This window comes from Protopterus annectens, chromosome 7.part0, assembly GCF_019279795.1.
Source record: "Protopterus annectens isolate FY-2018-M chromosome 7.part0, PAN1.0, whole genome shotgun sequence".
Taxonomy (NCBI): domain Eukaryota; kingdom Metazoa; phylum Chordata; order Ceratodontiformes; family Protopteridae; genus Protopterus; species Protopterus annectens.
The window spans coordinates 1,828,579,092-1,828,723,270 of record NC_056739.1 but is presented as its reverse complement, the minus strand read 5'-3'; positions in this window follow the sequence as shown (position 1 = coordinate 1,828,723,270).

Sequence of the window (144,179 nt, the reverse complement as noted above, 5' to 3'; positions counted from 1 at the left end):
GTTCAGGAAGGGGGGGTGGTGTGCTGTGGAGGGGATTATGGGTATTAAATTATGTATCCAGGTGTGTTGGGATTGGATGGCTCAGTTCAGGCCAGACCATTATGAGGGTATGTGCTGGTAATGTTTCTGTACATGTGTATCGCACATTTTATTGTTCATATGTTTGTGGGATTGTGTTCTACAGTATGGCCTGTCAGGTTGTATTCTGGATGTGAATGTTTGTTCTTTGGTTTTCTTTCTGATTCACCCACTGCTCCCTCGTACACCTCCAGTTCACCTATTGTGCATCCAAACTAGTCTCCCCTTGGCGAATTATTACATTACCCATCACCCCCCACCCCCATATTCCACACACACCATCCATCCCTTCTCTAGTTGATGGCCCATGGTGCAGCCGATAGGACACATTGCGTACACTACATATCTCTGGTACCAATATGGTTGTGAGGACTACCCTAGCATTTTTGATCTTCCACATGCTATACTTCATGCACATAGGTAGACGCAAATACTTATCTTTCATGACATGGTAGGTAGACATGGGTAATACCCATTCATCTTTGGGCTGTCCTGACAAGGACAACTTGTACTACGAATGGGCAGATATTGAACGAATGCTCTGACCATTGGTAGGGTTGCCACCTTTTCATATGATCAAAATGGGACATTTTCGGGACACACATCAGATTTTACAGGCCAACACATACCCATGGTCAGTGCAAAGGATAGTACTTTAGTTTTATGCCTAAATGTAAGCTTATTGTTGTAGCAGATTAGTTGCTTATTCTGTTTCGTTTAGTTGCTTATTCTGTTTCTTCTAACATTTAGGTATTTTACATACGGAAATAAGTATTGTATGGGACTATTACATACAATATGGGACATAATTATGTCCTACAATCGCAGGACATTTAACATTTATAATGGTTTTGGTATGGACACAACTGCCCAGAGGGGGACTGTCCCTCACAATGTGGGACAGGTGGTAACCCTAACCATTGGGCTAGGCTTAGCAATTGGTGGCACGCTAACACGCTGCTTTTCGCTTCCACTTGGTATAACTATCAACACTACAATGGAATATGGGTACTGGGTTTTAAATGTCATTTTTCGAGGGATTCAATATTCAGCTATGTGCCTTTGTGTTTACTTTTTATTTTGGTGTTCGCAAAACTGTCTTGTATGCTTTGCATACATTTCAGTATCCACGAACACTGACAGGAGTGATTACTATTAGAGGCTGGCTGTACTAGTCAGCATTTTAGGTTGCGCATATGCAGCCGACATGTTCATGCCTCAGTGCCGAGCTTAGACATGCCCCCTGCACTTGCGCACATTTCCTATGCATGTGGCTGTTGCAGCAACATGCCTTCATTAATATGCATGTGGTGCTGCTGCGCCATCTCTGCGCTACACGGTCGGCTCAAGGCTAATGCCGTCCTTGCGCCGAGCTTCATGAATCCAGGGGACTGTTTGGAATGAGACAGAAGTGGTCATTTTTAGATCATTAATCATATGGCAAAGGGGAATCCGTGTGAGTATTTTAGGGGTGGGTGTTAATCTATGAGATTCCCTGACAGAAGCAGAGTTACTTAGCAGAAGAGTTAGATTTTTGGTGGATATGACTGCCAAATGGAATAAGCCACTCACACAAGTAAGTCATGTCTTTCTGTTGTGTACATAGATAGATCAAATAATGAACTATACCAAGAATACTTCACTATCAAAAAGCAGTACAGAATTTCTAGGTAACCATTTGAAATGTCAGGACCTGGTTCAGTAACTCCCAAAAAACTGAGACTCAATGGCGAAAAAAAATGTACTTGCATATATCCATTCTGAGATGGCCATTTCTTGGAATATTCCCTTTTATCTGAGGTATGGCAATCTCAGATTTGGTATATATAAGACTGAGGGTGTGGAGTGGTTACCCCCGCCATATTGGGAATGCAGGGGGTGGGCTTTCTCCTTTCAAAAAAGTAAGTTGAGAGAAGGGCACAACATTCAATTTTCACTCTTCTCCATTTTTGGTCTTTTTTATATGTCGACACTTGATGTTATAAGCAATGACATTTTAACAAGGAGCTGGGTTTCTATAAATGTTGCCAATGCTGCTTGTCTGCAACAAAACCAGCTGTTGAAATTATCTTGTACAAGGGAATTTTGTACTACAATAAGAATTATGCAACCTACATTACCAGGAAAGTTCACTCTAACTTTGAATCAGGACCACTAAAAGTAATGGATAATTATTTAACTAATGGGTGATTCCTGGTTTCAGCAAATGAATTAATATCACAAGCAAGAACAGGAACTTTAATCTGAGGTGTCCCACAAAGCCTAATGCTAGGACTGTTGCTGTATCATTTATAAATTGAGAAAATACAATGTGACCAAGTATAGAACCTTGTGGGACTCCAGGTGAGAGCTGAACTGCATTGTCAACAAATTCTAGATTGTTATGTTTTTGCATTAGTATTTAGTGATCTGTACTTTTATAGACCTAGTAGGTCAGTGAAGATAACACCACTCATCCATCACTTCTCCATAGATGTGAATAGATCTCTTACTATGAATGTGCCAATTAATGTGTTGTGTCAACTAACAAAATGATGTTGTGAATCAATAAGGGGGCAGGATTTACTAACATGTTCAAAGATATCCTCATAAATGAGTTTTTCAAATATTTTTGTGAATGGGCAAAGAACGAAAATAGGTTGGTATTGTTAAGAGGAGTGGGGGGTTGCATGGGTTTTGGGAACTGGAATCCCAGTTCATGTTAGGCAGAGCCCCTCACTGACTCTCTTCAAGAGAAATCTTGACGAGTGGATGGGAGATCGTAAGTTTACCCCGGGGGTCATCCCTGTGTCACTACTAGACAGAGGCACAGTAAACTAATTTTAATAAGTAAGGGGGTCTTCAATGTGTCACTACTAGACAAAGGCACAGTATTCTAAATTTATTCTGTACACTTTAGTACCACTACATGGGGTGGCGAAAGCCACATCACTAGGTCTAGGCTTACAAATGCCCCAGGGCAGATAGCTTAGTACTAAACTATGAAACTATGAAACTATGTTTGAAATAGAAGTTATGTTGCATGTGGTGCTAAAAACATTAAGGATGTGTGCTAGAGGTTTTTAAATTTGTTGAACACATATTTTTAGGAAGCAAAGATAAAGCTATGATAAAGATAAAGGATGCCTTCCTTTGTGGAAGGAGAGCAACACAGAAGGTAGCATGAAAGTCGAGACAGACAATAATCCATGTTAAGGAGAGAATAAAAAAGATATGGCTGTAGTTAATTTTTTATTTTACATGTATTTGCCAAGGTTGAGACTGATTGGCACTGGCCAATTTCAGACTAAGTCTGGGTTGTGTTTCTAAAATAAGAAACACTACAACAGAGATGCAAGCATTTCAGACGGAGTGGCGATAACAAGTTATTTTATATCAGTGACGCACTCAGAATAACTTGTTCTTATTAAGATATACAAATAAAGGATAGTGAGTAAATACATTTGAGATAGAAAGCTGAGGTGTTAACATTAGAAAATATAGAAGGAAGCTTTATACATATTTTACAAAATGATTAGTTACAGGTTATACAGAGGTACTAGAAGTGGGTAACTAAATGTGGGAATCTTCGGGTAAGATTATATTATATGATGGTGCCAGTGCTAAGGCATTTGTATTTACTTTGGTTCTGAAAGAATTGTTTAAGCTGGGGCTGGAAGTAGAAGCAACTGGAGAGTCAAAATGAAGGTAACTTTGAAAAGAGTTCTCATGATACACCTCTTGAGACAAATTACAGGACATCTAAGGAAAAGGAAGAGAGTTTTATGCATCACTTTTATAAAGAAAGGGAGCAAAAAAAAAAATAAATGAAGGAGAGCAACTGTCAGTAAAGAATGCTTTATATGAGTTGTCATTTTTAGAAGATGAACTACACATGGAGACATAAGTGCTTGTGTTGGTAGGAGAGGAGGCAATGCCTCATGACAGGTTTGCATTGAAGAACCCCCAGAAAAAGTGAATATTCAAGTATGCCAGTTAAATTTTAAGGAGAAGATTATACTTTGAGAATAACAATTGAAAATATTGCTGAGGTAGGGAAAAAGCTAAACAGAATGTTCCTAGTTTTTGCCCATTCTTTAAGTTGGAAAGAGACTTAGTGCACAGAGTAAATAAGCCTCCAAGAAGAGATCACAGCAGAGGCACATATGTTTTCATCAAAGCTTAGATTAAGGAAATAACTTAGGAAGATCGTATAATATAGTATCCCTCAAAGTTGCTGTTGTTATTTGTCTTTCGGCTTTTCCAGGTTAGGGGTCACCACAGCGGAACTCCGGTCAGCTAATGATTGGCAGTTGGTTTTATGTTGTCGAGCTGCCAGCCCGACACCCAACCTTCAACGAAGGCACACCCATTCAACGCATGTCTTTTGAATGCCCACTCGACCGCTGGGAGGACATGCAGACTCTACCCCTCAAAGTATCAAGTTAAAATCAGACTGATGGGAGGAGGATCAGAAGAATGAGGAATCCAAACATCTTTTGGGGACAAAATTGCTTGCTAAAAGTTCCATGAGTATGGAGTTAGCATGTCAACTACCAAGGTGGGTATTTAAAGCATGATTGTCTCCTTCTGTTAGTTTCTTTGAGAGATTAGAGGCCATCTATGCTTGTCCTGCAACCAGGTAGCACTGCTCACATGCCAGCAGCAAGAAGATAGTGGGCAGGTGATTAGCAGTTAGTATTCCTGGCATGAAATAAGATATAATATAATTAGTGTCAGTTTATTTCAATCAAGTTTATTCTTTCAATTTCGCCTCATGGGGTGTCAGAACATAGACGTGAATGTTGTTTGTGTTAACAACAGTTATACTCAGAGAAGAGAATTGTAGATTTCAAATCCGTGCTGGATGGTAGTGCCATTTGTAGGTTAGTGCTGTTATTTTGATTATGTACATTGGGAAGTTTGATTCCTGGCCGGGGAAGTTTGTTTTTTTTGTCATATATTATTGATATAGTTCCTAATAAAGCCCTGATATCTTTTTTAGGTTCACAGGTAGTTATTTCTCAAGCCTTGCAAAAAGACTATAAAGATGCCTAGCCCAAATGAGAGTGGGTACCAGTTTCTTGGTAACGATACTGGTCAGCTAGGCTGAATCATAAACTGGTTGCCCAATTCCCAATGATCTAACAGATGCAGAATTTAGATTCTTATCATCAGCAAAGTATTTATATTAGGGCTACACTGTAAAAAAATAAAAAATAAAATACAAAACCTAGCTTATTTCATGTTTTATATTTGAGTCTCATTTTATAATTAATGTAAAAGCATGGTTGTGTATTTACAGTTCGAAAAGAAGATTCTCCTTGCCTTCTTGTAGCTATAAAAAAAAATGCTCCATCCTTAGCTTCATTTTCTATTTATATTGTATATGCACAAATATTTTAGTTCCATTTCTTGTCAAACAATGAACAAGAATTGGCATTTGATTTAACTGTACTTTGATTGAAATTTGCCTCATATTGGTGCATTCTGAATATAGGTATTTCTTTTATATATTTAAGATTTTAGTATTGTTTTACAGATATATGAATGCTGTATTGTAATTAGTCACTGAGAAAAGAGTTTTTCCCATATCCAGTGTTGAAGCACATTTTGTCAGACAGGTTTTTAGAGACACGAGATTTCCTTTAGCTGCCAAGTTAGCTAATATTATGACCAAGAAATGACGGCCGAAATTGTTCCCCTCTAAACACATTGGTGCAGAGGAGCTATATGGGAAGGTATGTATGTATATATATATATATATATATATATATATATATATATATATATACATACACAGTTCCACTTTATAATCATGAAATATTGAAATCTCGAATTTCAATATTTCGCGACCATAAAGACGAATTTTTAAAATGTCGAAAGTGCATGATCACAAATTCAAATATTTCAAATTCGTGGTTATGGCTTTACATTACGTGACGTGCACTGTTTGGTTTGGCTGTTGTTTGGCGTAGTGTATGGATTTACGTGGAATCTCAGGTAAGTGAGTGTTTTGTAAGGGTTTTGGGTGGGAGTTTGAGTGTATGTAAGATTGTTTGTTAGTTGTATGTGTGGGTTAGGGTAGGAAGGTGAATGTATGAGTGTGTAATTGTTGGATAGCCCATAGTTTGCAGACGACTGCAAACTAGTGGCTATAATTGACTCTCTGGCTGACACAGACATCCTCCAAAAAGGTCTCACTAAGACAGATACCTGGTGTCAAAACCATGGCCTCAAACTAAATGCCAAAAAGTGCATAGTCATCCCCTTTGGAAAAAACAAAGTACCCAAAAACTATCACATAGGTGGTAGCCCCCTAAATACTGAAAATGTGATAAGGGATCTGGGGACCCAAGTAGATAGTAACCTCTCCTTTGATAATCACATTGCCAAAGTGGTTAGAAAATCCTTCTATGTGGCCCACCTAATCACAAAAGGGTTTGCATTCAGATCGAAAGATGTCATTGGGCCCCTCTACACATCACTCATCAGACCCATCATAGAGTACAATGCCCCATTTCGGATGAAAATTACAGGACACCTGCAACAACTGGAAAGACCACAGAAATACCTCACCAAGAAGATCACTGGCCTCAATCAGATGCCCTATGCATCTCGACTGAAGAAACTCCAGCTGTACTCGGTTGCATATCGCCTACTCAGAGGTGATCTCTTCCTGACATATAAGGCCATGTCCAACCCAAAATTGATTGACATTCTCCAGCTAAAGAAAACCATATCCCATCAAGTCACATGCTCCAGTAATCTAAACCTCACCACAACAATAAATACGACATGCTGGAGGGATAGATTCATGTCCCAGAGACTTCCCATGCTCTGGAACAAGATTCCAATCTACATTAGGCAGAGCTCCTCGCTAACCTTCTTCAACAGAAACCTTGACGAGTAGATGGGAAACAGAAAGTTTACCCAAGGGATCACTTCAATGGCTCTGCTGGACAGAGGCACAGGGAACTAATCTAAGGGGGTGGCAAAAGCCAACACACTCCAGCTAGGCTTATAAATGCCTTCGGGCAGATAGCCTAGTACCTACCTATGAACCTATGTGTTGGTGTTTGTCTATGTGTGATGTGAGTGTGTGTGTGCATGTGTGTGCGTGTGTGTGTGTGTGTGTGTGTGTGTGTTTGTGTGTGTGTGTGTGTGTGTGTGTGTGTGTGTGTGTGTGTGTGTGTGTGTGTGTGAGAAAATGTGGAATGTTTGGGTGTGAGTGTACTGTCTTTTACTGTTTGTGTGATCTCGGACTTAGTATATATAAGTAGGGAGGGTGTGGGGGTGCAGGGGGGGGCTTGCCTCCCTGCTTATGTGTAGTGTAGATATGTGGATGTGTGGTGTTTTGTTTTTGTGTGTTTATTTGTTTTTAAGTGTGGGTGTTGTCGTTTATGTGTGGTGTGGTGTATGCTGTTTTTTTGGGATTTGTAGTTTCGGGATTGTGAAGGTTTGGCATTTGAAGGTTTCGCCTTTATGGTCATGAAATACTGAAATTTGAGATTTCAGTATTTCTCGATTATGAAGGGGAACTATATATATATATATATATATATATATATATATATATCTATATATTTATATAAGGTGTGGGCGGTGCAGGGATTCCTTGGACCTCGCAAATGAAAGTTATTTCAGCTGTTTTTTTTTTTTTTTTTCAGTAGATCAGCACGTTATGAAAGAATTGTTGATCAATAGACATGAATCTGGGTCATGGGGCAGCACCTTTATGCAAGTTCATGCTGTGATGTTATTAGTCTGTTACATTTCTGAGTGTGACTAGAGTGGTTTGGGACAGTGGATAGAGTTCTGGTCTAATATTAGGTAGGTGTGCATATGTATAGAAATAATGTCAATAGTATGAAGTGAAGCTGACAAGTCATTATATGGAATACGTAGAAAGGACGAGTTTTTAATACAATTGTAGAGCAAAAAAAAAAAAACATATATATATATATATATATATATATATATATATATATATAAATAACATTACGTAATAATGAATGTAGATTATTTTAAGTGTAGATGCAGCTGCTGAATTTGGGGGTGCATACAGTGATGTGGAATTGCATCTCTCTTTGCATGCTTCCGTTTATTTAAACAGGATCAAGTTGCTGATGGAGTGGATTGCGCTTGTTCATAGGTTCATAGGTTCATAGGTTGGTACTAGGCTATCAGCCCTAGGGCCTATACAAGCCTAGCCATAACAATTCCCTGGCTATTTCTTCCCACATTATTTACTTTCCTGGACCCCTGTCTAGTAGGGCGACTGACGTGATCCCTGGGGTAAATTTCCTTTCTCCCATCCAATAGTCAAGGTTCCTCTTGAAGAGGTCCAAAGAGGCACTCTGCTTGACATGTATGGGCAATCTATTCCAGAGTCTGGGGAGTCTCTGGGTTAGGAACCTATCCCTCCAACATGTTTTGTTTATTGTGATGACAAGGTTTAGATCCCTGGAGCGTGTAGCTCTGAGGGATTGGGATTTCTTTAAGTGTAGCATGTCCAACAGCTCTGGGTTTGACATGGCCTTGTATGTTAAGCAAAGATCACCTCTGAGTAGACGATATGCGACGGAGTATAGCTGGAGTTTTTTAAGGCAGTCAGCGTAGGGCATCTGCTTTAGGCCTGTGATTCTTTTAGTGAGGTATTTCTGAGGCCTTTCCAGTTGTTGCAGATGTCTTGAGAGGTACATACCAAATGGGGCGTTGTATTCTATAATGGGTCTAATGAGGGATGAGTACAGTGGGACAATGACCTCCTTTTTTCTGGATGAAAAGCCCTTCGTGATGAGGTGTGCCACATAGAAGGATTTCCTGACTGTTGTGGTGATGTGGTTATCGAAGGTGAGACCACTGTCCACCTGTGTCCCTAAGTCTCTTATCACACTTTCTGTGTTTAGTGTACTGCCACCTATATGGTAATTCATGGATACATGTTTTTTCCCAAAGGGATAACAATACATTTCTTGGCATTGAGCTTGAGCCCATGGCTCTGGCACCAAGCATCTGTTTCTGTAAGGCCCTTTTGTAGAGTATCCACATCATTTGGGGATTCAATAATGGCTCCCAGTTTGCAGTCATCTGCAAACTTTGTTAGCCAGAGTCCCTTAGTGTTGACCTGTACTTCAGAGAAGTAGATGCCAAACAAGAGCTGCCCCAGGACTGAACCCTGAGGTACTCCACTTGTCACTTGTCTGGAGCTGGATTTGGAGTCGGCTACTTTTACAGTGTGGGTTCTATCAGTAAGCCATTTAGCAACCCATTGGGTGACATAGGGATTTATGCCCAACTTAGTAAGTTTATCTATGATTCCAGAGTGGGGGATGGTGTCAAAGGCCTTGGCAAGGTCTAGATAGGCTGTGTGGACCACCTTACCCTTGTCCATGGCTCTGGAGACTGATTCAAAGAAGTCAATCAGGTTCAGGAGACAAGATCGGCCCTTCACGAACCCAAACTGGGTGGGGTCCAGTGTTTGAAGGTTGCCAATGTCTTTGTTTATAAGTTCCATGATAATATGCTCCATGGCCTTGCAGATAAGGCTTGTCAGACTGATGTGACGGTAGTTTCCGGGATCCACGGTGGATCCCCCCTTGTGGATTGGGATAACTGTAGCTCTGCGCCACTCAGTGGGCATGAAACCTGAGGTGAGGCTATGATTAAACATGACACTTAGGTGAGGTGCCAGTTCATATTGTAGTTCATGTAGTACACAGCCCGGGATGTCATCCGGTCCCATGGATGCTGTATTCTTGGGTTTAGAGAGTGCGTTTTGTACCTGTGTGGCTGTTATTAATGGAATTTGGCAATCTTCTGGTATTGAGATGGGCCATTTAGGGGGTGAGAGTGGGGTGAAGTTGGCACTGAATCGATCTGCCAGGATATTGGCAATATCCTTCGGATCAGTATATTTAATGCCATTCTGTTTTAGCTCAGAGCAGATCTGAGCATTGCCATTTAGATTCTTGACATAATTATAGAATGCTTTGTGGTTGTCTTTGGAATCTTTGGCAATTTTATTTTCGTAACTAGCTTTGGAAGATTTTATGAGGCATCTCAGTTTCTTACTGAGGCTAGTAAGGGAGTTTTTTGCATCCTGGGATTTTCCTCTTTTCTGCAAAAGTTTCTTCCTTTTGTTGTAAAGTTTGTTTATGGCAGGGGACCACCAGATTGGCTTCCTTTTTTGGATGAGAGCATTTTGGTTCTATTTGGGATGGCACGATTCATGCATGAGTGGATGTGCTCGTACAGTGCCATAGTGTAGGATTCAGCAGTTGAACTTTCAGTTCCCGTCTGCATGGGTGTCATGAAGTTTGTCACTTCTGACTTGAGTAGCATGAAGTTGGCTTTGGAGAAGTTTTTTATGGTGGTTTCTTTACTGGGGGGCGGGGTGGGATGTGGATGTTAAGGGTGATTAGCTTATGGTCAGACCTGACTAACGAGGGGGTGACCATAGGTATGGAGCATTGATTTCCCATGTTGGTAATGACCAGGTCTAGGATATTGGAGCCCCTGGTGGGACTACGGATTAGTTGATCCAGGGCATTGGAATTTATGAATTCCAAGAACCGTTGCGCAAAGGTGTTGGGACATGAGTAATTTTCCCAGTTAATGGCAGGGTAGTTAAAATCACCCAGTATTAGGGTGTTTGGTTCTATCTTAATATTTTCCAGTATGTTTAGAAAGGTGTAGTGAGAATCTTGGGGTATGGTGGGGGATCTGTAGCAAGCTACAATTTGGATTGCAGTCTTACCTAGTGTTAGTTGCACTTGGAAAATTTCAGACACATTGTGTTGGCCAACTAGCCTGGTGGTGTGAATATCCTTGGTGAATATTGACACTCCTCCACCTTTAGTGTTTCGGTCCTGGTTTGGTGGCGAAAAGTGTGGTAAGAGTTGTAGCCTGGTATTGCAGGGGTGCTCTCTGGAGCCTTGAACCAGGTCTCAGTTACTGCACAGATATCGATGTTCTCCATTTTTAGGAGTGCCTCGAGAGAGTGCATTTTGAGGTTTAGACTTCTAGCATTGAGTAGCATTACCTTCAGATTTTGCATACTTGTACCTGTTATGGTGGTGGTTTTGTCCTTTGAAGTTTGCCTAAAAAAGGCACTATAGGGGTGGCAAGAGCCTTAGCCATTAACCTGAATCCCAGCGGCGACAGGTGCAGACCATCTCTGGCAAAGCATCGTGGTCTGTCAATCATGTCATCCCAGGCAGACAGATACTGGATCCCCTTTGAATGACACCATAAGCTTAGCCAATTGTTGAAGTCAATCATTTTATCCTTATATTGTGGTATCATTCTGGGCGAAGGCAGGATGCTACTCAGGGCTAGTGTCATACCTGCCTGGGCCACATGATCCGAGAGCTCTTCCATGTCTCTTTTCATGTAGTCCAGGGAGGTACGTCTCAAGTCATTCACTCCAACATGGACAATGACAGAGTCATATTTGTACTTGTTGTGGAGTGACTTGAGTGCATGCGTTATGTGGTGGATCCTGGCACCCGACAGGCAGCTGACTGTAATTTTCTCCTTATTCAACCTGGTGAGAGGGACATCAGTGTGCAACTATAGAGTCACCTATGACTAAAGTGTTAGGTACATTGTCTTGCCTTAGGGGCTGTTGCTGGGTGGCACACTGGTGTTGTGAACTATGTGACACATTGGTTGTGATTGGTGTTTGTTTGCGTTTCAGCTTCAGAGGTCTTTGTTGCTTGGGCAGGTTACAGTTAAGGGCCTCTGCATATGTGGATTTAGTGTTGCTATATGTGGGTGTTGGTGGTGCGGGTTTAGAAGGGCTATGTGTTGCTTGAGGTGTAGTGTGGGTGTTAACCTTCTCCTCTTGACTGTTTAGCACAATCATGGGTGGAGAGAGCTTTGCTTCCATTTTGGCTATGTAAGTGCATCTCTCACAGGTTGTAGTGTTGGGTGGTAGGAGGAGAGGGTTGTCTGTGTACATGAGGCAATTGCTGCATTGCCCCAGTATGCCCAGATTCACCAGGTGGACAGGAGAAATCACCGGAAGCTGACCCTTGGACATGCCTGGTTTGGGGCTTTTTTTTTTCTTTGTAAAGTATAGGAGCTGTTTCCTTAGCAAGGTACTTTGCAATTATAGGCTGTTTAGTGCCTACTATTAATTTCTCCTTGTTAACAAGGAGAGTTCAGTGAGTTTAAGGCTTCCTAGTGCTTTCCAGCAGGTATTAGAGAAAGTGCTAGTCACAGGGATGCTTAAAGGTAAGATTGAAAAGAATGCACTCTGCATTGTGCACTAGAGAAGTTAGATGTGAAAGTAGGTAACTTGAGTTTTACCTGTTTAAAAAGTTAAGGTTTAGTGGAGAGTTACTATTTTTAAAACAGCAAGATGGACTGAAAGGGGTGGTCACTTTTGTATTTTGGTACTATGAAATACTGTAGGATGGCCAATAAATTTAAATAATTGAAGGGGTGGGATTTCAAAAGTGATGATTTTGTGATTACTCACATAAGCCAGTGAAAGTAGAGAGAAATGAGATATATGGTCAGATTAACATAAGAGGCGGGCAACTAGAAAGACAGTGGTATGTAACAAGACAACTTAAATGGGTGGGAGGGCGAATTCTGCCTGACTCAGAACAGAGAGAGCTGTGGTCTCTTCTGAAGTTTTAATATGCTGTAAAACAGAATGCAAGCAAAACACAAGGTAAAGAAAACAAACTACAGTATTCAAAATATAGAAAGGCAATACAGTAATACAAAAAATAACAGCAAACTAACCTTTCCTTCACAGCAAAGTGTAGCAGAGTCTGGATGAGCCTTTCTGGTAAAGCTTCCTTAGCATTTTAATGTTATGGTAAATGGTTTCCCTTCTATGTTTTTAATCAAACAGATACAACAGAAACAGTTATAAAGAGGAAGATGATTCATAAGACACATGCACACAAGTCAGTTATGATAGGGTTGGAGGGCGTTTAAAGGTGTTGACGAGGAATATTGGTCATAGGTCTTATTCAACGTTTCCAGTCATATAGTTTTATTTTCATAAGGTGGATAAATGGGCAAATGAGAAGTTTCTACTAGCAGTTAATTTAACTTCAACTAGGCAGGTCATAGGGGAGTCACTTGTGTTAACACGTGTGCTTATAAATCACTTGCTTGATGAGTTGAAATGAATCATTATTACTTGCAGTGGTGTGTGGAAATAATTAAATAATATATACATTTTCATCTTGTTGAATTTCTTAGCTCTTTTAAGATGGAGGAAGACGGACTTTAAACATCTAAATGTGAGATGGCCCAGAAGAATGGGGGGGGGGGGCACTTAGTGATCTAAAAAGGGCAATTTTTTAAAACTTCAAAAACACGGATACCGAAACCGTAACCAGTCACAATAAGTTTATTGCTCAAACAAGAACAACTAAGCGCTTTCGCCAAGGTAAAAAAAAATAGGCATCCTCAGAGTTGTTCCTACAATTAATCTCTCCATTTTAAATACTGTTACAAAAATCCATCAACCAATGACAAGTTAGTATCTGACACCAACATTTAAAGACACACTAACATATCTTTCTAAAAAATTTTAAAAAAGCAATTGATGTACATAATAATTAAAGCCACGATATCCAGTTAATTTTTCAAAAAATAAATTATCATGTCCATTGTTTAACCCACCTTAAAAATAGAACCTTTTAAGGCACTTTGTTATGTTTGATTTTAAGAAATAGCTTTATTGAAATAAAATCATTTAACCCGGGGGGATTGTAGCATTAGTCTGTAATTGCCACACAGACTCACAGGATTCCAATACTAATTCCCAGTCACCCCCATGTGAATTTTCCACAACTCTATCAATGATAAAAAAATATAAATTTGTTGAAGTTAACACACCTGCCAGAATGGATGTAAAGGGCATTGTAGGGGTCTTTGTTCTTAATCGCCCTCACATGTTCACTAATCCTGTCCCTTAATCACCAGGAAGTCTTCCCTATATAAAAACCCAGACAAGAAAGACAAGTTGCCACATACACCACCCTCTTGGTATTGCAATTGCACTTCCCTGGACATTTCACAGAAACACCATAACCACTAATAATATCATATTAATATCATTATTAATGTATTTGCAATTTTTGCAACTTCCACATTTGTTCATGTTGGAATTGTATCTATCATAATCAATTTGTCTCTCCAAGATGTTTTTTATGTTTTTTCCCCTACCATGAGCTATTTGGGGTTTCACACCTACTAAAGAAATAGTATCAGCTTCCAAAAATAGATTCCAACTTCTATTGAAGATGCTAGTTATTTCAGACATCCTTTCCCCAAACTTCAAAACCATAACATTTGATTTAACACTTTCCCTTTTTCTAACCTGGAAATCGTCCCCCAATATTAAAATGGGTGCAAAGCTTGTTCTTCTTTTGTTTACCACTTCTTTTTTTACGTTTGTCAAATATTTAACCGGGTAACCCCTATCCAAAAACATCCCTATCAAATTGTACATTTCATTCCTGAAAACCACTTCTTCACTCATCAACCTCGACACTCTGACCATCTGACCTTTTACCATGCTATATTTCTGAAACTTTGGATGATTACTAGTAAAGTGCAATAAGGTGTTAGAATAGGATTCTTTCCTATAAATTGCACTTTCCAAAATTCCATCTTCCAAGGATAATTTAATGTCCAAATAGTTAATACTTTTGTTGTCCCATTTAAAAGTGAACTTCTGTTGTACCATTAAGGTAATCAACAAAATCATATGCTTCCTTCTTGTCCACCTTCCACAATATAAGTATATCGTCCAGAAACCTGTTGTAGGATAGAATTTGGTCACTGTACTGTGAACCAAATATAAACTCTTTTTCCCAGTTATGTAAAACAAGATTGGCAAAGATGGGAGCACATTTAGCTCCCATCGCCACTCCTGCAACCTGATGAAACAATTCTCCCTCAAACATGAGAAAATTGTTCTTTAATACCAAATCCATGAATTCTACCACAACCTCAACTGTTCCTTCATCCATATCAGAAAGATCTAAAATACTGTTTTTGAACATTTCCATACCAATACTATGTGGGATAACTGAAAACAAATTGATTACATCAATTGTCAAAAAACTAAATGGACAAATGTCAACTTTCCAAAACTTGGACAGTCATTGTAGACAATGCCAAGATCCCCTCATAATGTACTGCACCCCCTCAGTTAACTTACCCACCTTATTATCTATCCAGGCAGCTAGGTTTAGTCTTAGACCCCCTAGCCGCCACTATGGGTCTAAAAGGGGGGTTAACAACAGATTTATTAGTTTTTGGTATCCCAAAAATATTCAGCAAAACTGGTTGCGGGACTGTTAAAAATTCTTTGTCTTTCACCCCTATTCTTCCTTAAAATACTTCCTGCTCCAAAACAATGTCAATCCAAACATAAGCTCTGTTCACCTCGTTTCTAGATACCCTTTGGTATGTGCTTTCGTCATTTAAAATGTTTTCAATTTAGGTGCTGTAATCTATATATCTCATAATTACAGCTCCTCCCCCTTATCGGGGGTCATAATTCTTGAACTCCTATCCCCTGCCAGTAGATGTAATATTTGATTCTCTTCTTTAGACAAATTGGGACAAAATGCATTTTTCTGTTTCGCTAGATGTCTAATTTCTTTTTCACAATATTTTTCAAATAAACATATTTCGGAATTACCCGGGGGAATGAACATACTCTTACGAGTAAGAGTTTGTCCTCCCTGACCCCCACACCCATCTTGAAAATACACTTTGAGGTTAAGCTGTCTCGTGAATAACCTCAAATTTAAGAGGATCCTTGCCACATCAGACTTGGTACTTGGAGCAAAAGACATGCCTTTCTTTAAAAGGCTGAAATATTCATTAGTTATACTTAACTCAGTGTAATTATAAATAGTAAATCCATCTTTTTCGATTACTTCGCATACCAAATCTTGGTTAATGTCCAAGTCATCACTGAAACCTAAGTTAACCTCAAACAATTCACCCAACTCAACATTACCTACTATTAATTCCACTTCCTCATTTGTTGGTTCTTCCAGATCCTCATTTGCTGCTGTTGTCTCCCCCCTTGGTTCCAACCCCCTGGACAGTTCTGCTGTTTGGGACCCACCTAATTCCTCAGGCATTCCGATCGTCTGAGCGTTTCTTCTAAAAAAAACTCAGTCCCTTGCTGTTCACCTCCATCATTTGATTCACCAGGTATAGTTTCTTCCCTTAAATTCCCTCCTATAACTTCACCTCCTGTTCTATTACTCCTTCCTGCTATGGGCTGACCAGTAGGGTAGGCCAAATTATTTAAATAATCATGGGTATCACAAGACAGTTTACGTTGTTTGGTTTCGATATTATTTTTAACAAATTTCTCAACATCAAACAAAACTTTGTTATACTTAACTCTATATGGTTCAAACAAAGCATCCTCAACAATAGATTTATTCAGTTCATCATTTTTTTTGCTGCAGTTCTTTAATTTTAATATCTAATGATAATGTCCAACATCTCTAAGCCAGTTCGATCAAAAAGAGATGTTAACTCACGGTAGGCTGAAGTCCAACTTTCAATGCCCATGGGAATCTTCCAAATACGTAGTCCTTTTGGTACTTGCTTCAATTCGATCGATTTATGAAGAAACATATTGCCCATTTGTAAAGATCGAAATTTGAAACATTATTTTTCGAAAGACACCACCTGGTCCTTCCAAGTCGGTGTGTTTGAATTAATGTTGCGTTCAGACCTTCGTCCCCACTCGACTTCTGGAACATGAAACCAACTGTCGAAATCGTTTTCTAACCCTCCGTTCTTTCTGGCTGCTGTAACACTGTCCCTCAACAAATTGTTAGGATTGCATACAACAGGAGAATGTAGAGTAAACAGTTCCGCCTGACTGTCAGTAAGTGTACGTTCCTGTTCGTAACTTGTGGCCGCCTTCTCTTTCATAAGCAAAGATGTTAGATTTTTTATAGATTACAAAAGCTGTGGCAACAATTCTTCTATATTGCATGTATTCCAAAAACGTTACATAAATGGGATAACTTGAATTGAATACCAAGAGGGTGGTGTATGTGGCAACTTGTCTTTTTTGTCTGGATTTTTATATAGGGAAGACTTCCTGGTGATTAAGGGACAGGATTAGTGAACATGTGAGGGCGATTAAGAACAAAGACCCCCACAATGCCCTTTGCATCCATTCTGGCAGGTGTGTTAACTTAAACAAATTTATATTTTTTTATCATTGATAGAGTTGTGGAAAATTCACATGGGGGTGACTGGGAATCAGTATTGGAATCCCGTGAGTCATGTGACAATTACGGACTAATGCTACAATCCCCCCAGGGTTAAATGATTTTATTTCAATAAAGCCATTTCTGAAAATCAAACATAACAAAGTGTCTTAAAAGGTAGTAACTAATTTCTATTTTTAAGGTGGGTGGGGGTGACTGGGAATCAGTATTGGAATCCTGTGAGTCATGTGGCAATTACGGACTAATGCTACAATCCCCCCAGGGCTAAATGATTTTATTTCAATAAAGCCATTTCTGAAAATCAAACATAACAAAGTGTCTTCAAAGGTAGTAACTAATTTCTATTTTTAAGGTGGGTTAAACAATGGACATGAGAATGTATTTTTTGAAAAATTAACTGGATATGGTGGTTTTAATTATTATGTACATCAATTGTTTTTTTTACATTTTTTAGAAAGATATGTTAGTGTGTCTTTAAATGTTGGTGTCAGATACTAACTTGTCATTGGTTGATGGATTTTTGTAACAGTATTTAAAATGGAAAGATTAATTGTAGGAACAACTCTGAGGATGCCTATAGTTTTTTACCTTGGTGAAAGTGCTTAGTTGTTCTTGTTTGAGCAATAAACTTATTGTGACTGGTTACGGTTTCGGTATCCGTGTTTTTCAAGTTTTGTTTTTGGGGTCAATGACCTGAATTTGGTTTAATTTTTTAAAACTATTTACTACCACAACATAGGTTCACTTGGAGGACATTTTAAACTTAGCCAATTTCCCTTTTGGTGCTTGAATTAACATTTCGTGATTGGTCGTACCTATCCCATGGCTGATAGTTATATATTAGCCCTAGTGAGAATAAATGTGATCATACTATAGATAATTTGAGGGGAGCCATGTAAGGCATTCCTCTATCCATTAGTGGCATGAGGGGCAATCGTGGAGTACTTTTTCTATTACCCATTCTTAGATCCAAGTTGCATTTGAATATGGACAGGGATGAGCTTTGTTTTACTTCAAAGGATAGTCTGTTCTGGAACAGTGGTAGCCTCTGTGATATATATTCATTTCTCCACAACATTTATTTTAGATACCTGGACTGATTACTTCTGATGCCTTTTGACTTGCTGTTGCTTGATGTTCAGTAGGTCCATCTGTATTAGGTCGGAGGATGCCTTGTATCCAGACATGTCACCAATAAGCACTCTGTAGCATACTGACTGTAGTAATAAATCTTTGAGGTACTCCATGCAAGACCTGTTGTTTAGGACTTGTATCCTTTTAGTAAGATATCTCTGTGGGTATTCCAATTGTTGCATGAGTCTGGGCAGATACATGCCAAAGTGGGCATTATACAAAATGATTGACCTTAGGAGAGCTTTGTAAAGGGGGACAATAACATCTCTAGAACTAATCAAAGTCAAATTGTTTATAAGTTGTGCAATATAGAAAAACTTTCTTATGACTTTGGGCACATGTTGGTCAAAAGTTAGGTCACTGTACACACAAGTTCCCAAATGCCAAACAACTGGGTCAGTTCTCAGGGGGCATTGCCAATTTGGCAGTTCCCTGGAGTAGATGACTACCCAAAGTATATGATAATGTATTTCTTGGAGTTTAGTTTCAATTCATGATTCTGGCACCCGTTATTGTTTAGGACAAATCTTCCTGCATGATGGCTAAGTCATTTGGGGATTCATTAACTGCTCCTAGCTTGCAGTCATCTCAGACTTAGTTGGCCAAAGCCCTTTGGTATTTCCTTCTACTTTTGAGATGTATATGCCAAACAGAAAAAGTCTCAGCACCGAACCCTGGGGGACTTCATTGGTGACTGGTCTATTCCCCTATTCTGATCTCCTGTATCCTGTGAGCAAGCATACATGTATGCATTCTTTGATTCACCTTCCTGATTATATTAACCTGATTGTATTAAATTATATTACTTGTATAATCCAGCACCACTTGTTCGACTGTGTTTTAATTTGTAGTTTTGAGCAGTCTTCTAGTAAGCAATGAAACAAAATGTATGAACCAATAATAACAAAACTATCCATTTCAGAAAATTTCAACCATAAAAGGCTACTCAAACTTCTGTCATTACAATTCACCAATATCAGTAAATATGCAAAAATCTCTGCAGAAGTAAATCATCTAAATAATTTCACATTAAAGGGATCTGTAACTAATGAAGAGGTTGCTGCTAGCAAACAACTTTATATTTCATTGTTTCATCTACAAATAATGTGCCTGTTGCCCTTGAAGAATAAATTGCCTATGCTACATTAAAAAAATATGAGCTAGTAATTTTGCAATGGATGGCAAACTGATAACAGAAACATAGTTATTAGGTAACTTTTCCAAAGGAGGACATTCAAAGGACTGCAGCATCCACTCTCTTTAAAGTACAACACAGTACAGTGCTAACAATCTACCTGCATAATGTGGGAGGAGAACACACAGCCTTCTGCATCACAAGCAAGTACACTACCTGTTGTGCTACTAACAATGCAACCAAATTAGTGTATGTAGCACTAAACTTCTCTTCCCCTGAAGCTCTCGGCTCCTTGTCAAATCCACTTGACACAACTAAATCTCTCAACTTGACAGCACAAGAAATCTGGAAAAACCAAAATTTTATTGGGGGGGGCAAAGGCCCTAAACCAGGGACACATTTTAAATATTGCTTGTATTATTTTAGCAACTTTCTAAGATTAAATATTTTGTGTTACCATGTGTTTCCTGAAAGATAGGAAGACTGAAACTTAAAGCGCTATCATTATTTAGTTAATTCAGTTCTCACTGATTTGTCAGAAAACCACAAATTTTAAGAGGAACAGACCAAATGTATGAGCCAAATATTCTGTGAAAATCTGGACAGTTGAAGGCTATAGACACAACTCCCTGAATCACAAGTGGTGGTATGGGTAGAGAATTCAGGCTCTTGTTTGAGCCTGAGTAACACTAACCACCAGGTATACCACACACACAGACACACACACACACACACACACATACACACACGCGCACACACACACGCATACACACACACACACACACACACACGCACACACGCACACACACACACACACACAGACACACAGACACACACACACACACACACACACACACACACACACACACACACACACACACACACACACACACACACACACACACACACACACACAGGGGAGCACCATGAGTCCTGCAAATAAAAGAACAAAACTCTCCTTACCGGCATGACTCTGGCTCTGGCAGCACCAACAGAACAGCGACAGAATAACTCCTGTAACACAGAGCAATAAGAGAATAAGAACAGCTAATTTAGTTAGTTTAACTTCCTCATGCAAATCCACATTAGCATGAAAACTCCACTTCATTATTTTTTTCCGACAGGTCTTGCAGCTGTAAAAGTGGGGGGGCTCCCCCTCCCCCTGGCTCTGTAGTTCCGGCACCCATGAGACAGCCTCATAAGACGGTACACTGGAGATAGATTCAGTCTTCTCAACAAGCTTAAATTTTATGGGTGGAGAGGCTATGGTCAGCTATTTTCATTGAAGTTGTATATTGTTAACATTTATTAGGAGATATGGTTTCCTTGGATAACTTAATAGCCACATGTGAATCCATTGATTTACAGGTAAGGTGTTTTTGAGGAGATTTCTGGACTCCAGCAGTCAGTGGTTTATACACTCTCCTACAGGCAAAAGCGGAAAACACTGGAGGGGGGATGTCAAGGAGAGTGACTCACGGCTATTAGGGCATGTCAAAGGAACAGTAAATGGGCAAAAGAATTAATAGCACCAAAACTCATTCAGGACAGTTTGATGTGGAGCAACTGGGCACTTATCAACAAGATAATGATGCATAAGTTAATGGGCCTGACTGGGACAATGTGCAAAGACAATCAACAGAGGAGTATAAGTCTGAATTTTTGTGGAGTTACTGGAGAAGGGGGGGTCTAGAATGTTTGAAGTGAACATTTAGAAGGGACTATGCTTAGCACAGCAAGTAAGTTTAGGCTGGGGAAATAGTTAGGAAACAATCCCCTTTCCCACAGCTACTACTGTCAGCTCATCTGCACCCATGCTACTACTTGGTGGGTGTTCATTTAACCAGGGTCTATAAGATATAGAAGGGCCTTTGTATTTCTTTCCTGGAGAAGTTATTATAACTCAGATCTGTCCTACATTCAAGGACAAAATCATCAGAGAGGAAGATGTAGATTTATTAGATTTAACTCTCTCTGCAGACATTAAGTGGATCATTGAGGAGGAGGGCAGAAGTGAAAAAAACCTCAGTGGCAGGATTTGCTGCAATTTGTGGGAGGCAGTCAGAAAATGCTGAGTTACATAACTTGGAGTACTGGAAGGTAGGCTTTATTAGTTTCACTAGCATGAAATTCGGCAAGGAACCCCAGCAATCCTTACCTCTACTGACTTCTTTCCTTATAGATAGAGAGGCATATCACCTTAGAGACATTGCATTGCATATCTGGTACAATCAGAGGCTTAGGAAACTGAAAGTAGTAAACAAGGCTTATAAAGTGGGAAGAATGCATATATACCCATGGCTAGGAGTCATCATTGATAAACCCAGATCCCCAGCACAGTTTGGATTATAAGATCACTGATGTAGGCTTAAGGCATGATGGCTGATCAATAAGGGTGCAGCCACCTTTTTACTTTACTCACATCTGCTCTTTTTGTGGGAAATTGCATTCTCTTATAATATGCTGGTGCAAAGAAGGTCAAGGGTTGCCTATGTTAGTGAACAAGACCAGCTTCAAACAGCCAATGATGACCCTAGAGTAAGCAATTAACCTAGCAGTGGGTTCTGAGGTTGTCAGGGAGGACACTCTCTCCGAGTTTTCACAGTAGGTAGCAACAGATACTTTCCTGTCAAAGTCAGAGTGCTAGCTAAGCTGTTGCAATCACACCCAAATTGGCAGGCAAAGAAAGAAATTTTGAGAGTTGTTTCATCTGCATTTTCCTTAAAAATCTGTAGTTTCTCATTATTTACATTTGGTTAGGGGAAAGAGACATAATTTGGGGGATGCACTCCAAAGAGATTAAGGTAGGTAGGAGTTTGGGTCCATTCTCCCACTAACCTTTTTATTCATTCAGAGTCTTTCCATTTGGGTTTAGTTCCCAAAAGAAGAGGATGAATATGGGATCATTTACTATTTGTCTTTCTCAGTGGGGTCATCCATTAATGATTTCATAGGATCATAGGAAGTTACTAGGCTATTGGCCCTGATGATCTTATAAGCCTACCCAAGAGTTTAGTCCATGTTTAGACAAGTCAGCACCCAAAGCCCCTGTCCAGCAGGGACACAGGTGGAATCACAGGGGTATATTTTCTGTTTCCCATCCAGTTATCCAGGTTGTGCTTGAAAAGGGATAATGAGGTACTCTGATTGACATGGAGAGGGAGTCTATTCCACAGATGGGGGAGTCTCTGGGACACAAATCTTTCCTGCCAATGAGTCCTATTGATGGCAAATACTAGGTTGAGGTCACGTGTGTGGGTTACTTGAGTGGAGATTGACTTGCAGGTATGCAGCAGTCCCATCAAAGCAGGGTCTGAGATTGCTTTGTATGCCAGACAGAGGTCACCTCTGAGGAGTCTGTATGAAACTGAGTAGAGGGACAGGGCTTTTATCCTAACTGTGTAGGGTAGCCTATCGGTGAAGGGTAGCTGTTCGATTTTGTTAAGAAGTAAGACATTAAGGTACAGTGTGCATCATGTCATCCAGACGTTGTCTGATCTTTGGTCGGCTAAGCTAGACATCAAAGCTACCTTCTGTTTATTGCTCATTAATGGTAATGACTAGTCCTGGAGATGTATTTTGAGGGTCAATTTTCTTTGGCATTACCATGTCCATGGGCTGTTTGGTATCATGTGCCAGTTTTGAGAGGGTCAGCACATCATTACATTGGTCAGGTCACAAAAGGATAAATTGCAGCATTTAAAGATAGCTATTGAGGAATTCTTAAGGGTGAAAAAAAAGAAGATTCCAGATTTGATAGAGTTGTTAAGTCTCCTTGATTTTGCTTGCTGGGTGGTGGAGCCACAAAGTGTTTTTACAAGGTCATTGGTCAGTCTGTTAAAAAGTGGCCATAGGAAGTACCATAGGGTGTGGTTGAGTTCTATGTTTAAAGAGGATCTTTGAATTTGGCAGCAGGTTTTGAGTAATTTCAATGGGGTACTATTTTGGTAGGGTAGATGGACGTCTTCCTGGTCATTACATTTAAGTACAGATGTAGATGACCTGAGGTTGAGAAGCTGCTGCAACTGGTGGTGTTACATTGGTCTGTTGCCACATGGCCGGATTCTTGGTCAGCCGAGCCCAAAAAAGCAATTAGCTTTTTAGAGTCTCATGCCAATTTGGGTGTCTATTAACATTTGTCAGGATTTATTCATGAATTAGGGAGTTGGTTTTCACTCTTATAACTAGACAGTGGTTCAGGTACTCAAGAAACAACATGTAATCCAGATTGGTACAGTCTGTAATCAGGATACTAGTTTTGCACGGTTTACAAATTGACTTCTCTTTTACTGGCAAGCACATACCAGGGAATCTCAGTATTGTGGCTGATATTCTCTCTTGATTGCAGATTACATCTTTTCACAGACTGCCTCCAGACATGCAAGGAGACCCCATCATCATTTCCTCCCAACTATGGTTGATTGAACATGCTGGTCATTTTCTCATTAATGGGCAGAAAGTACCATGAAATATTATGGTGCAGCCCTTAATGTTTTTTGAAGGTTTTGTGCAGCCTTACTTGCCAGTGAGAGGAGGTTTGTGCTCAGTTAGCCAAAGCTGCTCTATGTTTGGTGTCCTTTGCCAGAGGTCTAGAGTGTTTCTGCTTAAATCCACAATATCCACAGTAAAAATCATGAAAATATGTATATTTTCAATAGTATCTGCATTTTTCAACTGCAATTAATCAAATCTTTCAATATTTTCTGTCGTTTTTACTGTTTGTGGCTGCTTCATTCTTCTGCACTTGTTTTGCATTGTACTGTTACTAGGGTCTATATCAAAACATCAAAGTTTTAAAACTTTGAATGTTCTAATATCGACCTGTTTTGATTGAATGCTGAAAACAGCGAAGCTACAGAACACCGAATTCTTTCCTAGGGAAAGAATTCAGTTGGCCGGTTATGTGGTTTCGCTATTTTCAGTGCTGTGGTGGAGATTTACGGGTCGGGTTCAGGTAAGTGTGCGATTGTGTGGTTGTTAGGATTAGGGCACAGGTTAGGTGAGTTAGGGTTAGGGTGCGGGTTAGGTGAGTTAGGGTTAGGGTGTGGGTTAGTTGAATTAGGTTTAGGGGTGGGTTAAGTGAGTTAGGGTTAGGGCGCGGGTTAGGTGAGTGTGTGATAGTGACGGACCTTAGGGTTAGGGTTAGGGTTAAGGTAAGTGGATAGATAGTAGTGTATGTATAGTTTAGTGTAGGGTTAGTTGTAGGATTATAAGTGTATGTGTGTGTATTGATGTTTTTTAGGTGTGCTTGTGTTGTGTGTATGTGTTTTGGAATAGCAAATTTTTTCCCAAGGAAAAAATTTGCTGTTCTGAATGTTCGATATTATGTGGTTTACATATTTTAGGTTCAATGAAATAGCGTTCGCTAGTTTCATCTTTTGTTAATGTGATATAAACGTTGTTACCTAGCTAGCATAGAATAGATTGAGACCTGCTGAATCTAGCCTCTATTGATAAACTTGAGCACTAATCCAGCCATCTTACATTAAGTAAGGCTGTGCTGGCTCCCCTCAATCTTGCGGCAGAAGAGTATGGATCCCACCTAGTCTGAGGTGGGGATTTCTGGAGGAAGAGTCATCTGTAATTTCCTATTGGTAGATTAGCTTAAAAGTGCTTAATTTCACCTATATTTAAACCTCGCATTTGCACATAATTGTGCACCACACAGTGGGGGTTAGCGGTTCTCTATACAGATGCAGATGCCTGGAAACAAACATTTTCCCTAGGAGTTTGTCAGTAGACCCTCCAAGACTTCCCTGCTGCACTGCAGACAACTCAGCTGTGCAGTGATCAGCATTAACACAGTTTTTTACCCCTAACCTTCAATAGAATAAGCCCCCTTTATAATCCTAGAGCAAAAACTGATCTAATTTGCCCACTGCCTAATAGTTGTTATGGTATTAACCTGCTATAATGGACTGTCAGTTTCCCACCATGTCTCCAGCCAGCCTGATTGACATGGGCATCCTGAGGCAATATACTAATTGCCTCATGTATACTGACAACCATTTACTCCTAAAGCAAACAAATACAGTATGTGAGAGTTGTAATTATACCATGAAATCAGAATCAATCCTTTCAGCCAGCAACAAACAGGACATCAAATAGGTTACCAGAGAAGGTCACAGTCAGCTGCCTGTCAGGTGCCAAGAACCATCAAATCACTCCCTCACTCAAGTCACTCAATAACAAGTACCGTTATGACTCTGTCATAGTCCATGTTGGGGTGAATGGCTTGACATGTATCTCTCTGGAGTATATGAAGAGAGACATGACTGAATTCTCAGATTATGTGTCCCAGGCAGTTATGACCCTAGCCCTAAGCAGCATTCTACCTTCACCCAGGATGATGCCATTGGCTGAGCTTCTGATGTCAGTCCAGGGGGATCCAGTAACTGTCAGCCTGGGAGGACATGGTCAAAAGACCATGTTGCCTTGCTAGAGATGTTCTGCACCTGTCTTCGCTAGGCTTTCAGTTACTGGCAAGGGCTCTTGCCTCCTCCTAAGTGACTTTTTAAATGATGTCAAAAAAAAAAAATAAATAAAATCAAATTTCTGATGTAACAAAATCCACTCAAGACAAACTCAAGGTTATGCTACTTAATGCTAGGAGCATAAACAGGAAACTGCACTCCCTGGAAGCTTTTCTCTCCCTAGAAGATGTAGACATCTGTGCAGTCACTGAGACATGGTTCAGGGCTGTGGACAGCACCCCAGCCATGCAGGGCTACAATGCCTTCCACACAGTCAGACGTCAAAATGAGAACTAGTGTGAAAGAATCAAATGCAGAGGTGTACCCATCTTCATTAAAGTGAAGTACACCTCGAGACAAGATAAATAGTTTGACTGTTTTGAGCTACTTCATGTCCAACTAACTATAAGCAAAATACCCTAACACATCATTGTTATCTATAGGTCCCCCTCAGTGAGCCAAGTGAAACATACCACCTACGTGGATCTACTGGAGTCACTCACTATAGAGCCAACCACCTTGGTCATGGGAGATTTCAGTTATCCTTCCATCGATTGGGTGACATTCACAAGCACAAACATGATCGCCAGAGGTTCCTGGACTTAATACAAATGTCATGAAACAGATACTCCAAACCCCCATAAGACATTCAAATGTCCTGTAATTAGTACTCACCAACATGGGGCGGGGGGGGGGGTCAGTGTGTTGCCCTTCCTGGTAATGTAGGCCATAAATCAGTCTCATTCAAGTTGACAACCTGCTTGCAGGCAGATATGGCTCAAGCTTCACCCCCATGTCCCCACCAGCCATTCCCCTCCTTAGTATCTCTAGAGCGTAAGTAATATTTGTGCTCTCCAATGCCCAAAATATGGCCTCAGTGGGACCTGACAACATCCCAGGCTACTTACTTAGGAATCTAAAACATGACCAAGTGGACCCACATGGCCATCTCTACAACCACAGCCTGAGATCCTCCTATGTTCCAAAAGAGTGAGGAACAGCAACAGTAATCCCCTTGCACAAAGGGGGCCCATCAACCAATGCTGGGAACAATAGACCCATAAACGTAAGTGGCCTCATTTGCAAGGCCATGGAAAGAATCATCATGGACCTTATCAACAAGGACATAGGCGAATGTCAAACTCTTGACACAACCAATTTGGGCTACATTAAGGGTAGACCATGCTTGTAAAACTGGTAGACTTTTTTGAGAATGTCACCAAAGTCCTGGATGAAGGTAAGACAATGCATGATACTCAGCAAGGGTTTTCACACAATTCCTCACTCAGGTATTATTGAGAAACTCTCCCAGCTGGGGATTAACTGTTACATCACCAGATGGGCAGTGAACTGAGTCACAGACAAAACACACACTGTAAAAGCTGGGAACTCCACTTCTACCAGTAGACCAGTCAAGGGTGGCGGACCACAAAGAACTGAACTGGGCCCATTGCAGCTTGGAATCTATTCCTTGGAAGTCCAGGCTAAAGCAGATGGCCTATGGATTGCCAGGTTTTCTGATGATTGCAAATTGGGTGCAATAATTATGTCCCCCAAACAATGTTAATCTATTGGAGAAAGGGCTAACACAGACACATGATTGGTGCCAAAGCCATGGACTAAAACTAAACACAAAAAAAAAATACTTTATTATCCCCTTTGGCAAAGAGGAATGCCATGCTAATTACAGTATTGGCAGCACCCCCTTCAGATCAAACCCAGTGGTGTGAGATTTGGGAACTCAGGTTGAGAGAAATATTAACTTTGATCACCATGTTTCCACAGTGGTAAGGAAAACCTTCAGCACTGCATGTCTCATAAGTAAGGGAATTGCATCCAGGTCTAAGAATGTTATAATTCCACTGTACCCGACCCTCATTAGACCACCGATAGAGTACATTGCTCCCTTTTGCATGTACCTTACTAGACATCTGCTGCAGCTGGAGAGACCACTGAGTTTGATTACAAAGAAAATTCAAGGCCTCCAAACCATGTGTTACATGGATAGACTGTAAGCCCTATAACTACTTTGCATCTTGTAGGCTACCGAGAGCTGACTTGTGCCTAGCCTACAGGGCAGTCTGTGACCCTGCCCTAATGGAAATGCTGCGCATATGCAAATCAAATGGGACAAGAGTCACTCATTCCAGGGATCTTAACCTAGCTCTGACATCAACAGACCATGGTGGAGAGATAGATATGTCTTCCAGAGATTACCCCTCCTTTGGAATAGACTCCCAATTCATGTAAAGCAGAGCTCCTCACTGTCTATACTCAAGTGTAACCTGGACAATTGGATGGGAAACCACAAATTCATCACATGGGTGGCACCCATGTACTTCTCATGGACAAATGCAGTCAGTGCAGACCTTAGACTCACTCTGCTAATAATGCCCAGTTATACAAAGTCACTTAGGTTAACCCAGGTAAAACATGGCTGGGCTTGTAAGGGGTCAGGGTCATTAGTGCAGTAATCTCCTATTAACCTGTGAAACTGTGAGATGAGCTCCTTCACCAATAACCTGCTTCATGGTTTCAATAGTTTCAATAGCTTGAAAAAAAATCTGCTTTGTGGCAAAATGGCAGTCAAAAAGCTGACTCCAATATAAATGTATAAAACCTTAGTATCAACCCAGTTATCCAGATGTTTTTAAAATAGATACAATGATTCAGTGTCTAATTAATAGAGGGAGTTTATTCCAATGGAATAAAGACTTTGCTCTAGAAACAGTTCTACATTTTTCCCATTTAAATGAATAGCAAGGTCCCTTGGTAATTTGAATAGAATCTGTAAGCTCAGTGTTTAGTAATAGTCAGAGCTCCTTATTCTTTGATGGCCAATAAGCTAGACACAATGTTCTTTGCATATATATGGATTTATTAGCTTTTCATGCATTGCATCAATAATTACATTATGCGGAATACTGTCAAAAGCCTTAAAAAATCTTTATGCGACAACAAATAAACCCAGAATCATGCTTAACTAGGCTCTTAAGACCTTACTTGTCTATCTTGTGGCCCTGCTGATATTTTCTAAGACATTGGGTCTCTAATTTTTCTAAGGAAATATTTGAGCTCCATTTTTAAAAGACGCAGACTCAGTACTTCAGGATTAACACACAGTGGTTTGGACTGCTCTCTTTTGCCATCTATACAGGGGAGCAACCAGGGTTAGGGAGCTTCTAATGTCTCTGATTTGGGAGGAAATAGGATTTGCTCAGGATATGGTTGCTGTTTGGGTTCAAAGGCCAAGACTGACTAAACTGGTGAAGGTTAGAAGTTTGATTTTAGATAAGTTCCCTGTTAGAATGAGGGTTTCTAAATTAGTTGTTAGGCATAAGGTGTACATAACTCACTTCTTGTCACTTAAAATATTCAGGTTTATGGGACCGCATAACACAGGGCTCTTACTCAGTTTGTCTCCATCCTTAACCCAATAAACCAGTGCACACATTAAAGCTGATATAACCACTTTTATTAATAATACATAGAATGTAACTTGTCACCAAATGTGTTTTCATGAATGCATTCAGCTTCAGGGAAAGACAGTTCAGTAGAAAGCAAAATATAATTTTGCTGGCTAAGCATGGGATGAGCAGAAATAACAGTCCTCAAGGCAAAGCTACAAAATGTGCCCTCTGTGGTAAGGTAGGCAATAACTCAGCCTCATTTGAAGTAACTATTGGACCTGACATTTTCACAGGAGTAATAAAACTGACAATTTTTCCAAAGCTAACTACAGCCTAATGAACGATAGTATAAAAAGTTTCAAACCCACTGCAAGCACAGTCAACAAAGACTCCTACGCAGAGATGTGCAGAAATGCCTTGTATAAACATCTAAACAACTGTATACACTCAACTGTACCTGACCGAATCAAAACGAGGTCCACCAGTGAAAACAAGCTACCCTGGTGAACCTCAAGTATAAATAGGTTATATAACAAGAGGAAAAAAATGATGCCTAAGAGCAAGTGGGAACTGACTCAACAGAGAAAACATTCCCTCCACAGCATGAACAAACAAGTCTAATATCTTTTACAATCCTCTAAAGCTAATTTTGAAGATAAAATAGCATCCTTAGTTAAGGATAACCATAAAGCATTCTTTAGCTGCATCAGAAATCTAAAAGGGAATGCCCAGGTTGGTGCCGAACTAGCAGTGGATGGTACCACTCATAGTGTTCCTGAAGAAATTGGCAACCTGCTTGCCGATAGATTTGGCACAAACATCACCCCCATGTCCCCATCAGCTGTTCCCATACCTAGTATCTCTACAGAGTAAGTAATATCTGTGCTCTCCAAGGCCAAAAACATGGCCTCAGTGGGACCAGACAACATCCCAGTCTGCTTGCTTAGGAATCTAAAACAAGACCTAGTGGATCCACATGGCCATCTCTAAAACCACAACCTGAGAACCTCCTATGTTCCAGCAGAGTGGAGAACAGTAACAGTAATACCCTTGCCCAAAGAGGGCCCATCAATCAACGCTGGGATGAATAGACCCAAAACCTAACCAGCCTCATTTGCAAGTCCATGGAAAGAATCATCATGGACCTTATCAACAAGTACATAGGTGAATTTCAAACTCTTGACCAAACCAAGTTGTGCTACATTAAGGGTAGATTACACTTGTTAAAACTGGTAGGCTTCCTTGAGAATGTCACCAAAGTCCTGGATGAAGGCAAGACAATGCACAGCACTTAGCTTGACCTAGGCAAGGCTTTTGACACAATTACCCACTCAGGAATTATTGAGAAACTCTCCCAGCTGGGGATTAACCGTTACATCACTAGATGGGTAGCGAACTGAGTCACAGACAAAACACACACTGTAAAAGCTGGGGACTCCACCTCTACCAGTAGACCAGTCAAGAGTAGCATACCACAAGGATCTGAACTGGGCCCCCTGCTGTTTGGAATCTATTCTTCAGAAGTCCAGGTTAAAGCAGATGGCCTGTGGCTTACAAAGTTTGCTGATGATTGCAAATTGGGTGCGATAATTAACTCCCCCAGTGATGTTAACCTGTTGCAGAAGGGGATAACACAGACAAATGATTGGTGCCAAAGCCAAGGACAAAAACTAAACACAAAAAATACATTACTGTCCCCTTTGGCAAAGAGGAATACCATGCTAATTACAGTATTGGCAGCACCCCCTTCAGCTCGGACCCAGTGATGTGAGACTTGGGAACTGAGGTTGATAGAGATATTAACTTTAATCACCATGTTTTCACAGTGGTAAAGAAAGCCTTCTGCATTGCAGGTCTCATAAGTAGGGGTATCGCATTCAGTTCTAAGGATGTTATAACTCCACTGTACACGACCCTCATTAGACCATCAATAGAGTACATTGCCCCCTTTTGCTAGTACCTTACCAGACATCTGCAGCAGATGGACAGACCACTGAGTTTGATCACAAATAATATTCAAGGCCTCCAAACCATGTTTTACATGGATAGACTGAAAGCCCTGTCACTGTACTCTGCATCTTCTAGGCTACTGAGAGTTGACTTGTGCCTAGCCTACAGGCAGTCTGTGACCCTGGAAATGTTACACATATGCAAATCAAATGGACAAGAGTCATTCACTCCAGGGATCCTAACCTAGCTGTGACATCAACAGAACATGCTGAAGAGATAGATATGTCTCTCAGAGATTGCCACTCCTTTGGAATATACTACCAATTCATGTAAAGCAGAGCTCCTTACTGACCATATTCAAGTGTAACCTGGACAATTGGTTGGGAGTCCACAAATTCATCACAGTGGTGACACCTATGTCCCTCTTGGACAGATGAAGTTGGTGCTGATCTTAGAATCACTCTGCTACTAATGCCCATTTAACCAAAGTAAGTTAGGGTAACTCGGGCGTAACTTGGCTAAGATTGTAAGGGTAACTCGGGTATAACATGGATAGGCTTGTAAGGGCTCTGGACCATTAGTCTAGTAATCTCCTATTAACCTATGAACCTATGAGATGAGCTCATTTATGAATCACCTGCTATGTGGTTTCAATAGTTTTAATAGTTTAATAGTTTAAAAACAAAACTGCTTTGTGGCAAAATGCCAATCAAAAACCAGACACCAATACAAATGTATAAACCTTAGTATCAACCCAGTTATCCTCATGTTTTTTTAAATTGATAAAATCATTCAAAGTGTCTAATTAACAGTGGGAGTCTATTCCAATGGGATAGAAACTTTGCTCTAGAAACAGTTCTACATCTTCCCCTTTTTAAATGAATAGCAAGACCCCCTGGTAATTTGAATAGAACCTGTAAGCTCTGTGTTTAGTAATGATCAGAACTCCTCATTCCTTGATGCCCAATAAGCTAGACACAACTTTCTTTACATATATATGGATTTATTAGCTTTTCATGCATTGCATTAATAATTACATTATGTGGAATAATAACTGCAGTAGGTGGAATAACACATAGAATGCAACTTTTCACAAAATGTGTTTTCATGTATTCGTTCAGTTTCATGGAAAGACAGTTCAGTGGAAAAGAAAATATAATTTTGCTGGCTAAGCATGAATTGACCATAAATAACAGTCCTCAAGGCAAAGCTACAAAATGTCCCTTTCTCAAGGGAAAACTATGTGTACTTGCAATCCAGTGCTAGATAAAGAATAGACAGTTAGGCACTGTGAGGCACATACAAGACAAGGCTTGAAAACCAAGGCTAAAGAGGCTTGGAAAACATTAAAGGGTTTTAAGATATACTTCAGACATGGGCAGTTGAACCAATTAAATTAGTTTTTGGACTGATATGCAAACAGTCTAGTCTATATAGTACAGACACTCAAGCCTGAGTACTGAAGTCAGGTCAAAAATCCAGTCTTAATGATACTAATTCAGGAGGAAGAGATTGTTTCTGTTTATATTGTTCAGGAGACTGGATATACATGAAGAAATTTTGGATATATTTATCAGCACTTTTACTGTTTATCAGCACTGCCATTGGCAACAGTATTCGAATATTGTTAACATCTACCTCCACTGTACATAATACAGCATTCTTAACTGAACTACAGCATGTGCAGCATTAGTTCTGAAAAGTACAAGTAGACTTCACCCATAAAGGAGAGACTGGCAACTATTCAGCCCAAGTGGAGGTAATTAACAGGTACATACATTAATTCCAGTCTCATTTCAGTTGTTTCCAGTTAATTCCAGTATCATCCAGTATCCCACAGTCTTACTGAATTTCTTTGCCCAATACAATTTTTAACCTATCTCCAAAGGTTGTTGACCAGAATATTTACTGAGGATTTAGTTTTTAGATTACCCAGTAGTCAAGCCATCAATCCTGGGGGTTTAGACCACGTTTATTTGGGGCCCTCATTAGCAAGGGTTTGTCAGCTGAGGATTACTTGGCCCATTCTTTCAGAACTGGTAGGGCATGTGATCTTTCTAAGGAGGGTCAGTTAGTGAAAGTTATTAAAAGAGCTGGACATTGGTCTTCTTCAGCCTTTTGAGTTATATGAGATAAAGATGTATGATACTATTGCTAAACTTAATTTTTGTTATTTTTCTGCAGGAATTATCCAGACTGTGTTTTTAGATCATTATTTATTTATTTTTTTTGGCCATGCAGCTGCAAGGTTAGCAGTAAGGCCAAATTGCAGCACCTTGGGCATGGGTCTGAGCATATCTCTCAAGTGTACGTCATTATTGGGAACATTCCTCGCTTTGAGTCTTAAAAACTCCATGTTCCTCATTGTTTTACATTGAGAGGTTTTGTTGCACATTAAGTATTAGGAAGTTAAGTGTTAGAAAGTTTTTTGACTGATCTCCATGGTAAATAATACTGACTCATATTAATTCATCAAAAGGGCCATTAACAAATATGATGTGATACATTTTAACCATCCTATGAGCTTTCTGGGAGAAGTTGTTAGCAAGCTGTCAGTAAGTGCTCTGCATTTGCCCATTTGTTCTACATTATGAGAGGTATCGTTCCACATTTTGTAGATGAAAGGTTGAGAGCTATGGATGTGAGTATCTTTGAGGCTGTATGGAAAGGGCAATCTAAACTTATCTTGGAGCATCTACCTGCAGCACTACAGGAAGCATGAAGCATGAAGCTTTATTCCTGAAAAGTCAACTGCATTTTGTGCCAGTGCATGTAAAATGGAATGACCTGGGACTGACACTGAATTTATTTATTTATTATTTATTGACATTTGATTACCAGGAAATTGCAACTGAGTAGAAGCCTATTTTCAGCCGAGGCCCGGGGAGAAACACTCCAAATTATTACAAAACATTTTAAGAACAATCATTTTACAATCTTTCAAAATAGAAGAAAAACATCTGCAGTTTAAATAAATAGAACAAATTAGACAAAAAAATAGCAATATTGGTTAAGAACCGAATCAAGCTATATGACAATCATTTAACATTTAGAGAAATTTAGACAATTTGTAGATAAATTAAAGGTAAGTTAGTCTAATACAAAGAGGAATTGCAATATGAAGTGAGGAAAAAACAGGTTTATGGTACATTTGCAGAGAAAGTCAGGGAAGAGAATTAGCAGTAAGGAAGTATAAGGAATGAAAAGGTACTTGTTCATATAGTTTGTTCTATATATAGTTTATACTGAAGAAGCATTTGTTGGCACAGTTTTTTCATGAGCTGTTGACGAATAAATATCTCTCCCAGAGTATATACGTGTTTGGACTTCAGTCATTACCAGATGGTTTTAGAATTGAGCTTTCTTCCTTTTTGCTATTGAGACAGCAAGACAATTCATCAATCACAGAGTGGCCCAAATGGCCCCTTTCCTGAGCTTCAATGTGCTGAAAAATTAGAAGTTCATGGATATAGATCCATTCTTGGTTTTCTTCAGATGGTGAGCATCTGACACTGGCATGGATTTATTTAATTTAAAACTTGACCTTATATTTGCATCCAACTGTAGGTTTGTAAAAGTCAAGTTGTTTAACAGGTTAATTCTTTTTTTTGGTACCTTGATGACTGGATGGGGGAAAGGAAATTCACCCCAGGGATCCCGTCAGTCGCCCTGCTAGACAAGGGTCCAGGGAAGTAAATAGTGTGGGAAGAAATAGCCAGGGAATTGTTATGGCTAGGCTTGTATAGGCCCTAGGGCTGATAGCCTAGTACCTTCCTATGAAACTATGAACCTATGTAACATATCTGCTGAGAAAAGTTGATAGTATGAGTGACGGGACACCTGGAATGAAAGTGTGTTAGGCAGAACATATTTTATGTATTTGTAGACACTGAAACTGAAGTAGAAACTTTTGTTGCAGTGAGTATACTTCTAATGTAACATGCCAAACTTTGTTTTAATAGCAGGGCATGACTCAGTCTTCTGTAGTTTCAGACTCAAACAGTCTCTCTATCACACACACACACACACACACACACACACACACACACACACACACACACACACACACACACACACACACACACACACACACACACACACACACACACACACACACACACACACACACACAGTGTCTATCTCTTAGATATAATCCAAGCTTATTCTCTCCCTTAGATGTAGTCTAAGCTGTTTTTTCCACACCTGAATTTTTCAAGTTTTCTTTTTTTTTAGCCAAATGGAAAATAATGATGTAATTCCCTTTAAGAGCACAAGTGGATATTTATGCATTATAACAACTCCTGATGAAGGATCCATGCCAGCTTGAAAGCTTGAGCAAGTGTAAAACCTATTTTGATCAAATAAAAGGTATTACATCATGTCTGTTTTCCAGTGTCCTTGTGTTTTCTGTATGATTACACAAGTTCTGGAGAAAATAGGAAAACCAACAGACAAGTGAATCCCTGGTTTTGCATTAAGAGTGATCATCTACAGTTAACTCCAATTTCTATATTAATAATCAGCCGGATAAAAATCTTTAAGCATTTCTCAGTATTACTAGTTATCTATTACTTCACAATATGCAACTAATGTGCTTTCTGTAAAATCTGATCTCAAACAAATGAGCATTTAACAAGTTTTCAGCCATTTGGGTTCAATATTTTGTTATTCTGTGGGAACCATATATAATATATATGGAATACATTTGTTTGATCGAGCTAACATTGCTCGATCGGGTATAACACTGAGTGTTATTATTGAATTTCTCATTGATGAACGGTTGGAATGTCATACCAAACACCGAATGCGACATTTCCGACCGTTCTGCCACCTAAACAAGTGCTACCATTGGTCAAAAAGGGGGATGTTTTGCAATTCACAACAATTGCATTCACATTTTTGAGGTTTTGCCTCACTGCTTTCAACTGTATTTCGATCGACCATCCACCAGCTGATCAAATGAATGTATATCTATATCTATATCTATCTCTCTCTCTCTCTCTATATATATATATATATATATATATATATATATATATATATATATATATATATGTAGCTATAGCTATAGAGTTAGATGTAGCTATAGATATAGATTTAGATAAAGAAATATCCACTCATGGTATTAATGAGCAATGAGAAATTGTTGTGATAAAAAATGTGTGGGACCTGGAGTGTAGACTTTTTTTCTATCATCTTACAAATATCATTGAGCATTATCACCAACTTAAGACGCCAGCAACATTTTTGCAGTTGTATAATATGCGTACTTGTGTTTTTTTAAGTTATGTACTACTGAATCTGGTTTTCAACTTATTTTTGACCATAGCTAATCATTGCATTATTCTGCTTTATCAGTAAGATGTTTTGTTGAAGAAAATATGCTCAATACATGAAGTATGGTATATATTCAAGAAATTTTAGTTTGAGAATGATTTATTATTATTATTATTGTTATTATTATTTGTTTAGGTTTATCCCTTCAGTCTAAACATTTCTGGTTTAAGCTGCTAAATTATTTCATATAATGTGTGCAACAAAGTCACATGCCTTCTTGTATTAATCTCAGAATATTGCAGTTAATTTCAACAAATTTAAGAAGGTTTTTTTACAGGTTGACTATTAACCACAGCAAATTGGCAGCCATTAACTCATTTTGAATGACTTAACTTATGTCACTGATAGGCTGAAAACAGGAAATGTGAGCACTGAAAGAACTTGCCCGAACTAGATGAATGTGTGTAAACATCAATGCCCAACTACTAACAAATCTGAGAAGAGGCAAGTAAAAATATTATGATAACATCAAGAGTCCAGGGACACTGGTGACCCCTTTATTTTGAACTTAAGGTTATCTCATCCTTGTTTACAACAAATTATGAAGTAGTTGATAGGTATCATTATTTGACTAGGAAGCTGGAGATTCAGTTATCTTGATATTAGTTAAGTAATGAGCTGGAAATGACCAGGAATCCTCCAAGCAGTTAACATGATAATAAAATTGCTTTGCTGTGGAGGCACAGTTAGCACCTATGCTCAGCAGGAAGGGGACTATGTCACTAAAACTCTAAACAGCACAGTAAGGCAATACAGTACTCTGAAACTGCCAAATGCAACTTCATTCTAAGGATTCCTATATGACTGGAAAAAGGCACAAGCTTAGAAAATAGTTATCAAATATAATAGTCAATGCAAATAGCTTTAAAGAATGGCATAGTCTTATTTAATAGTTTGAAAAAAGTTACATACTCTTTTATACTTTTAGAAGCATTCTTATATCATGGCATCAAAATAAGTTTGATGAAAATAGACAAAGCTGTTGTCAACTGAGCCGAGTCATAAAACACACCAGACTGACTTTGCAAACTTTTATTACTTAACAAATAAGAACAACCAATAGTGATGCCATAAGTAATTCATATGCAACATATCAAGAAATACCATCAACCCATCACCTCAAGACAGTTACCAGAAACCTGCCTGTTCCAGCTGCCACCTCAGTGAAAAGTGAGTGCATATTTCTGCTACATTGGATTTGGTGTGAAACCCATTTAACTCATACTTACAAGCCGCATACCTCTTGTCGTGACCACCGGTCAAGTCTGGGTACAACTTGAGGAGAACCAAGGCCACTGAACAAGAACATGAGGGAACACAAGGGGGTGAAGTCATAAATTCGCAGCCTGACCCTGCATGAAGGGTTGGGAGGGAAGGACAATGTGCTTGCTGACAGATTCTGCAGGCAAAAACAGCAGCACTTCCTTTAAATAAGGAGTGATTGCCTGCACCCGTACAATGATGATGAGTCTTGCTTGTGGACAGTGGGCTGTTGCCATGGTAAGTCATCATTCTCCACTGAGCTGAGTCATAATACATGCCAAATTGACTTTGTGACCTTTTATTATATAAAAGACAAGGACAATCATTAGTGATGCCATAAATAATTCATATGCAAGAGATCGACAAATACCATCAGACCATCACCTCAAGTCAGTTGGAGTACACCTGCCTGTTCCAACTGCCACCTTAAAGAAAACTGGGTGCGTATTCCTGCTACCTTGGACCTGAGGCAAAAGGGCTCCACGGCGGCACCCATAACGTCACCTGGTGCCCCCATCCTGGTCTACCTGCATTAAACAAATACTGGAAAAACGCCCCTGCTAGAGTGACGCCCTAGGCTGCCACCTAGTTGGCCTATGCCTAAGGCCGGCTATGCTTACAAGCCACATATACCTTGACATGACCACCTGTCAAATCTGGGTCCAACTTGAGGAGAGCCAAGGCTGCTGAACAAGAACAGGGTGGAACATCACAGGGGTGAAGCTGTAAGGCCACCTCCAAACTGGCATGCCATGCCATGCCATCTCCCCTGCCAAATCAACAGCCTTGCAAATAAATTCTGGATTATGAAAGAAAACAAGTTAAACTGTGACATTTTTTGAATAGCAACAACCATATTCAAATCAAACAAATCAAAACCCATGTTATTTAAATGAACATTGTCCAAATCATAGAAATCAGGCTCCAGTCTGTCAATATTACTGTGCTCAATCACCTGACAACCAATTTGGCTAGCAACCTGCTTAACTCTGTGGTTAATAAAATGCCTTGCTCGCTCAATGGCAGTAGGCCTTCTGTCACCCTTCCAATACAGTCTAGGGATGATGGTGGACCAAAAGAAAGGTACTTTCAGATATAGCTGATGCAAGTGTTCTATATCAGATAAGATTCTAGTAACAATAATTTCTTAGGGGCTTGACCCAGATCATTTCCCTGAGGTGACTTAGATTCTTCCATTGTAATCTTATGCCATATTTCCCAAAATTGAAACCAACTAAGACCTAGGAAACTGAAAGAATGAACTGTCCACTGGTTGCTATCAATAGAACTTGCATGATCAGCCAGGCAGGCCAAGGCTCAGAAGGATGCAATCTGAATAAAAGAATGGCCCAAGAGCCAAATCACTTCCTTTCCTGCAACAAAAGCAAAAATGAATGTCTGATGCATGCCAAAATGGCATCAGAGACCCATCTTTCCATTCTTTGAATGAGCTGCACAGACTGCCCTTCTATGTTTAAGTCTGAGGTTCAACTTATCCAAAAGGAATGGTAGGGCTATTCTTATACGTGAATTCCTTTCCTTTCCAAGGCCTGCCTGAGAAATGCATTCATCTCTGATAAGTTAAAAGTCCTGCCAGAGGCCAGCATGAAAACCAAGCCTGACCTTTTCTCTAAGGGGGTAATATTGAATTGCAAATTAACCCAGTGCATGGGCAAGTGACTAGACTAATGGTCTTGTCCAGGCACATCTGCTGACCTTCACCAACTTGATCAGGCCTGGGTTTTTTCAACCAAATAATGACAGAGTCAATGCTGATGACAAGATCCTCCTGGTAAAGGTAAAGGAGAAGTTCATTGGCCCAGAAAGCACCTACATACAAAGAGATGAATAAAGTGGCTATACAGACAAACAAGTGAAATTCAACAATCATCCTGTAAAGACCTTGAATAACAAGGGGAAGCAGTTGTCTCCCAATACGTTTTCTGGGATCATGGAAAGTCCCAATATGTTCTCTAGGCTCTTAAGTGCCCTCCACATAACCCAATGTCCCCATAGTGCCCGAAGGCCCAAAAAATGCTCCAACCATACTATAGCTGTCAGGTGTACTCTGAGAGTTTTAGGTAAATCCTCTGCTATAGACCTAGCCAAAAAAATTGTAGCAACAACTGGGCATTCCTTGGCCAGGGATCAGAGGGTGCAGAGTGTCTTAAAAACCTGGAGAGATGACGAGTAAGCTTTCTAGTGCTGTTGGCCCAAGAATTTGCTGAAACTGGTAAAGCTAGTCTTCTCTAATTAGCCAGACTCTCAGAGAAACAAGGACTCCCTTTGGATCTGATTGCTTGGCCAAGAGATAAAACCTGGCAAACTGAAACTGGGAAAGACTGTCAGCTACAGGATTAAGATGACCAGGGACATGAACACATGAAAATGACAAATTAATCTGTAAACTCAACAAAACTAAAAGCCTAATGACTGAGTGGACAAACCCGGTCCTGGACAAATGTGTTTTGAGAGTGCAAATCACTGCAATATTTTATGAGTGAAAAATGATCCTCTTGTTATGTAATCTGTCCTTCCATACTAACACTGCCACCCAGATGGGAAAAATATCTAGAAATGTGATGTTCCTCCTCCTCCTCTCCATGGACCAGCTTTCCAGCCACATTTCAGCAAACCACTACCCATAAAATCCCCCCCCCCCGTATTGGACCCCCCCAGCCATATCAGTAAAAAGCTTAAGGTCAGTGGCTGTGGTCCAAGGGAATTCCTGGCTCAAGAATGTAAACCATAACTAAAAGTCTTCTTTATCCATCTTGTCAACCTGACCAGGTGGTGCTTGGGCCTATTATTTTTCAACAAGTCAGACACAGACCATAGGAAAGTTCTGCCTGGATAAACCACCCTACAGGCAATATTCAACAAGCCATGTAACTGCATGATGTCTCCTGCCCATACTTTGCTGGAATACAAAAATCTCCAAATTAACTGCCGGACTTCTTGCAGTTTGAGTTGAGGAAGCTTGAAGAAGTTATCAGTAGTGTCTACCAGGATAGTCAGTACTTAACTTGGCCCCTCTGACTTGTTGTCTGCCAAGGGTACCTGGAAATCATTGCAAAGATGCTTGAAAATGGACATCCCTTCCAAAGCACTATCCTGACCCTCCACCACTATCAAAAATCATCTAGGTAGTGTACTGCAGACTGGCAGGGTGCCTGTTTTTGCCAACACCAATGTAAGCCTGTGCTAAATATTTTAAATGTTGAACAAGCCACAGAACACCCCAATGGCATTGCAGTGTCGAAAAATATCTTCCCATTGAACTTAAAACCTAAATAAGGCCAATCCTCTTGTCTCACAGGGAGAAGACAGAAAACAGATTGCATTTCCATCTTACAGAGCCAGGGGTCCGTATAGCCCATGATGAGTTCCTCCGCCCTATCCAAAGGAGAGTAGTGTACCTTGGTCAGTTTGTTGTCAATAAAATCATTGACTGAACCCCCTACTGGATGAAGTAAATGATGAATCAATCTGAACTCGCCCTCCTGTTTCTTGGAAACCAGGCTTATAGGGGAAATTTTAATTAACAACCATGGAGGGGATGAAAAGGGGCAAATTATGCTGCCAGCTCATTGCTCTTTCTCTGTTAACCTGGCAGCAATGTGCTTGCGCCTTTTGATGGATGACAAATTGTTAACTAACTTGGAATCTATCAGGGCTGTAGAGTGAATTGGAAAGCCTATAGAAAATCTTTTAACAAGGGTGTCTGCTGCCCTTTGCTCAAGGTAATCTGCTAACTTATCTAGACAAATCTGGTGACAATGTATACTACTGGTTATCCAAAATGCCATGCCTAAAACCTAAAGTTTGATACCAACCTTATGACATGCCTGCTGATGGATTTTACAGGCTAGAACAAAATCACTTCCCTTAAACAGGGAGTGATTGCCTCCACCCACTGCCAGATGATGACTCATGCACGTCGACAAAGGGGTAATTACTTGGGTAAGTCATCATTGTGATTGAAAACTGTACTTCTAACAAAAAGAATCATTGGCTATTGAGTTATAATCAGTCATTTTTTACACTGTTTATACATCTGTATCTATAAATAATAAAAAGAAGCCGTGGTGGTGCAGAGGTTAGCATTGTCGCCTCACGGCAAGAGGTTCTCCCGTTCGATTCTCAGCTGGAGTGCCTGTATCTATTGTATATAAATATATATATATACACACATTATATATATATATATATATATATATATATATATATATATATATATACATACGTATATAAACACATATTTTATCTCCTTATGTGAAACAATTCCTTCCATAATGTGGAACAAATAGGCAAAATGTGGAACACATGATTCCATATTATTTACCATGGATAAAAGTTAAAAAAACATTTTTAACATTGCATGTGTGACATACCCTTACAACGTGGGACAGTGAGGAATATGGAATGTTTAAGTATCCTTACACAGATCATCCCTCTGGCCAGTTTTTGTCTGTTACATAAAATACGGTTTAATTACAAATTCTTATCAGAGCTGTGGAAACAATTCATTATATTCAAATGTGGGCAAGCAGCTTGTGATACTGAAACCCTGCTGAACACGATTAGCTCATTTACAAAGATACCCTCTCCTTAACTGGAATGTTGTATCAGCAGTAATTCCTGTCTGAAATATTTCCCTGCAAACGTTTAATATAGAACATAGTGAAGTGGGTATATCAAATCTGTTTTAATATATTAGTTATTATTTTTGAAGACTCTGGAACAGAACATTTGAATAAGTACTTTCTATACCAGGCACTAAGGCTGTTTCAAACTTGAAGAATTTTGCTGGTATCAACCTCTCCTGCAGAAGCATTTTTAATAATTTTTTTCACCTGAAAAATGCTTATAGTTTTATTGATTTGTTATAATTCTTTCTGAAAAACATAAGCACACATTGTTTATACACACACTGTATTGGTGTGATGGCTGTGGGTAATACCTTTAATTCATTATCTCTCTCTCTCTCTCTCTCTATCTATATATATATATATATATATATATATATATATAGTTATAGATACAGATTTAGTGGTTGCAGTTAATAATGTCAGCAGTGGGAACTGCTGTACCAGAATGCCCAGGGGTCATTTTATTGACAGTTTAGAATGCTGACAGTTAATTTTTTATACATAGGTAAGTGGATGGTGTTAGAAGTGGGAGTGAGTCTGAGTGTTTGAGGGTTAGAGTTATAGTAAGGATAAGGTAAGGGATGGATTTTCTGTTGTGTGTAGGGGAGGGGGTAATTTAACTCCAAGTTAGAGTGGCCATATCTTGTTGCTGTAGGAACTGATATCTGTGGCCCATGTTATTCACTTATTGTCCCTTCATACATTGTTTGTCTCATTCAATATTTGTGTGTTTCATCAAGAGGCCACTTTTCTCCATTTTGGCTATTTTTATTTTCCAATCCAGGAAATGTACTTTAATTACAGTTATTTTCTTTTGTCTATTTTTTTATTTGTATTACAAAAAAGTTTAATGTGCGTCATAATCCATATCACTGTTTTATTCTATTTGTTTGTTATTTTTATAAGTACTTTGTGACATATTTAAATGGATTGTTGTTTCTAGTCTTTGCCGAAGCCTTTTTGGTATAGTTAAACACATTCTTTGCTCAAATCAGTATGTTCTTTGATTGTCTCATAGAAATCTTATTAGTGAAAGAGAGCATGATATTTAGAATTGTCTAACTTAATATTTACTGTTAAGAGCTACACATAGGTGTGCTATGAATATACTTCTAAATTAAGCATTTTATAGTTATAAGGAACAGTAGTTGAAAACTGTGTCAATTCCCATGTGCATCATTTTGAGGGATGTGCACATGGTAGGAAGGTGTTTGGGACAACAACATTAGGTCAGACTACAAAATGTACATTTTTCTCTACACTACTGGATTACTCTTTTTTTTTAATTAAGTTGTTGTTTTTTCTTTGCTTTCTTTTTCTGCTACTAGATGAGTTTTCAAGGTGGTAGCAGTTTGATGAATTTGAAGTATGTGAGTGAACAGGGATATGAGACAATGGGAAGTCCAGGGGACTTGGATGCACACACTTTTTAACCATTCATTCATTCATTCATGCATTTTTTATCAAGAAAGTGAGCTGTTCCCCCACAATTTTTCAGTAATGACCAAGGTTTACTAATGAGTGCATCCAGAGTTAGGTATAGAAACAATTTCCTCTCCTAAGGGAATATATCAAGTAATAGACAACAGAGGGAAATAAGAAAGCCCATGAAGAATCTCCCTGAACCGAAATTCAAATGAAGTACTACATCAGATAATATGCATATTGGCTTATACCCTTCCTATCATATTTACAATAACTTTTGAGTACTGTTAGTTTTGAACTTTTTAAAATGAGTTTTTAGAGGAGGGTGCATACCTTTCTTTCTTTCTATCTTTCTTTCTTTCTTGTTTATTTATATACTAATTACTTACTTAAATTGTCTTTATTGATTAGAATTCTCCAACTGAATGTTTGAATTTAAGCCCATTTTTAGTGGTGTCCTGGGGCGTCCTAGGGTGTCCTGGGGATGAAGGCTCAAGCAATACAGATGGAAACATTAGGAATAACATTTTAGACCAAACTCAACAGATCAAAATATATTTAAATAAATGAAAATCAAATATAATAGTAGAGAAATAAAGTGAGGGTTTCAGATAAATAAAAGAAATGTGTGTGCAAGAGGAAAGTGGCTATAGGGCTTGTAGGTGAAGTGAGATTAATGTATGAAGAATGGAGAAAAGGTTATACAGAGTTATACAGATGAAGAGGACCTACTGCTTGTAAAGGCGTTTGCTGTCATGATTTGTTTGGGACAGTAATGTAACTTTACTCAAAGAGGAGGATGGAAGTCTTAGTGCTTTATTTTTTAAGTGTGACTTTAGGGTTTTTTAGTTGGATTCCGATCTTATTGTGGATTAGTGCTCTGTGCTTTACTTATGGATACTGAGTATAGAAACTCTTCAACTTGACCATGGGACTTGAAGAGAGCTAGTAAATGTTTTTTGCTGAAATATAGGCAGTCTGGTCAGAATATTGTTCTTGACAATTACAATAGTGCAGGACATTTATTAGGTTTGTGAATGATGTCATGAATAAGCTGAATGAAAAGTAGGCTGTTTTCTATGTCAAGTCAGTTCAGATTGATTACAATGATGGATTCTATTAGGAGATTTTTTTTTTTACTGTGAAGTTGACCACTTTATTACAACATTATTCCAGTTTATGGAATTGTGTTTTTTAAAAGGTTGGTGTATGGACAAATCTTAGAGAACTTTTTTGCAGAAGAGCTTCATTTCATTTTACTTATGTAGATTCTGTTATGAATGGTTTGGATCCACCAAGATAAAGACATTCTTCCTCCAGGTTATAATATACTTCGCCAAGATCACTTAAAGAAAAAAGGTGGAGGTATTGCTTTAGTTTATTCTAACTACCTCACGCTCTCCCTTCCTAAAGAACCAGTTCCCTCCTTTGCACCTGCTGAAATACTAATAGCAAATCTCAAACTCAATGACTTTACTACCATCACAGTAGTAGCCATATACATTCCACCAGGGGAGAACATCCCCTTAATGGAAAATATACTGTCATATCTCTCCCTAAATTTCCCTAATGAAACTATCCTTCTTGGGGACATAAACATTAATTGGCATAACCTTAATAATCCAAACCCTCTACAACAGATAAACCTCCATGGATTTACACAACTAATCTCCAAACCTACCCATACTAATAACTCTCATGATTCAAGCTCCTTGATAGACTGGATACTTGTTTCTAACTCTAGCAAATACCATAGCCCTGAAACTCTACCTGATGCCCTGAGTGACCATTCACCTATAAAAGTGCTATGATACATCACCTACCTCCCCAAACCACACCGGCTTATCACCTGCCACAAACTTTCAACCTTTAACCCAGACTCTTTTAAAACTCTCCTCTCTAGAATTAACTGAAATTTCCTTACTCAGTTCCCACTCAGTGAAGCAGTAAATGCCTTCAACTCAACTTTCCTGAATATTTTAAATTTTCTATCCCCACCGAGAAAAGTTTGATTAAAGGCAAACATTTCACTCTGGGTAACGAAAACCACCCATACCCTTATGAAATCCAGAGGTAAGGCATGGAAAAGATGGGTACAAACCAAACTTCCAGCTGACCTCCTAAAGTATAAAGAACTTAGAAATTAGACAAAAAAACTTATCAACAAAGACAAAAAAGACTTTTATTATAATCCCCCCAAAGCATTAAAATCTGATCCAAAAAAAATCTGGAATGCTATAAACCAAATACTACATCCAGGTAATCCAACTTCACCAAACCCATGTGCTGACAAGTCACCCGAAGAAACTGTCAATACCTTCAACACTTTTTAACCCCAACCTCTCAAATAACAACACTTCAAACCTCCCTATATGCCCCTCAAGCATTATCTCAGTAAACCCTTTCTCTCTCAAAACTGTCTCCACTGACTATATCAGAACTCTACTCTCAAAGCTCAAACCATGCTCTGTATCAGCAGACAATATTCCTTCTTACTTTCTCCAGATTGCTTCACACTCTCTTGCTATGCCTGTATCTATACTAATCAATCACTTCATCTCTGAGTCTGATGTTCCTTCTATCTGGGAACAGTTTTACACTCTTCCTATTCATAAAGGAGGTACCTCCACAGAAATATCTCATTTCAGACCTCTATCCTTTCCACTCTGTCCAAAATCCTTCAGAAATCTATACACAAACAAGTTATGCATTATCTCTTACAAGAAAAACTTCTCACTCCAGCACAGCATGTTTCCGTCCCAAGCATACTACAACCACAGCTCTACTATCATGTTTAAGCACCTTAGCCCTTGCTAAAGATGATCACAAACTCATATACTGTCTATTCCTTTACCTTTCTAAGGCTTTTGATACTGTCTCACATACTCTGCTACTTAGTAAACTTGTAGACCTAAACCTTTCCCCTGATACAGTTGCATGGTTCTATAGCTATCTCTCTGATAGGCTGCAGTCAGTACGATGGGACTCAACACTATCTACCCCTCTGTCAGTAACAGCTGGTGTTTCCCAAAGTTCCATGCTTGGACCTACCTCTACTCTTTAATATCTTCACCAACTCACTCCCCTCCTCTTTTCCTCAATCTGACATTGTCCAATACGCAGAAAACTCTACAGTCATAACTATTACTAATTGCCCCTTAGAACTTCTAACAAACACCCAGACATCTCTCAACTCAGTAGAGACATGGCTCACTAGTAATCCGCTCATCAACCCTAAGAAAACAAAATTACTACTCTTTCTACCTAAATCTGCAAACTACATTAAACTTTCCATCTCCATAAGGTCCCTAAGCAATATTCCTATAGAAGTCAAAACTAGCACAAAACTCCTTGGCGTTACCATTGATGACCAACTAAAATTTGATCTTCACATTAACAATTGTATTAAAAAAACATCAAAAGATAGGACTACTGTACAGGAACAACAAATTCCTAATATTGAAGCTAGGATTTCTCTTACCCATGCCTACCTTCTACCATGCTTAACCTATTGTTCCCAAATACTTACAAATCTGAACTCCTCCCAACTTACCAAATTAGAATCAACCTACCACAAAATAGCTAGATTTACAGCTCAACAAACATAAATATCACCACTGTCTCTCCCTAAAATACCTGAACTGGCCCAAACTACCTCACCTGTTCCTACAATCTCAACTCCAAATCATACACTCCATCCTATATCAGCCTGATTTCTGCCAAGTCTATCTTCTCTCATCTCTCACTACTCCCCTACTAGACGTTTCTGAAGCTCAACCCAAGACCTACTAAAAATCCATAAACCCAAATCCACCACAGAGTGCAGGTTATATAGCTATAGCTGACATCCCTGTATTGCATGAAACAAACTTCCACTAGAAATAAGGACTCTGACTCACCCCAAAAAATTTAAGCTAGCAACCAAAGACCACTTTAAAAAACAGTGATCCTGCTATTGTACTCACCCTCCCTATTACCTGCCTTTATAGTATAGTCAAACTAACTTGCTAAAACTTACCATTAACTACTTCATCCTATGCTTCCTATGCAACCTCTAAAGTTTCTTGTATACTCTGATCCCTGAAATGCTTATGTAACCTTTTAAGTTTCAGCTACTCTGCATACAAAACCTTATATTTACTCAACTCTCTTTTTAAACCAAAACATACAACGTATTCTACTTTTTTAACATGCACCTTTTTGTTTATAGTATTATTTACCTGTCAACAATATACATATATGTAGCTTATGTATTTTAACTATCAAAATTCTCTATTGCTATATTTATTGAAATGGATCTGTATTGCTATTTTTATTGCATTGTGTATCTTTGGAGCTTTTTTCCCCAGGTCTCCACTGAAAAAGGGCAATAGCTCAGCCGGTCACTCCTGGTCAACAAATGTAAAATAAATAAATAAATATATATAATATTCATATTTTGTATATGTTTTAGGCATTGTATAGTCAACATTTTGGTCTGATGTTAGTTGCTGGTTTATCATAACTCCAGGTAATTTCAATTGTGGAACCTGATCTTTTATATTGTTGTAGCTAAAGCAATTTGGAATGCCTACTGATTTTTGTTTTTAAGATGATGGGTTAAATAGAATTAGCTTTGCTTTTGAGAGGGTTTAATAGTAGGGGTGAATCTTACAGATATTTTCAATGTGGTGCAGTGCTGCTTGCATAGCATCTGGAAGCATGCTTATAGATTTAATTGCACATATAAGTGGAATCATCACTACACTGTATTAAAGTGCAATTTGGCAAACTTTTGTGCATGCCATTTATGAAATGCTCAATAGAACTGGATCTTGGATGGAATCTTAGTGGACACCATTCACAAGTGTTTTGAAGATGACAAGTAGGTCATTTGACAATGTACAGTCTGAGATCTGGAATCAGAGTAGGATATTGTGACTGACATCAAAAGTGGCGTATTAAGCAGAAGTTGATGTCAGACAGCATCAAAAGCTTTTGATATGTATACAGTAGTAAAAAGACTAAGTTCTCATGCTTCCTTTCAGTATTTACTGTATCCAGGAACATACAAAGAGCTGTTTTGTGCTGTAGCCAGGACATAAGCAGCCTTGAGATATCGTACATAAGGTTATTTACAGTTATGTGTCTTTTGACACACTTTTCTAAAACCTTTGATTAAGGAAATAAAATGACTATCGGTCTAAAATTAGAGATTTCAATTTGGGTTCTCATTTATATAGTGTTTTAGACGAGGTTGTTTCCAAATAGTGGGTGTATAATATTCAATTAAGTATCTGTTGATAAGGATTATAAAGTAGTATACTATAGCACCTGCTGCCTTTATGCTTTAATTTCCAGATAAATTGCCAGGAACAAGGGTAGCTCATTTGAAATGTATTATTAAGTTTTTGGTGCGACTAACTCATAGTTTTTGAGGACGAGATGCAACTGATCCTCCTTCATCCATCATGGCCCATTATGTAGCATTAATGAAGTACTCCACTTATCCGTCAGTTTTAGTGTTACTCTGAAGTTCTTCACTTTAAAAAAAATGTCTTTTGGATTTTCCCAATTAGGGGTTGCCACAGCAGAACCCCAGTCCACTTATGATTGGCAGCAGATTTTTACAGTGCCAAGGTGCCAGCCTGACACCCAACCTTCAAAGAAGGCACACCTGTTCACACACACACCTGCCTGCATGTCTTTTAAATGTCACTCAACCACGGGGAGGACATGCAGACTCCACACAGAAGGCACTCCAGCTGAGAATCAAATCAGGTAACCTCTTGCTGTGAGGTGACAACTCTTACCGCTGCACCACCGCGACCTCAATAATCAAGCACTGATAGAACTTGTACAATACCCTGGAAAAAATATAAAGTTCTTTAGTCTGTGAGAATCAATTTGAATATCCCTATCCTGGTTCAAAAGTAATATTACATCTTTAGGTATTGACTTTGCATTGACTCTTTGTAGCAGTACTGCTTCAAACATAATATCTAATCAATAATGATGATAACACATTGTCAGCTATTATGTAACTTTGCAAATGCACCTAGAAAATTGTTTGATATTTGTCTGACTGTATCTCATTGATAGCCATAGATGTCAGTGGACTTCTTAGCCTAGGACCTGATGATGTATTGACATTCTGGCCATGTCAAAAGTTCTTAATGTCTCTCATTACACCAGACCAATAAAACCTAGCTGAAATTCTAGATTTAGTTTTTAGTCATTTCAAAGCATATTTCCAAAGTAAGACTAAGAGCTAATTTTATCACAAGTGTTCTACAACATTTAATTACTAATATTTGTTCTAGTATTTATTTCCTATTTTTGTTTCCACCATAGAGTAAGTCATTTTCCAAATAAAAATATGATGATGCAACGTGTCAGCCCTGATCACCCCCCCCCTCCCCTGACTATGCTTTCTCTGGCCCTGTTTATTGTGTGATCATCCCATTGCACTTTTTTTTTTATTTCCATTGACTATTTGCAAATCTGCCAATTCAGGGAAACTGTTAACAGTATACTGAGGTGAACTTGGAAGTATAGCTTCTTTAGCTAAGAATAAAGATGTTAAGTCTATCTCCTCTCATCTACCAGAGGCAAATTGTGGAAGTGACCTTCTTTTGGTTTTGGTTTAGGCAGTTCCTTAATTCTTACCATAGTCATTTCTCTTTTTTTTAAGTACATGCTTATGAGAGTCCTATTTTTGGCAGACCTCTGTTTTCACCTTTTGGAGGAAAACAAAAGATTCTTTTCATTTCTTTTTTTTTTCAGCAAGTTCACCAATATATGCCTTTTCCCTTCACTCCTTCACATAGGAATTTTTCATTAATTTACTAACTTTAATCTTGTGCCATGCTTTTCAGTCATACACAGAGGACTCTTCCATTCAGCATCTGAAGTGACTTATTTTACTAACTTAGCATCTGTTTATATTTCTGTCAACGCACAGTTACTTCATTAACTTCTAGCCAAACCAGATTTTAATTACTTTAGAATTTTCTACACTTACCCATTTATCTGTATTAGGAGTGTGTATTGTTGATAGTATGTCAGGCACTGTTGACTTCCCTCATTTCCACTAGAAGTGCACTCACAACTATATGTTCTTAACTGCTGCTGCTGCATCTTTCTTGTTTTGCTTGATGTAGATTCAGAACACAAAATATATTACTGTGGTCCTTCCCCCACAAATTCATCAGTGCCCTGAACTGTGAGATCTCTTGACCTATTATAACATCATGTGTTACATTAGGTGTTAAAAATATAAGATGGAATGATTTACCCAGCCATGTCTGAATTCCAAAATATGTACGAATACTATTTCCTATCTCCGTTAACACATTATTTCTATAATTCTCTTGCCATTGGTTTTGTGCTTGAAGACATAAGGTTTCTTAATAATTTTGACCATGGTCCCTGAATCTAGCAATTTACTTAAAGGACAACAACAGGATTCTATTCTTAAATACATACACATTCTATTATTCTCCTCCCCTACACACTACATCAATATACATAAAAAAATCCATCCATAGCCCTAATCTCTCCTCATCTCTACAATCATAATGAATCCCTCCTCTTTAAAAGGAAACTCTTCCTCTCTCCCAGTAGACCACTTCCTATACCCTTCAAGCTAAACTCCATCTAAAAACCCAACCTATAACCCCTTAGAACACAAATACCTTTCTTTACTTTACTCTAAACTACTCTCCCTCCTACTCCTCTGTGGTGATGTACACCCTAACCCAGGTCCATCTCAAACCTCATCCTCTAAACCAAACATAAATATTTCACTCCTCCACCCTTCAAATCCCTACTCTTTGCTACAATTAATGCCAGAAGCCTTTGTAATAAAATACCTGATTTTCATGCCTACACACTCCATAACAAACCTGACATTCTCTCTATCTCAGAAACCTGGCTAAAGCCACATATAAACAATACTGAAATAACACCTCCCAACTATAAACTCATAAGAAATGACAGATCCCAGAAGAAAGTTGGTGGAGTAGCCCTACTTTTCTCCTCCTCTTTAACAGTAACACCCTATACTAAATCCATACCCCAATTTGCCACTGCTGAGCTAACCTTGGCCCTTCTAAAAATTAACAACAATAAAGGTTTGTGGATTACAACCCTGTACATACCACCAGGTAATAATATCCCAGTTCTGGAATATATTCTCTCCTGGTTTACCACAAACATAAGAAATGAAACAATAATTATAGGTGATGTGAATATTAACTGGTTATCCATTCACTCATCAACCCCCACGGAAAGTATTAACCTATATCAATTCACACAGCTAATCCAACTAGACCAAATAAGGATAATTCCACAGCTAGCATAACTGACTGGATACTAGTCTCCCACCCTAACAGAATTTCTGAAAGTGGCACTCTTCCTGATACTATTAGCGACCATCTCCCTGCCTTTGCATACCGTTCCCCTTCTTCCCTGCGCCTACAGCACAAATATTTCACAACCCACACCTTAAGAAACTTCAATCCTCAAACCTTCTCCACTGCCTTAAAACACATAACTGGAACCCTCTAAATTCCCTTTCCTTGGACGCCACAGTCTCACACTTTAATACAGTTTTCTCTGATTTGTTTAACCGCTTTGCCCCCTGCAGAACTGAAAGAATCAGATCCAAAACAGTCCCCTGGCTAACTAAAGAAACAAAAATCCTTATGCATCTCCAAGACAAAACTTGGAAATACTATCAAAAATTCAAAACTCCCAACTTCCTTACTGAATACAAGCAACTACGAAATCAAGTAAAAAAACAAGTAGCTATTGACCATAAATCCTACTATTTTAAACTTCAAAACAACCATAAAACCAACCCAAAAAAATTCTGGAGTAGCATCTCATCTATTCTTTGTCCAGGCAAGAAAATGAACCCCTGCCCTGACCCAGACTCTCCTGACCTTGTCCTAGCTACCCAATTCAACTCCTTTTTCTTTGATACTATCGCTAAACTGACCTCTTCTTTCCCTAATGACATCTCCTCCAACATATCCAAAACTACAACTTCAACATCCAATAACTCTTAGCCCACTCCTTTCGCTCTCAAATGCATTCCTACCCATACTATAAAAAAACTCCTACTAACACTAAAACCTTGTTCTAATCCCCAGATAACAACCCATCCAACTTACTCAAATTAGCTGCTGATGGCATAGCTCTTCCCATCTCCATCCGAATTAATCGCTCCATCCAAGAGCCCTACGTACCACTCATCTGGAAAAAAGCCTTCATCATCCCCCTCCACAAAGGAGGTAGCAACTTTTCAAACTCCAACTTTCACCCAATAGCTATCCTGTCCCCTATCTTTAAGATTCTGGAAAAACGTTTCCACCTGCAACTTTTACCTTACCTGCTTGACAACCAACTATTGACTCCAACACAACATGGGTTTAGACCAGGACATAGCACCACCACTGCCCTCCTTTCCTTCCTCAAAGTCATCAACTCTGCCCGGGATGCTGGTAATCATAGTTTCTACCCTCCTCCTCAACTCATCTAAGGCCTTTAATACTGTCTCCCATAAGCTCCTCCTTTCCAAGCTCTCCCATCTCAACCTTCCCTCTTCTTCCATCAACTTGTTCACCAGCTACCTATCAGCTAGGGAACAAGTCGTCAAGTAGAACAACTGTACTTCTTCTTTCCTACATACTCCAACAGGGGTTCCTCAAGGCCCCAACATTTTTACTAACGACTTCCATCAATACATCCCAAATACTAAACTCATCCATTACACAGATGACTCCACCATCATCTGTTGTGCCAAAACTCTCCCCACACTAATGAACATAACTCAAGAGGCCTTCTCTTGTACTGAATCCTGAATGCTAGTCAACCACTTAGCCCTTAATGCATCCAAGTCCAAAATAATGATTTTCTCCCCGTCTAGGCACACTGTTATGGACAAAAGTTCATTCTCTATACTCAGCCAAAACAAGATCTCAATTGAAATAGTTCTCCATGCAAAACTTCTGGACATCCTTATTGATAACCAACTAAAATTTGACATCCACCTGCAAACTAATATTAAAAAAAAACTCACCAAAAGCTTGGAATGCTTTATCGTCACAGACACTACCTTTCTCTTTCATCCAAACAACTACTATCCACCACCTACCTTATCCCCTTTCTTCTTTATGGAGCCCCACTACTTACTAATCTCCAATCAACCCTGAAATTAAAGTTATCTGCATGCTACAATAAAATTCCCAAAATTGCCACAGGATCTAATTCCTCCGCTCATCACTGTAACTCCCTCTATGCCCTAAACTGGTTAGAACTCTCAAACTACCTAACTCTCATTCAACTAACAACAGTACATAAGCTCATCTTTAAACCCTCTAACTGTCCTTCTCTCTCCTGTACCTTAAAAATCCGGCAACCTCATAGAACACTAAGATCCACAAATCAAAATTTCCTTGAACTTCACAAGTCTTTACATTCCCCAGGGCAACTCCTACTGTCCTTCTCCCTGGCTAGATTATGGAACTCACTTCCCCCACACATTAGAACTACCCAGAATATCCCTTCCTTTAAAACATTACTCCAATCTCATCTCTCTTCTCTCTGGGAATACTCCTGCTCTCACCCTTCCTGAAACCTTACACCTCTCCTAACACTTTTTACACTCAGACTTAGCCATTGCATGTGTATGTTTCTATTGTCTCCATATATGATGTACTTCTTGCATATGAATTGTACAACTTGAACATTATCTAGTTCTTATTGTAAATATCTTAAAATGCTGTACATGAGTTATTCTACTTCTGAATTATTATAAATAATATTTCTCTGTTTGGAGTTTTCTGCTGGAGCTCCCCGGGCCTCCATTGAAAATGGGCTCTTTTAGGCCCAATGGACTTTCCTGGTTAACAAACTGCTATAATAATAATAATAATAATAATAATAATAAATACTTCTCTGTCCTTTTTCTCCCTATTTACAGTCCCTGCTATGAATAAACAACAATACAACATTTAAAATATTTTAAATCGGCTGTTTGTCTCCACTAGAACAGTACTTTACCATACTGTGGTAGTTTCACTTTCAAAAAACTTTTATTCCATCCTGGAAAACCTTGCTGCAGTTTCCAATTCATTGATGTCCTCAAAGGAAATGAATACAGGTAGTTTTCTGGCCAATTCCCTCCCCAAATTGACATCACCAGGACCATTCTAAAAACCCACCCGTGCTGTGATGTCACAGCTCCCTGGTCCTTCCGCTACCCACACAGAAAGTAAGGGCTAGAACAAGGAAACAACACATGAGCTAAGTCTCCTGTTGTGAGCTATCAGTCATAGCAGGTAACATCTCAAATTACCCTTAGCAATTTGACAGCTAGGAAAGTTAGGCTTGAAGAGAGGTAGATGGGATATGAGTTGAAGTAGAACAATTCAGGCTTCACAAAAGACTGCAATTTAGCCATTCTAAAAGAAAGCAGCAGTAAAAAGCATTTTGGAAGTTTGTTCTGTGACATTTGCACTGTTTGTGTTTTAAGTAGTCATTGAATGGCATAAAGTGTTACTTAAAACTGACTGAAAAACAGCAGTGTATGCATGTAAAAGCAATGTAGTGACAGGAGCTTTAGGAAGAAAGAGGCCTGCGTAATGTAATTTTTTACAGACAAGCACTGCATTGTCTGATACCTACAGGCAAACTAAACAATCACTTCAAGATGCTAGACCCCCTGTGGTCAGAGTCAGAAATTTCATATAAAATATTTAAAAACCTATAAATAGTGACAGGGTGGTGTTAAAATGTAGGAAACACAAAGCCACAATAAAATATACATATATTTTGGGTCTGTGGGTGTGGTTCTCTTTTAATCTCTTCATATCTGCTAATGCTGTGCACTTAGCTAACTTAGTAAAGACACAAAAATATCATAGGCTAAGTCTACTGTTCTATCAAATATTTTGCTGCATTCCGTAATTCCAATCTCATATTCAACATACAGCTTAGAAATCCCATTTTGAAAGGCAAAACATTTGCATTTTCATTGTTAGCAGTCTCTGTAAAAATTACATTTTGTTAAATACTGCATTGCTCGTTAAACCATTTTAGCAATATGTCCCTTCTTCCCACATTTAAAACTATTATTTTACATGCTACTATTTTCTGGGTGCTTGCATGCATCTACAGTTTTCAAGATTCAGGCTCAGTTTGCATAGTAGTCCTGAGCAAGCTTCATTAGCTATAAATCTTTTAATTAACACAATGAACTATTTAGTACTCTGAGGGTCACCATGAAAAGCCCATTTATGTAAATTACATGGGCCTGACCTTTTGAATTTGTCACCAGATCAATTTTTTTTTTTTTTTTGCTTTTGCTGTTTATTTCTGAATCTAGCCATTTGTTTAAACACATCTTAAATCAGACAATTGAGTTACAAATATTTTATTTGTGCTAAATGTCCAGGTATGAAAAATTATAGTTTGCATTTAAGGAGACATACCAGCTCCAGCAAGCATTTCTTTTCCTGTTTTTTATCGATGTACAAATCTGCACCTCCCATTTCTGGTTAAGCTTTTCTTTCATTCTCTGTTAATTGAGATGACAAAATCTCGTCCCATTTAACCTTAGCTAAATTATTCTGGCTAACGTATCTCAAAGGCAAAAAGGTATGTATTAATTTTGTCAGCCTTACTAAATTTCTTTAATGGTGGATTGTTTTTTTGTAAAAGCCAGCACAGATGTTATTTAGTGTATCTGTTCTTGGCAACTGAAAAAATGTTTATTGGTAGTCTTATTCTTATCCTGAAGGTTGATGCTCTTCTGAACGACAGTTTCTGGAAGCTCTTTCTTGATAAATCAAAGGGAGACATTTCACTCATAAAAAAGTCCCTCTTCCATTCTCTTCTTAGTTGAGGAAATTAACCAATATAATGAAGTGCACTTGCCAGCAATAAGACTGGAATGAAAGAGTATTACAGTTTGGTGTGATGACAAAATTATATAAGCCAAAAAATACAAGTGTAATGTGCAAAACACAGACACACATACACATAGAAGCACGTGCTCACTGTGCACCTACACACACACACACACACACACACACACACACACACACACACACACACACACACACACTTGCACATATACACACACACCTGCGGACACACACACACACACACACACACACACACACACACACACACACACACACACACACACACACATACACACACACACACACACTCACATTGAGGGCAATGGTTCAAGTCAGATGTTATCTACTTACATAGACGTTGAAGGTAAAGTTATTTGATTTAAATTTGTCACTTGTTACTAATCATTGCTGTTTGTAAAACAAAAGTAAAGTTTTACATTCTGGTTTTGCATCCACCAAATGTTTGAAGCAATAGCAACAAACTTCAGGTTATCGCAAAACAGCTCCACATATGACTTCTTGCTTCATATGCCCTCTTCCAGTAAACCTTCCAGTTGGTATCTTCCTGGAGTTACATCTTTGGCCATACTAATCCTTCTTCACCGGCAAGCAAATGTCTTGATTAGTTCACGTACTGGCTGGTAGCCACCAAGAATCTCTTTTTAGGCCAGAAAACTCCCTCTCCATAAATATTCAAATGTCTCTGCCATGTTGTTCTAAGCCTTCCCGTTTAATTGCATTTCACATGTTTTGCCAAATTAGTCACAATTTCTGCTGGTCTCTGCTGCTGCATGCAGTTTCTATTGTTTGAGGTATATATAGCAGCTCAACATTACTCAAGATTTTCATTGCAAAGCAACAATAAAATAATTTAATAATAATTAAAAATAATTTTAACAAAAAAAAAATATCTTTAAGAATGTTTTAGTATCCAGTATACCAGCATGACCCTTATTCTGTTATGGAATCTCAGTTCTAAACTGCTTAGTATGAGTCATCGGACTGGATAATCCAACCATATTTGTGTTTATATTTCCTGGTCTAAATACCACTTGGTTATATCTAATGTAGTGAAAATCTAGCTTTGCTTAGTCACTCAATAAGATCATTCACTCTGGAGAGTGGATGGCTGCCAAATTCAGACATCTCCTTCAATTTACTGGGGTATTATCAGGACACACACAACTAGTATTTCTAATTTTGTAGAGTGCTAGTGTGACTCACTATCTAGTGATATTACAGGCAGAAGAGTAAAGGAAAAAAAACTGGGAGGCAATCTTAAATGTGTAAGACAAGAAGTTTGAGATAAATCTGTCAGTGAGGATATTAATTATGGCTTCTGCGTCAGGGTGCTATATGCTATTAGGTATGTTCTGACCAGGACTGGATATCATTCTGAGTTTTCTAATGTAGCTGAAGAAGGCCCTGTGGCTATTTTTGGCATTGGTTGCTCATGTAAGTTCAAAACTGGCTTTGCACTCTTGGAAGGTACAACAGATGGTCTTGAATAATGCTTTTATATGGGTAGTGCAGTAATGAAGAACGAAGATAGAATTTTTAATAAAGTTATGACCTTTCTCTTTTTTCATGAAAGCTGAGTTATATCAAAGCAAACTAGTCTATGAGAGATAAGGCGACCTTTTTGTCCTTATTATATATTATTTAAATGTCAGTGCCTTCTTTGTTTCAACCTAGTTGTATTACTATGATTGATTTTTACAATCACCTTATATCATACAATGACATCAGTCTCTTTTTAGCTTATTAACTTACTGACTGCACAGCTTGTGCACACATTATCGGAATTAGTACATTTACACTGTTGTTTTGTTATTGAGTTTCAGTAACATTCCACTACTGTATGCCATTGGTATTGTACTGTTCTTCACTTTTGCTTTGTTCATTATAGTGCTATTAAGTTTAAATAGCATTTCACTGTTGCACTTTGTTGCTTTGGTACTGCTGCTCAGTGTTACCATTACCTGAGATAGTATTGTAAAGTTGTCTGTAACTGACACTTACCTCAGTCACTGATTGCACTTTATTGATCAATGGCATTATTGCATTTCTGCTTATCACTAAACTTAGGGCCGGATTCACGAAGGCTTGCACGGAGCCTAAGAGTAGAGTAAGACTCCATGCAGCCAACATGTCCGCCGAGCGATCCAGGAACAGCCGGTAGGGGCATGCAAGAGAGCTCCTAAAACGACTCTTACACGGACAGGGCTAGGATATGCAAATTATCTCAATTGCAGGTGAAAGCTATGCAAATGAGGTAAATTTGCAATCCAGGAAACCCAAACCTGTCCAAGTAAGAGTAGTGTTATTTGCAGAAATGTACTCCGTTGACAACTGAGTACCATTCTGCAAATAGCAAAACAGAGCCATGACAGCCCCAAAACAAGGATGCATCCAGTTGACGAAGCATGCCAATGGCCAAAAATATGGCCATTGGCAATGTTCACCGATGCAAAATAAAAATAAAATAATTTTTTTTTATCCCGATCTCCGATGTTTAAGCGTAGCGCAGGGCCACGCAAATGTGCTGCGCTCTAAAAACCAGAAAACCAATAATTAAAATCCACAAATATGGATTTTATTGTAATTCCAAATGTACAATGCAAGGGAATGGCAGGCTGAAGACAACATGGCTACCGAGTAGAGGTTGCTAAGGGGGGAAGCTCAGTCTAAGAGATGTAACCAAGCATTAGTAGGCAATCCTATGCAAATGAGGGTAAGGATAGTAAATCCCAAGTTTAAATAGCAAATGAGCACAGTCAGTGGAGTGCAGGAGTAGGATAAGGGGAGTATCAGACTAGAAGATAGGTGATATCATGAGGGGAGTATGTATGAAAAAAGTGAAGCTCATTGGAGCAGAGTGGCATGTCTTTGCTGTCAGTTACTCATCACTGGAAGAGGTGTGTCAACAGGTACCCTAGCTAAAGGCAAGAAATTGAAGGTGTATGCCGTGGATAACACTAAAGTTTCTTGTTGAAGTGCTTGCAACGTGTTTGCACGTGGGTGCGCGCCTGTATATCCGAGGAAGACTGTGTGTGCGGGTGTGCACCTGTGTGCGCGCGTTTTAGCAAGAATAAGCAAGTTTTAGTCCATGTAAGCATGTGTACGTGTGTGTGAGCTGATGTGCGCGTGTTTGCGCTTGTGTACATGGCACTGCCCCCTGAGGAAACAGAAAGGGAAAAGGAAGCACAACAAATAGTAGGAAGTTAACCAGGGAGTACTAGCAGAGCTAGCAGGTGAAAACAATCAGAACCAGTCAATTACACAGGCAGTACACTAGCCCAGCACAGCCCAGCCCAGCACTTAAAACTCTGCAAACAGCATTCCACTATGTTTCTCTCAGAGACACTGCAACACTGCAGTAAGCTAATAGAAGTGAAAACTGAAAAAGCTTTACTGAGACAAAGAAATGTTAGGGGCTGCCATTGCTGTTATAAGGCGACATATGCAACATGCTGAGGGTGGTGACAATGCGAATGCTGCTGGACAACCCACAGTGAGGAGACGGAGAAGAGTGTACAGGCCCAGGGTACCCTATCAGGGTCTACATGAGCTGGAGATAGTGGAGCGATATAGAGTGGACAGAGACCTCTTGCAGCAAATTGTTGAGCTGTGCAGGGCAAGCCTCACACACAGAATCAACAGAGGGGAACTCATCCCAGTGGAAACCAAGGTATGTGTTGGCCTAAGAATATTAGCAACAGGTACCTTCCAGAGACCAACTGGTGATATGATGGGGATATCACAGGCATCAGCATCCAGGGTACTGCACCAGTTCCTGGATGCCATGTCAGCACATGTCGGTGATCATGTATATTTCCCCAATTCCCGTGAGGTATTGGCCAGCAATATGCATCTCTTCCAGCAAATAGCGGAATACCCTGAGGTAGTGGGTGCAATAGACTACATGCACATATGCATCAAAGCACTAGCCGGTGAGCGGGGTAGGGTCTACTTCAACCACAAGGGCTTCCCCTCCATCAACTGCCAGGTTGTGTGTGATGCCCAGGACATAATACTGAATGTGTGTGCTGGCTGCCTTGGAAGCTACCATGATTCCCATATCTGGCATCTGACACAGCTGTACCAGACATTTGCCAATGGGGACATCCCTCATGGTCACCTAGTGGGGGATGCTGGCTATGCAGTGGAGCAGTGGCTGATGACACCCATCAGAAACGCACACACACCTGAGCAGGAATGCCATAATGAGGCACACACACAAACATGAAATGTAATCGAGCGTGTGTTTGGGCTGCTCAAGTTCCAGTTCCGGTGCCTGGACACATCTGGTGGAGCCTTGCAGTACTCACCAACTACATGTACCCAAATTGTCATGGTATGTGCTATGCTACATAATATGATCCTGTATAAACAGCTGCAGCAGGAGCAGCGTAGGCCTGGGCCAAACAGCCCCCCACCATTGCCAAGGCCATTACAGGCAGAGCGTGACTTGGAGGAGGAACAACCTGAGCCTGCCCCAGTAGGCAGAAGGAGGCGTGCCCAGTATGCTTTGGCCTTGGCAAAGAGGCAACGCATAGCACATACACTGGCTCAGTAGGAACCCTGGAAATGATACCTCTCTCTGACTCGCATATATAGTAAAAGGGATGCCTAACTTGACACTACCTGTTTTCAAACATGTATAGGGAGTGTAGTATGTGCATCCGACAAAGGCAGCCCTGCAACACCACCTGAGGCATGATTGCCACGTGTTAAGCAATATAAAGCAGTGCTAAGCAGCTTTTACCACCATTTAGTATATGTATACAAAATTGCACACACTAACTAGCACAACTGTCGTCAATGTTGAGCAATACTGGGCAACGTTGAGCAATGTTGGTTAACATTGAGCAATGTTGGACAAGCTTGGTCTAAGTTGGGCATAGCTGAACAAAAGCCAACATGCTCATATTTGCTCTACTGGCCCTTAAGCAGTCTGGTCTGCTCAGTATGAAAATATAAAACAGTGACAGGCCTCAAACCCAGGATACTGTGCACTATAGTCATAGTACTGAACCACTAAACCATGGCAGTATTTCACTAGTCAGCCTGTATGAAGAAATGTTGATAAGTCTATGCAAAGTATCTCATGGAAACCCTGCAGGCACAGCATAATCCCTGTCGAGTTATGACACAAAGGTGAGCCCTGCAGTAAGAATAGAACCTGATTTTCAACACACATATAGTATAAATGTTAATATTGGTCATGTTCACACACATCAACAAATGTAGTGGACTTCAGACAGCAACATACTGAAAGGTCACACTGGGCATGCTCACACACTTAGGCCATGTCTGAGTACAGCAGTGGGCCACACATATCCGGCAGTTGCATGTGTTAACCCAGGAACCTCTCACTATTCACCAATCCACCTTGTGCACACAGTTATATGACAGCAGACACATATATAATATATTGGAACCCTGTCATAATAAAATATGTTCTGCAGATACTTAGGTTGTTCATAGAAAGTGGGAAAGCAAAGAAGATAAAAAACCTGCAATCAGTATCATCAATAAACTATGTGCATCCCGAACATTATCATAGGTTCATAGGTTGATACTAGGCTATCTGCCCTAGGGCATTTATAAGCCTAGCCAGAGTGTGTTTGGCTTTCACAGCCCTGTTAGATTAGTAGACTGTGCCTGTGAATAGTAGGTCACACAAGATAGCCCTTTTACGTTTAGTTTATTGTACCTCTGTCTAGCAGGGACCCAGAAGAGATCCCAGGGGTAAACATATGATCACCCATCCACTCATCAAGATGTCTCCTGAAGGGGGTCAGTGGGGGGCTCTGCCTATGCGGGACTGGGATCTCATTCCAGAGTGAGGGGAGCCTCTGGGATATGAATCTGTCCCTCCAGCATGTCCTATTAATATCTGTGCTAAGGTTTAAGTCCCTGGAGCATGTAGCTCTAAGGGATTCGGATATCCTGAAGTGGAGCATGTCCATTAATTCTGGGTTGGACATGGCTTTTAACAACAGGCACAGATCGCATCTGAGTAGGCAGTAAGCGACTGAGTAGAGCTGGAGTTACTTTAGCTGAACTGCACAGGGCATCTGTGTGAGTCCCTAGATCCACTTGGTGAGGTACTTTTGTGGCCATTACAGTTGCTGCAGGTGTCGGGTAAGGTACATCCCAAATGAGGCATTGTATCCAGTCATGGGCCTGATGAATGTAGGGGCACAATGACCTCACTTGATCTAGATGTGAAACCTTTTGTGATAAGGTGAGCTATATAGAAGGTCTGTCTAACCACTTTGGCAACGTGATTGTCAAAGGCGAGATTACTAACTACTCGTGTCCCCAAATCCCTAATAACTTCTACCGTACTTAATGGATTACCACCTATGTGGTAATGTGTGGGCACTTTATTATTCCCAAAGGGGATGACTATGCATTTAATGGCATTTAGCTGTAGGCCATTGCTCTGGCACCAGTTATCCATCTCTATGAGACCCTTTTGGAGGATGCTTGTGCCAGTTGGAGAGTCGAATATGGCGCCCAGTTTGCAGTCATCTGCGAACATGGTCAGCCATATTCCTCCTGTGTTAGCCTGTATGTCAGAGAAATATATACTGAATAAGAGAGGCCCTGGGACTGAGCCTTGTGGGATGCCACATGTAACTGGTGTAGAGTCAGACATGGCACCTGCAATACTGACCATGTGGGTGCTATCCCTGATCCAGTTAGCAATCCATCTTGTGATATATGTGTCGATATCTAAGCTGGTGAGCTTATGTATGATGCCTGAGTGGGGTATTGTGTTGAAGGGTTTTGCGAGGTCCAGGTAGGCTATGTGGACTACCTTCCCTACGTCTATGGACCTGGTAACTGTTTAAAGAAGTTGACCAGGTTCAAGAGGCAAGATCTGCCCACAACAAAGCTGAATTGGGTAGGATCCAGTGTCTGTAGGTTCCCGATGTCTTTGTGTATGAGTGCCATGATGATACTGTCTATAGCTTTGCAGACCAGGTTAGTTAGGCTTATAGGGCAATAGTGTCCAGGGTCCATTGTGGCACCACCTTTGTGGAGCGGGACCACTGTTGCTGTATGCCATTCCTTGGGTACATATCCTGTAGTAAGTCTGATATTGAACAGTGACTTAATGTGAGGGTTACGTTCATCATGAAGCTCGTGTAAGACGCAGGCCAGGACACCATCCTGTCCCATTGATGCTGTGTTGTCTGCTTTGGAGAAGGCAGCTCTGACCTGTTCATCTGTGATGTCAGGGAGGCTACACTCTGTTGAGATGGACATTTGCTCATTAGTGGGGATGGGGGGAGACATTTGCACTGAACCTGTTTGCCAGGATGTTGGCAATGTCTGTGGGTTCAGTGTATCTTTTGTCATTTTGCAGTAACTCACAGCATATCTGGGAGTTGCCACCCAGGTTCCTGACATAACTAAAGAAGGCCTTGTGATTGTCCTTAGTGTCTGGTGCAATTTTCCTTTCGAAGCGGGCCTTTGATGAATTCATGAGTGATCGTAGCTTCTTGCTAGTACTGATCAGAGATGCCTTCCCTTTTTTGGATTGTGCACTATCATGTAGTAGCCTCCTCCATTTGTTGTATAGCTTATTTATGGCCGGGGTCCACCAGACAGGTCCCCTACCTTTGGAGGAGTGAGTCTTGTTTTTATTTGAGATAGCACGATCCATGCATTCCTGTAGGTGTCCATAGAATGCGTTTGTAAAGAATTCTGCAGTCTGAGCCATATTTACCACTGTCCCAGGGTCTTTGAAGGATACCACCTTGGTTTTGAGAAGTGTGACGTTTGCTTCTGAGAAGTTCTTCACCGAGATTACCTAGGATGGGGGTGAGGATGGCATATGGATGTCCAGTGAGATAAATGTATGCTCTGACCTTACCAATGAGGGGTATACCTCTGGTGTGGAAAATAGAGTCCCCATGTTGGTGATGATCAGGTCCAATATGTTTTTCCCTCTTGTGGGTGTGGTGACCAGTTGTGCCATAGCATTTGAGTTTATAAATTCTAGCAACCATTGGGCGAGGGTGTTGGGGCTTGAGTAGTATTCCCAGTCAATGTTTGGGTAGTTGAAGTTACCCACTATAATGGTGTTTGGAGAGACCTTCATATTCTCCAGTGTTCCCAGGAAAGCCGAGTGGGATTCCTGAGTTTGGCAGGGTGGTCTGTAGCAGGCTACAAACTGAAAGGCAGTTTTGCCCACTGTTAGTTGTACATGTATGGTCTCTGATGCTTCATGCAGTGCTACTAACCTGGAGGTGTGTGGATCTGTGATGTATATGGATACTCCCTCTATTTTTTTGGTCGGTCCGAGTCTTGTGGCCGAAAAGAATGGTATGAAGTATAACCTGGTAGTGCTGGGGTTCTTTCGGGAGCCTGAACCAGGTGTCTGTTACTGCACAGATATCGACATTCTCCATACTGAGGATAGTCTTGAGTGCATGCATTTTGAGGTTTAGACATCTGGTGTTGAGCAGCATTACCCTTAGTTTCTTTTACCTTGTATTGCTATGGAGGTGGGTTTGTCTTTTGAGCCTTGCCTAAAAAAGGCACTATGGGGGTGGCAAGAGCCTTAGCCAGTATTCGAAGGTCCAGGGGTGACAGGTGCAAGCCGTCCATAGCGAAGCTACGTGACATGTTGAGCATGTCATCCCAGGCTGACAGACACTGGATCCCCTTTGAATGACACCAATATGTTAGCCAACTGTTAAAATTGATCAGTTTGTCTGTATACTGTGCCATCATTCTTGGTGAGGGTAAGATGCTACACAAGGTCAGGGTCATTCTGGCCTGGGCTACATGATCAGAGAGCTCCTCTATGTCTCTTGTCATGTAGTCCAGGGAGGAACATCTGAGGTCATTCCCACCAGCATGGACAATGATGGAGCCATATTTGTACTTGCTTTGGAGTGATCTGAGTGCATGTGTTATGTGGCGAATCCTGGCACCCGACAGACAGCTCAAAATGACCTTCTCCTTCTTCAGCCTGGTGAGTGGGACGTCAGTGGGTCTGGCAATAGAGTCACCTATTACATGTGTATTAGGTGTGTTGTTTAGCCCTAAGGGCAGTGACTGTGTGGCACACTGACTTTCTGAACTATGTGATATGTGGGTATTGTTGTGGGGTAGCAGTTCTTTGGGTGTCTGCTTTGGAGGTCTCTGCTGCTTAGGCAGATTTTATTTAAAACCTCCAAGGATGTTTTTGTGTGGTAATGTATTTTGTTTGCTGTCGCTATAGGTCTATGTGAGACTGGATTTGTGGTGTGTGTGGTTACCTTCACCACCTGATAGACTGTGCCAGTCATGGGTCGAGAGAGCTCAGCCTCCTGTTTGTCTATATAGTAGCATCTCTCACATATATCTGAGTTTGTTGGGAGGAGGAGAGGGTTGTCTGTGTACATAAGGCAGTTGTAACATTGCCTCAAAATTCCCATATTCACCAGCTGGACTGGAGAGTACACACAAAACCGACCTTTGGACATGCCAGGATATTATGATGAAATACTCTGTTGACTGATCAAAAAGGATCAGTACGGTGTTAAGTGTGTAAAAGAGTATAACAGGGTTTTAGTGCTCAGGTTTGTCGGTGTTTTGGAAAGATTATCTGAGAAGGAGTCCAGACAGAACCATGGCACTTCCTTCAGCTATGTCATAAATAGCAATGTACACTCATATATGTCCTGAGTCAGGGCCAACTGTACCTGACTGACAATGCCGACATCCTGTCAGACAGGCCCATACATACATACCCACCTCCCACTGACAAAAGACCCTATCATCATACCAGGAGATATCACATTTAGAATGGGTAAACAGCTCCTTCCAAAGCTGAAAATGTGGCATCAATTGGATTACATTGTTTCCCTATATGTGTCATAAGTGAACTACAGAACAAAGAGACCCTGCACCTGAACAGTCTGTTGAGCCTCACCCTCTCTACAGGATCTGAAACTGTTGAATGTGTTACAGCAACATATGGCACACCCCACAAGTGTTGGTGCACAACAGACCATGGGAACTAAAGTCCTATAAGCCTATGACATCTGATCTGCAAGGCCATTGAGTCCATCATGACTGAAGTCATAAACAGAGCTATTGGAAGCCGACAAACACACAACCCTATGAACTTTGGTATGTTCATGGGCAGATCATGGTTCCCAAACCTGCTAGACTGTTTGCAAGGCAGCCACCCAGGACATACATCACTAAAAGGAGCTACACATGTCCCACATAGACTTTGAGTTGCCCTTTATCAACATCCCAGACACATGTCGTATCCACAAAATCAACAATCTGTGCATAAATATGTATTGTCATATGAAGGAATGGCAATTTGTCCACAGATAGATCACACAAGCTAAGAATTGTGGAGTCCTGCTCAAGCTGTTAACACCTGCTGACCCACATGGTTCATTCCTGGGTTTGCATAAAACAAAGTGCACACACATTGCCATGTCCAGTCTGATGATGTCAGCATCCTACAAATATTGCAGGAGAAAAGAAACCACCAAGTAAAGCATATAGCGTGTCATGGTAATGTGTATTTTTCTAGTATCATAACATAGTTAGGTAGGGGTTTGAATCCTGCAATTGCTGAATGTATGTGTGTGATTTCCTTTGAGAAGAATTCCCTTTTTGGAGACTAGGAAAACACATTAAAAGAGGTAGATTCCTCTTTGGCAAGTCTGATGATGTCAGTATCCCACAAATACAGCAGTGGAAACAAAATTCCCCAGTAAAGCATATAGCGCATTGTATTAATGCGTATCTTTCTAGTATCATAACATAGTTAGGTAGGGGTTTAAGTGCTGTAATTGCTGAGTGTGTGTGTGATTTCCTTTGAGAGGAGCGCCCTTTTTGGAGACTGGGAAAACACATTAAAAGAGGTAAATTCCTCTTTGGCATGTCTGATGATGTCAGTATCCCACATACACAGCAGTGGAAATGACTTTCCCCAATAAAGCATATAGCGCATTGTGTTAATGCGTATTTTTCTAATATCATAACATAGTTAAGTAGGGGTATGAATCCTGCAATTGCTGAATGTGTGTGGGGGTGTGTGTGTTATTTCCTGTGAGAGGGGTGCCCATTTTGGAGACTGGGAAAACACATGAAAAGAGGTAAATTCCTCTTTGGCAAGTCTGATGATGTCAGTATCCCAAAAATATAGCAGTGTAAATAAAAACTCCCAGTAAAGCATATAGCACATCATGTTAATGTATATCTCTTAAGGATCATAACATAGTTAGGGAGGGGCTTGAATCTTGCAATTTCTGAGAGTGTGTGGGGGGGTTGTTTGTGTGTGTGTGTGATTTCCTTTGAGAGGAGTGTCCTTTTTGGAGACTGGGAAAATACATTAAAAGAGGTAAATTCCTCTTTGGCAAGTCTGATGATGTCAGTATCCCACAAATACAGCAGTGGAAATAAAAACTCCTAGTAAAGCATATAGCGCATCGTGTTAATGTATATTTCTCTAGTATCATAACATAGTTAAGTAGGGGGTTGAATCCTGCAATTGCTGAGTGTGTGGGGGGTGTATGTGTGTTATTTACTTTGAGAAGAGTTCCTTTTTTGGAGACTAGGAAAACACATTAAAAGAGGTACATTCCTCTTTGGCAAGTCTGATGATGTCAATATCCCACAAATACAGCAGTGGAAATGAAGCCACCCAATAAAGCATGTAGCGCATTGTGTTAATGCGTACCTCTCTAGAATTATAACATAGTTAGGTAGGGGTTTGAATCCTGCAGTTGCTGAGTGTGTGGGGGGTGTATGTGTGTGATTTCCTTTGACAAGAGTTCCCTTTTTGGAGACTAGGAAAACACATTAAAAGAGGTACATTCCTCTTTGGCAAGTCTGATGATGTCAGTATCCCACAAATACAGCAGTGGAAATGAAAACTCCCAGTAAAGCATGTAGCGCGTTGTGTTAATGCATATCTCTCTAATATCATAACGTAGTTAGGTAGGGGTTTAAATCCTGCGATTGCTGAGTGTGTGTAGCACTGTAGGTCAATGTGTTGTGGGTTTTGCTTTTACAACTGTATGACATATCAGTAAAACAACAGTATGTGCATTGCACACTTCAGGTATCTGTGTGGCAAATACATATATGTACATGTGACCTCAATTGGTATATGTGTAGCAAATACATATATGTACATGTGACCTCAATTAGTTCATAGGTGTGAAGCCTGCTTTCTACACAAACATATCTGTTACCAGTGAAAGTTTGTGCTGCTGCTTTTCAGACCTTAGGTCAGATATGTATGTATGTGACAAAGCCAGCCACTGTAGTGATCTGTGCCCTAGGTCATCTGTGTCACACACACCCATGACAGTTTCTATAGAATAGTGTGAGTGAGGGTTCATGCCTGGGGTATATTTCAGACATGTTCAAACAGAACACAGTCTGTCAATAATGGGCATTCATTATAGGTGTACAACAACTCCGTGGATATGCATACAGACCCCTTATTGCTTATGTGGTACACTGAGGGACATCAGCATACCTTTGGAAATGTGAATACCAAAGGAAAGATGACATAACATGTGGCTGTATGTACACATCAGTACCCCTGCTACATGTTGTGGGCTACTACCAATGTGGTACTGTCAGGATACTATGTATAGTAAATGTGGATGACTATGCTATAGTTGGCTTATAGCTTTACAGCATGGGTTGGTCAACAGGTATCTGTCTGTATGATACCCTTGTGGAGGATAAGTGTCTCATCCAGAGAATGCATTGTAGGCCACTGTATGCATTACCAGATGTGGACGACATTTCCCTAGTGTGTTTGCTTGTACCTAGGACGGCTACATGCCAAACAGGAGTGGTCCCAGGAATGGGTGGCGGTCAATACCACTGGTTACTGGTATAGTATAGTACCAGAAGGATTCAAATGCTACTGTATATCCTACATCTGTGCATCAGTTGTCAAGACATCATCTAACGATTGGTTAAAATCAGGCTGTTGAGGTTATGTATACTACCAGAATGCAAACCAATGACTGATAATAACAGTATCACCCACAGCATAGTGTCAAACCATGTCATACACACATGTGTACCCAAGTTGTAACATATGTGTAGTAAAACACAAATTGGCCACCAATAGGAAATATGAAGTGTTAACACTGTGTAATACAGGGCATGTCACCCTTCCCATGTGTCCACTATGCACGTACATGCAGACAGTGCACCTCCACCATGTTCACAAATGTACACCTGCAAATCTGTACTGCACATGTCACACATGTACCATCCACTCACCAACGCATGCTGCCAGTACCACACACATCAGCCAAGTGGCACATGGGCATACAATACATTTTTGGAATTAAAACTGGTGTAAAAAATACTACATTGATAATCATAGCTTTAATGCATCATGCCTGCTCAGATATACCTACAAGGATATCATTACACTTTACTGTTGACAACATGCTAACATTGCTACACTGCTTTTAGGTCACCCTGTGCATCAGCACCATGTAAGCCTGTTCCTGCATCAATGTCACAGATGACAGGAGGTGGCACAGTTTCATCATATGCACAGGGTGTGTTATTGGTTTGCCATAGCACGACAATGACCCATCCAATTGACATGTATGTGTATGTGTGTGTGTGTGTGTGTGTGTCTGTATGTGTGTGTGTGTGTGTGGGGGACAACAGTACAGTATGGGTCAATGTTGATGTAATGTGTGTGTGTATGTGTTAGCCCTAGGTGTTTGGTTTATGTGTGTGTCTGCATGCACATAGTTCCACCTTGTGGCTGCCAAATACGGGAGGTTGTGGGACAGCCACAGACTGTACCTGCCAGGCTGTACAGATCACTGTCTCCGGCCACGGACACAGTACCTGTGCCTGGCAGGGGTGCCACGGACAGTATCAGGTACTAAGCCAGACTGGGTATTATCGTCAGAGGCAGAGGGATGTCGACTGGACCCATGTCCCTGCTGGGACTGGCCAGAGCCACGTGCACGTGGTCGTCTAGGACAGTCTATTGACAGCCCAGCCCCAACATTGCTGGGGCTGGTACTGCCACTACGGGAGCGGCTGGGACTTGTGTGTCATCCGCGATGACTGCCAGCTGATGATGTTGCTGGCATACGTCCACGTCAACGTCTCAGCTGTCCTGTACTGTCCTGGCACATGGACATTACATTGCGGAGGACATCTAGTGTCTCCCCCCCAGTGTCTATTAATGACCTTGGTGCAATTAAGGATGGCCCCGGCAAGGTCACGGATACTGTCATTGATAGTGGTGTTATGAGCCCTCTGCACCCTTAGTCCCTGCCTGGTGTACCGTTCCATATATGCCTGTGCCTGCATTACAGCCCAGAACATACCTGAGGTTGTGAGACCTGTGGGGGCACGTCTGCCAGGGGCATTACAACCAGCAGTGCTCCCACGAGAACCCCTGGACATATGCCTATGTAGTACTGTTCCAGATGTCTGGGTATGGCTGCTGTGTGGGGTTGCATGTGCCATAGATACCACATTATCCTGGTCAATGCCTACTGTATGCTGTTCCTCAGCTAAGGCCATTGGTGTTGGGGGATATATCGGCAGTATGAATGTGCGCATAGATGGGGTGAAAAGCTGTGTACTGTCGATTGGTGGACCAACGACAGACCCTGCCTGTGCCACAACACATGTATCATCATGTCCACTATTTGTGGCAGTGACTTAATGTTCCCTGTTGCACTCATCCAACAATACCTCAGCACCTGTGAGAGGAAGACAGGAAACACACTTTACAATATGTACAGGATGTTAGCAAACATGCACACATGCACACATGCTCACATGCACACATGCACACATGCACACATGCACACATGAACACATGCACACATGCACACATGAACACATGAACACATGCACACATGAACACATGCACACATGCACACATGCACACATGAACACATGAACACATGCACACATGCACACAAATACACTACTCAGTCAAGTTGACACACACATACACACACACACACACACACACACACACACACACACACACACACACACACACACACATACACACACACACCAACAGCAATACGGAACATACTCATTAGTGGTTGATGGTGGAGTACAGTATCACAAGCCAAAGAGTCCTATCACAAGTGTCAGCATGCAGGATGTGTGTTGCTCAACAGCATGCAGTGCGAGTGTAGAGAGTCCTTGTTGATAACAGTATACATGTCTTTGATGCATGTGTGCTGTTCAATGATTGGTCTCACCCTGGAACACAATGTGTACATGGACACAACATTGCTGTGCAAGTCTAAAACGCTTTCCAATGTCCTGTGCACCATCACTCATAGCTATACATGCAATGGCTGGATGCACACAACTATCAGGTGTATAGCAATGAATGCTATGTGTAGTACTGTAGTTACTGTAACTGGATGTAGTGTAGCACCATGAGCCATCATCAGGCAGCATCATGTGGTCACTCAAGGCCAGTAATGTATGCCACACTGGCAACTATCTTGCTGTACCTGACCTGCACCACATTGGCTACATTAACCACTTCACATCTAGTTGTTACATGGGTATGTAAGGTGTTCAATAGGGAACATTGCCTAACATGAATGTGTTGTGTGTTGAAGCATGTCGCACCGCCCCATGATAGGCCTCTACCCCTCAGGTATAGTATGTGTGCTGTGTTGATGACATTTGGGATACTGGAGTATGACCTTACAGCAGGTGTCTACATATGTCATGTGTATCATATTAACACTTCCTGCTTATGACAAAGTGATGTATGTTGTGTGCATCTGTATTGACTCTGCCTATACAATGTCCACTACAGTGTACCACAATTTTTTGGGATGATCTGTGTATTGCATGTGTTTGAGGCAGCTACTCATGTTACTGGGATGTGCATAGACCCACAGAGAACATGCAGAGCATGCATTATGTGTAGGTGTTTTACATGTGTATATGGCCTACAACTCTCCTATGACATGCACATGTTATATGCTATATTAAATGTAGAACACTCACCAGCATGGGTCTGCTGTCTTGCCATCACACCAGAGGGACCTACAAGGATATTTGACAGTTTGTCAGTGTCAACAACTATGGCATTGCTGCTGTGAGTTTGCAATTTTACAGTAGTACAACATGTGACAGTCACAGGAATACAGATTATGTTCCAAATTATCAGTATTGCATGACACCAGGCTCCACATCTTCTGAATACATAGTACACATCTGACAAATGCATGTTCTAACAATCGAGCTAACAGTAGTCTACAGATATGCCATGTTACCTGCACACTCTGAGTCGACGTGCTGGGTGACTCAGGCTTCCATGAAGTAACATGTCTGTTGTAGTGGTTGGCCAGGAGCCACCACACTGAGGAGCAGCTCTTCCACTCTGGTGAGGGGTGGATGTGTTACTGCACCACCACCTGTGGCAAGCTGTTGTCTGTGGACATCGAAGGCATGCTGCCGGACATGTCTGATTAAATCACTGCAGTGATGGCGTACCTGCTCATAAGTCCAGTTATGCATGCCTACATCATTCACCCGATGGACAACATCCTGCCACAGTGCAGTGTGCCCATGCTGGTCCTAGCTGGTTCTGGAGAACAGCAGGTTGTGATGTTGTATGAGGGCATCTAGGATGACTTTCTCCTCTTCAGGGGAATATGCAGGTTTTCTATTGTGAGACATGTCCCTGGAAGACAATAAAACAATAGTTGTGAGTAAGTCATGTGGCACACCTAACATTCTAAAGTACAGACATCAATGAAATGCCATATATAGCAACCTATTGGCTTTCAGTAGATACACACTTTTAATACCACATATCACTGCTCAGCCCACAACTGCCTGACAGTGCCAGGCACATACTATATACCAAACCATGTTCTGCACAGCAACAAAGTGAAACCAGTATGTAAAACTATACAACAGTACATGGCACACTGCATGTGACACAATGCACCACCTAGCCACAGGAGGTATATATGAAGCTAATGCATACAGGCATTTGCCATCCATTGAAATGAATGTAAAGTACAGTTATAGTACTACTAGTACACCACGCTACTTGTTGATAGCAAACCCCTCAGTAACATATGTGCACATTCATCAATATAGGTGGCATACTGCTGTACTATACTATACATGTTGCTAGATATGCATTTATATCCTGTGACACACATACCACTGAGGCCATGTTACAGGAATACCCACACACACATCAGACATACCTACAAGACACAAAGGTATGGCAAACCAGATGAGTTTTACCTGTGTACCATACAGTACTGTGTGTCAGCACTTACAAAACCTCATGCCTGAGGTATGCAATGTGTGAGGACTACAGGTAACAAACAAAACAGTGTTTCCAAGCAGTGTGGATATACACCATACTGTGCTATTTATGCCTACAGCTTCAGGTAGTACTACAGTTCATACAGGATTTGTATTCAGTAGTGTTAACAATCAATAAGCATACATGTACTGCTTTAGCCTACAATGGCACACTCCAGTCAACACCATGGGACTACGTCACGCCGTATGCCATACTGCTTTTCCTGCCTAGCAGTAGCATACATATCTTTTGCTGGGATCAGAGCTACAACACTACATACCATGATATAAACAGTTTCCCTCTAGGCTATCACACATATACACAACTTTGACACATTCACCTACACATTCACCATCACACTCAGTCAACCTCACATAGCAAGTAATGCAACAAGTACATGCGTGTGTGTATCGGGTCCTAGGTAGCTTATAGGCTATTAGCCGTAGGGCCTATGAAAGCCTATCCATATGGTACCCTGTCATTCAACACCCATGTAATTTAGGTTCATGTGCCCCTGTCATGCAGAGCCACAGAGGTGATTCTCGGGTTGTGTTTCCTATCTCACATCCAATCATCATGATTATTCATGACAATTGCTAATGAGGACCTTCATTTGCTATTGATAGGTAGTTAATTCAAGAGTATGGTATGTGTCTGACATGATAATGTACCACTCCAGCATGTTCTGCTTTTTGACGTTACAAGGTTTAGATTAGTACAGTGTGTAGCTTGTATGGATTTTAATCTGTTTATATGGAGCATGTCCAACACCTGTGGGTTTGGCATATCTTTGTATGTTAGGCAGAGGTTGTCTCTGGGTAGGCGGTATGCAACACAGTGTAGCTGTGATTTTGTAAGACAGTCTGCATAGGGCATCTGTTTGAGTCTAGTAATACTCTTTGTGAGGTATGTGTCTGGCATCTACAGTTGCTGTACATGTCTTCTGAGGTACATACCAACAGGGCCATTGTACTCTATGATGGGTGTTATGACTGATGAGTAGAGTGGAACACTGACCTCTTTCTCCATGGATGACACACCTTTTCTGATGACATGTGGACTGTACACAGTTTACATGACTAGTGTGGCACTGTGATTATCAAAAGGGACACTACTGTCCACCTGTGTCCCATAGTCTCTTATCACACTTTTGGTTTTGAGGAGACTACCACCTATGTGGTAGTTCATGGGTACAGGGTTTTTAACAAAAGGGATGGCAATACGTTTACAACATTGAGCTTGAGCATACATATGAACATCCATTGGTCTACATATAGATATAAATATAGGCACATATACAGTCCACCTTTCATGGTGGGAATATCAATTATGCAAAGGTTGAGAGGGATACAGTTATGTAATAATATTGCACAGTCTTGTGCAGAATGCAAGGAAGGTATTCTCAGCCCACGTATCTTTAGCAGGACCCCCTGTCTGGAAGACTAAAAACCTAACAATTCATACCCACAGCGTTTAAACACTACATGTCATATGCCAGCACTGTATGCTGTCTTGTTTGCCACACACTACAGCCTACATATAAATATGCACATAACAACCTGCACCAACATATAAATGTCCACCCTTCACAAACAGTTGCATTATGTCCCTTGCTCTATGCACATGTTAAGATGCTAATATATCGGACACATAAATATCTCTCCATATGTGTGTGCCATAAACACACAAGGTCCACACTGTTGCAAGTCCGTACACCTCACGGATGACCTGTTGGGCCTTGCTACAACATGGACAGTTGTCTCATGTGTGCATGCAGTAATAGTACAGGGAGTATATATAGCTGCAAATCTACATTACTATACTAGCCTGGTACAGCAGTTTGCCAATGCTAAGCTACACATTATATGACTATCATGCATGTCTTACTCTGTCACATCCAAGTTTATATAGGTGTTTGCACTACTCCCCCAAACTGCCATTATACACAGTACTGTACAGAACATAGATAACATGATCAGATGTTTGACATATCATGCTGAGCTACATATGTCACAGTTATGTCCCACTGCACACATCTACACACTAATTTGTCCATGGCAGTAGTTATGCATGGCAACAGTGCATACATACCTACTGCTGCCACATATGCATGTTTCAGAGTATATACAGTACTATTCATAAACATCTACTACTTGCCGGTAACTACATATCTGTTACATACCTGTTTGTCACTTTCAGGTCCATCTGTGTATGCTTTGACAACTTATTTATTTATTTATTTTTTATTTATTAAGTAAAGTTTTTTTACTTAAGTTTTATTTTTGGTTATTAATTAAGTATTTTTTTTCTTAATTAATATTTTTAGTTAGTAATTAAGTATATGTTTTTTTTACTTAATTAAATATTTTTTATTAAGTAATAATTTTTTCTCACTACTCTCCAGGAGTTATATAGTCTCTGACACATGCAATGTAATAATTGCATGTGGGGATAGCTAGTACAGTCTGCTTTTATATGTATCTGTGCATGTGCATGTGATGCCCTCTGCACTAATTGGTGCCCAGCATTTGGTAAATGCATACAGCCTGCTATGTGGTAATTGCAGTACTCACTGCCATAGCAACCCAATGCTATAAATTGCTATGGTATGTAGGCATAGCCCTTTCAGATTTCCAGAGTGGTGCCCATGCTTGTTTGCTGTGGACACTGTTGTGTAAGTCAGAAGGTTGGTATACTTCTTATATCTGAAGCTAGAGGTGTAGACAGTGATGTACATGTTGTACTCAGACCTGACTGTTGCCACTTCCAGTACAGAGCTATCAGTGTAGAGTTTAACTCACCCCTACAAATACTTACACAGGATATATGTGACTATGTAGTTTCTTTTCTACTCATATAATTAACTGCCATACAAAAGTAGTTATTGAGAAGTATTCTTTTGGCACATGAACTGTTTGTGAACTGTTATACTGTGAATATTAATGTAATCACTTCTGCAGGGTTTGTGTTTTTTATTGTTGACATTAGCACAAGGTTCTCAGGACAACTGGACAATTCCAGTACTGAGTATGCCTACCTACATCCTTGGTAGATCCTAAACACACAAGTATATTTTAATTGTGGGGGGGATGCTGACATACAGAGAGCATTATGTATTATTGTGTGAATGTTATCTTACTGGACTTAAAAGATTGGTGTGTACCTGTTAGTTTATCAAGGCAGGTGGTCTGTCTGCATAGTTCCCAACTGTGAACCTATCCAGATGGTAGCCAGATGTTACACTGTTATTCTTTGTCTGTACAACCCACAGGTGTTTTCAGCACTGGTACAATGGCATTGTTACAGTCAGTTGCTACCAGTACATGGCTACATCCTTTGGGAATTCTGTGTTGTACTCCTACATAAGGGTATGCTTGTGGAAGTCCTACCAATATTTGCAGAGTGTGTAACAGCAGAATAGCTGATATGCCTGTGTGTTTGTGCCTCTGCCAGGCCTATTAAACACTCAGATACATCTTTGCATGGAGTCAGGCATAGGTAGTTAAAAGTATGGTACACCTTACACATTATAGAGACAGTAAGTGTAGACTTGAGTGAAGCAGTGCATATGGATTAGTACACCTTTTATGAAGTACAAGCGGTGTCTACTGTTATTATTGTCAGTATTCATTGTGTAATACCCCACCTTTCTGCCTGACATCAGTACTTTTCAGAGGGATTCAGAGGGACACAGCTAAAATATGTTTCACAATCAGGGACATCCCTGAAATGTAGTTACAGTTAGGAAGTATGGCCTCTGACCTAATCAGATATGCCAGTGTTTGTCCTGCTATGATACTGTGTGGGGGTTGCAAAGTACCTCTGTAACATTATTTGCTGCTAGAATGGCTGCTTCTCATATCACACTCATGTAATGCAATTCCACAACAATTGCTGGTAAAGATCCACATAACAAACTTTGTGGTATGGCCTTCCTATTTTTCCTTTACATTCACTCATTGTAATGCATGATATATTTATTTCAGCACCAAGCTATTGTACATCTGCTGTGGCTTAGTGGTACTTCATGCAGTTTAGTGTGCCCAAGATCGGGGGTTCGAGACTGACAAAGGTATTTTATTTTGTTGCTCAGCAGAACAAGGGCCCTGCCATGCAGAGTGACTAAGGCACTTTTAAGCAGTTGTAAGCTGGTTTGCGTGGGTTTGCGCGATGCTTAGCTAAGTGCACACATAAGCACACTCTATTAAACCCGCTTACTACTGCTTAAAAGTGCTAACTCCCGCTAACCCCCGCGCTAATTGCTTTGAAAGAAAAGAAAATGGGGAGATAGGAAAGTGGTGAAAAAGGGGGCACAAAGAGGGAAAGACAGTAGGAAAACAAGCTCAGGATGTGCAGGACGGTTGTAGGGAAGGTCCATAGCTGCCCATTTCTTTATCAGCAACAGCTGTGCATATGCAATAAATTTGGAGTGAAATTTGAAACCTTCCACCCCTGGGAGAGGGGTGAGGACAACAAAGTATGTTGTACTGCCAATTATAATTATCAGTTTACATGTCCAGCAGACATGTGTGTGAAATGGGTAGCTATGTATGGGGTGTAATATTTTTGTGGATACAGATTGCCTCTTTTTTTTTTTTTTCAGGTGAGAGTGGAAAGTGAGGTAGAGGAACTAGATATATTTGGGGAGGTAGGTTGGGGAGGAAAACAGACAAGACAAACAAGACGTTTACAGGGGCAGTGTATGACACATGGGGTGGGTGAACACAATTGACGGGGATGGGTGTTTGGAAATCGCAAGCCCATGAGCCCACAGATGGTAACAGTGGAACTGAGATCCCCACCCATGGGCAGTCACCACTGCACCTTCACATCCCCGAGGGTGGCTGTGCTGGGGGCTGTGTAGGAAGGGCAGGCTCACCCGTGAGACGTGCCACTCTTGCCTTGAGCTGGCGTAGGGGATCAGTGACTGAACGCTGGATCTCCCTACGCACCACAGCCCGGACCCTTCGAAGGGTGACAGGTGGCCCTTCTCTGCCCATGCTTGCACGGGGGGGACGAGCCCCATCCCCTGCAGCGCTTCCACCTGAAGGTGGCACAGGACCAACGGAGGAGGGGAGCCAGGACTGATCACCAGACCTGCTGGTGCCAGGTGCACTTGCCAGCTGAGGAGGGACAGGTGGGTCCGCTGTGACCGGCCTTCCCATACGTTCTGTGATTAGGTGTGTTTAATTACAACATAAACAACAACATTCCAAATTAATTGTAATTGCATGCTGTAATATTTCCATTAACCCAACACACCAAGGTTCCAACAGTTGAACAGCAAGCATAACACATGCATATATTGAACGACAGTGGACATTCCAACAGCATGCAGGGATGATTGGTGGCAACAGGCCACCATGATTGTGGTGTTTGAACAGGGCACATGCATCAAAGTGAATGCAGATATTTATAGAACAATAGGACATATGTCCCAACAAATGTTTTGAGATTACACATACCCATTAAGGTGTGGAATTGCATTGTTTATGCACATACAGTAGGGTGTAGAAAGAAACCTCAATTAACATCTTATAAGTACTTTTAGTCTACACTACATTCCTATTGACTGCAGGTGTATATCCCCTACATGTATTATTACACTTGGCAACATGCATTAGGTTGTGTAATGGGTTTGGCTAGTTCATTATATACCTGACCTATATCTGACATACTAGCTGTCCAAGATGCAGATGTTACTGCTACATATTTATTGATTTTATTTATATTTCTTTATCTACATATCTGGATGTGTTCACATAACATTTTCAGTTAAATTTGTACAGAACCCTGCATTTCATGTAGCACACTCACATTTCTGGGGATCTAATTAACAAGCTACTTGTGTGCCAGATTTACTTATGCATGCCGACCAGTAACTGACTGTTGAGGACTGTATATATGCTTCACAGCTACTGGCACTTCCATCAACCACTTTAGATGGGGCTGCCCAACTGTGGGTTGCCAGCACTTATTAAAACAGTACTATTTGTATAATGCAAGGGTACAACAACATTTCAAAGTAAGTGACACAGACACACTCCAGGTTTTATGCCTTTATTAATTACATTACACACTTTTCCACAGGCTCTCTCCTTTATTTGATATTAAGTGCATATGGAAGACATATTCAAGACATATTATACCTTTATTAATAGGTTAAAACACTCTTTTTCAGGCTTGCTCACTTATTTTATATGACAGTACATGCAGAGATATTATTCCGGGCATATTTTACCTTTCTTAATGGGTTACTACACTCTTTTTCTGGATCTCTGACTTATTTTATATAACAGTAAATGCAGAGGAATTATTCAGGGCATTTTATGGCTGTATTATTGGGCTACAACACTTTCTTTCAGGCTCTCTCATCTATTTTATATAACAATACATGCAGAATAATTACTAACCTGCCTGGTGGCACAGCCTTAGCAGCCTATCTGCATAGGCTTGCTGATTCGCAGCACGGACACCTGCAGCTGTGAAGTAAATGAAGGGATATTGAGACATACCTATCCTTTATATAGAATAAATTAGCATGTGTTACATACTGCATTCCATGGCTACCTACTCAGTAGTGGAGCATCTTGCATCCTATGGGCCTCCTGTATCCATTGGTTCAGTAGGTCCTGCTTCCATCTCTTCAGGTCTGCATGGTGGTGACGGACCTGCTCACCAGTCCAAGGAACGCCTGTGACACTGGTGAGGTCATGAGCTAACTGGTTCCAAGCCTCTGCTTTGTACTCTGTCCCTTGGAACTGGCCCTGCAGGAGTCTTGACTCATGACGGTGAACACGGAGCCAAACCATGTATTTTGACTCCTCGATGCCCCAGCGTTGCACTCTAAAGTGTGTACCCTCTCCAGCACCAGCCATTCTAACTCCAGATGGGAGCTACAATCAGTTATGGTGAGTATTCCCACCTATGGGGCTTAAATATGCCGCATTTCCCACACTTTTTTGTGATTGGTCATTTTTGAAAATTCTCGGCTGACTGCAGACCTGCTTAGCAATGGTTAATTTATCATTTATAAGTATATGTATGTCAACAGTGGCTGTTTATCCTAAGCTGTCATGGCTTAGTGGTTCAGTAATTTGATTATGGTGCAAGATTTAACGGTTTTGAACCTTATCATTGCTTTTTATTTTACTACTGTCCAGACAGGCTAGGGGGGTGTGGCTGTGTTTAGGCAACTTTGCTCTACATTGCTCCACATTGCCCTACGGTGCGCTGGTTAGCACGGTGCGCACCTCCGCGCAAACCTATTGCACCAGGTAAAGCACTATTTAGCTATGGGCACCTCTATTGCACTGGGTAAAGCGCTGCTTAACTACGGGCACCTCTATTGCGCTGGCTAAAGCACTGCTTAACGATGGGCACCTCTATTGTGCTGGCTAAAGCGCTGCTTAACTACGAGCACCTATATTGCACTGGGTAAAGCGTTACTTAACTACAAGCAATTATATGTCAGGATCCTTTATAAATATACATTTTGTTCACTGATACATAGGCCATTTCAATACTGTTTAGTAAAACTTTAATCATATATGTCGGGTATTTTTCATATACTAATTTAAAACATTAAATAGGAAGGGGAGTGGTGGGACTCGAACCGTGAATGCCTCCTCTTTGTGCGAAGGCTCTACCACTACGCTATTGCTATTTGGCGTGATTTGCATAAACATTCCTTATTATGCTCTTCCATGTCGAGATTGATAACTGCAGCTAAGCAGTGGGCACACCCGCGCAAACACGCGCAAATGTGGGCAGCTATATCGGGAATTAGAAAAAAACATTTTAAAGTTTTACTTTTAATACCTGTGCTGGGGGTTTACAATGTTAGGGAGTGTGGTGTTGGGTACGTGGACATTTGAGCGGAGTCGCTCTTGTGTGTTGACATTTTACAATTCAGACACTTGCAGGGGCGTGGACCTTTGGACTGCTCGGCAGTCGGACACGCCCCCTGCTTTCCTGCATGGTCCGTGTTAGACTTGGGAGTGGAGTCAGCGTACCCTCATGAATATTCATGCCATGCTGACATCATACCATTCAACTGCAGTCTCCGAGTAAGACTTATTTAGTCTTACACGGAGGATTCGTGAATCCGGGGGCTAGTTATTCTGAACTAGATAATACCAGGCTAGTTATGTGATATACTTTTTTACTTTTCTGACTGCTATACTGATACTGCACTGAAATTATTTGTTTTACAATTACTGCCTTTCAAACTACTCACGCAGATTAGCTGTAGCTATTACAATTATTGCACCCAGATCCATTGGATTAGACTATCTTCTCATTGCTTTTACTAGTTATGTAAACGAATCATTATAACTAAAAATAATAAAAGCAGTGCTGCAGCCCATAGGAGATAATCGTTATTTTATTTTTTTGTTTTATACTTTTGTCAATAATATAATTAGAGGTAGTGATCTAATGAACCATATGGAAGTTATTCATTATAAATTATAACTAAAAATAATAAAAGTAGTGCTCCAGCCCATAGGAGATAATCATTATTTTATTTTTTTGTTTTATACTTTTGTCAATAATATAATTAGAGGTAGTGATCTAATGAACCATATGGAAGTTATTCATTATAAATGAATTACTGAATTAGATGCATTACAGACACCAGGAAATACCCCTTATCTTTTATTGAAACTAATTGTAAAAAAGGAAGAACTCGGCCATTAAACATATTTATGGTTTTACTATGTGGGATACTATATTTATATGCACTATTTTGATGTTGTTTATTTTAAGTAAAATAGTTACTTTTTACTCATAGTGAAGAAGGTGATCATGTGATGAAGGCCTTTTGGGAGGCTTGTTATTGCAGTTGTTTTTGAAATACTTTTGGAGGCAACAGTGAATGCATATTTGAATGAATTTACTATTATTACTGCTTGAAGTCTGAATAACATATCTGTTTACTTCTTGCTGCCCAGAATGTTTTTTCTTGAACTGAATATGTTTGACCCTTACACTAGCACCCCAGGAACTGGAAGCAGGTTGGCATATCTGGTCTGACCTATCCCATGTGCAACCACAACAGCTGCAGAAATTGACATGAGATAACTCTGCACAATGTTAATATTGATAGAAATCTTTTGCCCCCAAAAATGTGTTTTGGTGGTGATAACAACTGTTTTCTTGCAGCATAAAAGGAACACAAGGAAAACAAAACTGTATTCAAGGAGTTGGTGTAACACTTCAGACAGCTCCACCATAGATACTTTACTTGTATAAAGTATTATAAACTTGTCTACTCATGTTTGATTGCATTCTTTGCAAATATGATATCTGTAAATTGTCTTCATTGTTTTTATTGCATCTGTTTACCTTGAAACTTTTCTCCCCGGGCCTCTGTTGAAAATGGACATGAATCCAGTCCAACTATCCCAGTCAACAAATGTAAAATAAATAAATAAGTGTTCTGTGCATTAACATATAAAATCAGCCATACCTGCATGCAGTGTGTAATCAGTATGCTAAGCATATGCTAATTGTAGGCATGAATTCCTGTATGCTACAACCTGCTATGTACCTTACTGTAGATCGATAGCCCTTAAGCAATAGTTAATGACCCACAGTCCATGCATTCTGCCACTAAAGTGCACGAAATCAGGTGGCACAGATACTGCACATCCCTAACTGCCTACACTGTGCTGTGAATCTACGGTACATTAACTTTGCTTATCACCAGTCATGGCTGATACACATATAGCCCATTCATGACTGCCCACAAATTATTATATGTCAGTATTGTCTAAATATTGCATGACACCAGTCATGATTGTCAGATGTACAAGGCAACTCCACAGCCTATACTTCACTGTGTTTCAACAACACATGTACATTGTGTGATGTATAGATGGACAAGATATAACTGGTACAAGATTGATTGTCTAAGGATTGCTGCATGTGTACACAGCCTATATGTGATATTATGACAGGCATGGTCACCAACTGTATGTCATATATGTGTGTGCTTACACATCACAATACTTTACCATTTTCTACACTGATCACACTGACAGCCACATGAATTGCAAACTGTCAAACAGGTATAGCTCAGATGGTTGCATACACATATAATAAAAAATTATGTTGCCTGCAACATACTGGTAGACAAATATGGGACTATGTATCTAGGTAATGTAGTACTGATTACAGATACAGCCATGCAGATACATCTGTAAAAAGGTTATCCCCGCCCCAGTATACCAAAGGTGTTAGTCGCTTCACATTGATTATGGACTCAGGGGAAATGTATGGTGCAAAGTAATGTAAGGGGACTGTTTAGTTATGTTTCTAATGATGTTATGTAGGTGCGACAGTTGTGCTACTGTGCATACTCTGGGAAGAGTTCACCATGTTGATTGGTTGAGAATTTGTGAGCACTGTCTTACAGGCCATATGACAAAACATATGACTATCTAAAGCTACTATAGAATGTTATACCTAATTGTGGTCCATGTTGGCCATTGCTACATACATGTTTCACATTCCTATGTTTATATGGTCAATCATTGTCTTTCAGATTGTGCTGAAGGCAGACTAACTCTAGGACGCATGGGAGAAAATGTCCTTGATTGTGCAGGATGAAGTACAGTTCTAGAACCATGGTTGCTAAGACAGAGGGTGGAATCCATAGTCATGCCCTCTGTTTGTGATAGGGTAATCTACAAATGGAGCTTCAAGGATATGCAAGTGTAGCACAACGTCCCTTCACTGCCATCTTGCCTTTCTTGAGGAGTTCTTGATACAAATCCACAATTTTAAAAGTCCATGATATAATGGAATGGGATGTCAGAGATGCTATGGACAGAGGTGTAGCTAGCCTTTCTGATTCCCTGGGCCATTCACCAGTGTGGCACCCCAGTCAACTCTAAAGTGAGAACAAAAAAATATACTAAACTCCTTGCTACAAATAGAGCAAACAGTTTGCTACAGCTAACAAGGAGTGATGAGCACTTCGGCCCTGACCAGAAATGCAATATTGGCACTCCCTTCTAACTGCCAATAATGCACTAGGGTGTGTGTTTGCCACATTAGTTTGGGAGAATGCCTATCATGTGCTGTTATGGCCATCATTCCTTTTATAGGAAACCCATATTTTTGTCTCGTCTGTATAGATTCAACTTATATGAGACATAATAAGGAAGCTTATCACTTTGGACAGTTGCTGTAATAATTCTGGGAATCTTGTTCAAACATGGAAGAAGACAAATCTGAATTTGAACATGGTGGTATGGAAATTAATTTACACTTGCTGGTCAACATTTTTATTTTACTGAATGTATAAAATTTGATCGTTGTTTTCTTCTTAAATTTTATATCCATTGAATGTGTTTCATCAATGAATATTTGCATACTTTAGTAGTTTTGTGCTGATGTAAGATACAATATGTGTTGTATAATAATAAAGCTGCTGATGATCAAATGATACTTTAATGCACTAAATCATGGAAGGACTGCTAATGTGTTTCAACAAATGCATTATCTGAAGATTGTACCACCTGACATCTTGCACCTGGGACAGTTGCCCCCTTTGCCTCACCCTAGCTATGCCTCAGACCATGGATAATCTTCACCACCTATCAGGCAACAACATTGTCATGACAGGGAAACTAAACAGTTGAATGCTACCATCTGCATGGCCTTCCACATCCATAGAGACTACACCACACAGATTGATTAGCCTGAGCACTCCTTAGTTCATCTACTGGGATCCATTCTAGTACAGGATAGGTGACAATGGCTGCAAAAATTTCTCTGTCTGGGGTCTCCTATACCTACACAGCAAACAAGAAAACACAGTGACTCCACATTGAAGATGTGAGGTGACAGTTTTCCAGAATCATGGGTGCTAAGATAGAGGGTGGAATCCATAGTCCTGTCCTCTGTAGTGGATAGTGGTAATCTGCAAATGGAGCTACAAGGATATGCAGGTGTTGCTTGCATATGTGATTCATGCTGACCATGTAAACACAGGTTTGTTGATAAACATGTCTACTTAAAGTAAAAGAGTAAAGTACTTCAGGATAAGTGCGAAGGAGAGATGCATTATATGAGTAAGGCACCTTAGACAGATAATGTAAAAGGGTCTCACTTGCATATAAAGTGCATAAAGGCCCTAAATTATGTGAATATGTTTAACAGCACCATGAATAAGTGGAGTTATGTGGCAAATTATTAGGGAAACTAAGGACTTTGAAATATTGGAAATTAATACAAAACAGTTTAAAATTAGGTAAGACTATGGAGGTCACTTCAAGTTGGGCATATTACAATACTGCAGCTGTCATTTTAAATGAAAAATTATAATATCAGCAGTGGAAATGATTAGTGATAGATCACTGAGAAAAATGTACTTTGTTTTATTCGTTACACAAACTACTTAAGAGATTGCTGGTGAAAATAATTTATATTGGTGTCATTTAATGCTTTTACATACATGGTCAAACTGTTGACGGGATCAATGGGGAAAATAATTTATTTTGGTGTCATTTAGTGCTTGTGCATAAATGGTTAAGTTACTGAAAGTGTTGCTCAGGAAAATAACTTCTATTGGTGTAATTTAGTAATTGTACATACTTGGTCATACCACTGAATGGATTGCTGGGGAAAACTATTTATTTTGGTGTCATTTAATTCTTGTGCATACATGTGCAAACTACTGAAGAGACTGCTGGGGGAAATTAACTTATATTAGTGTCATTTAATGTTTGTGCATTCATGATCAAACTACTGTAGTGATTACTGGGGGCAAGTTCATGGAATGCAAAGTGGATATAAGACATGCAGCAAAGTTTTTAACAATCCAAAAAAGTAGAATGATGAGATGACACCAGGTTCTCAGCATAAAACAAATAATCTTTTATTTTAAAACAACATACGCGTTTTCACAGCTCTTGCTGCTTCTTCAGATGTCAGTATAAACATGCAGTCACACACGTAGCAATTTATACAGAGCTTCAACTAGCAAATCAATCAATTAAGCAATTATGTATTAAAAGAATACAGACAATAAATTAAATAATATTTAAATTAAATAATATCAGTCTTACCTACATAAAACTTTATTTAGCATGCTGCACTGCCTGCACGAAGTTTTATGTAGGCAAGACTGATAGATAGTTGAAGGAACATATAGTAGAACACTTAAGACATATTAATAATGGTACTGAGTGCAGTGCTCTTTCTAAACATGTGAAGCTCACCTCACGCACACGTTGTTTTAAGTTTCAAGTTGCAGCACAGGTAGCAGCTACTTAGAGGTTGGGTGATGTTAGGAATGCCACTGAAAGCTTAGAGAGCAAGTGGATAACTAGGTTAAGGGCTGATTATGTTTCAGGACTAAATGATAAAGTTCCTCTTAAATCTTTGTTACAGACACGCTCACTTTTTAGATGAGGTTTACATATACTTATGTGCATTAGTTGATTTTAAATTCATCTCTTGTTTTTAGAATTTTTATTACATTTAGTTTTTGTATTCTTTTAATACATAATTGCGTAACTGATTGATTTGCTATTTGGATTTCTATATAAATTGCTGTGCGTGTGACTGCATTTTCATACTGACATTTGAAGAAGCAGCAAGACCTGTGAAAGCGCTTAAGTTGTTTTAAAATAAAAGATTGCTCATTTTATGCTGATAGCTTGGTGTCATCATTCTACTTTTTTGGACTGCTTTACTCTGGTTTATTTGTTTGGTGAGACGTTTACACATCACAGGTTGGTCATTTTTTCCAGAAGTTTTTTAACAATGACTGTGTCTAAGACACATTTATTTGACGATGAATCACAAGAATACCATTAATGTAGACAACTTTACACAATTTCTCATTTAATCTCATTATACTTAATTTGCTTATACAAAACTGTGGGCATTGAATATTACCATAAATTACTTCTATGAATCACAGCCTGGTTATGTTCACTAGCAGACATCATAGATACCCCTTATGTACATTTGCTCAACAAATATGAATATTTGCTATAGTCTTTAATTTTACTCATATATATTGTTATATACTGTTTTTGTTTATTGTGGTTATTGACTGTATATTATTTATATATTATCAAAATAAGTATATTTCTTTTTCAAAACTGCATGTGTTAATGTACATGCATTTCATTCATTCACAGTGGTGAATTCATCTATTGAAAATATCGTGCATATGCTTATGGTTTGCATGCCAATATTGGTATATATGTTCCACATACAATTAGGGTCACTAGGGATATGGTGGCAGTTATAAGTTGTGCTGTCTGTGTACTGGCAGAAGTTTACTCTGAGCACATCTTATACACACCATGTCATACATATGTGTCTCTGACTGTATCACTGTTTGCTAAATCTTCCATCAGTGCAACATATTAGCCAAAATATATGATTACTAAACATGTTTGGATCTCATATCTCATTATGCAACAGTGATCATGAATCCCACACATTACTTTCTGCATTCTGTGAAAGCAGAAATCCCCATTGGGGTACAGTTACATACCATATTTGTGAATCCTCCTACTCAAGGACTCAGTGTTAATTCATTTTCTACTATAATGCTGAAAAGGAATACAATGTATAGCTAAATTCAGTACAGTGATATGAATGCATGTTTAATATGGCATAAAGTGAAAGCTCTAACTGAATTTCTGATAACTTTTTTCTAAATTTGCTAAACACACAGCTTTAAATATGAAATATTTGAAATTTCCATGTATAATACTCTTGTTCCACGAATGTTTGGTAGAGAGTTCTGACTGGAATTTTAATGACTCACACCCTTCATAAAGGCAGGGATAGCATTTCTAAAAAACAGACCAGTAATTGAAACTTTGCTATTTATAACAATTAAGTGTAACTAAATATTTTATTGATGCATATTTCTGAAAAGTTACTAATACAAGCTATTTATTTATCATTACAAATAATGTTTTAAACATTTTTAGATTTTATCATATAGATCATTTTAATATACCTCCAATAATATGCTCACTACAAATGAATTCATTTACAATTGGATTTAATTGTTTGAGGAAACAACACATTCATTGCAAATGGAATCTTGCTAATGTGGGCTTAATTCCTGCAACTTCTAGATGTATGTACATGTGCTCAAATGACTCCTGAATCAGCCTAGAAAATGCACAGTTGTGTCTTCAGGGCATTGCTCAGCAAATGCAGATTAAGGATAAGTAAATAAGAAAAAAAGAAAATGCAGAAAGAATATATTGAATCAGACTAACTGACTGAATTATCTGTTCTTCCAAGTGTTTACAAAAGTAATGCATTCTGATTGTCTTGTTCATCGCAAAATATTAAGCATACTGTTTATGTCAAAAGAACAAATATTAAGCACAATGGTGGAGCTCCTTCTTTTTTACAGAATTCAACTTACATATTATAGTGATGGTAAAGGTGAAACGTTTGCGTGACATATCTTCAGATTGTTTAAAAGCATTTATATCACATTATCGAAAGATGAAAATAGTGAACGCTATTTCATCGAACCTAAAATATCTAAACCATATAATATTGAACATTCAGAACAACAAATTTTTTCCTTGGGAAAAAATTTGCTATTATGAAACACATACACACAACACAAGCACACCTAAAAAACATCAATACACACACATACACTTATAATCCTACAACTAACCCTACACTAAACTATACATACACTACTATCTATCCACTTATCTTAACCCTAACCCTAAGGTCTGTCACTATCACACACTCACCTAACCCGCGCCCTGACCCTAACTCACTTAACCCACCCCTAAACCTAATTCACCTAACCCGCGCCCTAACCCTAACTCACCTAACCCATGCCCTAACCCTAACTCACCTAACCCGTACCCTAATCCTAACAACCACACCATCGCACACTTACCTGAACCCGACCCGTAAATCTCCACCACAGCACTGAAAAAAGCGAAGCCACAAAACCAGCCAACTGAATTCTTTCACTAGGAAAGAATTCGGTGTTCTGCACCTTTGTTATTTTTAGCGTTTGATAAAAATGGGTCGATATTAGAACATTCGAAGTTTTAAAACTTCGATGTTCTGATATAGACCTGTTTAAAAGCCATAAAAAGTATCTGGCTGAAATCAGCAAAAATTCTGAGTGAGTGGAGCTTTTAAATATATCCCAGTTTTGAAATGGAAGGCATGTTCATAATAATAATAATAATAATAATAATAATAATAATAATAATAATAATAATAATATAGTATGCATTAATAATAAACAATTTAGACAAAACTATCAGATGTGTATAAAACCTAATTAGCATCCAATATGTAGTGGCTCTCTGGTAGATATTCTTGCATACCTCTCAGAATTTATATGCAAGGCATCCAAAAGAAAGAATCTATTAGTGCACAAGGCCGATCACTAAATGGATGAAGAAGTAACAAATGCCTATGGAAATAAGCACGGAAAATGTATTTCTAGAATTACAACAGTTTAATAACTTAAAGCAAAGCATAGCTTATATTTTTCTAGTTTTAGGCAAATCACAACTAACTAGCAGAAAAGGACCATTCTATACAATTTTTAATGCAATGGCATAATGTGTTATTCTTTTCTGGGCACTTTAGGAGTCTAGAATGGATATAGATACTTTGACATAATTATGCTCTAAACACATTATGTTTGTGTTGCAAAGATTGCAATTACTGTTTGTGAATCTGTAAGTGTATTTTGTTGTACAATCAGCATGTGTTCATTCTGGCAATTAACCTTTCCCACTTGGACTTTTACTTTGACATGGTTGGCAATCAAAATGATTATAGCTTTTATGACATCTTGTTTAATGTTTATAAATAACTTTTTTTTAATTGAAATTTATCACAATTGTGTTTCTTTTTATACAAGTTATTTATAATTCAATACTGGACTAATTTCCAACCATCATGGACATTTTGGTTTATATAAATCATACTTACATTTGCATAATTCATTTAAATTGGTTTTTCATCATCTCTCTGCACAAGGGTGGTACATCCACAGATTTCACAAACTACCATCCAATAACTGTACTTTTCCCTATAGCAAAAATCCTGTGAAAATACATCCACTCACAACTACTCTTTTACTTAACAAAAAATAACCTCCTAGCCACATCCCAGCATGGTTTTACATCAAAACACACCACCACTACTGCACTTGCCAGCTTTACCAATTCAATCAACCAAATCAGAAATTCTGGAAACCTTATATCCACCATCTTTCTCAATATGCTTTTGATACTGTTTCACATCAGAAACTGCTCAATGAACTAGGCTCCTTAAATCTTTCCCAAGCAGCCCTTCACTGGTTTCAAAGCTACCTGTGTGTCAGACAAAAGGCAGTAAAGTAGCAAGATGAACTCTCCCCTCTACTATCTGTCTCTGTCAGTGTACCATAAGGGTCCATACTCAGACAACTACTATTCATCATTTTCAGAAACAAACTCCACTCAGCTTCCAAACATGCAAACATAGTCCAATATGCAGATGACTCATCTTTTATATGCTAAGCTCACTCTTTTCCAGAACTTTTTCAAACCACCCAAAAACCCTTCCTTGATGATGAAAAATTCCTCTCCGTCTCCCAACTTATCCTTAACCCTAACAAAGCTAAACTCATGCTCTTCACTGACAAAAAAACCCACTATCTACATCCATCCTTCATCATTCATTCCACTAATAGCACTAAAATATAACCTGTTGAACAGACCAAACTACTTGGTGTTACCATCAACAGCAATCTTAGATTTGATAAACATCTAGCTACTACCATCAAAAAGGTACACATCAGACTTGTCTCACTTTATAGAGTCAAACCTTTCTTCACTAACACCAGAAAATCCATAGCCAATGCACATTTACTCTTCTTCATGCTTTATTCACTAATCTTAGGAAAACAGACTTAAATAAGTTGGACTCTTGCTACCACAAAATAGCAAAGTTTGCTACTGGCCTCCCTAAAAGATCACACTACTGCAACTCAGTACTCCAACTAAAATGGCTACCAAACCTACTAACTTTCAACCAACTAAATTTTATGCATAATGTTTTTCATCATCCTAGCAACTGTCCAACTCTAAAAGACCTTGTCCATTCCTACAATAGCAAAAGATCCCTAAAAACAACCAAGAAATGTCTTCTAGAAGGAACTAAATCCAACAATTACTACCGCGGCTCCCTTATATCAAACAAGATATGCAAAATCTGGAACTTCATATCCCAAAAAATTATCAACACCAATGACACATTAAAGTTTTAAACCACTTCTGAAAGAACATCTCACCAACAAATGGCTCTGCTCCTGTACCAACCATGGATGATCTGTCTTCCATCTTCTAACTCCATTTTTCACCCTCTTTCTTTCATATTAGCCCTTATGAATTTCTCTAATAACTTTGTACCCTCTCTCTCCTTTTTTTTTCTATCCCACCCACCGTACCTTCCTAGACTCCCCCCTCCCCTCTTTCCCTCTGTATTACCAACAGCCTTCCAGAGTTTACTACACCTGCTCTACAGTACAATTTCTAGTCTATGACTAGATTTCACTGCAGTACTACTCTAATGTTCATATTGTATCCACTTTGATTTACACTGCCTGTTTTTCCTTCCACTATCATTTCATATTGAATGTCTCCTCTTTTCTGTACTACATCTACTACTGTTTACTAGCAAATACCTTGCTACCTACTTGTTAGACCTAAATGAATGTAAAATGGTTCATTCCCTGTCTAGTTGAACTTTTTACGTACTCATCAAAACTCTTAACTATGCTTACTAAGTTGTAACTTTGCCAGATATTGTACATGGAAATTTTTGTTATTGACATGCTACCTATGCTGTGTCTACCTAAGGCATTTTGATTGCAAGTTTTTGTGAATCTGGAGCATGTCTACATAAGTTGTAAATATACTTGACACTGCTACTAGACGATTTATGTTTATAAAAATATGTACCTATGCTGTATTTAATTGTGACACTTTATTGTTTGCTCTTGTTAATATAGAGCTTGTCTGTTTGTTCTTGTTAATGTGGAGCTTTTCTCCCTGGGCATCCACTAAAAAGAATCTATTTTTTAGCCCAGTAGACCATCCTGGTAAACAAATGTAAAATAAAATAAATAATTAAATTCTAAAATAAATACTTTTTAACTTATATTTGGTTATTTATATTTCTTCTGGGTCATCTGTTTTTCTCTGTGTTCTAATGCCTTAGTCAACATCTTTGAAGCTGGTTTGTTTTCTTTTGCTTAATATTGGCATGTATCTTACCTATCTTTTATCCCTGTCATACTTGGTGAATATAATTATTACCTCAGGCAGGTCAATAACAATTGACCTGTAATAGTCCAATGCAACGTATACAGTATCTTCTTCTTCTTCTTCGATCAGCTGTCCACACATTGAATGGCAGTGGAGTTTTACAGTGTCGAGTTGCCAGCCCGCCCCAACTTTCCACAGAAGGCACACACACGCACCACACCTAGGGCCAATTTAGAGTGTCCAATCCACCTGCAGCATGTCTTTGGGATGTGGGAGGGAGGACATGCAGACTAGAACCTCTTGCTGTGAGGTGGCAATGCTAACCACTGCACCACCGTGGCCGCCCAATGCAACGTATACAGTATATTTGTATATATTTGTATACTGTATACAAATGCAAAAGCCTGGGATTACCGTCATCTCATTACATGATGAAGACATTGTTTTTGTAACAAATAGATTCCTGACAACTCTGACCCTCATTTGGTGGCAGAAGTGCTTCCTGGCATCTCAGTTATTCACTATTCTAGTTAAGAAAAGAATGGGAAAGGTGGAGGAATTATGATAGATAATTGAAGTTAAGGTAACCCAGGTTTCCAATAGCAAAGTAAAATCTTTAAAATATGTCTTAGGGACCATCGCCGGGATTCAGGAAGGTTGATTTTCTGTGCAAGAACAGTGTAAGAGCTCCTGCATAGAAAATGGTTGCCAAGTGATTCAAGATAGTGCCGTTTTCACATGCATGAGCGGCCCTACACTGTTCTAGCATGGAAACTGTGCGGCATGCAAATCACCTCATTTGCTGATGAAAACCATGCAAATGAGGTGATTTAGTGATTCACCAAATGCAGAAATGTATTCAGAAAATAACTGAGTACATTTTTGCAACTGACAAAATGGAGGCATGACAGCTCGTGAAAAAGCATCTGTTATGTACATTACACATGCCAATGGCCAAATATAAGGCCATTGGCATTAAAAAGTGATTAATTATTATGAAAATTAAACTTTTTTTGGACAATCTCAGTCATTTAAGCATAGGGCAGGGGCGCGTAAATGGGATAGGGCCAAAAATAAAAATAAAATTAGGAAAACTCAATTTTAAGTTAAATCTGCATTTTGCTATTATAGTCAATGGCATGCAGAATGTAAACAAAACCAGGGAGCACTGGTTGTCAAGGGGAAAGGGTCCATTTTAGTGCAGTAACTAATGACCTACACACTGGGGTATGCAAATGAGGGGAGTTATACTGAATCACATATTTCTTCAAAGTGTCAGCTTGTACCTAACCGTGTAGGTACAGCAATACAACAGTGCAAGTCTAAGAGCTGAATGACTTCATAAGGAGGTGTGTCATGCTTGCTGTAAGCTCAGTGGAGCTCTGTGGCCTGTATTTGCCCTTAGTTAAGCACAGCTAAAGAAGGGGATGTGTCAGATGTGCCTAAGCAGTGCGTATATAGCCTAAACAGGTTTGCATGCCACACGCCGGGTTTTAAACATAAAAAAAAAAAAAAAAAAAGTAAATGGCAGCACTGTTTACGTTTCAGCGCTGGGCATGCATGGCGCACCTTGGGGCTTACATAGGGAGGAACTGGGAACGGGAAACAGCGGTAGGAAGGCAGTCAAGGAGAACTAGCATAGCTGGCAGGTGGAGTGTATCAGAATCAACCAATTACACATGCAGCAACCCAACACACTACTATAAACTATGCTAACACCTTTCAGACTGATTTTTTTCCCACAAACTCTACACCACTGTTGTACACAGATGGGGGATTTATAACTAGCAAAACTAACTAAAAATGTTAGAGGCTGCTGCTACTGCTTTACTCTATCGATATGTGCTAGAAACTGAGAGTGGTGAGGAGGAGAATTCTGACAACTGACCCACAGTGATGAGGAGGAGAAGACTGTACAGACCCAGGGTAATCTACCAGGGCCTAAATGAGCTGGAGATAGTGGAGCACTACAGGGTGGACAGGGACATTCTACAGCAAATTGTCCAGCTGTACCATCCCCACCACACACACAGAGCCAACAGAGGGCAACCCATCCCAGTGGATACCAAGGTATGTGTAGCCTTAAGAATACTAGCCACAGGTACCTATCAAAGACCAATTGGGGATATCATGGGGGTCACACAGGCATCAGCATCCAGGGAATTCCACCATTTCCTGGATGCCATGACACCACATGCCAATAAGCACATATATTTCCCCAACACCTGTGAGGCATTGACCAGAGGTATGCATCTCTTCCACCGTATAGCAGAATACCCTGAGGTAGTTGATGCTATAGAGTGCACGTACATCCACAACAAAGCACCACCTGGCAAGTGGGGTAGGGTCTACATAAACTGCAAGGGCTTTCTCTTCATCAACTGCCAGATCATGTGTGATGCCCAGGGCATTATTATGAATGTGTGTGCTGGCAGCCCTGGAAGCTATCATGACTCCCACATCTGGCATTGCTCACAGCTGTATCAGGTGTTTGCCAGGGGGGACATTTCATATGGCCATCTAGTGGGGGATGCTGGCTATGCACTGGAACCGTGGCTGATGACACCCATCAGAAAGGCACACACACCAGAATAAGAACACCATAATGAGGCACACGCACAAATCAGGATCATTGTAGAGCATGAGTTTGGGATGCTCAAGTCACAGTTCTGCTGTCTTGACATATCCGGTAGAACCTTGCAGTACTCTCCAGCTACATGTATACATATGTTCATAATACATGCCATGCTACACAATATGATCCTGTGGAACCAGCTGCAGCAGGAACTGCACGGGCAAGGCCACACAGCCCCCCACCATTGTCAAGGCCAGCACAGGCACAGAGGGACTCAGCGGAGGAACTTTCTGTGCCTGACCCTGTAGGCAGAAGGTGTGCCCAGTATGCCCAGGCCTTGGCAAAGAAGCAAAGCATAGCACACACACTGATACTGTAGGGACCCAGGGACTGATACCTCTCTCAGACTCGCACATACAGTAAACGAAATGCCAAACATGATGCTACCTGTGCTTTACCATGTATAGTGAGTGTACTACATGCATCTGACATAGTCAGCCCTCCAGCACAGTCCTCAATACTGGCCCATCAACAAGGTAAGTTACCTTCCTATCAATTACTGAATGAAGTAGTATGTTCTGATAGTTGTATGTATGGTATGGATGCAAGCATGCAAGGGAATTGGGTGGCTGAATGGGATAGCAGCAGACAGCTGACAGCTGACAGCTATATGGGTCATCAGGAAATCCATAAGAAATACTGGTGTCAACATACTAGGCAGTACTACACAAGGTGACAATCCCCACCACTGTACATGTGATGGCCAAATAACTGTGGGTGTCAATAGGCACACATGGATGTCAATGAGGGTCACATATCCACTGCCAGCCTTACCCAGCAGAACAGTTGTAGATGACCATAAAGAAAGGCCGGGCTAAGGCCTCCAAATGATGGCAATGGTGAACAACCCCCCCCCCTCCAGACCTACAGAGACATACCACAACAGGTCTGGCAGTTGCATATTAGTTCTGAAGGGTAAGAAGTCTGAAACTGAAATTAATGCAATTAAAATGTAACATGTATATTTTACTGATATGCCTCCTTGCTGCATGATAAGTCACAATACAATATGAAATAGAAGCCTGCAGAGTAACGAAAATACCAATACAGTCATTGCAAATGCTAAAGTCTTCAGGTGTACACCCCCACTCCACAATCCCATGTAGAAATGCAGTAACGTAAGTCTGAGGAGTAATATCACTGGAGCACAGATTGTCAGAGCTGTCCCAATCTACACTGTTGCATGTGCACAATATGTAGGGGTCACTGTGGTAAGTTTGTTGTGTGTTTAATATTGCCTGGAAGTGGTTAGCATGTGGGCCTGGATGGTTGTGTCTGAGTGGCCTAGGTGCAGTATAATGATTGACAGGGCCATGTTCCATCAACTGCAGTGCCAACCACACTGCTTCTCAGCTACACCCATGTCAGCAGTTGTACATACCTATTGTCCAGATGCCAATATCTGTCACTGTCAGAAAGCTGGACACACCATAAATGGGGGCCCATACATCAAAACAGTACACAGGTGGAAGTAACCTACACAGAGTGCATATAAAATAACAGTCAACTGCACATAGAAGTTAGCAACACATTAGTTTTCCCTCTAGTATGGAATACTAGTAGTCTGGCCAATCACTGGCAGACCACAAAAGGCACAGTTATAAAGTAATGACAGGCTGCCCATGTCCACACACAAGCAAGCATAAGGGGAATGTCCCAGGTATATCTGTGAGTTAGGTGCCAGTAGCTTCCATATCACACATGCACCCAGCTCACCCCACCTTCAGCCACAGGTTTATCACAGGCATATCCTTGCTGCAGGGAATGAGTACAGCATGAATCCATCTCTGTATGGGAATGCATAAATGATGTTGCATGCTGAATAGGTGTCAAATGCAAGTGTGTCCTTAGCTGTAAGCAGCAACCCAACCACATCGATACTCGTGGATCAGTATGAACATGAAGGATTGACAGGAACACCTAAACCATTCACCACTGTCATCCCAGGATAATCCACTGTCTTGCAGCCTGGGAACATATGAGTGACAGAATGCAATGGCCTGCTACAGATGACCTGTAGCACTCTCAAATGCCATACAATCCTCTGGCAAAGGCCCATGCCTCAACCATAGTGCCAATGTATGGAATGTCAGGAGGTCCTAACAACCTAACACAGTAAACAGAAAACAAACGCAAGTCCATGTTGAAGACAGTAGCATGCCTCCCCATGTCCTACTGCAAGAACTGTGGACTAGGCCATAAATTCTGCTGGGATAAAGGCCAAACTATAGGGATACCTCTGAGATGTTGCTTTCATAATGTTAGGAAGAGGAGAGAATAACAAAGGGAGGGTGTAGCAGCATGGATGTCATGGAGTGTGTGAAGTCTGAAACTCTAATGTTCACCCATACTCCATCCCGACTGCAAACCAATGAATGAATAGTCACAAAACTGCCTGTAAACCACAATGTGAAGACAAACTGACCAGATATATGACTCCTGCTTCTGGATAACCTGGGTGTATCTGTACAGCTGAGAGGTATGGCCCCAGCAGGATATGGCCATTCTGTTAAATTGAGAAAAGCACAAGAAGGGGATCCCCAGCCAGCATACTAACAAGGTGCTGGACCACTTACATAGAACCAGCAGTCTATTGTCTGTAGCTACCCCTCCACAATGGCAGGAGTGTGCCAGAATGTGTAGTCTATATGCCTCAGAATATTGGTCTCAGCTTCATTCATCTTGTTATTTCCCTGGTAAATAACTGTGAGCAAAGAATGATATCTGTCAGTAGTTGATGGCATGATACATCACAGTGCAAAACAGTACATATGTCAGAACATCTATGCTATAACCAAACATGTTACATAAGCAGCACATACAGCTATAGTTACAGTATCCCCCGTATGTTACGTCCATTGTGTCTCCATATTGGCATCCTATTTACAGATATCCTGCAGAAACAGATTGCTAGGTGTAGCTGTAACACACAACCCCTTGAACTAGAGTTCAGTTCACCCTGGAATGGATGCACACATTCAATATAGAAAGTCAGACTGGACATGCTCCTACACTTAGAGAAATGAAGTCCATGTCTGACAACACATATCTGTTATTCACAGATGTCTGTACATAACACACCAAATTGTACACCACTGATACTTCACACACACACACACACACACACACACACACACACACACACACACACACACACACACACACACACACACACACACATTGGATAGGAATACTCACATATATCTAAGGCAAACATAATATAATATGTCAAAAATACACACACACACAGACGTGTGGAAGAGAGAGACAGACAGCGACAGAGAGAATCTCATTATGACACCTTTCCCAACCAGTACACATCCCATTGGCCTATATCACATGATTTGCTAATGTCATTCACTGTAGAAATTCCTTTGGTTATCCCTCAGACCTATAGTCTCAGTTTGCATACAACAGTAAGGTGGGTGGTAGCATTCCCAATCTATGTGATGTTGACATCACGCCCAAAGGCCACTTGACACCTATGACTGTTGTCAGAACCATGGACATTACCTCAATGCCAAAAGATGTGCTGCCATTAACTTTGGGAATATCATGGCTCACATGAAGTAATACATTGGTGGTAATCCACTGCTCAGTGACATTATTATAACAGAATGAGGAACACAGGTTGACAATCAGCTGCCTGTTGACCACAACAGTGCCACTGACATCATAAAGTACTTTGATGTGTTACATCTCCTGACTGTTATCCAGCAAATAAAAGGACATGGCACCCTGTTCCATCCCCTCAGTAGCCCAATCAATGTGCACGGTGGCCCTTTTGCATGTTCCCCACTGGACACCTGCAACAACTGTAGAGTCTGCAAATGTTCCCACAAAGGGAATACCATGCCTTAAACTCATGCTCTATATGGACAGACTCCAATAACTTCAGTGAATTCCCATATCATACTGTATATGTAGGTGCAATCACTACCTCAGTTACACAGCCATGTCTCACCAAACTAGGTCAGGAATGCTACTTCTGAAGATACCAATCTGTCCACACAACAAGCCCCAGAGACCTCAAGCACACTTCCACACTTCAAAGAACATGCATGTTGGACATGTGCACAACCCAGACACTGTCCATGTTATGGAATATAAATCTCATACATGTGAAGCAGTGCACATCACTGGCCACCCACAATAGAAATCTGGATGAGTGTATGGGGAATACGATACCCACCCCTGGGGACCACTCCAGTGACTATACTCCTGAGCCATACTGGGGACTATTGTCACATGGCCTGATGCCAGGGTATTCCCTTGGGCTAGCCTTGTAGAGCCTTCAGGCCCATTCACCTACTACACACCTATGAAGCAATGGACCTATGGATGTCAGTACTGGCAAGTGTGTGTGTGTGTGTGTGTGTGTGTGTGTGTGTGTGTGTGTGTGTGTGTGTGTGAATAGTAATCTCAATGTGTCTGGTTGATGAATATCCCCTGTGGCTGTGGTTATTAGCAATCAGAGGTGTGCCCAAACCACAACATGTACCATTCTCCACTCTACAACAGATGTTGTAAATCAACATATACCTATGTACAACCGTCATCCCTATAATCTGTGAGGCGTATGCAATCACAATATTGCAGACCGGATAATTCTGTGCAGATGCAGCTGTACCCTGCCTAAGAAATGGTGGATGTGTTACCACACTGCCATACCCCTTGGTCTTGCTGCAGGGCCACATCCTGGTGACACACAGATGCCTAGAACAGGAACAGGCTACAGCATGTGAAAACACATTCACTCAGCACTTCACTTGTGGGGGGAGGGAGGAGTAAATCTGGCACTACACTTGTGGCCCAGACTGTGGCCAACATCTGTTATTTGAGGATCAGTATTAGCATTGTGCAGTAACTCATAAAACTTGTGTTTAATGCTGTGGAGGTTATTGATGTAACTATCAAAGGCTGTTGTGATTGTCATCAGTGTCTGCTGCATGTCTGCCATCATAGATGCCTGTAGGGGATTCCATGAGGGATCCAAAGTTGTGTTTGAGGCTAATAAGGGAGTTTAACAGTCATGGGACACCACCTTTCTCTGCAACAGTGTCCTCCTTCTGGTGTACAGTTTAGTAATGTCTGGGAACCATCACATTGTCTCCCAGTGTTTGTAGGACAGTGTCTAGGTTCTTTTAGCTCTGGCTTGTACCATGCATTCATGTACCTGTTTGTACAGTGCATATGTGTATGATTCCACAACCATGCAGTTATTTTCCATTGCCATGGGTGCAGTGAAGTCATCCACCCCTGTTTTAATGGCTGCCAAGTCAGCTTTGGAGAGGTTTTGCAAGGTGGTTACCTCTGTGGGGGGTGTGGCTGACATGTTGAGTTCCATATTGATTACAGCCTGTGCGGATCTTGCCATGCAGGGATTGACAGCTGTGGATGAGCAACAGTCCCTTATTTAAGTAGTAATCACAGGTCAAGGTTGTTGCATCCTCTACCAGAGGTCAGTATGAGCTCTTCCAGAGCATTGGAAATGATGAATCCCAAAAGTGTTGGGCCACTTTACTGGCACTTGGCTGCTTTCCACAGGTGATGGAGGGGTAGTTAAGTCTCATACTATGTTAGTGTTGTGGTGGACCATCATAGATGGCAGGGTGTTGAGGAATGTGCATTGACAGTCTAGGGACATAGATGTGGACCCAGAGCAGGCTATGGTCTGGATTGCACTATTACCCCAAGGCAGTTGGACAGGAAGTATCTCCAATGCATTATGCTAGGATACTAGAATGGAGGTGTTCCTAGCCGTAATTAATATGGAGACAACACCACCTGTGGAAGTGTGGTGTGGTCCATGTTTAGGGGCTGACAGCTGTGGAATGCATCATAGCCTGATACTGCAGGGCTACTGTCTGCTGCTGTGAGCCAAGTCTCCCTTACAGCAGACATGTGTCCTCCACTCCAAGGAGTGCTTTAAGTGACTACATCCTGACAGTTAGATGTCTACTGTTGAGCAGCATGACCCTCAGATTGCATACATGTCTAGCTGTTATGGTGGTAATTATATTAGGAATGCTGCATAATAAGGCATCATAGGGGTGGCAAGACATTTAGCCAGTACCTAGAAACCCAGCGCTGACAAATGTAGGACATCTGTGGCAAGTCATTGGGTTCTATCAATCATGTCATCCCAAGCAGAGAGGTACTGGATACCCTGAGAATGACACAAAATATGTAAGCCAATGTTGCAGCCAATCATCTGTTGATAGTACTGCAGCATCATTCTGGGTGACAGGGGTACACTGCTCAGGGCTGCTGTCAAACCTGCTAGACCAAACAGTCAGAGAGTTTAACCATGTCTCTTGTCATGTAGTCCAGGGAGGTGTGTCCCAAGTCATGCACACCCACATGGATACAGAGTAATGCTCATAGTTGTTGTGGAGTGCTATGACTGGCTGTGTCATGTGTTGGATGCTGGCATGTGATAGATATTTGGCTACCTGCTCCATATTCAACTTAGTTAGTGGGATATGTGTGTGCCTCAGTATTGAGTTACCCATGATCACTGTATTGTGCAAGGTGGTTAACCTTAGGGGCTTAGGTTGAAAGGAACACTGTATAGGTTAAATTTGTGTCACTTGGCACATGCCATGTCACGGTATCTAAGTGGGTGTCTGTCTTGCTGGTCTGTGCTGTTTGGGTAAATGTCCACTGAGTGCCTCTGTGAAGGTGGGTGTGTGGCTTTTCACTGTATGTTATGGCTGTCAAAGTGGGTGTCATGGTGAGCTATGGTTTCCACATGGTATGGTGCAGGTGTTGATCTTATCCTCATGACCTGCTAGTCCAGTCTTTGCTGGAGAGTGCATATGTCCACATAGGGTGATATATGGGTAACTCTCACAGGTCTGAGTGTTTGGAGTTTAGAGGGGAGGGTTGTCTGTGTGCATGAGGCAGTTGCAACAGTGCCTCAGAATGGACAAGTGCACCAGGTTAATGGGTGAAAGCACAGAAAACTGTCCTTCAAACATGCCAGGAGGGGTAGCCATAACTAATAAGTACTGGGACTACTTCTGCGATGAATGAGTACTGCTGATGGCTCCAAGGTTTGCCACAATTCTTGATACAATAACCTGGTGAAGCCAAGCCATAATGCTATTTGAAGTGCAAGACAGAAAGAACTAGCATGATGTAAGGGTAGAAGAGAAGGCGGACTTTCTGCTACATGCGATACTTTACCTCAGCTGTGCAGTTATCAGCAGCTTTGGCCAGGTGAAAACTCAATAAGTTCTGTAGCATGTGTGGTAACTGCATAACACTATAATATACATAACTAGATATGCAAGAGTTCTAATCCCAATACTGGCAAGTGAGTGTGTGTGAATCATGTATTGTCTGGCTTATACCATTTTTGACTTATGTACTACCCTTCACACTTCCCCTCGCCTCAATCTAGTAGTCCTCTTGATGTCATCCACCTTAAAAGTACCTTTGGAATAGGTGGAAATGTATAAGCTCTGTGGTGCATCTGATAACGGTGTAGCACTATAGTAACAATAACTAGATAGCTAAGACTTCTAATGACTCTACTGGTAACTGGAAGTTTGTGTGTGAATCATGTGCTGTCTGGCTTATACCATTTTTGACTTGTGTACTACCCTTTACACTTCTTTTCACTCCAGTTTAATAGCCGTGTTGATGTCATCCACCTTAGAAGTACCTTTGTATTAGGGGGAACTCTATAGACTCTGTGGTGTGTCTGATAACTGTGCAGCACTATAGTAGAAATATGTAGATAGGCAGAAGTTCTAATCCCAATGCTGGCACCTTTTTGTGAGGATCATACCTTATGTGGCTTATACCATTTTGATGTGTATGCCATACATGGCTGCTGACCACCTCCCGCTGCCATTACTTTATATAGTGTTGTAACAGTATCTGCCTGACATGTAGCAGGTTAAACCACTGTACAGTCCTCTGTACAAATCTGTCTGCAATATCCATATGTTTGCAACCTATACGTGGTCGGAAGTGGTCTGTGTGGCTTAACATTTCCCGTGCATGTGATATTGTAGCCAAATAGGCCACAGTGAGTATACTGACACATATGGCAGCATGAGGTATCATACCTGACTGAAACATCATGTTCATACGATGTCTGCCACCCTCACAGGTGGCCAGTCTTGTAGGTGCAATACGTGAGTCCAGATGCTTGGTTTTACAAGTGAACTGTTCATATTACGGGTCACATTAAAGGCTGGAAGAGGTGTGGACTGATATATTGTGGTCCTAATTAGTATGCAACAGGAACACCTTGCATTTAACAGGGGTGTGTACACAATTTAAATAAACTGTATACCACTAATGTGTCACACATGTCCCTACTTTAAGCCGTTTGGCCAGCCCATTTTGCTGACCTCTGTCCAGATGTCATGGCACTGACAAGTTATGAGGTATGCTACAGGAATATTGAATTCATGTCAAATAGGCCCCAGTGGTGACCACTGTGATGCAATGCAGTTAACCCCAGCACAAGTGAACATGCACAAAAAGCAATATAGCTATTACATAAAGCAATATAGCTATTACTGATGGTTGTGTGCATGGTAAATTGCATGCCTGGGATATTGCCAGGCAACAACAGAACAATGTCATATTCACCAGCTTCGGGCTACTGTCCCATATGCAGACCAGAGGGTCCTAGGTAGTTGTGAGAGGGAGTTATTGTCAGGAGACTCACATGTAGCCTTGGTACAGGATGGATGCAGCATGTCTTCACATTTACAATACTAACCCCAGTAATACATAATGTTCTGTCCTCACCATACCATAGATGTGCACCTCTGTGCATTAGAAAACACCATCAACAACTGCAATCGGACCTGACACATGGATGTAGATACAATACAGATACATGTATGTCTGATACATTAGTGTACTAATCTCCACTGGGCCTTTACCTGCACGGCATGCTACTTGTCCAGCGTGTGTGTGTGTGTGTGTGTATGTGTGTGTGTGTGTGTGTGTGTGTGTGTGTGTGTGTGTGTGTGTGTGTGTGTGTGTGTGTCTGTGTGTCTGTGTGTGTGTGTATATGTGTGTGTGTGTGTGTGTGTGTGTGTGTGTGTGTGTGTGTGTGTGTGTGTGTGTGTGTGTGTGTGTGTGTGTGTGTGTGAGCATGTGTGTGCAACCCACCTCCACAATGCTTTCCTCAGCTTCATGGCTTGTGCATTGGGTGGGTGCCCCAAGGTTGGTGAGGAGCTCCTCGGTCGGTGTTAGTGGGGGCTGGATGGCTGGGCCCCCACCTGTGGCTAGCCATTCCCATGCTACAGTAGCAGCCCATTGACGGCCATAGCAGATGAGGTCGGTGGCCCAATGCTGCACCTGCTCATAAGTTCTGCTGTGCAGGCCGGCATCATTTACCCTGTGGACCAGACTGATCCACAGTGTGGTCCTCTCCCGCACATCTTCTGCTGTCCATTCAAATAACAGGGCATAATATGTGATCACATATTGGGTGATGATGTCAGTTTCCCCAACAGAGAATGCTGCCAGGTGAGCTCTCTGCATGTTACTTGGAAGACATAAACAGGAAAAAGGTCACAGGACCTCACACGGTTGTCAAATTCCACATCAGAAGTGGATATTACTACTAATCCACACTACACCATAACCCTTCAAGCTATCATGGCTATAGTAGTTTGCATTACACTCCTAGCCCTGAGCTATCTTATTCCCCCTAATGTCGGATACTTGATTACATAATCCCCTATTTTCCATTAATTTCTGTGTAGAGGTTGGACAGTGGCCATCTTCCATATGGATGGTGTGTGGATGGTGGCAGGTCTGTGTTTGACTGTGGTGTGTGATGGAGCTGTGATCACATGCCTGAGTTCATGTAGGAGGCAGGCAGTGATGTTATTATGCCCCATGGAAATATGCTGTTGTTGCCATCAGTAGGCAATATGTACATGCTCACCATTGCTGAGGAGAGGAGTGTGGTTGATATGTATATCCCCCTGTACAACTGGGTGGACAGGGTGGCAATGTTCCTACCTAACCTGTCTGATGCAGGTTGCCTATATCCATGGCATGTGTGTATGAGGTGTTCTTTACTCACAGTACAGGGTGAATTGTGTTTTTTCTGAGACTGACAACATATGCGGAGACACTGTTGCAATTGTCCATGGTGGTGTGGATATGTCTGATTTGTAGTCATAGTCAGCCTTACAGGAAGTCACCTGTGAACTTACATGCTTGCTCAGATAGAGGTGGACTTGCTTCCAAGTTGTTGCCTCCACCTATGTGTCCCTGTACAGCCAATATAGCAACCTTTGTGGTTTGTGTATTGTTGCTGTCCACCAATGGGGATTACTTTACCTTGGTGGAGGTTGGTTATACAGGTCAGGTACTGCTGAGTCCATATAGCTGCAGTTGATATAAAGGGTACACAGCCCTGTTACAATGCCTGGTATTTGTGCAACTGGAACATGACACCACAATAACTCATTTCAAAACAATTCCCACCTTTAATGTGACCTATAGCCTGTACAATGCAATTGAAAACATAACAATATGGTCTGTGAAAACATATGGAAATAATAATCAGTACAATAAGCCAGTTGAATGAGTGTACACCCCCTTAAACTGATATGTTGTGTATGCACCTCTTGAGATGATTACAGCATTCATTCATCTTGGTTTGGACTCTAACATCATGACACATCTTTGTTTGGCAATAGTTGTTCACCTTCCTAAAAACACCTTTGATTGTTTTTCAATGGAACTGAACAGGTTAAGGGTCACATTCAAGATGAGAAACATTACAACAATGATCTTCTGTGGTCTGATTGTCATGCAGCACACAAACCTGGCTTTTAAACAGGGGTGTGTACACTTGTGATATCCACTGTATATAGGTGTTGATATAGATGGTAGTGGTAGGCATGGACCTCTGTCATAACACAGTTGGACACTTATCTGATTACTACCTGATAATCATGCCTGCTCTAGTACCCATATCAGTGTCAGGGCAATGCAGCAACCAGTAGCTCTACACATTTATATCTGTTGTATGCACTGACACAGATATTACACACATGTGCAACATGCACAACCTTTGTACTTGACTGCTTGAAACCCATGTGATTAGTTTTGTGCCTTCCAGCTGAACTTATGCATCCATACATGTACTCAGGGGATACCTGGTATACATTTCTGTTCTATGTTAGTATGGCACACTGTATTTACAGTCTTGCTGCTCAATAATACTTCTCAACATGTTATAGCAGTACGTCTGGACAATGGCAGACATAAATGGGTGACAAAAGGGACATCAACATTGATACTGTGTTAATATAGCTGCACCATACATTAGTACATTGATTGCACAGTAAACTTTGACATCACTGTGATAACCTGGAAGATGTCCAACAGTCATAAGTAGGCTGTTATGTTACAATGTCATGCTCACAGACCTGCCTATGGTTTGGCTGACATAACACAAGTATATGTGTATGTGACTACAGGTATCAGTCACAAATGTGCTTATTGCCCAGCAGAACACTGTACAGTTGAATGTTATTAATTCATTACATCACATGCAGTTCAACACACATGTCTCCAACAGTACTTTGCTATGCACATGCCCTATATAGGTCTGTTAGCTTTACAAGACAAACATTTGTCATACTCATATGGACAGGTAACATATGGATACGGACAACATCCCATTAACTGGCCTAGCAGTGGCACAGTCACAACGCATGCACTCAAGTCACTCCACAAGTACAAATATGACTCTGTCATTGTCCATGTTGGAGTGAATGACCTGAGACGTATCTCCGTGGACTACATGAAAAGAGACATGGAAGAGTTCTCGGATCATGTGGCCCAGGCAGTTATGACCCTAGCCCTGCGTAGCATTCTGCCTTCTCCCAGAATGATACTACAGTATAAGGACGGATGATTGACTTCAACAGTTGGCTAAGCTTCTGGTGTCATTCAAAGGGGATCCAGTATCTGTCTGTCTGGGACGACATGATCGACAAACCACAATGCTTTGCCAGAGATGATCTGTGCCTGTCACCCCTGGGATTCAGGTTACTAGCTAAAGCTCTTGCCACTCCTATAGTGCCTTTTTTAGGCAAGGGTCAAAGGAAAAAAGAAACACCACCATAACAGATACAAGCATGCAAAATCTGAAGGTAATGTTACTCAATGCTAGAAGTCTAAACCTCAAAATGCACTCTCTCGAGGCACTCCTAAAAATGGAGAACATTGATATCTATGCAGTAACTGAGACGTGGTCCAAGGCTCCAGAGAACACCCCTGCAATACCAGGCTACAACTCTTACCACACTTTTCAGCCACCGAACCAAGACCGAAACAATAAAGGTGGAGGAGTGTCCGTATTCACCAAGGATATTCGCACCTCCAGGCTAGTTGCCCAACACAAAACATCCGAAATTCACCAGGTGCAACTAACAATAGGAAAGACTGCAGTCTAAATTGTATTTTGCTACAGATCCCCGACCATGCCCCAAAATTCTCACTACACCTTTCTAAACATACTGGAAAATATTAAGATACAACCAAACACCCTTATACTGGGTGATTTCAACTACCCTGCCATTAACTGGGAAAACTACTCAGATACCAACACCTTTTCCCAGTGGTTATTGGAATTCATAAATTCAAATGCCTTGGATCAACTAATCCATTGTCCCACTAGGTGCTCCAGAATCCTAGACCTGGTCATTACCAACATGGGAGATAGATGTTCCTCACCAGTGGTCACCCCCTCATTGGTCAGGTCTGACTATAAGCTAATCACCCTTGACATCCACATCCCACCCCCCACCCCTAGTAAGGAAACCTCCGTAAAAAACTTCTCCAAAGCCAACTTCATGCTACTCAAGTCAGAAGTGACAAATTTCATGACACCCATGCAGACAGTAGCTGAAAGTTCAACTGCTGAATCTACACTAAGGCACTGTACAAGCACATCCACTCTTGCATGAATCATGCCATCCCAAATATAACCATGACACTCTATTCCAAAAAAAGGAAGCCAATCTGGTGGTCCCCTGTCATAAGCAAACTATAGAACAGAAGGAAGAAACTATTGCAGAAAAGAGGAAAATCCCAGGATGCAAAAAACTCCCTTACCAGACTCAGTAAGAAGCTGAGATCCCTCATAAAATCATACAAAGCTAGTTATGAAAATAAAATTGCCAAAGATTCCAAAGAGACCCACAAGGCATTCTATAGTTATGTCAAGAATCAAAATGGAAATGCTCAGATCTGCTCTGAGCTGCAACAGAATGGCATTAAATATACTGATCTCAAGGATATTGCCAATATCCAGGCAGATCGATTTAGTACCAACTTTACCCCCTCTCACCTGCTAAAGGGCCCATCTCAATACCAAAAGATTGCCAAATTCCAGTAATCATGGCCACACAGGTAGAAACTGCACTCTCCAAAGCTAAGAATGCTGCATCAATGGGACCAGATGACATCCAGGGCTGTGTACTACATGAACTATAAAATGAACTGGCACCTCACCTAAGTGTCATGTTTAATCATAGCCTCACCTCAGCCTTCCTGCCCACTGAGTGGTGCACAGCTACAGTTATCCCACTCCACAAGGGGAGATCAACTGTGGATCCCGGAAACTACTGTCCCATCAGTCTGATGAGCCTGACCTGCAAGGGCATTGAACGCATTATCATGGATCTTATAAAGAAAGACATTGGCAACCCAGTTTGGGTTCGTGAAGGGCCGGTCTTGTTTCCTGAACCTGACTGACTTCTTCAAATCAGTCTCCAGAGCTGTGGACGAGGGTAAGGAGGTTCACACAGCCTATCTGGACCCAGCCAAGGCCTTCAACATCATCTCCCACTCTGGTTTCATAGAAAAACGTACTAAGCTGGGCATAAATCCCTATGTCACTAGATGGGTTGCCAACTGGCTTACTGACAGAACCCAGACTGTAAAAGTAGCTGACTCCAAATCCAGCTTCAGACAAGTGACAAGTGGAGTACCTCAGGGTTCAGTTGTGGGACCGCTCTTGTTTGCCACCTACTTCTCTGAAGTACAGGCTAACAGTAAGGGATTCTGGCTAACAAAGTTTGCAGATGATTACAAACTGGGAGCCATTACTGAATCCCCAAATGATGTGGATATTCTACAAAAGAGCCTTACAGAAACAGATGCTTGGTGCCAGAGCCATGGGATCAAGCTTAATGCCAATAAATGTATAGTTATTCCCTTTGGGAAGAAGCATGTACCCATGAATTACCACCTAGGTGGCAGTACACTAAACACAGAAAGTATGATGAGAGACTTAGGGACCCAGGTGGACAGTGATGTCACCTTCAATAACCACATCGCCACAACCATCAGGAAATCCTTCTATGTGGCACAGCTCATCACTAAGGGCTTTCCATCCAAAATAAAGGAGGTCATTGTCCCACTGTACTCATCCCTCATTAGACCCATTATAGAGTACAACACCCCATTTGTTATGTACCTCACAAGACATTTTCAACAGCTGGAAAGGCCGTAGAAATACCTCACTAAAAGAATCACAGGCCTAAAGCAGATGCCCTATGCTGACCATCTAAAAAAATTCCAGCTATACTCTTTAGCATATCATCTACTCAGAGGAGATCTCTGCTTAACATACAAGGCCATGTCAAACCCTGAGCTGCTGGACATGCTCCACTTAAAGAAATCCTAATCCCTCAGAGCCACATGCTCCAGGGATCTAAACCTTGTCATCACAATGAACAAAACATGCTGGAGGGATAGGTTACTGACCCAGAGACTCCCCATACTGTGGAATAGACTGCCCATACATGTCAAGCAGAGCACCTTCTTGGCCCGCTCCAAAAGGAACCTTGACAATTGGATGGGAGATAGGAATTTCACCCCAGGGATCACGTCAGTCACCCTGATAGACAGGGGTCCAGGGAAGTAAATATTGTGGGAAGAAATATCCAGGGAATTGTTATGGCTAGGCTTGTATAGGCCCTAGGGCCAATAGCCTAGTACCAACCTATGAACCTATGAACCTATATATATAAATATATATATATATATATATATATATATATATATATATATATATATATATAGATGTATGTGTGTGTGTGTGTGTGTGTGTGTGTGTATATATATATATATATATATATATATATATATATATATATATATATATAGTATGGTAATATATCTATATATTGTTATACATGTATATGGATCTCCATACATACCTATCTCTCTATGTATATGTTTCTTTTCAGATATATATATATATATATATATATATATATATATATATATATATATAGATGCCAGTCTTTCCTAATTGCAGTGTCTCTTCCCTATTGTAAAGTTGCTGTAAAGAAGGGTATGTTTGAGAAAACATCCTAAAACCATACAGCTGAGGTGGCTTACTGGTAAATTGCTTTGACTGTGTTGTGCAGGGTCCTTGGTTCAAGAACTGTGATGGCTGTTTATTTTGTTGCTAGGCAGAACAAGAACTGTTGGATACACAGTGATTAAGGCAGTTTTGAGCACCTTTAAGCGTGTTTGCACTGGTTTGCATGATGGTAAGCATTGCTGACGTACGATTAAATGAATGGGCGCATACACCATGTAGGCTTCTCTTACCACTGTGCAAATCTGCTTAGCATTTACATTTAAGCAAATGTGCTAAGCATAGCTCAGCCCTGGTAACCAGTGATCAGATTCCAGTCTGATAAAATAGCAGGGTAAAGACACCTTTAATAAGTGTATTTTATTTCCTGTACATAGCATGCTTCTATGTGCTGTCATTACAGTAGCAAGGGGTGCGACTATACCATATGGCACACCTGAGTGTACATGCGTAGTACCACAATCTTTTTTTCTTTGTATTTGTTTTATACATGGGTAGTATGTCAGGTTATATGTAGTCACACTTGCATGTTACACCAGCTACAGTGCACTGGTTGACAAAAATAGTTTAACACATATTTTATCATTATGTTAGTACTTTTAACAGTGCTTTTTCAAGTAAGAGCAGATTGCAGATTGTAGTTCTAGGACAAAGTTGGGAATCTGAGTTCTGAATATCTTGTTCTTGGTGTTTGAGCTGTATGTTTTTATGTATCTCCTATTGGATATTGATCTGATATGTTGATATTAACTGTAGACTACTATGTTCTTTGGACATGTCATTGAGGACTGCTGTCATGTAGTAATAGCATACCTTTCAGTTTCAGATTTATATATTTCAAAACATTCATCCTAATGCATAACCTGTTGGCTATATACTCTCTGTCTGTCCTCTGTACAGATGTGCAGATGTCAGGTATTGCTAAGGCCATACCACTATGTAGGTGCCCACATAGTATTGTGCTGTGGGCCTGGACACTGCTGCTAGTTATGACATATGGCACATTTCTTAATGTGGGCCTTGCCCCTTTTCCTTGCCTGTGAGGGACATTACAGAGGTGGTGAGCTACAGATTCACATACAGTAGTTGGAAATACATTACAGGACATGTGGAGACCGCCAAACAACATGGCAGACATATCCCCAGATTTGTGAACAGATTATATGTCATCAGTGCTGTTATACACATGGTAGATTGATAGAGTGACAGGGTTTCTGTGGACATGCATTTAGTGAGTGACTTCATGACTGACAGTGATATGTCTCTGACATACCTCTCCACTGACATGCTGTCCACAAACTGGCCACATGTCTGCCTGTTATGTTTTTTCTGTTCCCCAGACAGTTGGTGTCCTTGGTAAATCAGTCATGGACTCTGAGGAATGCAGTCAGTAAATACTCACATCTATTGGAATTACCGATGTCACATTCCTCATAAAGGATGTTACAACAAACCCAGTAACATCTGCAACTGTCTCAATGTATGACAGCAATATGTCCAGTCTACCCCTGTGTTTGTGTCTCTGCCCCGAAATGATGTCAGGCTTTGTCCAGATGTCTATGAGATGCAGATGTATTTATTATCATTATTTCTTGACTTCATTCCTGCTACCATCTCAGTGATGTAGTAGACTCACAGACATGTTAGGGAAGAGACCATAGATATGAGTCCTGAGCCTGTACATTCTGAGGTGAACTGTCCATGTGAGAGGCCTATGTATGTCTGGCCATTGTTAACTGACTGTCATGACTGTGTACACATATCATGTGTATATGTTTTTTGGGCTGTGCATGGAGGGGGTGGATGTAAGTGTTATGGCTCCTTCTTTATCTGACTGTACATGCTGCTCCAGTTTCTGCTGATCTATTGGCTGTATGTGTTTGTAGGGGTAGACTGAGACATGTCCTGTACCAAGGTCAGGATTCAGACTACACTGAGAATTGGGACTGTGTATGTAGGGCTAGTGTGTGAGTGGCAAACAATGATGTATTTGTTCACATAGTCCATATACGCTACTGTTCACTTGACTTACAGGTATGTGACTGTGACTGTGGTGATGGCTGTGGATATGCACTTTCACACTGGTTTCTGTTTGTTACTGCTGTTGCATTACTGTAGTGCCTGTTTTATTTGCAAATACATGAGTAATTACCCATAGTTTTGTTTGTCTTTTCAGTTTTTCCCCAGTTAGGGGTCGCTACAGCAGAACTCCAGTCTGCTAATGATTGGCAGTAGATTTTTTATGGTGTCGAGTTGCCATGCTGATGCCCAACCTTCAGCGAAGGCACGCCCATTCATGCATGTCTTTCGGACGCCACTCAACCACAGGGAGGACATGCAGACTCCACACAGTAGGCACTTCAGCCGTGAATCGAATAGGAGAACCTCCTGCTGTGAGACAACAATGCTACCACTGTACCACCGTGGCTTCCGTGTAATTACCCATAGTAGATTTCCTAATTCAATTACTTGGAGCTATTTCAGTAAATATATGTTAGAGCACACAGGAGGGTGTTACTACAGCAACTGTGTTAGTCTATCTACACCAGTACTTCAGATACATCCCCATTTTCATGGTTTCCACCCACCACTTTGTCAGCCTTGGTCCAGATTCATTGCAGAATGGGGTTCTGAGCTGACCTGTCAATTGGCTGGATTGCTTCATGATATCCAGGTTTATTGCTCATATTTCTGGTCTGTTTTACAATTTATTATCATTTCTCTGATATATCACTCTAATGATATGATTGTTGTCAGAAAATGAGGACATACATTTCATTTACCTACCTCACATCCATCAGAATATGTATGCTGAAACAAACTGTGTCACCCTGTGAAAAAGAGTACAGGGGGAACAATGACCTCTTCCTTTATGCTAATGCGTTAGTACTGAGATGTGCCACATAGAAGGACTTTGCGACCACAATGGTAATGTGGTGGTCAAGAGACATTGCTGTCAACCTGTGTACCCAGATCTCTTATAGCACCTTCTTTGTTCAGGGGACCACCATAAATGTGGTAAATCATGGGAACAAGGTTTTCCACAAAGGGGATGACAGCACATTTTCTGACACTAAGCTTAAGGCCATGGCTCTGACACCAGTCATTGGTCTCAGTGATGCCTTTCAGTAGGATGCCAGCATCACTTGGGTAGTTAATAATAGCTCCCAACTTGTAATTGTCTGCAAGGTTTGTCAGCCAGAGTCTCTTTATGTTGGCATGAACTTCAGAGAAGTTGATACCAAACATGAGACGACCCAGGACAGAATGCTGTGGAACTCCACTTATGACTGCTCAGCAGTCTAACTTGGAGACAACTATTTCCACACTGTGAGTCCTATCTGTGAACCAGTTTGCAACCCACCTAGTGACATAGGGGTTGATGCCTAGCTTAGTGAGTTTTTGCATGATTCCTGAGTGGGGAATGTTATCAAAGGCTTTGGCCAAATCAAGGTAGGCTGTATGCGCCACCTTGCCTTCATCCACAGCTCAGGTGACTGATGGCAAGAAGTTGACCAGGTTGATTGAGCAGGTATGACCTACCCTTCACAAAAGTAAAAAGTGTGGGATCCAGAGTATGCAGATTCTGATATCCCTGTTTATTAGGTGCATGATGATGCATTCCATAGCTTTGCATAACAGACTTGTCAGGCAGTTGGGGCAGTATTTCCCAGGGTCTGTAGTTGCACCTCATTTGTGGAGAGGGGTGACTGTAGCAGTGCACAATTCAGTAGGGACAAAGCCTGAGGTGTGGCTGTGCTTGGACAGGGCACGCAGGTGAGGTGCCAGGTCACTCTAGTTCATGTAGAACACAGCCAGGGATATTGTCAGGTCCCATAGAAGCTGTATTCCTGGCCTTGGACAGTGGTGTTTTAACCCGTGCAGCAGTAATACTGGGTGTCTGGCAGTGTACTGATATTGTGACTGGTTCTTTGGGGGGGGGTAAAGTTTGCCCTCAGTATGTCAGCCAGTATCTTGGCAATGTTTGTTGGCTCAGTCTAGGAGGTACCATTGTCTAGTAGCTCAGAACAAATTTTGGTATTGCCATGGAGATTATTTACATAACTGTATGAGGCCTTGTGGTGGTCTTTACTATATGCTCCAATTATGTTTTCACAGCTAACTTTGTAGTATTTGATGAGGGATCTCAACTTTTAATTGAGGCTGATAAGGGTTTTTTTTCCAGTCTTGGAACTTCACCTTATTCCATATTGGTTCTCTCCTTCTATTGTACAGTTTCTTTATGGCCAGGGACCACCAGATTGGCGTCCTTTTTTTGAAGGTAAGGGTCCTGGTTCTATTGGGTATGACGGTATCCATGCATTTGTGTATGTGTTCATAGTGCATTGTTTTTGATTCAGCAGTCATGCAACTTGTCTCCATTTGCATGGCTGCCGTGATGTTAGCCACGTCTGTTGTTATGAGGCCATAGTTAGATTTGGACAGGCTTTTCATGGTGGCTACCTGTGCAGCAGGGGGGGGAGCTGTGGATTTCTAAAGGTGATTAATTTGTTTTCATATATAACAAGGGAGGAGTTGACTATTGGTGTAGAGCAACAGTTACCCATGTTAGCAAGGACCAGGTTGATGTAATGGGCATGTGCATCAGTACATGAGTAGCTTTCCCAGTTAATGGTGAGGTAGTTGAAGTCAACCAGTATGAGAGTGTTATGTTGGACACTAATATTCTCCACGGTGTTTAGGGACATGGAGTATGAGTTTTGGGACATGTTTGGGGATCTATAGAAGGCTACAATCTGAACCACTGTCTTACCCAATGTTAGTTACACCTGCAGGATCTGTAATGCATAATGTTGGTCTACCACTCAGGAGGTGTGTGCATCCTTAATGAATATGGAAATACTGGTTCCTATTATATAATAAACTGCAAAATTGGTCAAAGCTGTAATTCAAACAGTCTCTTCATAAAAAAAAAACACGTCGGGAACAAAAAACAAGTTTATTCTGCAAAGCTTTGGGGTTAAAACCCTTCCTCAGTGCATTATAAAACAGTTAATATATCCATTCTAAATAGGAGCATCAGTTAATCACATCAGCCAGCTAACCTATCAAACACATATATCAATCCCCTCAGCCCCCCCCCCTTTTTCATATATACAAATTCATATAAAATTTAAGGGCAAAGTTATTCAAAACATCACATGATTGTTAAAAACACATATTAAACATAATAAACATAATACAAGTTAAAAAATCACTTCATTTTTATTTTATTTCTTTTTGCTTTTTTACTAAAATAGGTTTTATACTTGCCATACTATTAATACCTGGTTTACTATCTGCTCTCAGCCTTACTATCCATTCATATTCTTTTGTTTCCAAAAAAATCATTTGAGTCTCCACACCTCATACTCACAACTACTCTATCCATCACCCTAAATCTAAAATAATGCTTTGAACCATTATCAGTAATAAGTTTACTTAATGCATTTGTATTTATATTTCTCCTAATATCTGATTTGTGTTCCACTATTCGTTCCATTAGTTTCCTGGTAGTCTTTCCCACATAAAACTAGGGGCAGGCTGCACAGCTAGCTAGGTATATAACTTGTGTTGTATTACAGTTTGCATAACAGAAAAACATATATTCCTTTTTTGTTACTGGGTACACAGACTTGTTCTCCCCCTCATAGATGTTGTCACAGCAGCTACAGTTAAAGCACTTGAAAGTACCTGTTTTACTTAATACATTCTTTCCTTTTATATGTTTAAACTTTCAGAATTTATATAAGCAAATAGGGGTCTTTCTCCTACTATTTCCTTTAATTCTGGCATTGCCATCAGAATTGTCCAATTTTTATATATTACACGCTTCACTTCTTCCGTTTTCAGGTTATAAGTTGTAACATATCTGATTGCATCATTTTTATGCATTCCCTTTCATATTTCTATTGTATTTTTCAAGTTATTCCCAAAAATTGGGGTATATTCACTCATTCTCCCATCAGTGACTTCTTCATATACTTGCTCTACCATCTCAGAATTATATCCATTACTGATGAATTCATCCATCATCTCTTTAATTTTCTTTTCCAAACTTTCCTGGCTTATAGTTAGTAAACTTGTTCTAATCATTTGTGCTTTTAATATACCTTTAAAGATGTGGGGGGGCATGCATGCTGTCCCTATTCACATATCTACTAACATGAACCTCTTTTCTATGTATACTTGTTTCAATATGAGTTCCTATCTTACTTGTAATGGTAAACACATTCCAGCATTAGTTATAACAGCATGCATGAGTATTCCCATTAACTCAAAACAACAGAACATTACACTGGCATGCAGGTTACATTGATAGCAAGAGGCCACCAATGATAGCATTTGAACAGGGAACATTAATTGGAATACATTTCAACATTTGTAGAACAATAGGACACTTGTCCCAACAGTAGGTTTGGTGGAAAACATACCTATTCATTTATGTGTTTAGATTATTGGTGAAGATAAGGCGGGGGAGAGAGTGAGATGTCAATTAACAAATGTAGATTCTTGCAGTGGTCACAGCTTTAATGCCCATTGCTCTAATCATTACTTTACATGTATTATTACAACAACCTATGGCCTTGGGTTGGGCAGTGGTATGTTTTCACACAGTGTATAATTACAGCTTTCTTATAGCTACTTTATACCTTCTCTTACCTGGAAGACCTGTGAAGGGAATGTTTGTTAATACTACCTGACTGTTTCTACCCATATTCACATAGTCAGGGTTACATATGTGCACTCACACTGTGTGCGTGTGTGTGTGTGTGTGTGTGTGTGTGTGTGTGTGTGTGTGTGTGTGTGTGTGTGTGTGTGTGTGTGTGTGTGTGTGTGTGTGTGTGTGTATGTTTTACTGCCATATTCTACCTTCACCCTGGTTGTTGGCAGCAGAGACCATTAGCTGTGACAGCATGACACTTTTGAACATTTCTTGGGGGAGACAACTTGGTGTATGTACTTATCTTTCTGCCATTTGCAGCCTTGGGGTTGGACTGTGGGTGTTAGACACAGTATAACTGCAGCCTTCGTATAGCTACTTTATACCTTCTCTTACCTGGAAGATCTGTGGAGGGAATTTATATTGGCAGTACTTGACTGTTTCTACATATATTCACAAAATCCTAGTTGAAATTAATCATACAGATTACTACCACTCACGGGATTCAAACTGTAGCTGTGTCTACTAAAAATACACCACATTTGTGTTTCATCAGAAGGAGCTACTAAGAAACTTCTGTCTTTTCTTTGAATGATTTTTGTCTCATTCTCTCTTTGTTGTATAATTTGACCTTGTAATTATAACATTCTTATACATACATTCCTATAGATACCTTTTGACATAGCACAGTGTGGAAAACAGTGGTTAACACAACATTACTATTCAGATATCAGATCTTGGTGTGTGAAACATTTCATATCAGTTAATGTCATATCTTACAGAAGCACTAACTTTGTCAGATGAAACTTGATTGTTTAATCCTTTCAGAGCTATAATTGCTATGCATAACTTGTACACATTTCAGTTCATACCATACCAGAGTAAACACAACCAGTCCAGGGTTTTGAACTTTATTGACAGGCAGTTACAGTTTTATTTATATATAACCTATATGAGACTATTACTGTAATATTGTCTGGTTTATTCAGTACAAACCACCCCCATTGTTAATACTGCTTGGTGACATTCTACTCCTTTATATTTATTTGGTATGAGTACTACAAGCTCAATTGTTACTCACCAGCCTCACGACGCAGCCTTTGCAACCTGCTTGCTTGGGTTTCCTGGTTCATGGCCTGCTCAGCTGGGGCTGTAAAGAAGATTGAGAAACATTTATGCATACCTATCCATCACATACACAGGCTGGACTTTGGTAAACAGTTATTGATATGAATACTTACACATACCAGGGACATCACCCCTCTGCCATGCTTCTTGGAACCACTGGTCCAAGATCTCCCTCTTCCTCCCCTTCATGTTGGCATAGTGGTGCCAGTCCTGCTCATCAGTCCGAGGGATGCCAGTGGCACTGGTGAGATTACAGGTGAGACTTTAACAGGCTTCTGCTTTGTATTGGGAGCCTTGCTACTGATCCGGCAGCAGTCTCATGTCATGTTTTTTAACAGGGAGTCCTACCATGACCTTGGACTCCTGCATGCCCCAGTGCTGCACCCGAAAGTGCATACCCTCTCCAACACCTGCCATACTGCCTACAGTGGGGAGCTATAACCAGTTATGAGCTGCATTTCCACCTGTGAGGTTTAAATGTGGCCAATTTCCTGCATTTTGCCATGATTAGATGGTTTTGAATATGCTGAGCTAAGCCAAGCTATGGGCTAACCTGCTTAGCTAAGATTGGCAGTGCTTAAGGGGGAGGTTCAGCACTGCTTACCCATGGGCAAATCCACTTAGCTGGGCTACTCATTGCTTAGCATTCATATTTAAGCAAAGCTTACACCCGGTAAGCATAGCTGTGCAATGCTTAGCATTGCTTATGTTTTATTTTATAGACTATGGGATTGATTCATCATTTTTGACATATTATAATTTTGTTTACCTTCCCTGACATCCCCCTATGTGCTTTCATTAAATTTATTCTTTTGTGATTATACTGTATGGGGCACTTGTGTTTATATGGGGGTTTCACAACTTTATTACACTGACACCTCACATCTGGACCTACTGCACTACTCTGGTTAACAAATATATGTTATTTCCTACCTAATTATTAAAAAAATAAATTATGTACTGCTTTCACATGTAAAATGCTAATTGACTTCACAGAGGATCAAACTGGGAATGCATACTTGCAAAGCAAGTGCTCTATCCATTTCACTATTTCCGCATTCCTGTATTTTGAAGTATATTCCTATTTAGCTCCTTATGATGTGTAAGCTAGGCTGAGCAGAGCTGCACGATGCACACACCCATTCAGCTATGCTTAAAGTTTATTGTTTGTCTTTTCGGCCTTTCCCGGTAAGGGGTCGCCACAGCAGAACTCCGGTCCGCTAATGATTGGCAGTAGATTTTTATGGTGCTAAGTTGCCAGCCCGACGCCCAACCTTCAGTGAAGGCACGCCCATTCACGCATGTTTTTCGGAAGCCACTCGATCGCGGGAAGGATATGCAGACTCCACACAGAAGGCACTCCCCGCACACTAGCTGAGAAACGAACGGAAGAACCTCTTGCTGTGAGGCAACAATGCAACCGCTGTACCACTGTGGCTTATTACGGGCTGAAAAAAAAATAAACTGTTCTTTTTTATTTTTGTAATGTAGGAGTATGCACATTGCTTTCTGCAACATTATATGTGTGGGCTGTGCTTTTAAAATGGTGATGACGTGACAGGCTTTGCATTTGAAAGGTATTCTCCATGGACACTAACAGTGTCCGCCATACCTCTCAACTGTACAGATTGTCACAGAATGCCCTGATAGTTGCCTTATATTTTTGGTCCATTTGTCATACAGTTGTGGCTTTCTGGCAGATTAGTGGCAAAGCATTAAAGACTGCAGTTAGTAAATGTCAGACATTTGAGTTTTACATTTCATACCTTTTGGGTAATTCATGCTAATGTGAAGCCTGTCATTCTATCAACTTTATAAGTTTGTGAGCGATATCTCACATTTGTCCCTATTTGTCCCTTTGTTTTTATGGCTTTGTCCTGATTTCATGTGAGGTTGAGTGTTACTGGTGTCTGTGGATACTCTCGCTACATTTACATTACTGTATGGCAATTATGGAGTGCAGGGGGCATGTGTATTTTGAGACCACTGCTCTCAGACACCCCCCCTGTGCTCGTATACAGAGCCATGTCCATATTACAGCACAGCAGCATGCCTTCATGAATATGAGTGGCGCGCTGCCGTGCTGCATGGGAAAGGTCCCTTCCATGCAAGAATAAGCTATTCTTGCATGAAGTTTGCTGAATCCTGGGGCATATCAAATTATAAGGAGCTCGTCATCTACCCAGTTGTGTGAGGTAATTTTTGTAAAAGTTCAAATGCTTTCTTATCAACTCTCTATATATAATGTCAATAAAACATTGTGATTGTTTGTAACTTCCACTTTTGAGTCACATAAGAATTAGTGGTAGTAATAAAAGAGCAGAGTAGGACTTGTTCAGGTAATGATATGTGCTACCCATTGTCTAGTATGCCTGACATAACTATGATGACTGAAAATAATAAGTTTCAGCTTGTGAAAAACTCTGCAGCATTGTTGTTTTCTGGTACATATGCTGCACTGGCATTATCTGCAACCCCCATTTCCTTATATTGTACAACAGATTGGGGTATCACATTAACAGTGGCCATCACCTAGAGCCAGTATTCACATTGCCAGCTGGATAGTCCTAGAAAATTTTCCCAACATGCAACTCATTTGTCCAGAATTTCACAGAATGTCCATCTGTTTGCCTCATATTTTTGGTCTCTCCCTCATAAAAGTAGTGTTTTTCTTGAAAACCATTCAGGATTGAGGTCAATAAATAATGGCAGACATTTGAATTTCAGACTCTATATTCTTCAGAAAATGCAAGTTAATGCGAAGCCTGTTTTGTTGTTTCCTACCAACTTTCCAGCTTTATAAGAGTAGTATTTAAACTCTGTCCTTGATATTGGGCCTTGGCTCTCCCCATTTTTTTGGCTTTGTCCAAAATTCTTGCACTAAGAGGTTGTCAGGTATATTTTCCACTGCTTAGAGGTTGCATTGACCTCTTATTACGGTTCATATCAACAAAGCAAATCTTGACTTTTTTTCTTTCCATATATGGCTTGGATGTTTCTTACCTGATTGGTTTAATGGTCCCATATTACACTCCCTGTAGACTTTGTGATTTGTCAGCATTCAACTTGTAGCAACAGTTCCTATTGTATTATTTCAGTTGTTATTTCAGTTGTTCATTAGGTTTTACATTTCAGGATCTTACTACCATGATAATTTCTGGATTGTTCTACCCTGGTGTGCATTAAGATCTCCCCAAATACCTTCTTATGACTTGTTTTTAGCACTAAGAGAGTCCTTAAATACATTTTCCATAAATATTTTGTAATTATGCTATTCTAGTCTCTGTCTGTTCCATGTTATCTGTTTACATTTTTTAACTCATTGTTTTGTTTTACAGTTTTATACTGCAGTAGTGATTAGTGTTTAAATAAAGGTCAAGTTCATCTACACCAGACTTAGCTCAAGAAATTGAATCAATACATATATTTTTCTGGGCCAGTTGAAAATTTAGGATAAAATATGGTGCCTCAGAATACAATAAGGAAGGGGAACTGGTTGGTACCTTTTGTTAACTAACCTGCATATCAGATTTTATGGAATGTTATAACAATCATCTGGATTTTTGCATTAAGTGGTGAGAGCTGCTATTAAAAGATGGACATATAATTCAGTGATTCTTTCATCTCTTGAAATGCCTCTTACCATTGTTTCTGAACTACTGGTTGTGCATTTAGATGGATAAAGTAAAGTTAATTTTGTTGCAACATTTTCAAAATCAAAATAAAGAAGACATTGGTATTGTAGTTGTAAATTCATCCATCCATCTTCAACTCCTTTTCCCATTTTGCACATGGGGTCAAGGTGTCACTTCTGCAGTGACAATCATCTTGAGCCAAGGTTTGCACCACCATGTGGCTAGCCTTGCTGCAGGAATTCATTCATACCACTCACTTACACACACACACACACACACACACTCTCACCTATGGCCAAATTAGAGTGTCCAATCCACCTACTGCATGTCTTTGGAATGTGGGAAGAAACCAGAACACCCAGAGGAAGCTCATGTAACTGCAGGAAGGACATGCGGACTCCAAACAGAAGGTACCCCAGCTGAGAATTGAACCAGAGAACATCTAGCTGTGAGGCAACAATGCTAACTGATGCACTACTGCAGCCACCACATTCCAACTATAAATACCCAGGCAATAATGGATTTAGCAGAAATTTACAATGTATCAAGGATGGTGAGGTTATGAAATTTCCAGTAGTTCGAATTACATTTAATGCAGGAACTGAGTATCACTTTGCTTGCAAGAAGTTTCTTCTTTAGTGTGTGAAAACAGATATACACATCTTCTTGTTAGCACTTATTGCAATTACATTATCAGGGATACTCATGGAAATTTATGTGAACAGTCTCTTGTCTCCTTCACTTATATGTCCATATATAATCTGATTCATGAACTCTTCGAGTACTCATTTGGCAAAAGATAGAGGTGTACGGTGAAGTGGAGTTGTCTCAGCTTGATAGGTTTAACTCTAATGTCAATTTCATTTGCCTATCAGACGAGATGTAAAACCAAGGTCAAATCTGCTTGAGTTGGTGGTAGTTCATGAGGATGTAAAAGATCTCACAGCACCTATCAAAAAGAGTACAGAATGTTCCATGATGCCCTGGCAGAATTTTCTCTAGCAGTATGATTACCATCTCAGATCTCCCATGGAAAGTGGGACTAACTAAATAAATAAAAATAATCCAAAATCTGCTTATACAATTAGCATATGTCATTTTAGGTTTTGTACTCCTTATGTGTCAGTATCTGTGGTATTCCTTAGGTGCTCTTGTCATTGCTGGAGGTGAGCCTCACACAGTTTAAGTACCTAACCACATATATTTACCAGCTATGCTTGGCTTTTGTTCTTATGGGTTAACATTTGTTAGTCCTGCTTCTTCATTTGAAGGGAAAGTTTCAATCTGACTACTGACTTAAATTTCTTGACATTGTTTGTTGAGCCACTTCCTGACTCTATTCCATCCTCTTATGTTACACTTTATTTTGAGATTAATAAGTGTATTACTAGGTGATAAAAGAGTATGGACCCTTCCCCAAGTATGCAGGATTGTACCTTGTTCAAACAACATATATATTTCAGAGAAAAAGCACAACAGATAGGGTTAAAAAAGTGAAAACTGCTTATGTTGTGACACATGCTGACAGTTGTGGTGATTAATAAACATTGTACTTAATTTGTTTAATAATGAGCTTAATTTTCTGAATGAGCTAACTGTGGTTCATATGCCCTGCCTTTCCTTGTGTGATTCCCTTCCTAATCAATCCACCACTTTTCCACTGTAATTGCTTTAATAAATATCTTTTCAAAATTAAGTATTGGTTTGTTTGATAATGTAAAGCTGGAGACTGTAATGAAAAGACAGATGCTAAAAGCAGTCAGTTAATTTACAGAAACAATAAGATGTTTTATGAATGTGGTTAGCAAGATTTCAATCATTTAAAATGTTTTTAATCCTTTAGTTTTACATGCAGGTCAGGCATATTTTTAACAACTATTGGGGAAGTTGTGGATAGCAATTAATAAACAGCTGAAGGATTTTATCTGGGATGGAAAGACAGCAAGAGTCAAGTGGGATAAGCTGATTCTTCCAGTAAAACAAGTTCATTTGGGATTACCTGATCTGATTTGGTATTTCACAGCTACACAGTTAAGGCTCCTATACAGAGCACAACCAGAAACCTATAATTCAAAGTGGAAATAGATGATTATGAAAAAGGGGGGAAGCTCAAGAAACAAGATTTTGGATGCAGATCCTTAAGGAGAATAACAATAATCATACAGAATATTACATTCATAAAGTAGCAGAAAGTATTGTAAGAGCTAAGCCAATACGGGAATTGAGAAAGGTGATTCTGCTGATAAGGATGATTGCAATTAGAGATACAGACAATAGGCAAGAGGGAGCTGGAATTTATTGGAGCAAACTGTAAAAAAATCCAAGGTATTGTGAACAAATAATTTGAGATGGAAAGGTAACAGAATGGGAGGAGGCCAAGAATTTATTTGGACTGCAGGCTAGAGATTGCCTTCCCTATCAAGGATTAATATCAGAGTATAGGCAAAGAGAAAGAAATAGTGGGATCCTAAGGGAAAGACTGGCACTAGTGGAGGTTTTAGTAGAATCTAGAGCAGAAGTGGCAGTTAAAAAAGGAATAATTAGTATAGCATATAAAATATTGCATGATGGCTATAAGAATCAATCAGTGGAGGTTAGAAAGAATTGGAAAGAGAGGTTGGATAAGCAATTCACAAAGAGACAATGGAGTGGGGATATATGTATGTCTCCCGTATATTCAAAAAAATCTAGAAGATTTATGATCTTTGCTTTGAAGTGTTTACAAATTTATTTTTATATCCCAAGTAGACTCCAAAGAAGTTTCCCTCAGGTAGAAAGCAAATATTGGATGTATGATGCGGTAGAAAGATGTAATTGGAATTTTTTTTTTCTGGGAGCATAATGAGTTGGCAGACTTTAAAAATTCACTGCATACCACTCTATCAGAAATACTTGGTGTGCAAATTGGTAAAACTAAGCAAATTATTTTTTTTTAAGTTTTGACACAGAATCGGAATTGCCTAGACATAGTAAGGACTTGCTGAGTCTAATTATGGTGGCTGCCAAAAAAGGAGTTACTGAAAAATGGAAATCAAAGTCTTAACCAATTCTACTAGAATAATAAATATAATAACAGAAATAAAACAACTGGAAATGGGATCTTTATAAAAGGGTATTAGCAAATTACATAGAAAAAAATGTGAATTGTTTGGAACAACCCAACACTTTAATCATAGGTGACTCTATAGTCAGGTACACTGATGTTCCATCCACCAGGTTAAACAAGGAGAAAGTTACTGTCAGCTGCCTGTCAAGTGCCAGGATCCACCACATAACACACGCACTCAGGTCACTCCACAACAAGTATAAATATGACACTGTCATTGTCCATGTTGGTGTGAATGACAGGAGACGTACTTCCCTGGACTACATGAAAAGAGACATGGAGGAGCTCTCTGATCTTGTAGCCCAGGCAGGTATGACCCTAGCCCTGAGTAGCATCAAGCCATCACCCATAATGATACAACAGTACAAGGACAAAATGACTGACTTCAAGAATTGGCTAAGCTTTTGGTGTCATTCTAAGGGGATCCAGTATTTGTCTGCCTGGGATGACATGGTTGACAGGCCATGATGCTTTGCCAGAGATGGCCTGTACATGTTGCCCTTGGGATTCTGGATACTGGCAAAGGCTCATGCCACTCCTATAGTGCCTTTTTTAGGCAAGGTTCAAATGACAAATTCACTACCGTAACAGGTACAAGCAAGTAAAATCTGAGGGTAATGCTACTCAATGCTAGAAGTATAAACCTCAAAATGCACTCACTCGAGGCACTCCTTAAAATAGAGAATAGTGACAGAGACCTGGTTCACAGCTCCAGAGAGCACCCCTGCATTACCAGGCTATAATTCATACCACACCTTTTGGCCACCTAACCCAGAACAAAGCACTAAAGGTGGAGGTGTGTCCATATTCATTAAGGATATCCACACCTCCAGGCTAGTTGCACAGCATAATGCATCCAAGATTATCCAAGTGCAAATGACTCTAGGCAAGACTGCAGTCCAAATTGTAGCTTGCTACAGACCCCCCCCACCATGCCCCAGGTTTCCCATTCTTCATTTCTTGATACACTGGAAAGTATTAGGGTACAAGCCAACACCCTAATAATGGGCGATTTCAACTACCACACCATTAACTGGGAAAACTACTCATGTACCAACACTTTTGCTCAATGTTTTCTGGAATTCATAAATTCCAATGCCTTGGATCAACTTATTCACACCCCCACCAGGGGCAGTAATATCCTAGACCTGGTCATTACCAACATGGGCAACTGGTGTTCCACACCAGAGGTAAATTCCTCGTTAGTCATATCCGACCACAAGCTAATCACCCTAGACATCCACATCCCAACCCCACCCCCAATTAGGGAAACCACCAAAAAAACTTCTCCAAAGCCAACTTCACACTTCTTAAGACAGAAGTGGCAAACTTCATGACACCCATGCAGACGGACAATAGATGTACGACTGCTGAATCCTACACAAATGCACTTTATAAGGACTTACACAAGTGCATGGGTCATGCTATCCCTAATAGAACCATAATGCTATCCTCCAAAAAAGGAAGCCAATCTGGTGGTCCTCTGCCATAAACAAACTCTACAACAGAAGAAAGAAACTGTTGCAAAAAAGAGTAAAATCCCATGACTGGAGGAACTCCCTGGTCAACCTCAGTAAGAAGATGAGATCCCTCATAAAATCCTCCAAAGCTAGTTACGGAAACAAAATTGCCACTGGCTCAAGACAACCACAAAGCATTCTATAGCTATGTCAAGAATCTCAATGGCAACACTCAGATCTGCTCTGAGTTACAGCACAATGGCACTAAATATACAGAACCAACTGATATTGCCAGCATTCTGGAAGATAGGTTCAGTGCTAACTTTACCCCCCTCTCACCCCACTAGAGGGCCCATCTCTATACCGGAAGAATGCAAAGTTCCTGTAATCACGACTGCACAGGTAAAAAACACACTCTCCAAAGCCAAGAACACAGCATCCATGGGATCTGACAATATACCAGGCTGCATTCTGCATGAACTACAGAATGAATTGGCACCCTACCTAAGTACCATGTTTAATCATAGCCTCACCACAGGCTTTGTGCCCACTGAATGGCTAACTGTGACAGTTATCCCACTTCATAAAGGGGGAGCCACGACGGACCCCGAGAACTACTGCCCCATTAGCCTGATGAGCCTGGTCTGCAAGGCCATGGAACGTATCATCATGGAACTCATAAACAAAGACATTGGTAGTCTTCAAACTCTGGACACTACTCAGTTCGAGTTTGTAAAAGGCAGATCATGTCTCCTAAACCTGATTGACTTCTTTGAAGCAGTCACCAAACCCATAGATGAGGGTAAGGTGGTTCACACAGCTTATCTAGATCTCACCAAGGCTTTCAACGCCATCCCCCACTCTGGAATTATAGATAAGCTCACTAAACTAGGTATAAATCCCTATGTCACAAGATGGGTTGCCAACTGGCTCACAGACATAACCCACACTGTGAAAGTAGCAGACTCCAAATCCGACTTCAGACCAGTGACAAGTGGAGTACCACAGGGTTAAGTCCTGGGTCCTCTCCTGTTTGGTATCTACTTCTCTGAAGTACAGGCTAACACAGAAGGTCTTTGGCTAACAAAGTTTGCAGATGACTGCAAACTAGGAGCCATAATCGAAACTCCTAACGATGTGGACATACTACAAAAGAGGGCCTCACTGACACAGATTCCTGGTGTCAAAGCCATGGCCTGAAGCTCAATGCCAAAAAGTGTATTGTCATCCCCTTTGGTAAAAACTCTGTACCCATGAACTACCACATAAGTGGTAGTCTACTTAATGCTGAAAGTGTGATAAGAGACCTTGGGACACAGGTGGATAGTAATCTCTCCTTTGATAATCACATCACCACAGTGGTCAGGAAATCCTTCTACGTGGCTCACCTCATCACAAAAGGTTTCTTATCCAGAAAAAAAGAGGTCATTGTTCCCCTCTACTTAATCACTCATTAGACCCATTATAGAGTACAACGCCCCTTTTTCTATGTACCTCACAAGACATCTACAACAACTGGAAAGGCCACAGAAATACCTCACAAAAAGGATTACTGGCCTCAAACAGATGCCCTACGCAGACCGTCTCAAAAAACTCCAACTTTACTCCGTTGCATATCGCCTACTCAGAGGCGATCTCTGCCTAACATACAAAGCTATGTCAAATCCAGAGCTGTTGGACATGCTCCACTTAAAGAAATCCCAATCCCTCCAAGCTACAAACTCTAGGGACCTAAACCTTGTCACCACAATAAACAAAACATGCTGGAGGGATAGATTCCTGTCCCAGAGACTTCCCATACTCTGGAACAGACTACCTATCTATGTCAAACAGAGCTCCTCATTAGCACTCTTCAAGAACAATCTTGATGACTGGATGGGAAATAGGAAATTCACCTCAGGGATCACTTCTGTAGCTCTGCTTGACAGGGGCACAGGAAAATAATTTTTTTAGGTGGCAAAAGCCAGGGTACCTTTTTGGCTAGGCTTATATAGGCCCTAGTGCTAATAGCCTAGTACCTACCTATGAACCTATGAAACTATGAACAATGCTTGCAGAAAAGGAATAATGTTTAAAAGAAGGCAGGATTTGAATGTGTTATGTAATGTCTGACTGACAATGACTGGATACATTATCAGAGATGTCTAATGTTTGTAAGCAAATTTTTTGTCAGTAAGGTTTGTTTTCATTTACATAAATGTATGATTGCCTATGTCATAAGCAATAATTTAATAAAGATGTTTCTTGCTTAAAAAAAGGAAAGAAACTATAAATGTTTGATGACAAAGGATCTCAGAGATAATAGGCAATGTTTCAGTGTTTCATTGTTAATGAATACAAGCTCATGGCCTTAAAGTTAGACCTCAGAGAGCTTAACCAACAGTCGATTGTGGGTTATAGACCCTACTGCCCATTCAAGTATTAAGCGCATATTTGAAAGCTGACAAACCTCTGGCCTTTCTAATGCTTAATGAATTTGTATATTTCCTCTCTCAGTCTACAATGCAAGGTGCTGTTTTTAATTCTTTTAAGACTTTTAGCTACAACCACAGCTTCTTCTTCATTGTAAGTCACTAATTGATTATTTATAATTTCTATATCCATTTCTGCTGCAAATACTGAGGTACAAATGCACTTATAAATCATAATAAAATCTTCCTTTATTAATCCACCTTCTTTCTAATCTGTCATTCTCTCTTATCAAACAGCAGCACAGCATTCACTTCCAGGCATAAGTATTACTTGATACAGTAGGATTATCACATTCTTATTCCTAATCATGAGATATCTAAATATATAAATAATGCACATTATCAGCCAATTAATACTCCTTCTTCATAAAGCACAATGGGTCTTACTTAAAACTTGCTGCTCATGTTAAATAGCATAGACTGCTTCCTTAACAAGTATTTTTCTAAACCATAAAATATAATAGAACATTATAAAATATTATACAAAAATAATAAAAATGAATATATCAAAAATACACATAAAAACAATACCAATACATACAGTGGATATAAAAAGTGTACACAACCCTGTTAAAATGCCAGTTTTTTGTGATATAAAAAAAACGAGACCACAATAAATAATTTCAAAACTTTTCCCACCTTTAATGTGACCTGTAACCTTTACAATTCAATTGGAAAACAAACAACTCTGTTAGAGGAAAAAATATAAAAAAATATAAAAAATAAAAAAAGTAGAATAAGCTGGTTGCATAAATGTGCACTCCCCTAAACTAATACTTTGTTGTGTGTGCACACCCTTAAACTACTGTTTTGTTGAATCACCTTTTGATTTAATTATAGCATTCAGTCTCATAATCCTGATGGTCAATGCTCATAACTTTTTTTGTCTTGTATGTAAAACCTAGCAACTAACAATCTTACAAAGACCTCCCTCAAGTTAAACCTACAGATTGTCATGAAGGACTGTTACTAATTCTTTGCTACCTTTTTTTTTAGAAATAGTGAAACTTTGGTACAGGAGACATTAAATTACATCCATTTATTTGCATTGCTTTTTTTGAGTATGCATACTAAACAACTTTAATGCTATATTCTGCCAAATTTACACCAGTAAGATTCAGAATCATCACACTTCATATAGCAGTCACATGGATCACAGGGAAGTTATTGTTGTCACAAAACATTTCCTTTTTATGGACAGATTTGCTGAGTACATAATTAGTGTTTTCCTATGAGCTATGAATTTTACAGAAAGTGTCTGTGTTTAATCAGAATTTGTACACATTTATTACATTAATTATGAATAAAAGATTTTTATTAAATCCACACTGAAGCAGTATATATATAACACATTAGGTACACACTGTATATCAAAATGCTAACTGATACAATCAGGTTTATACATATGGAAGCCATTTAGCTTTGACTTTTCTTTTTATGTTTGCTATAGCCCTAATAAATCAGTTGAGAAAATGCCTGATCAGTGATGTAAGATAAAAGCTGTTGTACTACCCTCTATTTTCATTCCTCAGTACTCGGTAATTAATTATATTTATAAAAAAATGAAACCATTAGCCCCTGTAGTTGTCTTCATTCATTCATTAATTCATTTATTCATTTGTTTTTTTTAATTAAATTATAAAAAGAATAATTACTCTGCCAAGATTACATACAGTAGTGTCCTTGGCAGTAAAAGTATAGCGAACACAATATTGTTACAGTGAGGTAGAAATTAATTACCAAGAAGTTGCTAATATAACCCATAAAGCACTAAAACACATCAATTATAAAATCTCAATAGAAAATAAAAAAGCACATTGACAAACAGTCTTAAGGGGAAAAGTCATTTATAGTTAGTACAGCATGGAGTTCTATTGCTTTTAAATAAATAGAACCAAACTTCATTTATTACTAAGGACGATCAGAATGTGTAAGTAAAAGATATAAAAAAAACTCTTTTTAAATTATTTGATTCCTCAGTAATCAGTGGAGCACAGCATATGTATTATTTGCCAAATATTTAAAATCACAAAAGGTGATACTTTGAATGAGACCAATTAACATTTTTCTGGGATGTATATAAGCAATTTAACAACACAGCAATGTAGACTAATAGAGAAAAGGAAAACTTTTTTTTTAACAAGACAAGAGATTTTTATCTATATCTATACCTGTATCTATATCTATATCTATATCTATATCTGTATCTATATCTATATCTAATGTATTGCTAGCTATATGCATATTTTTGTAAATGCAGGTATATATTTACACACACACACACACACACACACACACACACACACACACACACACACACACACACACACACACACACACACAAACACGCACACTTTATGTCTTGCTTACAGAAACATAATCCCGGAGTCGATCTCAATGAAACACTTGAACAAACATAAAATTAACCATTTGTGGGATTCTTAGCCACGGTCTATAGTGTGCATGGATACACATTATTAAATATATAGAAAATGCCTAGCTCTCAAGCTTCCATCTCCTAAATGTGGAACAATTCTTCTCATTAGGTGGAAGAAATTGGTAAAATAAGGAGCACTTACTAACAACTTCCTAACAACTTCAACTAGGAAGCTCAGAGTGTGATTAAAATGTTTAACTTTATACCTATAACAATTTTTTTATGAATTAATATAGGATATCAGTTAAAAGAATAATACTGAATGTATGACAGATCCTTTCAATGTGGAACATTGAGGAACATGGACTTTCTAAGACTCAAATTGAAAAATGTCCCTCTTAATGTACAATTGAGAGTATGGTGTAACCATTACTTAACCCATCACAAACTAGCTGTCAGAGATACTAATATTTAGCTAAGATGGAGGCATTGCACTCACATCTGAACACAGTTTTTGAGTACCACACACCTTTGCAGATCTCTACCTGTATATTTATAACATTTCATGTGCTGAGACATATAAAGTCGTCTAAGTCTCCAACATAAAAAAACTAGGACTAAGTGGAGATCAAACATCACAGCACATACAATGACATCCACAGCTATGAGGCCCCAGAAAATCTCCCCCTCTAAATCCAGTTGACATAAATGATCTACTAATAAAAATGTACAGGGTGATGGGTGACTCCATAGTCAGGCAAACTGACACTTCTCTCACAGGTCTGACAAAAATAGGGTGACAATGAGCTGTCATTCAGGTGCTATGATCTCTGACAGTGTAAGGGCACTAAAGACCATCAAGCCAAACAAGTATGACTATGACAAGTTGGTCCATGTGTGTGTAAATGACCTGGCATGCAAAATACAGAGGGATATACAGAGGGACTTGTCTAATCTCTCATGCATGTCTTGAATGAAGGAAAGGCCTTTGTATTCAGCAGAATTTTCCTCAATCCTAAATTGATAAAGAGTACAAACAAAGGATGATTTATTTTTCAATAATTGGCTAAAGCAATGGTGTCATTCAAGGAAAATTCAGTATGCATAAACTTGAAATGACTTGCTGCACAGCCTTACTTGCTTTGCTATGGATGGCTTACATCTCCTATTCTAAGGCATTGCTTCTCCCATAGTGCCTTTTTTAGGCAGAATCCAGAAAATGGACTCCCCAATATCAGGGAAAAAAATCAAGTACTAGACAATATCAGAGTAGTGCTTTTCAGTGCTGAGATTCAAAATAACAACTTGCCTACCTTAATGCCATTTGCATCACACTCATGAGGGTATTATTACTGAAACATGGTTTAAAAATGCAGAAAGCATCTCCTCTCTAAACAAGGGTTTTACATCTAATATGCCTTTAGACCCAATGGGAAGTGCAATGGAGCAGCCATATTTGCTAAGGACCGAGTTACCTCATGGCAGATTCCTAGATACCTACAAACCAAACTTATTGAGATACAAGTCACACTAAATAAAACCAACTATCAGATCAAAGAAGGTTATAGGAACCCTTCAAAGCCCTTCCTAAAAACAATGTTTAATTCTTAAATATACTGGACAAACTTCACAACATACACTGGAATTTTATCATCTTAGGAAACTTTTATCTACTATATGATAAACAAGAATGCATGTACAAGAAATCCAAGCAGGCAAAGGACACACACAGCATAAAACCAAATAATTTACTTAATAAGAAACATGTAAGTGCTTTTGCATAGTACTCCTACGCTTTATTAGACATAAAATTCTGTCACAAGCCTAAACATTTTAAACACTGTTAAACCAATCACTGCTAGCAACAGTTTTCCCTTCATTTAAGTAATTAGTGGAAACCAAGTGATTTAAAGTAACTTTACACTTTAGCAAAATAAATACATTTTTAGTATGTTCCAACCACAACTTGTATAACAGATTTCAGATATAATAAATAAAACATATATTACATATATTTAAACAGAACAATATGCATCATACATATTTTCGTAGTAGTTATAGGTGTGTCTGCTTATACATATGCACATACTCCTCGTATATTATTTATTAATTTATTTACGCATATATTTTCTGTTTTTATTGTGTTTTTATATGCACATATATTTATGTTAGCAGCATTTAGCTATGATGTTTGGTTTTGTCTATATTTATTTTTCATATATTTTCTGTTTACTTATGTGTTTGTTTTTTGAATATTTAAGTAGACTGATGAGTGTACATGTAGCAGTTGAAGTTTTTTTTATTGTAAATTTCATATAAGGTGTATACTTGTTAACTATGTGGATGGCAGGACTGTTTCAGCCTTTGTTGATGCAGTTCTGCATTAAATTTTTCAAAACATCAGTATACTTGTAACAGCATGATATAATGTTTTATGTATGATGCATATTATACTATACTATAGCGAAAGTACGTACATGTTTTTTACTAAATAAATCATTTGGTTTTATGCCGTGCATGTCCTTTGCCTGATGAGCAAAAATGATAAGAAATTATCAACAAGAGTACCCAGATCACTTACAACAGTGTCTGGAGTAGTGTTATCTCCTATATGGCAAGGGAAACTGTTCTGCTTGCCAAAATCAACTTTGCTACTTTATTTTACTTTTAATTTGAGACCATTGTCCTTGCACCAATTGTTACCATGGTCCAGACTGTGTCAGAGCAATTGGCAGTCAGTTGAAAATAGAATAACAATACCCAATTTACAGTCATCTGCAAACTTTGTTAACCATAGGCCAGAAGTGCTGGTCTGAATGTCTTAGGAATATATAGCAAATAGAGCCCAAAACTGAGCCCTGCGGGGCACCACTGGTAACTGATTTGCTTTCAGAAGTGGCACTTGCTACTCTAATCACATGAGTTCTATCAGACAAACAGTTAACTATCCACCACTGCAAGGATTTATATTTAGATTTACAACTCTGTCAATAATGCTTGCATGCAGAATAATGTCAAAGGCCTTGGCTAGGTCTAGACATGCTGTATGTACTGTATAAGCACTATCTACTGCTTCAGTTACTTTTTAAAAGAAATTAATGAGGTTAAGGAGGCAGGACCTTCCTTTGATAAAGCCAAATCGATGAGTGCCCACAGGTGAGAGATTTTCAATGTCCAGATTAATGAAGCCTGAGACAATTTGCTCAACAGTTTTATATATGAGTCTAGTGAGACTAATGTGTCTGTCATTACTGGGGTCTGTGATTGGGCCACCCTTGTGTAATGGTATTACAATAGCTGTCTGTCGGGCTTTCAGAATGTAATCAGTGGAGAAGATTAGATTAAGGAGTTTAAGTAGGGGTACAAAAAGGTCATATTTGGCACTGATAATCTGACAGCCTGGTATGATGTCAGGGCCCATGGATGAAATATTCATAATTTTTGAAAGGGCCAAATAAGCTAAATGTGCTCCATACTGATTCCTATGCAACTAGGCTGCTAGCAAATTGGCTGAGGAACAGAACCCACACAGTGAGAATGGCAGGTATTTCCTTAGAGAGCATTAAGGCAACCACTGGAGTCCCTGAGGAAGTCAGTACCAGGCCTTCTACTATTTGGCAAATACTTTTCTGATCTCCAAATCAGAAATGGGGATCTCTGGTTAACTAAGTTTGTGGATGATTGCAAACTGTGTATCATCCTCAAATACCATTTTGACATGCAGAAGCTACAATGAGAATTTATAATAGCAGGTACACAGAAAATGGACAAAACTAAAAGTACAAAATTATTGCATTTGGTAAATAATTCTTTAACCCATCTTATAGTGGACTTATTTTTTTTATTTTTATTTAGCATTTGTTTTACCAGGAAATTCTGACTGGGATACTATCCCATTTTCAGCTGGGGCCTGGAGAGAAAAACTCCACATTGACATAAGAAGGTTACATACAGTTTAATAAAATTATTACAAAGTCTAATTCAGAGGAATGACGTATCCTAAGTAAAAATCTAGCTTCAGCTCATGCAGTGTGAACCTATTCATACATACTACTAATATATGGACAGATATAATAAATTGAAAACAAATTGTAAATAGATATAAGTATTTAAATAGTATAGACAATACAACACTGTAACATGAAGATGTTGTGAGAGACATTGAAACATAGGTAGGTAGTTCCCCCTCCTTTATCATCATGTTGCAACAGTGGTTAGGAAGACCCTCTCTCTGATGCAACCGATCACAAAGGATATCTCCACTAGTGCCAAAGAAGTCCTTATCCTTAAAGGACACAAGATGGCACAGCATAAAACAAACCTGAAATCAAAGAGAATCAATGCCAAACGAGGGTCCAGCAATGGTACAAGAATTAATTTATTAAAACAACCTAAAAAAATAAAATGAGCACTTATGATGAGATGGTTAGGATGAAGACGCTCCTGCAATCTCTGATGCTGCTACTGCTGCTGCTGAAGGAATTGTACTTATTCCAAAATTCATCATGGCAGCAACAAAAATGCCACCACTGAAGCTGCTGACCTAGGATGAGGATTTGGAGGCTTACACAATTCACTTATCAGTGCTGAGATTAAGAACAGATTGGGCCAGGGTACGATTCCCTCCATGCATTCTTGGGTAAGAGGAAACATTTGAGCCCATTTTTGTTCAATCTGATAGATTTATATAAGTTTCAGATTCAAGAATTAAAGAAAAACGTTGCAGAACTGGAAACAGTTTAGGCATATTGAGATTATTGATCATCATCAACATCATCATCATCATCACAAACAGCACCTTATTCCCATTTTTGCATGGGGTTTGGAAGTATCATCAACATTAGTCTATGTGACCAAATCACCTAGAGCCAATGTTTATTCCACTGAGTGATATTGCTATGAGAATGATTTTGTGTATTTAATATGAACAGAGAAGTGTGGAAGAAGTAGAGAAAATAGATAAAGTATTATTCTGTGTCTTGTGGGAAATTTGGAAAGCAAAAATTGAGAAAGTGTTATTTAATAAAAAAAAAGCATAAATTCTAAAAAAATATAAAAATGTGGGTATGGTGGAAAGAGTGAGGGGGAGTGAATATCTGCCTTTAAAAATGAATCCTTATCAATAAACATTTGCTCAAATGGATATTTAAATGTCTAAGCATGTAAGTATAAATAAAATACACTTACAATTTACAGTGAGTGCCATGGCATCCTTTATATCCAGTCAAGCTACCGCAATTACGGAAGATGAGATCTTGGTTTATCATTTCATCTGAAGGATGGCACATTCAGGAATACAGCACCCATATTACGTAGTACTGCAGTGTCGGTATTAGAAAATTGATACATGCACCTGTGGTAGGAAGAAAACTTCCAGTCTTCTGATTTTTCAGCACCAAATGAAGGTGCACTACCAGCTGAGCCACCGACAGCACTGTTATTACATCACTTCCAGACAGGGATTTATACTAAACCTTACATTCAAGTGTAGAAGCTGATTTCCCTTCAGCAGTACTTGTACTGTGCCTCTAAAAGCTTATGAATATCTCTACCTATTATATTTTTTCTTATATACTTTCAAGCATTGAAATAAAAAAGTAGATGTATTATTATATTTACTATCCCCCAATGTACCTTTAGCCAATGCACAGGCAGATATAGTGGCATAGTGAAAGAAAAGAGATAAAGCCCTCAATATAGCCTAAGTAGCTGAAGTTCAATTTTGTGATTGATCAGTGGGCTATTTTGTCTGCTAAGTCATTTTCTTTGCCTGTATAAGGTAACTGACAACTGAGTGTTTTGCTTCTATCCAGTGCTATTCTACAAAGATAGGTTCTACAGATTGATATTTTGCATTGTTTTAGTTATTTTATTGTAATCCTTCTATATTGTTACATAATTTAATGTATTTATACACTTTGTCATTGTGAAGCGTTATTATATTTCACTGAATTTAACTGCCAGCTTTTTGTCCTAAAGCCGTCTTGTTCTAGGAAGTCTTTGCTGGTTAACTTGTTATCTGTTCTGTAGATTCTGCACTTTTTGTCCACCTTTGGATGAGTTTACATTAAGGAGGTTTAGGTCTGAATTCTAATGGCAGTAGACAATAGCCGAGTCTATTTTGAGCTAAAGAGTAACAGAAGAAGGTTTAAAAAGTCTGTTTGCTTCACCTATGTGCTATTTTGCCTGCTTGCTCAGTTTATCTGCCGGTACAAAGTCTTCATGTTTGAGTAATACTGCTCATTACACAGCAATGGTTTGCCATGCCCTGTATAGATGCAAGTGATTAAAATCTCAATTTCCTTATAAAAAATCCCATGAGAGTCCCTAAGTACATAGTTGCCAGATGGGCAACAGGTGTGTGCGAAGGGGAGCATTGATGTGTAAGATTAGACTGCAGTTATTACCCAGCTATTATCCAAGTAAATCTGTAAAATATTAATTTAATTCCCCTATACAGTGGTTATACAAAAGAGGTGTATAAAACACAAGTTGGAAAGTGACCACAGCCTTATATACTGCTGTTATCCCTTCCATTGAAGCCCAGTATATAACTGCCCAAAATCATGGATCCTGACTTGCCACCTGTGCCTGTAGCCAGCTTGGTACACTGGGAGATCCCAAGACAATATAGAAATTGTCTCATGTTGTCTGACAACTGTTTAATTCTCAAAGAATCTGATAGAGTGTGTGAGAGATAAGTATATAGTGTCTCTGAAGGGAACATTCTCACATAAAGCCACTACAACTACCAAAGAGGTTGTCTGAAATATGCAACACCACACATCACCTGCTATGCATACCTCATTAAAACCATAAAGATCAGCTAATGCCGATGCTCTTAAAAGAAGCTTTCCAAACCTCAAAGGCCTCTCAGATGTAGAAAGTATAACTATCCCTGGCAACATCAAAAACACACTACTGCAGCAACACCCAGCAAAACACATTCAGCCTCAACTTAATGTCTCAGCATCTAAGGTCATAATACAGACAACCTCATGATCCAATACCGTTGTCACAGGAGTCTCCATTGTGAGGCACACTGATATCCTGCTCATCAGGTTGAGCAAAGAGAAAGTTATTGTTAGTTGTCTATAAAGGGCCAGGATCTGATGCATCATGCATTTACTCAGGTCAAGGAACTTCAAGTACAAATATGACTTAGTCAGTGTCCTTGAGAGGGTCAATGCCCCGAGATCTACTTCCCTGGTGCATCTGTAGGGTTAAAGAGAGAGAGACACATGATGGAGTTATTGGGCTATATGACTCAGGCTAGTATGAGCCCAGCATTGAACAAATTCTATCCTGTCCAACGATGATGTCACTGAATGAAGAGAAGGTAATTGACTTAGTTTTTGGTGTTGAACCAGAATGGCTTCAGTGGTGAAAAAAACGATCCACTAGGTGTATAATATGCAACAAAGCAATTTATTAACAACACTCAGAGGAAAAAATAAAATAAGTAAATAAATAATATTAATCCAAATGAGTCAAATCCAAGCGCTTTCGTCTCCTGTGTACGAGACTTTTTCAAGAACAGAGCATGCCCAACAACTAAAAAACTTTTATACCATCATTAATTAAGTTTCAAAAACAAAAGCACCAATCATTTTCGGTTTTCACTAATTGAATCGTTTGGTGTAGGGTGTGATAGTTAAAGGTATAACACAATGAAATGTGCAATAAAATATGCAGTTTTACCATGAGTCAAACCAACACAAATAGTAAAAAAATGTGTGTGTGTGTGTGTGTGTGTGTGTGTGTGTGTGTGTGTGTGTGTGTGTGTGTGTGTGTGTGTGTGTGTGTGTGTACCATTTGTGCATTACAATCAGTTGTCATGAAATTAGAAAGCAAAAATATATATTAAAAAGTATATAACTAATATACTTGCGTTAGGTTTTACAAGTGCATATACATACACACATGCTTGTGTAACCTATTCACGAAAATTTATGAATGTATAAATGAATATTGTCTGTATGAGTAAAAGCTAAAATATGTGTGCATATATATATAACTTGTATACACAATAAAATTCATTTTGGAGGGTCAGACTGCACATAATTAATAAAATTAATAAAAGATCATTGCCAACATTAAGCAATTATGTTGGTATCATAAAACAAAAATTTTAGGTTTAATAAATAAATGACAACTGTGTTTATAATAAATTAATAAATAAATAGATACATAAGCATATTATGTTAAAAACTTAAAAATTGTTGGATAACCACCTATGTTAAAATACAATGTATAACACATCTAGGCTCTTTAACTTCAAAAAACAAGTAATTGAAATAGAATCATTCAGGCCTGGCCATTGAGTAGCATTCATTCTTAATTTTATTCATTATGTACATTCTGACCCTCCAAAATGAATTTTATTGTGTATACAAGTTATATATATGCACACATATTTTAGCTTTTACTCATACAGACATTATTCATTTATACATTCATAAATTTTCGTGAATAGGTTACACAAGCATGTGCGTATGTATATGCACTTGTAAAACCTAACACAAGTATATTAGTTATATACTTTTTATTATATATTTTACTTTCTAATTTCATGACGATTGTAATGCACAAATAGTATACACACACTTACACACATTTTTTTACTATTTGTGTTGGTTTGTCTCATGGTAAAACTGCATATTTTATTGCACATTTCATTGTGTTATACCTTCAACTATCACACCCTACACCAAAGGATGCAATTAGTGAAAACAGAAAATTATTAGTGCTTTTGTGTTGAAACTTAATTAATGATGGTACAAAAGTTTTTCAGTTGTTGGGCATGCTCTGTTCTTGAAAAAGTCTCCTACACAGGAGACGAAAGCGCGTGGATTTGACTCATTTGGATTAATATTATTTATTTATTTATTTTATTTTTTCCTCTGTGTGTTGTTAATAAATTGCTTTGTTACATATTATACGCCTAGTGGATCATTTTTTCACCACTGAAGCCATTCTGGTTCATCTGTTTTGCGGCTTTTTGTTTGTATAGTTTTTGGTGTTATTCAAAAGATGTACAATATTTGTCAAACTGGGAGGACATGGTTGACAGACTATGCTGCCTTGCCAGGGTTTGTCTTTACCTGTCCCACCTAAGCTTCTAAATATGGAATAATGCTTTTTACAGTCCCAGTGCTCTTTGTAGGCATTATCAACCTAACAAATTATCCAACATTAGCAAAAAACCAAAGCGATACCACACTACTAAAGGTTACTCACACTATAAAAACACAGTAAATGAAAACAAAATGTGAGCACACCAACACAGTCACCAAAAATGTATATAATAAATTGATTTATTGAAAGGATTAGTGCTTTCGTGGGGTTACCACTTCATCAGATCCAAGTAGAAGAATAAAATCAACACAAAACACACTGAATATAAAAGACATTATAACCAATCAGCAACTGTTGTCAATCAGGCAAGAGTCACCACCTCCTATTTAAGGCAGATCTAAGAGGAATACAAGAGTTTAAACCTGGAAACTTATGTGCTTGTGAGGATACAATCCATTTTACTAGATGGAGCTAGTTGTAAATCCCTAAAACTCTCATTGGTGAGAGTTTTATTACCAATATTGCCTAGATGCTCTAATATGGATTCTCTTTGCTGGTGTGTAGTCTTTCCCACATAAAAACATTCACATGTACAACATGCCAGCTAAGAGAATGCATATTAGAGCATCTAGGCAATAGTCGAAGTAAAACTCTCACCAATGCCCTAGCTCATCATGGAAATTCGTCAAGACATAATATTTTTTATTTTAGGGCTTTACAACTAGTTCCATCTAGTAACAGAAGGTGTGATATTAATAATCAAGTGGAAATGCTTGAGGTAAAATGGATTGCATCCTTACAAGCACATAAGTTTCCAGGTTTAAACTTTGGTATTCCTCTTAGACCTGCCTTAAATAGGAGGCGGTGACTCTTGTCTAACTGATATAATTATTTTATTGACAACAGTTGTTGATTGGTTATAACTTCTTTTATATTGAATGTGTTTTGTGTTGATTTTATTCTTTTACTTTGTTTTCATTTAAGTTATCCAACATAGCTAAACCACCTCCTAATGTCAATGCCAGGAGTCTAAAAAAAGAAAAAAAAAACTCCACTTCTTGCAAGCTCTCCTCACACTGCAGAATATAGATTTCTGTATAGTTACTGAGACATGGTTTAAAGTAGCAGTGAGAACCCATCAGTGCAGGGCTGTTTTGCTTTTTACACAAAGCCACAGTGGTGCAGAGGTAGCATTGTTGCCTCACAACAAGAGGTTCTCCCGTTTGATTCTCAGGGGGAGCACCTTCTGTGTGGAGTCTACATGTTCTCCCCACGGTTGAGTGGTGTTCAAAAGACATGAGTAGAATGGGTGTGCCTTCGCTGAAGGTTGGACATCGAGCTGGCACCTCGGCACCCATAAAAAATCTACTGCCATTCATTAGCGGGCTGGAGTTCGGCTGCGGTGACCCCTAAATGGGAAAAGCCGAAAGAAGAACAACAACCTGCTACTGCACAAAAAGGGACAAAAGGTGGAGGTGCTTCAATTTACATAAAAAACAATCACACCTCAAGGTTGGTCAAGCAGAATGACACATTTGAACTTCTTTCTAGCCTTTGCCTCCTCATTATTGTTGACTCACCATAACCAAAGTGTCATATCATATCTTTGCAAGCCACAGGACTCCCACTATGACAAAAGTTATCCACACCACTTACTTAAATGAACTGGAGTAATTATCTGTTCTACACAACACCATACTGAAGGGTGACTTCCACTGTCCTTCAACAAACTGAAAAACAGTACAAAACTCCAAATATTTAAGTTGCTAGATTCCTAGACTTTGTCAACATGGCCTCCTTTGAACTGCTAGTCTATGCACCCACTAAGGTTGAAAACATCCTCGACCTTGTGCTCACAAATTTTGCTAACCCCCCCCCCCCATAAGTGTAACATCCTCATTGGTCAGGTCAGATCACAACAATACCTACTTCAAAATAAAAATAAAGCTTGGGATGCCACCTAACCCTAGAAATTTTAAGAATTATTTGAAGACCGACTTCCCACTTTAAAGTGACATCCTATCAAAATTTCAAGTTTTATATGTTACCATGAAGTTCAAGACTTATTTTTTTCAGAGCAATATCTGTGCATTAATACCTTGTTGGGGAATGGCAATTATTAAAATCCTCTGAATTCTGATTACAACAACTTGTATGAATTACTTACATAAACTCTCTTTAGTTTGCAATGTAGTATAAAATTAAAGCAGAGTACCCCTATGAAGGGAAATTATGTGAGTCTCAAAGGATCTCATAATGAAAAATCAAAATGTTGATCATTGGAGCCACACCATTTGTTAATACTCTGGGGGGGGAGGTGTCATTCCCTTTTCACAGAGGAGCCATTACCACTGAGTGATAATGTTTAAGTTGAGAGTCTGAGGGAGGCATAATTTATAAATTGGAGGAGTAAGTCTACTTGGTTAAAAAAGTGGTCTTTTTTCTTTGCTTTTTTGTTGTTTTGTTGGTTTCTGGTCTTAGTGCTGATTTTATAACATTACTGCACTATATTTACAGCATCATCTTTTGCAACAGGGTCTTTAATGCAAAGTTGCACATACAAGTTCTATAT